At 33.1% G+C, this 144,179-nt stretch overlaps 1 protein-coding gene across 2 annotated transcripts; it reads left to right on the top strand.

Annotated features, from left to right (window-relative positions):
- Nucleotides 1-41,460: 41,460 nt before the first annotated feature.
- Nucleotides 41,461-120,104, top strand: GABRG1 (gamma-aminobutyric acid type A receptor subunit gamma1; the record flags this gene model as incomplete). 2 transcript variants are annotated; one of them, XM_081304483.1, is made up of 9 exons in its annotated part: nt 41,461-41,564; nt 62,517-62,665; nt 77,375-77,442; nt 95,572-95,792; nt 96,774-96,856; nt 98,917-99,054; nt 99,181-99,333; nt 104,280-104,368; nt 119,835-120,104. In XM_081304483.1, 9 exons carry the CDS (start codon nt 41,461-41,463, stop codon nt 120,102-120,104), a joined length of 1,275 nt encoding a protein of 424 aa, XP_081160609.1. The 2 variants fall into 2 exon arrangements, with proteins under 2 accessions (XP_081160609.1, XP_081160608.1); XM_081304482.1 differs by having other exon boundaries at nt 104,157-104,368.
- Nucleotides 120,105-144,179: the final 24,075 nt, after the last annotated feature.

Below are 144,179 nucleotides of genomic sequence, written 5' to 3'. Positions count from 1 at the left end.
AATTCTATTTACCACAGATTCTTCAGTGTGATATTTGATTTGAGTCTATGAAAGACAGCTTTGCAGCAGATATTTTCATTTTTATTTAAAAACAATTTAATTAATAATTTTATTTCTATTTGGGGGTTTGCCTTTGTTTTATAAAACTCTTCCCATTGTTATATTATGGGATCAACATTTATGGTTGATTTTTGAGTTGCTTTTAAAGCTTCATTTCCTACTTACCTGCCTTTTTTCTTTTACTCCCCGCCCCCCGCTTTTTTTTCATTCACTTGACATATCTGGAATCTTTGTTATGGTTGTAAAATGGTATTACTTAAGGGTCTTATTAATTTTCTCAGAGCTATTTATGGAAAAATGCATGATACCGTTTGATTTAAAATAGCACCTTTAGCATATAATAAATATTGTGAACAGCTCCTTCCCTTGCTAAAATCTCAATTCTGTTTCATCGATTTATCTACAGTTTTCTGAATCAAAACACAATATTTTCAAAACCCTTTGGTCCAATATTGCATGTACTCTACTGGAGGAACAGTATGAGTTTTCATAATTTAACTCAGACATTTCTTAGATATTTTCATATGTTTATTTACAAAAATTTAAAAAGTAATTTAAGATGTTAGTTCTACAAATAAAATATTGGTAATTTCAACAGAATAACATTACATATTAGTTAAAGAAGCAATGTAACTATAAAATAATATCACATACTTTAGCAGAGAATAAAAATTTTGCTTTAGTTAATTTAGTTAATTTATGTAGTAAATTTGCTTTCAGAGCGCTTTATGTATTTGATTCAATAAATATCTTGGACTTTACTTTCATCTATGATTTTCTTAAACATAAGATTTTTTTCTTTTATCTTCTTATTGTTTATTATTTCCATTGATTTTTTGTAAAATATCTTTGAGAAGAAAAATTATTTAAAGAGAAAAATGATTTTAATAGATTGCCATTAATTTGAATCATTTGATTTTATAACCTTCTTTATTTTTCCTCTTTGTTTTTCAATATTATTTCTCATTATTTTTTCACTTGATACAAAACACTGCAAAGTAAAAACAGACAAATATTAAGTAATGATAATTATAGTGAATATTCTTGACTTACTATTTTTTTCATGAGTTTTATGTATCATCCTAAAATATTATGCTTGGAATTAGAATCAATTTATGTAGTATTAAATCAAGTAAATAATTATTTGACTTATTTTAACAAGAACTTTCATAAGCAGAATTTTATATCATGTTTTACCAATTTCTTTAAATTCTAAAAGTTGATTATACATTTTCCTCCAGCACATTATTGTAGTAAATAGTTTCATGATTTTCAAAAACTTCTCTTGTTTGTAATATAGTATTTTTAAAGTACTTCTCCATTCTAATAACATTGCAATAATGTTTGTATCAGCATGTAGAACATAGATAAGGCTATTTTCTTATTCCTCTGATCTTTTACATTATTTGTTCTTCAGGAATTTATTCTTTTCCTATCTCTTTCCCTCTCTTTAAAGAATATTTTGTTTGGGTGCAATTATCCTCATGGTTTAAATATTACATCTTTTTTGATAAACTCATCCCTGAAAATCCACCACACACTCCTCCATTTGTGCCATACACACGAATCTATTTGACTAGAACACCTCCCTTAGAACAAATTGTGAGCTCCTGAAATTTAAAATGCTGAGAATAAAGTTATTGATTTCTTCCGTTCCTTCCTGTCCACCACTCCCTTTCCTATTTGAAACCAAGTAAATAAGAAAACCTTAACTGTGTCCTACCTTACAAGGACTTCCAATGCTACACACTAGGCATATTTTTTAGAGTGTGCTCTCGCCCTCCTTCCCTCTTCATTCATTTCTCCCTTTCTACTACCCCATTGCCAACTTTGTTCATTTAGATAAATGATGGGAAGACATTTCAGTGCACTTATTAAAGGCACGGACTCTGGCACCGTACTGCCTTTGCTAAAATCTGATTAAACCAGTCCTCAGTGTGACTTTAAGTCTGTGAACTTAACTTCTGTTTGCCTCATTAAATACTATACCCATTATAGGGCTGTAATAAGAATTCAATCATAAGCATATAAAGCAATGGTACCTGGCAAGAAGTGAGAACTAGGAAATGCTTACTCTTAGTCTTCTAGGCCTCAAATAATCTATCCCCTATTATAAAATCCCCAAAGCTCTGGAAATAAAAAGCTTCTTGGAATTTGTGTGGCAAAAAATCAGACCTAACCTGACCTGCACTTATTTGGAGGCAAGATCCGACCTGAACTAAAGTGAAACTATCCCATTATTTATTAATTATAGTAAATATTTGCATTTATTTGCTGAAATAGAAATGTTTTATATATTGGAGTAGTGCCCTGAATCCCATTAGGGATGCTACAAAATATGCTGTGTATGCATCATGCTACCTTTCTCTAGAATGTAAAACATTCTGAAGTCTGACAGAAACTTATCTGGCTCCAGGGTTTCAGAAAAGAGGATCACTAGCTGTATTAACTTTTAGACCTTAGTTTGACTATCACTGTCTTACTGAAATTGTCTTCAAATTCCAAAACCATGTTTAAAATACACTAATGGTTGTAATTTTGCCCTGTGCTTTCCCTCACATAGCTCTTTTTAAGATATTATATTTACCTATAGGGTTTATGCTCTGATCCCCAGCAGAGTACCTAGCACCTAGTAGAAACTCAGTAATTATATACTAAAAACTTCCTGAATAAATGTGCCGGAGGGTTTACCTACACCAAAGCAAACAGTCGTATTCATGTTTGTTACCTACTAGGCTTAGATTTGATGCCATAATTGCAAAGAGAAACAGAATCTGTCCTTAAATCAATTGGAATGTAATGGTTGACACAAGAATATTTTCATCTGATTAGAAAAGAATATTGACATTCGATTCCATTTAAAGACATTTGATTTATTCTGTAATGCAGAAATTCATGGTGGTGTGCTGTAATAGATTTGAGGAAATACCATTGGGATTCTGGTAATGTTTCTTGGGAACAAAAAGATAGTAGAACATAAGATTGAAGGAGCAAAAGCTGTCAACTCTACAAAGGGCACAATCTAAACAGAGAGTTTATGAGCAAGGTCACAGAAGCCTGAACTTGCTAGATGAGATTGAGGAATCATGAACAAGATTATTACCTTGGGTGAAAAGAGGTAGGAGAGGAGACTAACAAGAGTCCCAGTGGACTGAAGTGAGACCTGGAGAGTAATTAATAGTAATTAATTTTTTCATTTGCAAATGAGAATTCCAAAGAGTAAGTAAGAATGTGCTTCTGGAAAATAGTCTCAATCTACATAAATTTACTGATTCTTTCTTAAGGCCTCCTAACCTAGAATTTGCTTTAAATTGGAATTCTAAATAAACGAACTATTAGATCATTGGGTTTTTATAAATTTTGATTTATTATCTGAAAATCATGTTGCTTAATATCTTCTTAGAAGGATGACGAAAAAGTACAAAATTATTTTTGCTGAAATAGATGAATTTAAACATTCAAGGTACAATAAATGCCTAAGATTGACAAGGCTACTGAGGATTAGAATGTTAAACGTGGCAATATTTTTTTTAGCAAGATTTTAAATGATAGTATGAAAAGGTTTAAACTGCTGCCTTGAGAGAGATTAAGATTAGAGTTTACCAGATATTTTTTTTTAATATTGACAATGAGACCAGTAGCCTTTGTTGCAGTAAGTGGAAATATTATCAGATCTAGATCTCTGGAGAAATCCTCTATGTTGTTTTCTTTCACAATCCCTGTGTCGGAGTTGAACATTATTCTATTCAAAATGTAGCTAGCTATTTTCACAATATCAATAACATCAGGCATTTCAGTTAAACTAGAGGAAAGGAATGACAAAAAGAATGCAGGACATTGGCTGCTTTTGTAGCATCAGGCCTCAGACTGCTATTTGGGAATTATAGGTTTCCAGTTCATTACTTGAAAATTTTGCATTGAAAATATGGATTGTTTTGCAGTATTTGGAAATTTACTTCTTCTTGTAAAAACAACAATGAATTTTGTTTTGTATTTGACTCCCAGGCACAATGTTGACTTTTATTGTTTAAAGAGAACCACAGTCAGTCAGAGGCTGTATTCACATGATGTCATTAATAACTAACTGAATATCACTTATATTAAGCTATGAAAGGAGTAAAAGAACCTGTGGGAAAAATGTAGGAATTTTCCTTTTCTATATATTTTTACAATAATTTCATTAGAGGTTTATGCATTATTCAACAATGAAGTGGTGTCATGTCTATAAAATTCTGAAAGGCAGAGTAAATAGGGTAGTCAGTTCATTGAAAGAGCAGAGAAAGAATCATTTATTTGAATCTTGCCTTCAAGGAATCAGTTGTTAAAGGCATAGGGTAAAAATGATAAAATCAAATTTTTCCATTTTTTAAAATTTAAGTGTTATTGAAACATTAAAATATAAGTCTCACATGGGTGGTTATTTTGTGTTTTATTACATAAGGAATTCCTGGTGCCTCCATAGTACTAAGAACTTGGTGTGCGCTAAAAAAAAAACAAAAAACAAAACAAAACAAAAAAAAAACAAAAACAGTTGAGTGAGTGAGTGATGGAACCACCTTAACATAGGGCCTTTAATAAAGAGGAGGGAGGCGAGTATTTATATATTTTGAATAATTAATGGTATTACAACAAGCTAGTGAGGTGGGTATTATTATCTTTACTTAATAAATAAGAATGTTAAAGCAGAACTAGAACATGTCTGCCACACACCCAAAGTACACATGTTCAAGGTTTTGTCCCCAGCTTGGTGGGTGCATTGGGAAGTCATGGAAACTTTAAAAAGTGAGCACAGTGGGACATCTTCTAGTCATGGAGGTTGTACCCTTGAAGGAGAGTTCACTGGGTTGTGAGGTAAACTTTGCCCTTCCATGCATTCCCCACCATGATGTCATACTCTCTACAGGTTCAAGCAATGGAACAAAAGAAAATGAACTAAAACTTCTGAAACTGCAAGACAAAATAATCATTTTCTCTGTAGAAATTATCTCAGATACTTGTTATAATAACAGAAAGTTCTAGCACAATATGTTACCAAGTTATATATTTATGTATGTGAACATGTAGGTACTGATGTATATTTGTCTATCTATAATCTATCTATCCATTATCTGTCATTTATCTTTCAATCATTTGGACCCCTTATCTGCCTAGAAATTATGTCTGAAAGATAGTCTCCATTTAAATCTCTTTCTCTTTTCCTCTTATTGTCCTATATTTATCATGCAAGTTAAATAAAACCTTTTTAGGGTGGATCAACATTTAGTCTTCTGGATTGAAATGCTGATTGAAACAGCAAAATTTTCTTTCTCCCTCATATAATGATAATTTAGGTAACTTTTCCAATGACTTTGAAAAAGATCTCTGTGTCTCCAAAAGCATAGCCACCTCATTGGATATGAACTTTTATTAATTTCTTTGAAAAATCTGGCATTTCTCTGTATTTTTCACAAATTGTAATGTAATATATTTTTACATTATTCAAATTTGTGGCTAGAGATGTTGAAATTCCAAGAGCTTAAAAGATATATACTGTGAATCAGAGAGCTAAGGAGGTATAAAATTTAAAGTAATGTATTCATTTTGATTGTGCTAACCTTTCCCCACAGATTTTGAATAAAATTTACTTCTGTAAAGGAATGAGTGTTCAGAGGCTTTTGGTTATTGAGAAAATGAGGTCAGCACATAAAGCATGGCTAAACACATCCATAAAATGATGATTTAAAATTCAGGTATACTTGGAAGAAGCATTTATCAAGTCATAGAAAAGCTTTTCTTGTAAAACTTAGCCATTTTTATATTTTCCACTTGAGAATTATTTATTCATTCAGGCATATTGAACTATCTCCATACATCATTTTTAGAATTTATTCTTAATAAGTGATTCAACTTCTTCATTGTGATCTGTGCTCATTTTAAATATATATTTAGATCTTTTTCAAAATACTGGGTTAAATTTCGGATTCTAATTCATCTTAGTTTTTTTTCAATAGAGAAAATATTATAGATTTGTTAGAAGAGATGCAAGTCTATTAGTGTACTGCTCAAATTGATTACAAGTATATACTATTATATTGGTATCTAGAAAATAAATTTAAGGTTTATATGAATACAATTCTTTGAAATATTTTTCTAGTATTAGGTCAAAAAAATTAGTTGTAGTCATTCTTATTGAGAGATATTTTCCAATTCAGAAATTATTCACATATTTTGTGGCTTTCATTAAGGCTATTCGCATATGTTTACATCTATTACTTCCAAGTGTGATGTGGCTGTATGCTTGTTTTGGGTAATGAGATGTGTGTGTGGTTTTTTGTTGTTGTTGTTGTTTAGTTTTGTTTTGTTTCTGTATGGAAGCTTTAAAATATAGTGCATGATTAATCATATTTTATTTCCCCTGCTATCATAACCTTCAGATGGAATATCTGTCAGTCCAGGTCTCTGGGTGACTACAATGAGTACAGGTCCTCTACTGACCTTTATTGCTCATGGAATGTAAGAGAGAAATATACTGGTTGTCTAATTCTAGTGTTGGTTTCTGCAGTGTAATAGAGCCTCTTGTAACGGATACACTGCTATTTGAAAATGAGGTCGTATATATAAATAAATGATACTTACAGGTACTTAAAAGTATATAGAGAGTTACACATTATAATGATTATCAGTAGTTTTATCTTTAAAAAATAAAGAACAGACACATTTAGGTCATTGTGTAACTGTGCCAAGCATTGAATAATTAATGTTTGTGAGTTTTATGACTGTTACTTAACATCTAGTCTCTAGAGTCATTGTGAAAATCCAACCTGACAGTGTTAAGTGTCTAGTATAGTAAAGCAGCAGAGTAGGCACTCAATAGCCATTAATGTTATTCTTTCTTTAAGTTTTAACTGACATGACACTTAACAATGTTCTTTTGAGAATTTAGAACTTGTCTAAAATAAGTACTTGCCATGAGAAACCCGAATAATTGAATTCTTAGACTATTGATTTAATAAAAACCTCAGCTCTTGGTTTAAATGGGTTATAGTCTTTAACTGAAGCATATAGCACTAAATTATCACTGATCTACTTCCTCTAGTGTAAGCTAAGAATACTAGGTGACTTATGTGCATTGGTTGTACTAAGCACTTAATTTAAATCATAAATCATATGTGTGTATGTGACACAAATGTCTAGTCTGTTGGAGTTGACCCATAATACATGTCATGTTTTCTCACACCTGCGTGTTCATTCAGATGCTATTCTACACAGACTCACTGACTATCAGGTGCCTGGCTCTTGGATCCCTTATGATTGTTACTTTTCCAGAAATGTCTATAGTATCTACTACATTTTTATTTTCTGGATTCATAAATGAGTTTTCACCAATAATTTAATATGTATCATTTTTTTTTCTAAATATTTTCTGACACAGAAATTACAAAAAAAAAGCACCTAAACCTAAGTTGGTTTTAACTAGTTCCATATTATAAATTTTTCCATGGTGAAAGTTAGCATTTATACCCAGGAAATATCTAAGTTCTGACAAATTTCTGCCACATCTACTGCATCTCTTGCCATATCTTTAAATTTGACCTTTGTCATTTCACACAGAGCTAACCACAATATCCTTTAGATGGATTATTGCAGACAGACCCCCTGCCTCTAATCTATTCTGCAGTGAATCACTAGACTAAGCCTCTTATAATGCTCTGTACAAATAAAACAAAATAAGAACACACCATTTTAGGAGTCATCACTATGATCAGCTACTTGTCTCTTCTGCATTTCTCAGTCCAAAACTCATAGAAACATACAATCTAGAAGCCCATAAATGAATGAAAGGATAATGATAATGTTGGACCTGTACACAATGGAGTATTACTCATCCATAGAAAAGGATGATATCTTATTATTTGCTGCAAAATTGATGAAATAGTGTCATGACACACGACTAAACTGGTCAGGGTCATTCCGGGTCAATTTGGGGACTAAATAAAGACACAAGACACAGAAAAATACCTTTTCTTTGGATTCAGTGACCACTCCTCAGCCACAGTTCCCACAAGGGGGGGTAAGGAAGGCAAGAAAGAGAGAGAGCATGCCTGGAATGCTGGAATTTATTGGGGAGATGCCATTTAAATGAGGCAGGGGGTAGAGTTCCAACAAACAAGTGGGTGTAATCCAACCACATCAGGTGATGCCCAATCCTGGAGCTGCGTCTCTTTATCTGAGCCGAGGTAAAGTCCAAATTGTATTGTGCGGTGCAGTACCTGTTCAGTACCTCTTAACTCAGGACTTAGAGGTTTGTACATAGCTTCCGTCCAGACAGAACAGGAAGAAATTATGGTAAATGAAATAAGTCAGACACAGAAAGAGAAATACCACATGGTCTCTCCCATAGGTAGATGCTGAAAAATGTTGATCAGAACGTATGACAGTGGTTACTAGTGTCTTAGAAAGGTGTGGAAGGAGGTAGAATGAGGTTTAACAATAAGTGAAATATAGTTAGCAAAAAGTAATCTCTAGTGTTCTCTAGAACAGTGGAAGATCTACAGTTCACAATAACATTTTATACATTTTTATGAATAACCAGGAGAGAGTACAAAGGTTCAAACACAAAGTATGAGAAGGAGGTAGAGGAAATTAGATCAGTACATACAGCACATGTGTAGAAATATCACTCTACTCCTTAAATTCATACCATTACAACGTTAATTGAAACACTTGTATGTATACATACTTAAAAAAGTATGTATATTTGTGTAAATTTATGGAGATGAAAATGTTAATGATCCTGATCTGCTTATGATATATACATACACACATATAGAATTACCACATTTTACTCCATAAATATATGCAATTAAAATAATAATTAATAAAAAACTCAAATACTTATGAACATAAATATCCTTATTTGTCAAAGCAATAAATTGATGAGTTGAATCTCAGCAAGTATGTATGTATGTATGTATGTACGTATTTCTTGGTACTAGGAATTGAACCCAGAGACATTCTCCCACTTTGTTACATCCCTAGCCCTTTGTATTTTTTGTTTTAAGACAGTGGGGATCTCACTGAGTTTCTGAGGCTGGCCTTGAACTTGAAATTCTCTTGCCTCAGCATCCCAAATAGCTGGGATTACAGGCATGCAACACTGTGCCTGATTTCAGCAAGTATTTATTTTTTATATGCAGGTTAAGTTCCATATTAAGCTACTTATTTCCTCACTAAATCCCTAAGTAACTTTCATTCTGTAAATCTCATTTGGTATATATTATTCATTGCATAGCATTATGAATTCCTTTGGATTCTGCCCATATGTTACTTTTGTTGTAAAAGCAACAATGAAGTTAAGTGTTTTCTATCCTTTCCAAATACTAATGGCACTTAATGGTATTTAAAATTTGATTCTGATAATCAAAAAAGGACATTGAAAATTGCCACATTAGCAAGCATACATGAGATGTACCCTCATAAATGATAAATGGAATTATTATACAATGGAATGATAAATGGAATCATCATATAATCCCTTACATAAAATGTCCAGAGATAAAAAACAAAGATTTTACATCCAATACATGCAAAATTTTGTGACCTTTAAGTCCCTTTCTTGTTAGAAGCAGTGAATAAGAGAATCACTCTCTTCTCTCTAATGCCTAACCTTCAGCTTTCGACATTTATAAATTATCATCCTAGCAAGGTGACTTCCCTTTCAGTGTGATAATGTTATTTCAAGATGGAGGAAAATAAACAAGCTATCAAAATATCTTTCAGAAAAGAAATATGGTTTTAAAAAGGGAGAAATGTTTGCTTATGTCAGAGTAAAGCAACAAAGATTAAGTGGTAAAGTGTCTTATTTGTTAGCCTGCAAATGGAGTCTCTGCATTAGTAGAACCATGAGAGATGTGTTGTAAACACAGGCTAAAAAAATTAAGAATTATAGAAAAAGATGAGAAGAAATTACAAGATATAAGGGACATAAATGCATTTTAAAGCCAAATTTTTGCCAGTGTATGGACAGGTAAAATCACATACTGGGAAGGAAAATGCTTTTTCCACTCTCTTGAACAAAGCTTGGAGGAGGGAAAAATGCCATTAAGAATCATGGAGTTCGACATGTTTTATGAGAAGAAAGACAGTCTCTACTGATTTGGGAATGGTCACGTTTCTCTTCTCTTTAATTCTGAATCACTTTTAAGAAATCATAATTTCATATTAATATTTGTAAAACACTTCGTTCCATAAAGATAGAGCTGGTTTTGAGATATTTTGAGAGACGACAGATTGAGTTTCTTAAAAAACAATGCATTTTCCTTTCTCTTGGGGTAACTAAAGACAGGCAGGATTCACCCTTGATGAATCTGAGTCAGCTAAAGGCTCAGATTCCTGATGTGCAGTACACAGTGAGAAAAAATATTGTCTGCCTTAGAGATGTGACAGTTATTTTACACTCACACCTGCAAAGTCACTAGAGTGGACTCTTTGTCTTAGTATTTAGAAGTGTAATTTGCACTTTTGTGTACCTCATCTGTCAAAAACAACCAAAGCCAGACACTGCTTAAAGTAAGAACAGATTTTTCACTGAAGCAAAGGGCCCACAGTGAACTCAACTCAACTTCAATTTGTACAAAGGTGACTGGACATTTTAAAGAGAGAATTAGTGAGACAGACAGAGTGAGGGGTGAATAAGTGTAAATACTCTTAGGCCAGCTATGTCTGGTAGCAGGCAAGGATCCCCTCGGATTCCATTATCCCAAGAGACTGTGGGGCTGAGGCCCTTTGCTCCGGTGTTGGCTGGAAACAATGGTAAATTTTTGGCATCCTTGAGTTGCCTCAGGCATTTGAAGGGAAGATGAATTTATCTTAGAACATTTGCTGGTGTTTGTTCAAGTTTACAAGCCAAAGTTGAGACCTATTGAAGAAGAGGGCTCAGAGGAGTCTGGTTAGAGTCTGGTCATTGAGTCAGATTTTAAAATGCAGTGACCAAGGAACTGACAAGAGCAATTTTTGAGGAGGAAAAGTTTTTTGGACACTCATTGTTTCAGAGATCTTAATCCATAGACAACTTACTCCATTGCTCAGGACCTGATGAAGAACCTCATGGCAAAAGGGTATCGAGGAGTAAAGCAGCTCAGGACATGACAACAGGAAGCAAAAAGAGAGATCCCTCACTGGGGGCAAAAATATAAGCCCATAAGGCCTACCACAGTGACCTGCCTCCTCCAGCCACTCCCCACCAGCCTATAGTTATTGCCCCCTTAATCCATATCAGTGGATTAATGCACCGTTTAGGTTAAAGCTCTCATAACCTGATCATTTTATCTCTAAACTTTCTTATATTGTCATATGAGCTTTTGGGAAATACTTCATATCTAAACCAGTCTTGGAGATAATCCATATCGAATCACATCAAAGTACATTTCTGCACTGTGTAGCTCTTTCTTACTTTTCTCCTCTCCCACTCAATCCATAGCAAAACTAAACCAGTAGACTGCTTTGTTTTACTGCACAACTATAAATGCTCTTTCATGTCATGACCCTAATCATTTCTCCAGTCAAGTATCAAGTATTGTCATAAGAGACTAATGAAATACTCAGCAGGTTGATTGCTCAAGTGACACTGTTAACTGTGCTTGATAACAACATTGTATTTTGCTTTCTTTGAAAGAAGAAGAAAGTATTACTGTGAAATATATGCAAATTTCCCATAGTCACAATTCATCTGTAGCCTAAAAAAAAAATTACACACACACACACACACACACACACACACACACACACTTATATGTGTGTATGTACATATACATGTATAGGTGTACACACAAACACACAAATGTAATGGCAGCAGCAGCATGATTAATATTTATGAATATAATGTGTAAATTTTTGAAAGAAAATGGAATCTTAAATACTTTCTAATTGCAGGAAAACTATAGATAATTCAATTCTCAGGAAAAAAAAGTGCTCACTATAGCTGCATGAATAATAGCTGGCACAAATTTACTGAAGTTTCCATTTTGACAAATGGTGGTATCAGTGGTCAACAGTGTGTATTAAATGACAGATGGTGTGGAGAAGACTGATGGCTGGCACCCAGAACCCACCAAATTGGGACCTGAGAGGCACAAATGCTTGTAATTGGAACTTACTTTCTGGAAAGTAATGTCTCTCTGCCTGTTCCTACTTCTCCATTTCCATCTCCTTTTGTTTTTGTAAGTTGGATCCTTGATGAGAAAACATGATGGGATGTATTTGTATTTGTGTCTACATTTTTTATAACTCAAAATATTAGCATTTGCATATTTTTAAAAAATGCTTCTGATTTCTCAGCCTAAATGTTCTACAATTTCTATGCTCATCACTCATTTCATAGATCAACCCAGATGTTGTCTTCACCTCAGTATTTCCCAATCTCTAGATAGCCATTATCCTGCCACCTTTCTGTGAGGTGAGTACTTTTTCATGCTTAGTTCTAGACTCTCCTGTAGGTTTTGGTTGATTTTTACTTCTGTGATGCTTATGGATTTGCCATGTTTGCAGTATCTGGAAAAGAAAGATTATTTTATTTTATATTTCAATTATATGTTACCATTTTTTGCATGTGAAGTATATTAATTACTCAATATATTTCCTTAGAATATGCAAGAGATTCTGTATGTCAAAAAACTCATAAATTCTACTCTTTTTCTTTTATGTACATTTTTAAATTTTGTCTGTTTTTTTATTATTCTAGGCATACCTAGCCATATCCTCTGATTCACACTTGCTATCTACTATTCTTTTTTTTTTTTTTCCTTTTACACTCCTTAACCTTAAAGTGCAGGACTTTTGACATAATTAATTACCTATAGGTCTAAAGGTTGCCTGCTGAATGTTCTTTTCCAGAACGTTACCTGCAAAGAGTATTAATGAACTGTCAAATATTTTTTTTGCTGCCCAATTAAATATAATGCCCAATGTTATTTAAACTTACATTTGCTTCTTTTATTAACTTTTTCCAAATTTGAGAAACTTTATCTGTATGGGTAGGTTATTTACATTATTTATTTGGTGAATTTTCTGCCTCTATTGACCTGTTTTTTTTTTTTTACTGTTTATTTTTTTATACATTCTGCTTCCAATGCATTTCATATAATTCAGGTGTTTTTATATAGTCTGTTATTTGTCCTTTTGCTTTCTTTAAGGTTTAAAATTAATTGGGGAAGTGACATTTCTATTTTATAAATATTTCTATCAAGACTATGCAATATTCTAAATTTATTTCAGCTGTTTATGTACTCTCCCTTAATTAAAGTGACAGAATTTTCTTTATTACAGACATTACACATTTATGTTTCCTTCTTAGGTTTCTCAGACATTTGTTGCTATGTTAATATTTTTATTTAATTTTCTCTATGTTGTATTAGAGAGTTCTTGATGATTATACATCATTTTGTCTGGCCACTGAAATTTACGTATTGAGTATAATTTCTAGCCTCTGAAGATATATCATTATATAACATTCATATTTTTATAGAGTTCACATACAACAAATTGGATGCATTTATTCACAGTTGCTTCTCTTCCTTTCCAATAGCTGTAGTGTGTGTTTATATGCAAACACCTGTGGGTATCTTTTTTTTTATTGGTTCTTTTTAGTTAGTTATACATGACAATAGGAATTATTTTCACATAATTATAAAAGAATGGAATATAATTTGTTCCTATTCAGTCTCCAGTACTTTCCCCTCCTTTTTCCGTCACCCTCCCCCTATTCCCTTCCTTCTACTAACTTTCTGCCATTTACTTATACTTTTTGAGATTGGCTTATTTCACTTTCAATGAGAGTCTCTAGTTCCATCCGTTTACCATCAAATGCCATAAAGTCCTTCTTTTTTATAGCTGAATAATACTCCATGGCATGTATGTGTGTGTGTGTGTGTGTGTGTGTGTGTGTGTGTATCACACTTTCTTTATATGTTTATCTCACACATGTTTCTTATCAAAACTTTTCCAGGACATCATTGAAGAATAACATCTTTGTTATCTACTTCTTGACCTTAATGAAACTATATATAATATTTCACAATGAAGTTTGATGTCTTTGATAAATTTCTTACACTTTTTTAAAACTAAGTAACTTTTAAATGTAAATCTGCTATTATTCTTTAATAAGTACAAATACCTATTATGTTTTTATTGAATGATTTTTGAAGATCTATCAGGAATAATTTTGTAACTTTTAAAATAGCTTTTAGGTAAAGAAAATTTAATTAAATTGAATGATCATTACATTCATATTACTAACATTTATTCATAATATACTTTTACTTTAATGAGTTCTAAATTTGATATAACCATACATTACATTAAAATACAGATAGTGATTTACTGTTCACTATCATTGTGAATAGAAAATAATCCAGATTTGTAATACTGCTTATTTTATACTTATTATATTTATCTTTATTTTTATCATTAAAAAAGTTTTGCATGATTTTTTCAAGGAATTCTTTAAAATGTCTCCCAAAAGTAAGCTAACACTTAAAAATTGTTAGTATTTCTGGCTCAAAATATCTATGTTTTAACTTTTAAATTCAAAGTGTTAATGTAAATACAATTTTGTGCTGAAAATAAATATCATTCAGAAATTTAAAGACATTAATTTTTCTAGTATCTGTTTTTGCAAAACAGAAATTTTATATAAATTTTGTTCCAATATTTTTAGAGTTATTCTTTTCTTCCCATCTTGAAGGAGTGAAGTTTTCTATTAATATCACTATAATTTTATTATTTTGTTAGTAAATGAAAGTTAAAGGAAGTAATTATTTCTCAGCTTCTGAGGGGTCCTTTCAATGTGGGAACTAGTTTCAGGAAAATCATCATCTTAAAGCACAAGCAAATGAAATGCCTCTCTCCTCCTCTGTTTCCTTTGTTCTTTTCTGTACAGATGACACATTAAACAGAGCTCCAAAGACCTTTCGATTGATTCTCTAGATGCTGGGAGATTTCTCATATTTTTCTTTCAGTTAATATATTTTTCCTAAATACAGACTAATGAATATGTATACTTTATATTTTTTAAGTATGAATACGTTTTTCTTTTCACAACAACATTTATGTTTTTCTCTGAATTAAATTTATCCTGAAACTTCTCTGAGTATTTCTAGTACAATTTTCTTTGATTCATATCTCTTTTTTCTGTTTTTAGTTGTTTTTGTCATTCATTATTGTCCTTCTCTTTAGGTCTATTACTTGTCCTCACACTCTTAGTAGAATCATTATATTAGTGCATGAAAATTCAGCTTGGTTTTTATAGTGATATAATGGAGTGTCCATTGTATTGTATGAGTTGATCTCTCAAACAAGCCTTATTCCATTATTTAGGTGATGGAGGAGGGGTGAGTTTTCTGTTTCCTATGATCAGAGTGCAATGTTACCCTCTCCGGCTCCCCACTACCTTCCACAGGCCTCACTTCAGTATATAAAAGGGTAGAGCACTGGAAACCAGGTCATGTGCCCTTCCTACTGCCAAAATATCAGAAAGAACATTTGGCTTTTGGTTTGGGGGATTGGCTTACTTATGTTAGCATGATATTCTTTTAACTCCATCAATTTACCTGCAAATGCCATAATGTTACCCTCTTTTAATGCTGAGTAATATTCTATTGTGTATTTATACCATAGTTTTTTATTATCCATTCATCTATTGAAGGTGTCTAGGTTGGTTCCACAGTTTAGCTATTGTGAATTGAACTGCTATGAACATTGATGTGGCTGCATCACTGTAGTATGCTGTTTTTAAGTCCTTTGGTTATAGACGAAGGAGTGGAATAGCTGGGTCAAATGGTGGTTCCATTCCAAGTTTTCTAAGGAACCTCTATACTGCTTTCCAGATTTGTTGCACCAATTTGCAGTCCTACCAGCAATGTATGAGTGTGCCTTTTCCCCCTCATCCTCGAAAACACTTGTTGTGTATATATTCTTGATAAACTGCCATTCTGACTGGAGTGAGACGAAACCCTAGAGTAGTTTTGATTTGCATTTCTCTAATTACTAGAGATGTTGAACATTTTTTATATATTTGTTGATTGATTGTATATCTTCTTCTGGAAAGTATCTGTTTAGCTCCTTAGCCCATTTGTGGATTGTGTTGGTTGTTGTTTTGTGTTAAGTTTTTTGAGTTCTTTATATATCCTAGAGATTAGTTCCCTATCTGACATGCATGTGGCAAAAATTTGCTCCCAAAACGTAGGCTGTCTCTTCACCTCATTGTTGTTTTCTTTTTTCCTGAGAAAATTTTTAGTTTGACTCCATCCATTTATCGACTCTTTTAGGCCCCAACATGCACACTAATAAAACTATTCAGACAGATATGTTGTTGTAAAACCATTCATGTTCAAGGGAAGGTGTATTATTCATTGAAAAATCCTGAAATTGGACCTCTTTATTATTCATTTCTCCACTGCTGTTAGAAGGTCATGAAATTACAATAACCTGTGCAGTCACTTATCATTTTGTGTTTGTGTAATGTGGTGGGTTTCCTTCAATCCTCTTTCTCAGTCTTTTTATCATAATCTCCCCCAAGAAGTTTTCAAAATACTTGTTCCATTTAAGGCACCCTTTTGTTTCATAGGGCTATTAAGTTTTCCCTTAACAAAAGGAGCATTTGTGCCAGTTTACAAAAATAGGCTTGGAGGAAACTAATGCTTTCTCAGTCTTCTGTCTGACCCAGTATTTGAAATACCAAATTTGAATTAATAAAATTAATGTATAATCTTAGTACATAGATGTAGTCTTTGGCATTGATGGATACACTACACTGGCCCACTGGATGCCTATTCCAACTCTTTCTAGTGTGCTAAAATATCGTTTCCCAGATTTGCTAGGTTCCTGCATTAGGTTTGTCAACTAGATGGATTACTAAGAAATTTGAATTTGGAAATAAGCTAAATGGAGTGATGAAGTGAGAGATGGGCAAATCATCTATTTGTTTGTTTGTTTGCTTTCTTTCTTTAGTTTTCTTTTTGTTTGTTAGTTGCTACCAATGAATTAGCAACATGGCTCTGAGTGGAACATTCTGGAGGAGTCTTCTTAATTTCTGGTTATTGCTGTAAGGCAGTGTGCTCTTTGGGAATTTACTTGCAGTGGTGAATTTCTGATCTTTCAATTTTGTGATTGTGACAGAGGTTTAAGGAGTCATTCCCTGGGCTTAATTAATCTTGAGTCTGTTCTCATATACCATTCTTTTGACACCCTTAGAAGTATTAGAACAGTGCCTGACACATGTTAAGCACTCAAAAAACTTAAGATATAATCATTAACTGCATTTTTTGCTTCCTGCTTACCATATACATAGCCTGTATAAGAGCAAAGGACTAAATCTCATTTAGTATTCTACACAGACATTGTCTTGGTGAATTTTAAACACAAGAAACATGAAAGCTGACTCAGTCAAAATAATTGGCTTTACTCATAAATATATACTGTAAAAATTATTCTGAGCTTAAATTTCATATTCAAAACATACAACAGAGCTTTATTTCTCTGGATAACTTTGAAAGAATGTGTAACTTCCATTTCTGTAAAAGTTAAACAATATGCTCATAAGAACAAACTATTAATCTGAAGCCCTCTAATAGAGAAAAACTAAATATGCATAATTATATTCATGCCAAAATTACAAAATAATTATCAAGTCAAACACAAAGTGTATCATTTTTAGTAATGATAAACCTGTTTTAGAAATTTAAAAATCATTTTTCAATGATAAAAAATTTTTAATAGAGAATATTTACAATGTTCTTGCACTGATTAAACTCATTACTGGCAGCATGAGTATGGCAATATTTTAATTAGATTAAGAAAATTGTCTTTTCAAAGCAACTGAAGAGTAAAATATGGAATTGAGAATGAACCACACTTGAGAGGGCTCCTTGATCTTTAACTTTTCTATACTGTACATGTCTTCTGTAATTACAACCACATTAAACATTAAAAGTAAGTGGGGTGCACCATCCATAAAGCTACTTAAGCAGTCTTTTACTGAGTACTGAGCCATGGGAGACTTAGATCTCTCCTTGGAAGGACCCCGCATTCCCTTGTGTAGACTTCTTCTCTCTCTTTGCTCTACCAATGGGACAGCTCCTGTAGCTCCAGAATTGGCATAACCCATTTGGTTTGGACAGCCTAACTCCTGCCCTATTTGGAGAAGAGCATTCTGTAGAAAACCTTTGAAGTTCCCTTGTATAAATAAACCAAATGTGGGCTCATGCTTTCTCTCCTCCTTTCCCCCCTCCAAGTATGGAAGCTGCACCCCTAAGGTCGTAGAGCCATCCTGCCCTCGCTTTTCAAAATGACTTTCTGTGTAGTATGGTTTCTTTGCCACCTTCTTTTTTTCTTAGCTTTATTTCTCCACCATCCTGCATCATGAAGAGGAAACCCAAATTCCATCGACCATGCAGAACGTGGGTGAGAAATAAGATGCTTTAAAAGAGTCATGTAAAATTATAAAAGCAAGTTTTGTTGAAAAGTCAAGAAAGTTTTTTTATTCTTTACACCTTTTGATCCTTTTATTTGTTTTGTATATATATATTAGTTTATAGGGGAAGCCTAACATCAGCTTAATCATAGCAAGATGTGTGTGCCAGGAGCAAGGCATGACGATGGCATGTTAACTATAAAATATTTTGTTATTTTCATATACCTTGTGAGGTTGTGCATGTATATGCACATATAAATGAATAGCTACAAATATCATATATTTGCATAGGTACATACATAGATATTTATAGCTCCTCATTGCTTAAAGTGCTGTTTGGGAATCTCATGGAAAAAAAATGCATTAAAGTTAATATTTTTGCCGTATGGTGGTGGATAAGAACAAAATTGCAGTGGATAGGTCAAATCCAGCTCCATCACCTATGCATGCCTCTGATTCCACAAGATCAGGCCTTTTTCTATTTGTTTTAAATGTTGAGATTCATGGTAAGTTTTCATTGGAGAACAGTGTTCTCTAATGAAAAGCAAAAAAATGAAAAAAAATAAATGAATCAGATATTATTAAATTACCTTGATGAAGCTTTATATTTTCAGGTGAAGTAACTCAAGCCTAAAAGTATCCTTTGATTAATGCCAAAGTCACAATTTAAGACTAATTGCTCATTCATGATCTATTCCTTGTTTTGCAATAATGCCACATTGCTTCTCTTTGTGTTTTTCTTTATTCATTCAGGTTTTATTCAATTTATTTCAACAAACATACTGAGCTCCTCCCATATTCCATGTACAGTGTTAAGCCCTAGAGACATGAAGATGAATAAGACACACTTCTCTCTTACACATTCTCAGTTTACTTAGGAGATAGGCAGTAAATACGAATTTTCAGAATACAGAGGTACATGCTGCTGTGGTGTTCAGCATACCCAAGTAGAATTAAGACTTTTTTAAAGACAATTTTTTTTTTTGAGAAAGGGCCTTTATTGCTGGTTTTGTTCACTCTGGATATTGAAATATTGATTCCAAGGTTCAGAAAATATTCACAAAGCTCATATATCAATATGCGACATATCTGAGTATTTTCGGCTTTGTTTTAACCCAGAAATTTTTAAAGTTGACAGAAGGATTTATTGAACATGATTAAATCTACATTCATTTATGAAAACTATATGGAATTTATTGTACCGTTATTATATACAATGAACCCTAAAGGATTGTAGTTTTTGTTATTAATTTCTAGTTCTTCTTCATTAAGTAACAAGTAATAATATTTAGCCTTTTTGTAAAAAGGAATCTATGGTCCAGATGACTTTAATTCCCTGCTGATGAACAACATGCTGTTCTTTTCCACATTTTCTGGTTGATCTTGGAATGTTTATGTTTCAATTCAAAGCTCTTGTTACCAGGTTCTTGCAATGTTTGTTTTGTTTTCTGCTGTAGTAATTTATCTCTGTCTCCAATCAGAATAATTATGACTCTGGGGTCTCCATCAGCTGTATGTATCCCTCCAGGTTTCAATTTCAGCCTGGTTGCTAGAGATGGGTTGTACTTCAAGTCCCTTTGGGTATAAGACTTTTTCTGCTCAACTGAAAACGGAGCCTCACTTATCAGCTGATACTCCCATGAATCATCATCGAGAGCTCAGGATCTGACTGTTTAATCATGGACCAGTCACTGTCACATGCCTCATGCACAAGGAGAAGCTTGGTGTAAATTTATATTATCAGAATTTACAGCCAATTTCACTGGAAACTATGTACTACCAGGAAATCTCACGACCTAACAGAACTCTTTTTTGTTTTGCATTATATATAATGCTAGCTTCAAATATCTTTAAGAAATTACTGAACATTTATTTTACTACCAGAGAGTGACTTAGGGCTTCAAAACCCATGGCTTAATATTTACTTATGATTGATTTTTCTTTACAGTGTTTCTCTGCAGTCATCCTTACTGCTAGTATTTTTATGCCTGAAAAATTACTTTTGTCTCTGTAGCAGTGGTCATTTAATCTTGTCATTGAATAAATCTATGATCTCTTTGATGAGAGGCTGCTATAAAGATACTAGAGCTGATTGTTGTGAGACTGACATCTTCATTAAAGAATTCAGAAACCCTGAATTGAATATGTAATCATAGAGTCCAGTCAGTGAACTCACACATTTAATAAATTAATTAGGACAAAGAAAAAACATTAAGATGATTTCTTTAAATTTAAATGGGAATGGGCTGGGGATGTGGCTCAAGCGGTAGCGCGCTCGCCTGGCATGCATGCGGCCCGGGTTCGATCCTCAGCACCACATACCAACAAAGATGTTGTGTACGCCGAGAACTAAAAAATAAATATTAAAAATTCTCTCTCTCACTCTCTCTTTAAAAAAAAATTTAAATGGGAAAAGTAGTTTTAGTTATTTGAGTATGCAAGTCCCAAATTTCTTTTATGATTAAAGAAATCAATGCTTTTTTAACCATTGATATCCAATTTGCAATTTCCTTCTTTGATGTTTTACAAGTATCATGTTACTTAAATGAAGCAAATGTGCTCTTAGCTTTAAGCAGCTACTTAAATCCTTTTTATCAGTGGAAAACAGTAGGGTGCTAGACTTGGGAAGTCCTGAGATTGAAATATCAGCTCTGCCATTTGGTGCTGTGTAACCTTGAGCAAGTTATACAACTTCTCTTAGTCTCCACTACTTCATCTATAAAATAGATGCAATAATATTAAATTAGACGATTTCTAGTGATTAAATGAAATGATAAATCTATGTAAAAATGCAACTTATTTCTATTAAAATTAATAGTTAACTTAATGGAAACTATTATTAATTTTATTGCTGACATTCTCAATTTGCATAGCATACTTTGCATAGGCAAATATTTTAGCATAAATTTATATTTAAAATCAACAATTTTTATTTAGAATATTCTAAAAAAATTTAGTTTCTCTTTCAAATTCTTTTATCCCCATGTCTCAATATTTTTTCAGTTGTGAAATCTTTCTCTTCACATTGAAAAATATTTGACTAGGAAGTAACATCATGAATGCTGAACCAGCATCCCTAAACTACCCCAGGCTTAAGCAAGAGACAGAAAAAACTCCCAACTATCTCCTACAATTTAAAATTCTATAGAATATATTTTCAGAAATACTCTTTATTATAATGAAATTTCTTTTACTATGTATAAAATTCTTTTATTATAAAATGAAAATGAAATGAAATGAAAATGTGTAACTAATACTGATTATTAATCATACTTCTTAAAGATTTTCAGATGGCATAAAGCTTTGAGAATTTCTATGGGAAAGAAATCTAAGTCTTCTTGGACCAGCATTTTCACATTTTTCTAATCAGGTAATTATTTTTTGGAATAATTTTTTGGCATCAATAAAAACCTATGCAATTAGTGAGGTTTCCTTCCTTCCTTCCTTCCTCCTTTTCTTCCTTCCTTCCTTCCTCCCTCTCTCCATCCCTTCCTTCCTATCCTCCCTCCCTCCTGCCTTCCTTACTTCCTTCCTTTCACACATTGGAAACCGTGTCATGAGGCTTTGACACCAGACCATTTTTAAAGGCCTTGAGCTTGGTTAAACAAGGCTGGACTGTACAGACTTATGTCCCAAGTTTTTCCTCTACACTAGATTTATATTTATGGAGATGGAGTCCCAGTTTTATCACTTTTAAGAATTAATAGCCAGGTATGATGGCACATGCCTATAATCCCAGAAGCTCAGGAGACTGAGACAGGAGGATCTCAAGTTCAAAGCCAGCCTTAGCAATTTATCGAGGCACTAATCTACTCAGTCAGACCCTGTCTCTAAATAAAATACAAAATAGGGCTGGACAGTTGGCTCAGTGGTCAAGTGTCCCTGAGATAAATCCCTGAAACCAAACCAAACCAAACCAAACCAAAATAAAACCAAAAAGAGTTAATAAAATGAAAAATGTTCTCAGAGACATGTTTTAGCTTCCCTATTCTTATCTTTCCTAAATATGTGAGTATAACCAATTTAATTTACCTCAGAGATCAAAGCATAAACTAGTAAAATGGAGCCAAAAACTAATTTCATGCATTGTTTTTTTTTGTATGAAATTTTGTAATTTATGCCTTAAACCTGTGCTTTAAAAATACAAATACAAATAAATAAATAGAACATAAATAAAATATAAAAACACAATTGTTGTTTATCATCATTACCAAAAATTGAAGACTCTGTTAATGAAAGAATCTCTGATTATATGCATACAATATGTGAGGCGAGCACTTATGTAATTTACATATTTGCTTAAAAATAAATTTATAAGCTATTCCTACATTTTAACAGCAATTATTACTCTTAGATTCTTGTTCTCTAATCTCTAACTCTACTCAAATTTAGAGACTTATCATTCTTCACCCATGCAATTTCTTCATCTCAAGAAATGTAATAGCATTTAATTTTCAGAACAGAAATATGCATTGTGCTAGCAGTTCCCTTCATTTGAGTGTATCATTAACTTTTTCTTCTTGTCGATTAGATCACAGGAGCTAAAATGAGAACTGTGAGTTTGTAAGAAAGGATCCAAGAAAGTAACTAGATTAACTCCAACTTAAGACCCAAAAAATGAAGACAAAAAGTCTTGGTGACAGAAATATGTGTAGACCAACCCTGTTCATCCAAGCTCAAGGTTTTACCTAAGGGTCTGGTGTCAAAGTCTTATGGCAATTTTTCCCAGTATGTTTTACCAAAAACAAACAAACAAGGAAACAAAAACAAAAAAACTCACCTCATTCATTTCATATTTTAAAATATTTATAGTAAAACATTTTTCCAAAAAATAATTATTTGGTTAGGAAAATACCGGCCAAAGAGATTTATTTCCCATAAAAATTTCTCTCCATAGGGACCTTTGCAGAGAGAGAGCTATCATATTTGCTAGTGATTTTGATTTCTCATCTTTCCTCCCAAATAGCATCAGTTTCATAAATGGATCTAGCCTCTTAGATTTTTTATTTTTGTCATCAGAGATTTTTTGCTTGTCAATGTTTCTCTTAAAGTAGGACACACAGAATTAAAGTAGTCCAAATAAAGTTTGATTACGTGTGCATACTATAAATGTTGTTTTCATGACCTTTACAAAAGGCTTTTATTAATTTAAATTTTGATGGGGATTCTTGCTTTTAGATTATAGAGTTGAATGATGTGAAAAACTTTTATTATGTGGGTGCATAAATCCTATATTGTTTTGACTGCCCTTTCACTTAGATTTTGTTCACACTAGTCCCTATTTGTCTATAACTGCACAATTATATTTTAATAACTATACACTTTTGTTTAAGACATAAGAAGCTGCAAAGAATGTACACACTAAAAATAAGAAAAAGATTAATGATTTACAAAATTAGTGCTTTTATTGAGCCCATTAGAGGCCTAGGTTTACAAGACAGCTAAGTAAAAACTAATTTCTAAAGAGGATTAATGAAATAAAAATAATCATTTCACTTTTGGCATAGTACAGAAGGACAAGGAGATCATGAGACAATTGGATGAGACAAAACCATATAAACGTTTGAGAAATAATTAGAGGCTGAATATCAGTTAATGTGTTCATTTGGAATAGCCAGGAACTCCAGAAAAAAAAAAAAAAAAACAGGAGTTCATAATTATTAGAAAACTTTGCCTCCAAGATTGTACCTTGTTCCCACAGGAAAGTTTGTGGACAAGCACAAACTGGAGAGAGTCAATTTGTGGTGCAGATGTATGTGAGCTCTGGGATGATGGAAGGGCAGTGATGAGTTCAGAGTCCTGTTCACCTCCCTGGATTCTTCTCTCCTCATAAGAAGAAGACAAACCCCACTGTAGGAAGGGCATCAAACATCCACGCTGTGATATAGGAAAAGATGTATTACTTCTGAGAGGAGAATCTCAAAAGGTTCTATCCCTCACGGAAGGATAAGTAACAAACTTGGTTCCAAAATTCTGTTATCAATACCAAGCAGATATCTGGTACCTCTGTGAAAGACACAGGAAACATTCACCTAAGACCAATACAAGACTTATGGCAAAGTTTGGCATCGATAAGCCAGAGAAAAATAATGACAGAGAAAGACGTGCTCCAAAGTCCCATCTTGCATGATAAGTCTCAGCCAGGCTGGGTCTTGGCTACAGCACCCCTCCCCGAACAACAGTCCACATACAAAGTACAAACTGTAAGAGAAAAGTTGATAACTGTAATGAAAATCTTTTAGACAGTGTGATGAAAATGAAAAGATAAAGATATGGACTTGGAGAAAATAATTTAAAAATCACATATTTATTAAAAGGATTAAACCAGAATGTATTAATAAGCTCTCATAATTTACTACTACTACTAATGATGATAATAATTATAATAATAATAGTAATTCTATTAAAAATGAAAAAAATAATTCAACAGATTACCAATAATAAGAGAGATGGATGGTAACTAAGTACACTTTAGAAGTTCAACAGTATTACTTATCAGGGAAATGTGAATACAAACGAAAAAGAGATTTTATTATGCACATATAAGCATGCCTAAAAGAATGGCAATGCCAAGAGTTAAATGCAGATGCAAAGCACTTCTTATGCATTGCTGCTAGAAATGTAAAACACTGATCATTCTGAAAAACAGTTTAGTATCTCATATATAACACATAAAATGTATCTATGTATGTAATATAATGAGCAACCGTGCAATCAGCCTTCCAGGCTTCTTCCCAAGAGAAAGAATGCATATGTCCACAAAGAGACTCATATGCAAAAGTCTGTAGTAGTAACTGGAAACAAGACAAATCTCAATAGAACACTAGAGGAATAAATAGTCATCGTGACATGCATGCAATGCAGCACTTTCTAGTGAAAAAGGGAACAGTATTTGGTAATATCTAACAAAAAAAGAACCTCAAACTTATTATGCTAAATTAGAGACACATACACATAAAGCTACAAACTTTATGATCCTAACTTATAGTACATTCTGGAAAAGGCAAAAAATATGCAGAAAAAAATCAGGTCTGTAATTTCTATGCATTGGTTGTTTGGATGGACTACAATGATCATGTGAATTATTAAGTTAATGGAAATATTCTATATCTTTATAGTGACAGTGGTTACATAGATGTATAAATTTGTCAAAACCCATGTAATTGTATAACAGGAAAACATTTACCAGTTGTGAATTATATCTCAATAACTATAAAGCAACCTAAATGTTATTCTTTGTACTCATTTCGGTTAAAAGCTTTTTCTATTACTCTCATGTTTTTCATATTTTAAAAAATAATGTCTCTTAGTCTAATTACAGGGTGACATTACTCAATTCAATCTATACAATTTTATTTGATTATTTTAAAAACTTTAAATCCACATAGACTACAGCTCTCCAATAGAGTGAAGCAATATAACAAGGGCATTGAAACCATAACCCTCTACCATGCATGGTGGCAGTAAGTTCTAGCAGTGAAGTTAACTGAACTACGGAGAGGATTGATGAAGTTATCTCAAACTAGCAACCTCTATCTTGAATTTAATTAAGAAAAAAATAAATAAAACCTCTGAGCCTAATCCATGTATACACTAATGTGAAAAATTACATCTTTTGACCTTGCTTCTTTGTCACACTTCATTCTTTTTTATTCTAAGGGTATATAAGTTCCTGATAATGGCACTTACATTTGAAATTTAAATGATACTGTTTGTGGTCTAGGGTAAAGGTCAGCAAACATGTAAATCCAAGTTTTCTCATGAATACCTAGGACATTAATTCTTAATCTTTGAGGGAACCCTTAAAGGTAATCAAGTATTTGCTGAGTCAATAAGAAAGACATGGAACCTCTTCCCAGACACATAAAATACACACACATTACTTTTGTAAAAGAGACTATGAATTTTATCCACCCTTTCCTTAAGAGTCAAAAAAAATTAATAGAAAGCATATATATAATTATATTGGTATATGAATCCTTGCTAAGATCTAGGCAATAGTTTCATATTTTTAGAAAAGAGTTAAATTTAACAAAGCAATACTAAATTTGCTTATATATTCATTGAAAAAATACAGATTGACGGTATTTTGCCACCATATTTGCTACTAATGGTAACAAATACAGGTCTACACAAACTTTATGTAAGGATCTTGAGAAGCTTATTTAACATATATTTTTCAGGATTTCACTTACTGAAACTGAATCTTTTTGTACAGTGTGGTAGAATTCACATTTTTAAAGGTTCTACTAGTTTCTGTTAAACAACCAAGTGTGAACATACAGTTCAAAAGTAGATAACATCTGGGCTCTCTTTTCAATCTTTATAAAGGTATACAATTACCTAACATGTTCCTAAACTTCTTTTCAGTGAAAAAATTACTGATAAATTTATTCCTAAGACCGTGGAAGATGATTCCATGCCTTCCTAACTATTTCAAGCAGTGGTTTAGGGGAGAATAATTTATGAACGCCTTTAGCAATAATGAAGAAACCATTACCAAGTGAACTACTAACTTCAAAGAAATAGTACTGTTGTGCTAAAATAGAATTTAATTATCAGAGAATAGCACACAACTCTTTATTATTCTTGTAGTGGGGAAACATAATTGAAATTGACTAGTTATAAATCCCTCTAATAATCAGCACTGTTAATCAAATATTCAATTTTGTATAAATATTTACAACATTATGCATATGTGCTGTGTAAATCTTTAGATGCTTTCTCTTTATCCACTCTACAAACTATTTTAATGACTCTTACCTCATTTGACTCTGTGCTTCTGGTTTATGTGCCCCACAATGTTCCAGAGATTCATTGCCTATACTCCTGTTCTTTGTCATTATGCTAGACTTCAGAACAAATGTATTGCCATCTTTTACCTATGAGATATGACACAGTTTCCATGATTACCTTTCATGTCTGACTTTGGTCAACAACAGTGCCATATAGTGTGATTCTGAAGGGTTCAATTTGCAACATACCCTCAAATCATCTCGGTTTTGAATGAGAACTCTCTTTCCATATTAATTTTCATATAGTCTCATCCTGTGTACCTAAATCTGTTGACAAGTCTATAATTATTGACAGACACATTATAGTAAAATCACAGAAAAATAGACATAGATATGTTATGGTTATTAATGCATATTTGTGAGATATGTCCATAATGTTTTAATATGAAAAAATATATATCTTATGTTGTGGATCAGTACATAAAATTTTGATTGTTCTCCAATATTTAAATGCCAGTATTCTTGGAGACACTGTAATTTGGACTCTTATCAGAACACTCCTTCCCTTTGCTCAAAATTAGCCTTCTGTATGAGTCCAATGTCACTACGGGTGAATAAGGATATCAGCTGTACAAGATAATTAGAAGTGAAGGGATAGAGAGCAAGGACAAGCTGGAACTTGGGGTGTCTTTCATAAACTCTAATGCTGACAACTTGAGTAACTTGCAGAAGAAAATTACATCCTTGGAAGGGTCCAATTTGATTACTACAAGTTGATTGGTTGAGACAGGTCCTTTAGAAATGGTGCTATTTTGTGAGCTAAACATTGGAGTCTGCTATAGACTGGGTGGATGCTCACCGAGTCAGACTGTACTTGTTGAGTAAAAGTCCACTTATTGAATCCACACATAACATTCATCCATGCTTTTCATGTCTACATGTTTAAGAGCACAATATGTAAAGACAGAGGGACTGGAAAAGAGGCTGATGGATAACCATAGAACAGATCATCTTGTTTACCTTAATATGAATATCTTACTCTGTCAAAGCTATCCTTTGTTGAGAATTCATAGATTGAAGCCAAAATATCTTTATGCTCTCTGTCCATTTAAACAGTTCTATCCACACTTTTCTTTTCCAGCTCTTCTTGTCACCAGTTTTCTAGTTGTATTTCTTCTCAGCCTATGACCTTTAGCCATAACCAATTATCAATGTGGGTTCTATCTCTAAAAATCTCTCACTTCAGAAAAAATGAATGAACAACCAATTATCCTACTGAAAGATCTGCATATTCACCATTTTCTGGGAGGTAACCCTTGAGTGGGATTATGAATTGTAGTTGTCAACTATTGGATGCTTCAGCCAATCCTACAGAACCATTTCAAAATAAATTTAAGATTTTCTTTTTCTTCCACAGTGAAGTAGTCATAGGAAACATCTAATGAATTTTTCAGGGTGAGGTTTGAAAGATAGGGTCAAGGTAGCTGGGGCAATAGCCGTAGCATCTGAAGCACATCCTCATATGACTTATATATGTCTTCAGGCTCCATTCAAGACTAAGGGCATATGTGTTACCGTCATTTGATAATGGACTCTTCAGTATATGCCTGACATTATGGTGTGTTGATCAGACAGTCTCAGTTTGTGAAGGGTAGCTAACGATGCATGATAACTTAATGACTCATGAAAAATGTTTAGTCTCTACTAAAGACTCATAGCAAGCTGGAAGCTACTCCTAAAATGGAGAATAATCTGAAAACATTTGCATAGTTTCACTCTCAAATATTTTGTAAGATACAATTGTCTGTGATTATTACATACAATATGATATTTTTTTAAGTACATATGCATTATCAATTGTGAACTGGTTAAATCTAATCAACAAAAAGTCTACTGTAAAGTTAATCAATAAAAGTAGCCTGCCCAAAGTGTAATATGATATAGCTATCTGCTACAATCATTTTAAACATAATTGGATTTGCAGTATCTTATGGTGCAAATGGTAGAGCATCTTTTACAATAGTCTAAACCTATTGCAGAATCTTCTTTTTTTCTGAGTCCTAATAAAAAATAGTAAAAGTTTAATTTAAAATTTTTTAACAATTCTCAGCAATGGGTTAGAATAATAAATTCTAAGTACATACTGTTTTCAAAATCCAGGGAGATATTATATTCCTCCCTGAATGACAGGAAGGAACTGGTGCAGCAAATTATCCTTTATCTTCCCAGGGATATCTAGACATGTCCAGAAAATTGATCCCTTAGAAATTTCATCAAGTCCCTTGAATTTTTATAGGTTTTTTTTTAACCTTCTTATATATATGTGTTTTTACTAAGGTGTTTAGAACAATTCTGTCTTCTTTTCAGTAGGTCCAAACAACATATAGCTAATGTTATAGAACATCATGAGGTCTCGTGAAACAGAGGGGCGATCAAGGTCCCTTTAGAATAGATTATGTCACAGGGCTGGATATTTGATTTAGTCCTAGATATATGTGCATTTTTACCATTTCAGCTAAGAGTAAATGCATATAATGTTTTTTTGCACTAAAATATTTGCTATATACCAGGTGCCAGAGGATTGTTGATTAGCTCTAGCATTAGAACCATATACAGGACAGTAGTGCAACTAGATTCATTACCTATTTATGTTTTTGATAATCCACTACAATTTGCATGGATTCATCTGCATTCTACATAGGTCAAGTAAGCAAGATAAATGTGCATGGGGTGAGAAGCACCATTCCCATTTCACCTTTAAACTTCTTAATGAATAAACATATTGTGTTGTCTATTGTTTATTACTTTGATAGATGAAAGTATCACTTGGTTTTTCCTGACAGGTTAAGGAAAAAATCCATATCATTCCTATTTTTGATGATATCCTTTACAACCTTATATTTCATAATTGGAATAAAACCACATTTTGGGTTCAGGGTACTTAGGCCTGCTGTGAGATAGTCCACAACTATATGCACAGTTATCGCTATAGGACTCTCTACTATGACCACTGGACCATAGTTGGTATTTTGGGCTCCCAGGAATTATTGACTGAGTCAGGCCTCTAAGTCTCTAAGGTCTGGTTATTCTCTTTTTACAATATCCAGTCACCCTGATAAGTGTTGGCAGGATTCCTTGAGGGAAGACTAGCAAGTAGATTTACACATTAATTTTTGTCTATAGAGTCACAGTCTTCCTCAAGAAAACTCAATTTCCCCCACATTAGGAGACTCTGGGTTTAGAAGCTAGATCAAGTTTTCAAATTGGTTAAGGAATCTGGACTTTGTTATGGTGATGATTTGAGTCATATCTGTCTTTACCGGGACTAGTGGGATTTTTCCTGTATACATCAATAAATCTCAGGGAACTGATCATCTACTCCAGTTCTAAGGACACATGATCAATTAGCAAGCTGTCTTAGTTTTTATATCTATGACAGAATAACCGACTGAGTGGCTGAAACAACAGATATTTATTTCTCACAATTTTTTTAGGCTGGGGATTCCAAGATCAAGAGGCCAGCGGATCTGTGGTTTGTTGAAGGCAAATCTAGTTCTATCCACATGTGGCCAATAGAAATTCTATCTCTCGTGTTTCTTTTTATAAAGGTGGTAATGCTATTCATAAGGGCTCCACCTTGAAAGCCTAATTACTTTCCTAATGTTCTGCCTCCTAACACCAACAAAAGAAGGTTAGGCCTTCAACTTCAGCAAATATGAATTACAGGAAATCGTCAATGCTATAACATTGACACAAAGGATCTCTTTAGGTCACACCTTAATGGTATGTATGGGTTCTGCTGTCCATTATTGCAGTCATACTTAGCTTACCTCTGGTTATTCTGCCCCTTGGCCTCTGTCATCCTAGAATTTCACCATGCCCACGAATACAAAGATTCCATGGGAATCCATTATCCATATTGAATTTTTGGAATCTGTTTGGTAGCAATCTTTACCATTGTCATCCTTGGCCTATAGGCAGTGGCCTCAGGAGTCTCCTTCATGTATTCATTAAGGTTTAAAGAATATACATGGACAGATTCAAGGTCACTGGTTGTGGTTGGTTAGCAGGTCTTATAGGACCAACCCATTCTGATACACTTTCCTTCCTAAAGCTGTAGATAACTACTTGACAGTGCCAAGTACATTTAAAATTACATTCAGCCAGAAAGGTGAACTGGTATAGATGCTCTTACTTCCTTTATATAATGTATCAAATCAGAATCTGTATTTAGTGTACTCATTTCAACATATTTTGACAATCTGACACTTATAATTCTTCCACCCTGACCCAACATATTTAGAACCTATTTTCATATAACCTCCTTAGATATCTGCCAATAGACTGGGGACTCTTTGGGTGTGTCTGGTACCTGCTTATGAGGACAAAATGAGACTTGATCACGATGAATGGTTTCCAAATACTGACATGTAGGTGTAGTGTTCTTTGGGGGACCAAAAGTTGTGGTGAGACAAATGAGGAAAGAAATATGCAAATAGAAGGAGGTTCTCTCTTTCCCTCCTTTTGAAATCTAATGGCTCTAGGAAATTATATTATTCTTTAGCTGCTAGTCAGTCATGTAAGTAGACAAATTATGTGCTATAAACTGGATGAGTAGGGAGTTAGGTATTGGATATGACCCATTCAAAGATGCCCTGGGGGCTACTATTTCAAAGGCGGTTCTGCTGGCACGGAATTTTAAAAATAAAATATATTAGGCTATATATGAGGTAAGTGAGTAATTGATATAATAAAGTTCCATCAAAACCTTGAGGGTTTTCATTAAATGTCAAGCTACAATAAATCTTCACGTGCTGGACCTCTTTCCTGTAAGTGTCTCATATCTGGAACAGTGCTATATACCTGTGAAACATGGTTGCTTAAGGGTCATTCTTCAAAAATTCTTTACCACTTTTGACATTTTTATGGGATAGCTCTTTAGATTGAAATATGAAAGCTTTTCATGATGATGATACCCTGGTAGGTAGTCACAGAAATAACTGTGTTAGTTAACCTGAGAAGGAAAAGTTGGTGTTGGTGGAAATAAATCAAATTCATATGCGACTCAAAGGACACTGTCACATAGCAATTCAAAACATGGGCTCTGAAACCTAATGCTCTAGGTTCAAATCTTACCTCTGGTCCTTATGTACTGTGGGACCTCAAAAAATATACTAAGTGTTAGCTCTTGATAATTGGATTTCTGTATCATGTCTTCTTTAACTGCTGTTATTTTGTATGGATCATCAACATTATTGAAAATAATATCGATATATAATATTTCTACATCACTAGTCTACAAAGTGTTAGGCTAAAGTTATTTTGTTTGACATTTATACTAAAACATTTTGATAAGGGAAATGAAGGAAAAGGGGGAGATAGAAAAAGAAAAGACAGTGGAAAGACTCCTAAGTAATTTTCCAATGTACATATATGAGTATATCATAGTGAATTCCACCATTAGAATGGAGTCCTAATTAGAATAAGATATATTCCATCCTTGTACAATTACATGAAAATGAATTCTATAGTCATGTATAACTAAAAATAACCAATAAAAAGAATAATTGTCAATAATTATCATCTTCCTTCTGAAACTGAGAAATGTGAGATTCAGAGTGATATAATTGCCAAAATCAGGGGAAAAAAATCATGCAGTAAGGATATAAGTTTATATTACTAAAATCTACTTCTGTTTCCAAGTATAACAATTATATCATTTAATTATAAAGGCATATTGCATAGTGCACATTTTATATACCTTATCTCACTATGTTACAGCAACTCTGCAAATTCCATACTAAAACTCTTTCCAGTTGGGTGCCATGACACAAGTTTGTAATCCCAGAAGCTCAGGAAGCTGAGTCGGGAGGATGGTGAGTTCAGCCTCAGCAAATGCGAGATGCTAAGCATTTCAGTGAGACCCTGTCTCTAAATAAAATACAGAATAGGGCTGGGGATGTGGCTCAGTGGTTGAGTGCCTGTGAGTTCAATCCCTGATACCAAAAAAGAAAAAAATAAGTAAAATTCTTTCCATTTGCAAAGAAGATATTTCAATTATAGGAATGAGAAAGGTACACTCAGACATTGCTGGTGGGACTACAAATTGGTGCAACCACTCTGGAAACAGTATGAAGACTCCTCAGAAAAATTGGAATGGAACCATCATTTGACCCAGTTATCTCACTTCTTGGCATATGCCCAACGGACTTAAAATGAGCATACTATGTTGACACAGCCACATCAATATTTATAGCAGCTCAATTCATAATAGAAAAGCTATGGAATTAACCTAGGTGCCCTTCAACAGATGAATGGACAAAGAAAATGTGGTATATATACACAATGGAATATTTCATTTACTCATTAACAGATGCCTATGAGGAACACTTTGTCTGCCATTAAGAATGAAATTATGGCATTTGCCAGTAAATGGATGAAATTAGAAAATGTCATGCTAAGTGAAATAATCCAGTCCCAAAAAACTAAAGCACGGATGTTCTCTCTGATATGTGGGTGCTAACACACAATAAGGTGGGAGGGAATGTAAGTACAGAAGTTCATCGGATTAGACAAAGGGAAATTAAGGGAAGGGAGAGGGGATGGGGTGAGGAAAGACAGTAGAATGAATCAGACATAATTTTGCTATATTTATACATGAATACACAGCCAGTGAAACTCCACATTACATAAAACCACAAGAATGGGATCCTAATGTGAATAAGTTATACTCTATGTATGTATAATATGTCAAAATACACTCTGATGTCATGTATATCTCAAAAGAACAAACAACACCCCTGTAATCCCAGTGGCTTGGGAGGCTGAGGCAGGAAGATCATGAGTTCAAAGCCAGTGTTAGCAAAAGTGAGGTGCTAAGCAACTCAGTGAGATCCTGTCTCTAAGTAAAATACAAAATACTGCTGGGGGTGTGGTTCAGTGGCAAAGTGTCCCTGAGTTCAACCCCTAGTACCACCCCCCCCTCCACCCCCCAAAAAAAGAATGAAATATAATGTTCAAAGTATAGAGATAGTAGTGTAGATATATTGTGATTTATTCCTTCTTTCATTTACCCATTAAATAATTCCTATGAGGAACACTTTGTCTGCCATTGGAGTGAATATTGAAAAAGAAATAAAGGAAGGCAACATCTTCAGGAGAGAGAGAGAGAGAGAGAGAGAGAGAGAGAGAGAGAGAGAGAGAGAGATCACACACCCCTAGAGAAGAAAGCAACCGATGATTATAAAAATATTTTAGGAGCAAAAACCAAATTTATGTTATAAAAAGTCTGATAGAAGGCCTTTTTTGTTGTTTATTTTCCTATCTTTGGTATGTAGAAGAGGGCTTGAAGCCCAGATGTTCTATGAGTACTTATTAAAATGATTAAATCAATGAATTATAAAACAGAACAAGTGTCAGGAAGGAGATGTGCTGAGTGCTATTAGATGTTGTAACTGGGCAGTTCATTTCAATTGGGAAACATGGCTTCTTTGAGAAGTGCCAGTTAAGATGAGACTGAAAAGCAGACAAGAAGATCACCCAATAAAGGATGAGAATTGAGGTGGCTATTTCAGGTACAGAGGAACTGCCTGCAAATCCATAAATAAAGAGGGGGCATGACGGTGAAGAAGTTAATGGAAGGCATCCTGCCTGGAACACCTTGAGAAGAGAGAGCTGTAAGGATGAAGCAGGAGGGAGGAAGGGGGAAGGTTTAAAAATCATGAAAGTGCTATTTCCTTTTGTTTTAAGTGCAGTAGGATGTCATTGAGTGATTTAAGCAGAACAATGATTTAGATTTTTCGTTTGGTAAAAGGCCATTCTCACAGTTATGAAAAGAATAACTAAGAGACAACATTGGAAATGCAAAGTGATTGTAGCAGTGGTTTAGTCAGCCTTCTCACTGTTGTGACCAGAAGACCTGAAAAGAACAATAAGAGGAGGAAAATTTTATTTGGGGGGGGGTGTCACAGTTTCAGAGGTTTCAGTCTATGGCAGATTGATTCCATTCCTTGGGACCTGAAGCAAGGCAGCATACCAGGGTGGAAGAGTGTGATCCAGAAAAGTTGCTAAGGAAGGTGAGGGATGGGGGCTGGGAGGGAGGGGGAGAGAGAGAGAGAGAGAGAGAGAGAGAGAGAGAGAGAGAGAGAGAATTTTTTTTTCCTCACCAGGACAAAATAAAAACCCCAAAGGCATGACCACAGGTATACCTACCTCTTCCAGCCACACCCTTTCTGCCAAGAGTTACTACCAGATTAATCCCTATCAGGGGATTAATGCACTGATTAGGTTAAACCTTTTATAACCCAATCATTTCATCTCTAAACTTTCTTGCATTGTCTCACACATGAGCTTTTGGGGGCCACCTAGTAAGCTATACCAAGCAGTCACCATAAGATTAGATGCTCACTTGGATTAATGGGCAGTAGAGTTAGAAAGAAGGCAATTTACATAATACTAATAGTTAAGATTAGCATTTAGTGGCTGGGGTTGTGGCTCAGAAGTAGAGCACTCACTTAGTAGCGAGGCCCTGGATTTGATCCTCAGCACTACAGAAAAATAAAATAAATAAATAAAATAAAGGTATCATGTCCAACTACAACTAAAAAGTAATTTTTTGAAAAAAGATTAGCCTTTAGTATGTGTCAGGAACTATTCTAAGTATTTTATATATGCTAAATGATTCAGTTTTCCCAGAAACCATATGGGCATTAAGATATTAAAAAGAGAAGTGAGCTTTCTATTATTATACAGTAAATAGAAGATCTTGGATTTGAACACAGCCTATCTTATTCATGAATCCATGGGTCCTATAATCCATTCACACTGGACAGATCAAAGATAATATTTGGAAATATTGAAAATACTTGGTGATAGAGTAGAGAATATGTATGTTGAGGAATATAATGTTGAGGTCTCTGGTTTGATGAACTGACTGATATAAATTTCCTGAAGCCCCAGAGACATTCCTTGACTACCAGTATCATTTGAGCATATATGCTTAAGCTTTTACAATGGTATGTATAGATTTGGGACTAGATAGGGATGCCAAAGGTGACAGTGTGATATAAAAGAAAATAACTTGAACTTATGTATGAGGAACACAAAATATTGAGTTTAAAAAGATAGGATAAAGAAATTAAAAAAGTTTGAAAAATTTGCTAAAGGCTAATCAAAATATACAGGAGCATTTAACAAAGGCGATAGTCAACTGGAGCAACTGAGGATGAGGGATCTCACAAGATAAGAATTGAAAGCCTCTACTGGATTTAGCAGCATGGCAGCATTAATGGTGGAAAACACCAGAGCAGAGAGTTTGAAGAATGAATGAGAGATAAAGAATCAGAGAAGGATGGCTATTAAGGAAGGTGAAACTAAAGACATAGAAAACAGGGAGGTCAAGGAAGTTAACAGAACATATTTTAATGTTAGACATAAAAGCATATGTGTGTGTTTGTCAGAAAACCAGTAGAAAGGGGAAATAAATGGAGATGAATAGTGATAGAAGTTCAAATTCATAAAGTACAATGGTAATTATAGAACTTTCCCCAACCTCCAAAGTACAGCTAATAGGAGTCCAGAATTTGGCTTTTGATGTTAAGCAGCAGTGGATCTGCAGCTTCTTAGGGCCTTCTAGTTGTTTTTTTTTTTTTTTTTTTTTTTTTTTTTTTGCTTCTGGTGGTTAGTGAGTCAGAAGCTATAGATCCATTGCTACCTTACATCAAGAACCATCTTCTGGACTCATCTTGGTTATTTTCTAGAGGTCAGGCACAGTATTAAGAAGACTGACAGTTGAGGAAGAAGGGGTAGACAACTTCAATCTTTTGAAATCTCTATATATTGACCCTCATCTCTGTTTTACTTTACTAATAAACTGCATAAACTGAAGTAGCTTGTTTGTTAATTTTACTCATGGATATATATAAGTCAGAAAAATAATCCTTGTGATGTGATGGGAAAGAATAAATCACGAAGCAAGATCTGGAATTTGCCTACTTAGGGATGGGTACTTGAGACCTAAGATGAGGAATAGAGATCCCTATATAGCTCCAGAAATATAGAAAAGGATTAAAATCATTCATTTGCATATTCATTTAATTGTGCATTGAATTCTTATTCATTATACAGATATATATTGAATGCCTGTTTCATATTATTCATTTCTTTGGACAAAAGGTTCACAGTAAAAATGAAATGGAAAAAAAAATATAAAGTGCTGTGTTCATGAGGCTAAATTCTAGGGGAAAGAAGTATTAATCAAATACGTACATAATAATGTGCATGATGTGTTATCATATTTGATAAGCACTAAGTGGGGTATCATATTTGATAAAAACTTTCAACACTTCATCTATAAAATTTGAAAACAGAATTGTTGTTTTGGTAGGAAAACAGTTAATTTCTTAAAATATGATTTTTGTCTATGAAACTGATATGAAGCAATTGTTTTAGGAGAGACCACTACATGTACCATAATCTAGGGTAGTTAAGCACTATACCTGATGATACAAAATTATCCCTCAAAAAATGGTAACTATTATTACATGCCATACATGTAACAGACTAGCATATAGTGTTCAATTAATAAAGACTTCTTAGAAAACAATGACCCTAAACTTTTAACAAATTTTTCTTTTTAGTAATACATAGCAATAGAGTATATTTTGACAAATTTATATAAGCATGGAGTATATAATTCTAATTAGGTCCCAGTCTTTGGGTTGTACATGATGTGAAGAATCACTGTGGGTGTATTCATATGTGTTCATAGTAAAGTTATGTAAGATGTATTACACTGTCTCTCCTAATCCTGAACCCCCTCCCTTCCCTTCATTTCCCTTTGTGCTGAACTTGTGTTCTTCCCCTGCTCCTTGTTGTGTGTAAGTATTCACATGTCACAGAGAATATTCCACCTTTGGGTTTTGGGGACTGGCTTATTTTGCTTAGCATAATAGTCTTCAGATCCATCCATTTACTGACAAAAGTCATAAAGTCATTCTTTCGTGGATGAATAATATTCCATTGTGTATATATACGGTACTTTCTTTAACCATTCATCTGTTGAAGGGCCCCTAGGTTGCTTCCATATATTAGCTATTGTCAACTGAGCTGCTATAAACATTGAAGTGACGATTTCACTGTGGTAGAATGAGTTTGAATCCTTCGAGTATATACGGAGGAATGGGATAACTGAGTCAAATGTAGTATGAATTCCAAGTATTATATTCTAAATTGATTTCTGAGCAACTTTAAGAAAAAGAAAATTGGTGTGCACTGTGAATTGATAGTCATTATAACTAGATACAGAACCATTTAATAATCAGAAAGCTCCAGCCATCCAAAGGAAGAGGGAAGAGAAAGGTGACTTCAATAATAGTACAAAAAATAGTCGCCTGCTGTGGAATCTGCCTACCTAATCCCTTCACTCACGTCAGAGGGCTTCTTGGTGGTGGCAATATTGTCAGTTTGACTCTGTAATTCTACGTCATGGGAAGACTTTTCTGCGAATTTAAGGTTATATCCACAACCCTTGCCTATATTCACTATATATCATAGCTAACCCAACCCACAAGTGTGGCAACTGAAAGTCCCTCCAGACACTGTCAAAAATCCCATGGAGTCAAATGGTCTCCAGGTGAAAACTACTCCCACAATGGAAGTCAGAGAACTTTTTCCAGTTCCTTACCTACTTAGCCACTTTTGTAGTTCTAACCTAGAATCCTGTAAGATACCTGATATGTTTTCCTAGATGTGTGCTCCTGTGAAACCCTGGTTTGCTTAATAAATATAATGTACCTTATTTACTTTATTCAGAATTTACTGTACATAGGTTCTCCATTTCCTATTCCATTCCACCCCACAAATACAGTTGGTTTATCAAATCAAAGGGGATAGACTGCTGGAATCAAGATATGGCTGATATATAAACTATCATTGCTTTTATCAGGTTCCAGAGAAATTAGATCCCTTTTACACAGTTTCCAGGAAAAAATAATTTTACTGCGACAGCAGAATAGGATCCATTTCTGGGAAGACATATAAGAAGGAAAAATATATATCAGATGAACATAGAACTAAAAAAAAATCAAGTAAATATACGTAAATAAAAATATTGAAGAATATTTCAGCACAAAGTTAGGAAAAAAAATTTTGGAAAATATAGGGAAGTTTCCTTTTTCCAGTTCCTTATCTTTATTAGAATAAGCAGGCACTTTGTTACTACCCAAGGATATCTCCTTCACCTTTCTTTTTCATTAATTTCTTTTAACTGTCCTCTGCACCTTCCAGTTACATATGAGAAGAGTTAAGAGCAAAACCTCATTAAGAGTTATTGATGGGAAGACTATCAACAACTGTTTCAAAACATTAGTTAGTATTATATTCCCATCAATATGTGCCAAACCCTTACCTAATTTTAGGAAAATGCAAGGGGTAACTAGACAAATATTTGTTATTCACACTGTACTTCAAGTGAATTAATTCCTACTGAGTGGCTAATCAGATCAGTGAATTAGTGTGTGCATCCAATGAAACATTTAAATAATTATCCAGAGCACATTTTTAATTGAAATAGGAAAAAGGAAAGAAAAGAAAAAAACAAAACCCAGGGTTTATATTTGCATTACATTTCATCTAAATTGCCTAAATTTATTTCTCATAGTCTATTAAAATGGACCTTTATTGTTATGTAAGTAATCTGATATGTGCTGCTTTGATTAACATGCTTTATGGAAGAGAAAGATGCTGCTTAATTAACTGAAATGGGAGAACAGAAACAAGGAGGTTCAACGGGCATCTTTCATAAAAGTAAAAGGATGATGAACAAGAGAGGAAAGAAAAGTGTAGCTCTGTAAAACATCTGTTTATTCCAGGCAAGAAAAATCCCTAACCTTGTTATCCCCATCCAATTCCTTTAAGTGATTTCAATGAGGGTAGCAACAGTTCCCTTACCGCTATGCACAAACACTGTTACTTCTGGCTTGAACTGTTTGCTGGGAGATAAATATTCTCAAGTAACTAGGTGGTCAGTTTCAGTTCAGCCATGAATCTGGCCAATTCCAGGTGGTTGTGGAGTGATTAATGAGGCATCCAAAGACCCCAACCTCAGGCGACTTCCGTGGGAAGCAGGGATGTAGCAAGGCGTAAAAGCAGAAGATGGCTGGGCACAGAGCCTGCTTCTCCACCACCACCACCACCACCACCGTCTTTGCCTGTACAGTGGTTCCAGCTGCCAAAGGCTTTCTGGTTGCCGTGGCAACTCCGCGGCTCTGCTGGGAACTCAGAGCAGATCCTCTGAAGTTAGGTACCACACACCAGAGCTCAATAAACGCCACGGCAACTGGGAGGGATGAAGAGAACAAGGACCACCCTCCTGAGGCTAAAGGAACCTTTCCACAATCAGAGTTTTGTTTTTGTTTTTGAAATGAGATAGTTTCTTGCCTGCCATTAGTGTCATCCTTTGGTGCCTGGCGGGAGGAGCTGACTGTAAATCCTGTGGCCGGGAAGGGAGAGGAAACATTGTCACCCGGAATGTGACAAGCCCTCTCACTCATTCATTCAATTACAGATTCAGCATCTCCCTAGAGCTCTTTTGTGCAGAGCGCTGGGTCAGGTAGGAGGTGTGCAAAAAAGAGGCAACGCCCCTCCTTCAAAATAAACAAATGATAATTAACCAAAATGAACAGAATTCTCCCTAGCCCGGGGGTGGGGGGTGGGAGGGACAGGCGCTGCCTGCTTCCCCCTGATCTCTCTTGGAAAACAGAGTCAGAAGCCAAACCCAGGAGAGGGAAAGAGGCATTTTCTTTGAAACCCACAGGAGGGAAGGCTGGGGACTGGGCGGCGGGGGAGAGGGAGGCAGTCTTTCCTTAGGGAGGAGGTCTGTCAAGGCCACTCAAACGTTTCTCTGCGGCTGGGAGGAAGTAGAGGTTTATTTTCTTTTAGAAAAACGGAGCCCTTTTCCCTACTGGGCTCGGTTTCTAGTAGGGGAAGCTCCGCCCCTCTGGGCCACTGATTGGTCCAACTCTTTTTAAGATAATTTATGCCAGCATCCTCGGGATTTGATTGGCTTCCCGGCTGAGTTCCGCTGGGAGTCGCATCCTACCTGGTTAGGAGGTGTATTGCCATTCGACACTCTCCCAGCTCCTACTCACTGGGCTGCTGCTGAGGTGGGAGGCAAAGTCCTGGTTCGGAGATTGGGTAGTGTTAACAGAAAAAGAGATCCCGATGGGTTCTTGGAAAGCTTTTCTCTTCTCCCCTTTTCTTCTGTGGAGTCAAAGTAGAGGGGTGAGGTTGATGTTCTTATTATTGACCCTGCATTTGGGAAACTGGTAAGTAAATGCAAAACTTAAAACTATTTTTTTTTTTTGACATCTAACTCTTTCCCTGTATTTCTCTTTCTTTAAAAGAAATCATTCTAAAGAAATTGCATTTCCTGGGGGAACATGTGTAATATTTACCATCATTTTATCTTCTGATTGTATCTGCTCACTCTCAGCATGAAATTAGCTTATTTCTGAAGCACTGAGATTAGTTCAGTTTGCTGCTTTTTTTTTTTTTTTTTTTTTTTTTTTTTTTACTTCAAGCACAGTACAAACTAGTAAAGGTTCAGTTACTGCGAAGGGGTGTGAAAGAGTAGAAATGACTTTGCTATTAAATTTAGTGAATGAATGCCATTGATGAACTTTCTGGATGATTCTGCATTTTAAAGACAGAGCTATCTCACAAACTTCTTAACAGCATGCATGGTTTGTGTGTTCATTTCTTTCCAGTATACTAATACTGTTTTTCTTCCTTATTATTTGGTAACTTTCTGGAATAAACCAATGTTTTATAAGATTATAAATCTGGCTTAAATCTCTATCAAGGTTGAAAATGTGTAAATTTCAAGTCAGAAATGACCCTGTATATTTTATTGAAACCAGAGTTGAGTGGGTTTTATTTTAGTTGGCTGTCCACTAGCAATTACAAAATGTAAGGTGATATGAGTATCTTGGCTGTATGTGTGCATGATATTACCAATCACAAGGCTCCAGCCTAAGAGGAACAAGATTAGGCGGCAATAGCTTTCAATGAAACTTTGAAATTATTCTGGTAAGGAAATGAAATGCTCAGATGTCATATATGGATCATTTGAAAGAATAGAGGGTGAAAAGAATTAAAATGTATTCATTAAAAAACATAGGCACTATACATGTCTGGTCCACAACACTAAGATCATGTAACTTATTTTAAATAAGTGTATATATTTAAAGTTATATTATTGTATTATATAATTCCTCTTAGAACTTGACTAAGGAACTATGAAGATAGAAACATGTCTTTAAAACTGTAGCATCACTAAAATGAATTATTATTATAATTTTAGTGTATAACTGGAGTATTTGCTTTTGCCATTACAAGCAGATAGAGCAAATACATTTTCTTTCAGAAAACCAAGATTGGATTAAAGTATAAGTAATATCAGCTTTACCGGAAAATTTTTTTGTCATTTGGTATTTTCCTGATTTCACAGTTTCAATTTATATGTGCATTTCCCTTAGACTGTCAAATGTTCTATATAACAAACATGTTCATCAATGAATCATTTCTTATATATGTTGCATCATGATGACTTATTTCTTTGAGTATATTACAAAATTTTATAGAAGCTATTCAAATAGAACACACATCTTCATAGTATTACAAAAGTAAAGACAAATTTACCTAGTGGTTTTCTGAAGTAACAACCTGTATACTCTTTCTGTTGTTGTAAGGACAACTTTCTCTTTCAATCTAACAGGCAAATTACTTAGGAAAAAATCATGTTTTCCATTCAAGAAATCCTTTAAATAGTATATTTTGTTCTTAAGGATATTTATGTTAAAATAATTGCAACTGGCTCCTAAACTCCAGTTTCTCAGAGTTAAGGAACTCAGTGGTGTAGTGGACAAGGCACAGGCTTAGCAGTCTGAATACATAATGATGTGTGTCAAGCATCTATAACCTGTCTGGACTCAGTTGCTTAATCTAAGAAATGAGGGATAACAGTAGGCATTTATGTTTCCAGTGTTGGCATTCAATGCATGTAAGATTTGAACTGAAACATCAAATGACTCAAGGACTGCTTCACTAGTTTATCTTAGTAGTTCTCAAAAGGGAAATTTGTAAATGTGAGTCCCATATACTTTTTTTACCATGTTCGTGAGTGGCTGTTACACAGTTTGATTGATAAACAATTCATTTTATCATAATACTAGAGATAAACTGCATTATTCCATTCAATGAATATACATTAAAAAACAAATCTTTGTTATAATTAGCTCTTAGAGCCTCATGAAAGTTTATGCTTTCCATTTTTAAAGTAGCTAAAGTTATGCTGAACTTTTCATGCTTTTAATACTTGGAGATACTTGATGTTAACATGCATTAATCACATACAATCATATTTACCTTTTTCTTTTTTGTTCTGAGGGATATTTTCAAAACTGACCACAGGTAGTTTTGTTTGTAATTATTTTGATGTCATAGAAAAAATAAATGAATCTTCACAATCATCTCAAATCATCTATTTTTGAATTTGCCAAATTGGAAGCTACTGTTTTCTAATTTGTGTGTGGTACTTGGGGGCTCTACCACTGAGGTGCATCCCCAACCCCTTTTGTTTGCTTTTTGAATTTTGAGACTGGATGTCACTGAGGTTCCCAGGCTAATCTTAAACTTTCGATCCTCTAGTCTCAGTCTCCCAAGTAGCTGAGATTACAGGGGAGCATCACTGTGCTGCAATCACTTTGTTGTTGTTTTTTGAGGGATCAAACCCAGATTCTCCTGCATGCGCATGCAAGACAAGCACTCTATTACTAAACCACATTCCCAGTCCTTGTTTGTTTGTTTAATTTCAAGACAATATCTCACTAATTTGCCTAGGCTAACCTCAAACTTGGGATCCTCCTGCCTTATCCTCCCAAGTAGCTGTGATTATGGTCAGACACTACCATGCCTAGCTGACTTTTTTTTTTTTTTTTTTTTTTCTGCTTTCTTGTGTGGTGGTGCTGGAGGTAAAATCCAGAGCCTTCTGCCTGCTAGGAAAGCATTCTACCACTGAACCACATCTCCAGTCCTTATTGTTTCTTATATCTAATCAGATGCAAAACCATCTCTCCTTAATAGTTTTCATTAACACCTTCATTAAAACGTTCCATTAATACTTTCTCTCTTTATTACTTTTCATTAAAAACATAAAGGAGAAACATTATATTGATTTTTATATTGGTAAACTGTGAACACTGATCCTTCTTTTATAGCTAAAACCTGTAGTCATGGATCCTGTGTTACATTCACCAGGAGACCCTACAGTTTCTGTTCAAGTTGGTTTAAATTTACTCAGCTTTCTTTGACTTCTTTGTAATGTTGAAAAAGAATCTAGCTATAAGCAGGTTTTCAAAAAGAGTTTAAAAAGCGCCTTGAGGTTTTACGTGTTCGAAAATGTAAGCTATGATCAACTTTGATCAACAAGTTATATTTTGAGACAATCTCAAGGAAAATACTTGTTTTTATATAAAAATTTTCCATGAATCAATAATCATACAGTGTAGCATTCAACTTCCCAGATGAAAATATTCAAATATAATTGCTTTTAAAATATACTTTAACAATATTTCTGTGGGGGTGGTAGTGAATGAAAGATTTTTTTTTAGATGTCTAAATTTTTGGTTTAAATTTCTAATATACTAAAGATAACCAAGAAAACTTAAGAAGAAAACGCTGCTCCATGATAATTACATATTTAAAGAACTGTGAGACAACATAATTTTGGAAATAAAATACAAATGTCATAATTGACAAGTCCCTTGTTTGTAAAGTCTTTTAAATTATCCAAACAAGAAATACCTTTCTTCAAGTTCATTCCATTCTATACTATAAAATGTACATTTGACTAAGTAATAAAAGGAAATGCTTGACATTTCATTCAAACACTAAATAGATTAATATAATATTTTATAGTTTCTTAAATGTGATTAAAATTGCCTTGGGATACAAGAATGAAGATGGAGGCCCAAAGAGGGTAGACAAGGAAGGATACAAAGTTTAGAAGTGGCTTTTGAGATATTGAGAAAATGTGATTTTTTATAGTCAATGACTGCTAGGAGGCAAGAGGAGGAATGGACTCAAATGGAGTAGAGCAGGCCCCAAGTGGAAAGTCTGGATTTTACCATCAAATTTAAATTCTAGTTTCAGCTTTACCATTTCCTATTGGAATAATCTCAGACAAGTCTTGAGGCAGAGAGTCATCTATATTTCCAGATTATTTCAAGACCAAATAGAAAATTTGTGCAAAGAGCCTATCACTTACTGCTTTGTCTGAAAAAGGCAGAATAGCATATATTGTGTAAACTCATAGTAGTATTGATCTTTGTTAAAGTGATTTTAAGTCCAATAGAATGAAATCCTTAAATCCTTGTGTGCAATTTAATACCCTTAAGTTTGGGAGAGATCACTCATTCATGTATTCAACAAATGTTTATTGAATACCTGCTGTGTGTGGAACCTAGTGCAATATGCTAAGCTTACAGTGAAAAGAGTACACAGGAGCACTACCCATAGAGCGCCTATCTATCTGCTAAGATCTAGATGTATGGTTTTAATCAAAAGAAAACAACTTTTAGTCAAAATATGTAGACATAGCTCGAGGATTTAAATTCTTGAGGCTAGAAGATGCTGAGAACAAATCATGGCTAAGAAAAGAGAATTGAAGAGCCATAAGATTTCTCATCAGCTGTACTAGAAGACTATCGGGAAAATGTCTCCCAAATTCTTAACGACAAATATCCAGCCTAGATTATGACATTTAATCAAATTTCCAGTTAAATAGGAAGGGAGAATAAAGTCCAGATACTGTTACTTGCCCATTTTACACATGGAAAAACAGGCAGAGATTTTTTTGAAAACTTAATACTCATTTTGGTGATAAGTGTTGCATTCAAATCTCAAATACAAGTATTTGATGTCCAAAGCCTGAATTTTTAAAGGTCAAACCACTCAGATTACAAATACAATATAAATCAAAGCAAGTAGGCTGACTGTGGATGAAGGTGAAGGAAAAGGAAGAGAAAGAAAGAGAAAAGAAGAGACATAGGAGAGAAGGGTAAGGGAGAGGAGAGCCATTCTGGGAAGGACTGGAAAAGGAAGGAAAGATAATGTAATTATCCTTTCATTGAATGAGGCAGAGTAGGTAGAAAAATCTACTCTACATATACGTTTACTTTCTTGGATATCATGTACATTGCTAGAAAAATTATTTTAAGAAAAAAAAGTTGGATCAATAAAATAAGATTATAGTATAAAGAATTAAAATCAAGAATTTTTTGTGTGTAAGTAAGTTTTGTTGAGGAATGGCTACTTTATTTTAAAGGATATTACATAAAATCACAGTTGAATTTATTATGCATATTTGTACAGTCATACCATAACCAAGCAGTGAATGTTACTTGAAGGCAGATTTTCATGCCACATAGAGGTCCTTTAACAAGATAATGGATGCCTAATCACTAGGTTTATTCAAACAGAAGCCTGTTAGCGGTTTCTTGTACTCTGTAGGAGGCAGATAAATTTATGATTTTCTTTCTATTTTTAAACATCTGAGAACTGAATTGTCTCAGTATTAAAATAGTTTGGAAAATCAAGTCTTGTGTTTCAGAAAATAGCCTTAGCTGCTAATTCATTCTGTAAACATACATTTAAAATTTGCCATTTATTCAGCAACTATTTACCCAGCAGTTTTTATGTAATAAGGTTCTTAGGACCTGCAGATAAAATGTTAAGCAAGATAAAGTCCTTGCCCTTTGTGTTTCTGTAGTACAAAGAGGATATATATTCGACTTATGTGAGATGCACAGGACAGAGAAATCTGAGGCCTTGTTTCTGGTGAACTTAATTCTGGTAGTTTAGGTTGAGATGACTTATTAATAGAAATAAGAAAAGAGGTGAAATGTAAGTGCTACTGAGAATTCTAGATGAGGTGCCGTGAGAATACTAAGGAGGCTGCCATCAATGCAACTCTGGAAAAAGATTGTATGCTGTCAGTTGTCATATGCACAAGTTCAGGTCAATGTTAGTGAAGGGTGTAAAGAGACAGGTAATATAACTGTGACCCTTGGTCTGGTTTCAGATATGCAATTAAACTAGATAGTTCCTGCTCTTCAACCTATAGATAGAGGGGGAAGATCAGAAAATCTATTATCAGGATATATTTGGTTTAATACAAACATTTTAATGTTAGTGTGATTTGGTTCCCCAGATAACATTAAGACTGCTAGAATGGGATTTGTGCATGTAGCCCAGTGGTAAAGCACTTGCCTAGACCATGTAAGACCCTGTGTATGATACCCAGAATAGCAAAAACAAACAATCAATCAAACAAACTCTAGAATGGAAGATTCTGATCTCCAAGTTAATCTTTGAGTAGATTTCTAGGACTATCACTTATAATTATACAATATGTGAATTGCCTGAGTACAGAAACACATTCACTTCTCAGTCATCCTTGATGTATATGCCAGTATACAAATTATATATGTATATGCCAGTATAAAAATTATTTTCCAGCATATTTCACAATGTTTTGAGTAAGGAGTACCTATTACACAATTTGGCCTTCTGATTAGCAAAGTAGTAGCCATATTGGCTGGATTGGATTTCAGTGCTACTCATATCTCTGTATTCTATAATCTATTTTTTATTAGGTAAATGTGGCTTATGAATATATGTTTTCTTCTGGCATTTATTTACTAATTATTTTTTTAAAACCTTAAATTCATAATTCAAATAGATTAGAAGAAAAGGTTGGTTGTTTCTTTTGTCCTTATTTTTATTTTCTTCTTTTTAAAGTGGATGATCCAAGACTATCTTATATTTCAGTCTGATTTTAAGATTCTGAGAGAAGAAAAAATACATATGCTTCTATATTCAGAGGTATTAATTTCCATCTTTTTCACTTTTAAGGTCTTGTTATGTATTTTATAACTTAAAGTCTCAATATGATGATTTCATTTTGCAAAATTTTAGCAGATTTAAAACATTTATCCGATGAATGAATGCATCAGAGATTTACAAAATGTGAATGTCATGAAAGGTTGAATCATTTCTTAATCTAATCTATGTCTAGTAGGCTTTATGGATACAAACTAAAAAAAGAAAAGGAAAAAAAAGAAAAAAACAGGAAACAGAGGATTTTAAAAATATACTATAATGATATTGTTTTCTTTCTCTTCTTTCAAAAAATATCCACATAGAAGTCATTCCAAAAGAACATTTATTATCTCTGGATATTTACCACATCTCTGAAGACTAGTCATGGAATATATGGTTTTTAGTTTTCTACACTCTATTTTAAATAGCACAGTTGACCTGCCAAACAAAGTAAATAAAACAAAAACAAAAGTTCAAAGGTTGGCAAAGAACATTTTTTTTTAGTAGTATTTGTTGTTATCCTAAGGATCAATCATTAAACTACAAAAGTTTCAACTGTATAACCAAAAACATTTAGAAAACATTTTAAAATTTTTTTTTACAGTTTAAATATATGCTACTGTATCTACTAATTTAAAAACTACTCTGTTATTACACTCTCCCTTCTTATTAATGATTAGAATTTTATATTCTTGTGTGCAAATTGATAAACTATGTTCCAATAGGCTTAGGAATTGCCCCAAATCCTTTTTGAAATTAATGAAACATTCTGTAATAAAATTATAGGTACCTATCTACCTTTCCAGATCAGTAAACCTATTTTATCTTGTTTTTAATGATAGTGCAGTATTCCGCATTTTAGAGGTATAATTTATGAAACCATTCCATAATAAATTATCTCACTTGCATTTTGTCTATTTTAAACATTTCATGTGTGTCTATCCATGCCTTTTATTTCAATATATGTATCAATATTGTCAAATTATTTATCATAATGCCAATCTCACATTCTGTTGATGGTTTAACATATGCCATTTATCCATATTATTATCACTACTTGATGTAATGAATTTATTAATATTTTGTCCATATCGCTAAAATTTTACATTTTAAATTTACTTTCTCTTGCAGTGTTAGCAAAATTTAATATATTTTTTTTGCTTTTTGCCCTCTGAATTATTGTATATTAGCTATATTGTAAATATATGTCAGCTGATGTTTTGTCTCTAGCATTGAATAAAGTGATCTATGCCATTCATGAATTCTTTTAATTTTTTTTTTCTGTTCTTAAGTTGGTTATCGATTACCATTAATGGTCCCCTCACCCCAAAGGTCAAAAAAGCATTTTCAATATCTTCTGTAATTGTTTTACACTTTATTATAGTTTGTTCTTAATTATACTATGTGAGTTAGGAACATTATTTTGATTTCTTCTGAATTAATCAGCATTTCCATACAACTTGATGAATAATTTAATTGTTTATTTATAAATCAACTAGTAACTTTGATCCTATAATAGATTTCTATACATTAAAATGGATTAGTACTATTATCAGAAATTTAAAAAATATGTAAGATTAGCTATCATAATTCTCCTAATATGCCCAATAGATATAATTGAAAATGTTTTAAATTCACCTGAATTTTACCCTGAGTTCTCACATCCTTTCCATCCATTCACCTATACTGTAATTTTTAAAATAATTATTAGACCCTTAGAGTGTGTTGGACTTTGGGCCAGATGCCAGTGATGTCATATTGAATGCCCTAGGCCCTTTCTTATAGCTGCTTAGAGCTTATAGGGTTCATAAATAAATAAATAAATAAATAAATAGTTAACTAAGAGGCAATATGATCAATATTCTTAGTTTATACTACCTGTGCCAATGAACAAGAAGTGAGAATTTGGGCAAGTTACTTAAACACCTCAGAAACTCAGTTATCTTCATTTATAAAATTTATAGGATACTTGTTTATTTACTCATTCATGCAACAAACAATTGTGTGCTCATTTTGCGCCAGACATTTTTCTAAGTACTGACATTGCATCAGAAAAAAAAAAGAGAGAGAAAAATTCCCATACTCATGGATCATGATGAGAACTAACACAATATGTTGAGAATGCTAGGAAAATGCTTACTTTTTAAGGTTATTGTGAAAGAATGAATTTCTTTCATTTTAAACAAATTTTAGTATGAGCAAGGTCAGAAATTCCACATTTAGCTCCTACTTGATGAATGCATGCCTGGACCACATTAAGCAAGTTGAACTAGACAAAATTTTTTTCCAGTTCAATAGATTTAGTAATATATCTAAACTACTGAAATCTTACTGTACATTGACAGAGCAGAAAATTTTAAAAATTGACTTAACCCTGGTAGGATATATTGTTTGTTTCTTTGTATAAGAAATTAATTTACAAATAGTTCATATTCTGAATAATCATTAAATTTAAAATATTGGCTATCCTGAGCTTAATTCAGTTGAACAAAGGAGGACCAACTTGGTTTCCTAGGTTAGGAGTCATATATGAAGAAACTATAAACTCATTTCTCCCTGTCAGCTAAGTTTCCCCTGTATTATATAATTCTGAGCATTTTTTTTCATTCCATGCTTATCATCATCTTCCACTAAGTATCTTCCCCAAGTATTTCAAATGGAATCAAAACAAAACTTTTCTAATGCTACTTCTGATAGATGTTTAAATATTTCATGAATGCTCAGAAGGCACTAGGAAACCTATTGGATTTCCATTATGTTGTTTAGAGCCTTATCTTTCCTACCATCAATATTTTTCTACCATACATCAATATTTTACCAAATATGGAATTAAATTTTCATTTTCTTTTTGGTATTTCTTATTAAAATTGAATTATATCACTACTTGTACAATAGATTCCAATGATAGTTCAATTAAGAAAATAATGATCATGATTACAAGTCATTTTGAAGGTCAAAGCCTCTAGTAGAAATATTGCCCAATTGGAAAGTTTGTAAAACATGATATTTTTGTAGTTTTTGAAAACAAACTAATAAGATTACAGTATATCTAGACAATACAAAATAGGTTAGAGTTACTGATATTTCAAAAAAAAAATGCTAGTAAAACTGTCATTTCTACTCAATGGTCCCAAACTCTACAATTTGGGATCACAGTCATAATTGCTTATATGAGATACAGAGCAGAAGAGTCAAAGAGAGAAAGAGAAGAAAGAAGGAAGTAGGGGAGGAAGGAAGGAAAGATGGAAAAAAAGAATAGGAAGATAAGAAATAACTGACAATGAGAGGGTGTATGTGTGCATTTGTCTTTTTGTGTGTGTGAATGTGTGTGTGAAATTTAGAATCATTGCATTGAACTACTAAATAGTAACTTTTGCAATCAGTTTAAAACATTTTGCATTATACATATTGTTATGTATTATTAGGATAACATCACAATCCTTTTATTCATACTACTTCGTAAAGAATATCTAAAATTTAGCTGAGAAATAATGAGCTATAATGAATTTATAATTAATGAAAAGTGAAAAGGAAACTATATTAAAGAATGCAAAGGGCTGCAGTGGATGGTTGCAAAATTATTCAAAATAATGACATCATGGTGGCTACACTGGAACTGAAAAGATGAACCAGGTGATCCTGTACCATCATTCTTCCTCTGTCATCATTTTCATATTCAGCCTCATCACAAACTTGGAAAATGATTGTTTAAAATGATGTCTAATTATTTTATTTGACTTACAAAATCTTAGTTTAAAATGTTTCCAAGTTCAGATAATAAGGAAAGGAGATATGTGGTGTAACAAAATAAATTCAGATACCTAATAATTACTGCATTAAAAATATTGGCCATCCTGAGCTTAATTCAGTTGAGCATACTGAGACCAAGTGTTCTTTCAGTTTTCAGCTATGACTTTATGAGCTTTTATGTAAATTGAAAGTAGCAAAAGTGTTCTTGCTAGACTATATTTTCAGTTAATAAAACCTACTACTTTAAAATGTTGTTTGTTGGTAGACAAGGGTACTTTCTGCTAAGGAACACTGCATGTAATAAGCTTTACCACTGGCTACCCCACCATATGTTAAATTTTGACAGTAAATGGAGAATAGGAGGCATATTCTTTCTCCTGGTCATCTTGCCTCTTCCCTATCAATATAAAACGAAGCAAAGAACATATATCTCCCTCTTTTTAAACTCTGTTTATCAAGATCTTTTGTAGTAGAAGATTCTTTTTATCCTAAAATCAATTAAATATTTTTTTAAATGTGGTTTTATATATTAAAAAAACTGTGCTTAAGCAAGCTAACTAAACAAATACATGAATGACAGACTACAGGGTATCACCTGAGCTCCAGTGAAGAATTGATCATCCAAACATCAGAAAAATTGAGAACAGGAAAGTCCTGAGGTCCAGGTAGCAGAAATCCCTGCATTTTCCTTCTTGGGCTAAGCCTTTAACTGAACTGCACTACAAACTAGCAATTTCTGCAATCATTGGATAAAATTCCCCAAGGGCAGAAGTGAATGACTGCCTCACTTAGAGGGGTAATGTGTCTACCTTATTCTAAACAACTTAGCCTGAGATATAGATCCCTGGGCGACCAACAGGGCACATCCATGTGGGTTGTTTTTAGATGAATTCAAATTAAAGCAAAATAGGAAATTATGCACACAAGTGTCTATAAAACTAGCCATTTGTGACAAGGGAACTGGAACCTGGAGAAGAAAATAATTTTGGCCCTTCTTTTGCTCAGAACATGATTTTATCTATTGGTTTCGTTTTTAATGATCATATAAGATTAACTTGGAGGTATTTTCAGCAATACTTTCTGAAACCAGAGATGTCTGTCTGAAGATAGACAATATGATACTGATCAAGCCATATTTGATGTTTACATTAATTATGGCTATATCCATATAGTCAGAGGTATAAGTTTATGTAATGTAGGAAGTTAAGTTTTTAAATTTAAAATATTCTCTCAAGTTAACAATTACCTTTTTTTTAGAGAGAGAGAGTGAGAGAGGGAAGAGAGAGAGAGAGAATTTTTAATATTTATTTTTTAGTTCTCGGCGGACACAACATCTTTGTTGGTATGTGGTGCTGAGGATCGAACCCGGGCCGCACGCATGCCAGTCGAGCGCGCTACCGCTTGAGCCACATCCCCAGCCCACAGTTGCCTTTTTAAAAAACATTTCACTTTGTTTATTAATTATCACATACTCCCAAACTTTCCACATCACTATAATGTTCAGGCAGCCAAGATAGAGAGCCATAGGACTCTCTGAAATGCAGAAACTCTATTCTCCTTCAATTAAAAAAAAAAAAAAAACACACACATATAGATGTATTATTCTGTGTTATTCTTCCTTCAGTCTCAGCAAATTGACCTAGGCTTTCATTTCACTTTGTTTTGTTTTTAGCAAGCCAGTTTTAGAAAAGGCCCACATCTGCAGAACATGCATCTTTTTTAAAAAAAATTGTTTTAAAAGTATGCCCCTAACTTCAGAAAGGACCATTCTTCTGGCTCCCTCAGATATCTATAGCCATCTCTTTAATTTTACGATTTGGATTTTAGCATTTTTCTGGTTTATCATTAATGGTGGTTAGGACTTTATTTCTTCTCTCTTTGCTACTTTTGGTTGATTTCTGAGAAAGGAATGATAGCATGTCTACCATTTTCAGAATGAAGTCCTAAATTACCTGTTACAAAAGCTTTCTAATATTTGTTCACCATCTAAGGATTCACAAAGCTCTAAGCTCTAAAAGTTGAATGATAAAACTGTCTCAAAGATATTTATAGACTTATCACATGTTATCACACTATCATTAAAAGATTATTATTAATACAAAATTTAAGCTTCCATCTTCTATCTATGTGCTTTCTATCTTCTATCTATCTTCTACCTCTGGGGATTGTTTTATTCACTTTTGTTTCCTCAATATCCAGGAAGATTCTTGGTACACAATAATCACCTACTAAATATTTTTCAAATGAAGTTGAATAAAATTTAATGAAATTTTTAAAAAAACTAACTGGAATATAAATTTCATAAGGTCCAATGACCAATACATACAAATTAGCATTATTCTACTGTACTCACAGATTATTATCTATATTCTATTTTACTAACAATCAAGAAAATATGATGAAATAAAAGTTAGGCACTATTTCACAGCCATTAAATAGGAAAAATGAATTATGTGACTATACTTTAATAATTTACTAGTTATTTGTATATTTGTGTCATTTAGGGATCCATATGTAAATCAAAATATAATAATTAGCTATTCATACTAATGATTAAATTTACTATAATACTATACTTCATTCATTACAACAGTTATAATCATTGGAAAAAGAGGTTTTAACTCTTTGAACTGGGTGTTGGGTTCATAAATAGTTGATTATTGCATAATCTACTGTTTTGGAGTTCCTAAAATATTGCATAGTAACCTCTTTCTGCCACAACCTACCATCACATTTGACTAGAAGATATTCTTCTAAGTAACTAGTAAAGGACCTGATAAGTATGATCATTGATATACCTGAATTACTTAATTATACTCATTTTATATGTGATATGATAATTATTTGGAATTTATTTTGTCATTAAGTAGTTGTGAGATCTTAATGAAATCATTTATCTTTTCAGAATTCCAGTCTCCATTTTTTTCTTTTTTGATGTAAGCAGTAGTACACAACAGTTTCTAATCATGTGAGCACTTAGAACATTGTATGTTCCTAAAGATGCTTAATGGGAGGGTTAACAATTTAAAGCCTATAGAAAATATCAAATTTGAGATTGTATACATATTTTTCCCCCAGTATAACCTCTTATGTGTGATTTTACTCAAGTGAATAACAAACCCTAATGATGAAAACAAAGCATTCTAGTTAATTGTCTATTAATATTAAAATGACAGTACAAGCAAAATGTCCTAGTTAACTAATTGTTTTCGATGGTATTAATATAAGAGTGATAGTGGTAATCATGATTTCCGTGTCTATGTTTATTCATTTTCTAAGTGTAAAATGGCAAACCTCAGATTCCTTATTCAAGTGTATTTAGCTAGTATGCCAGTACTGAGTTAACTGATTAACTTGTTAATATTTATTAATAGATTTTTTAGAGAATAAAAGTAGGGTAACTTCAAAGAATAATAATGTAAAAAACAAATTTGATATTTTATTTTTAATAGCATGGAAGAATTTTTCACCATGATGATTTAAGAATCAATTAATATAAAAATGTCAAAATGTGAGTAAAAATCACAAAGCATTTATTATATTTTTCTCGATCCTTTTTAAAAACAATGTATCTACTTAGTAAAAGGAGCAGCAATTGTTTCTTTTTTCAAAGAAATATATAAATCATCCTCCAGTGCATTTAATTTGCAATTATAAGATGTTTGCTCAAACTATGGAGGAAAAATTTTTATCAATATTCCTTCAGGCTTTAGTCATATTCCTTAGGCAATTCATTAAGCTACTCTTGGTTTCATCATTGCTTTATTACCAGATTAATGGAAGAGGCTCCCTCAAGTGTCAGAAACAGAATGTTTGCAGTTACTTTTATGTGAACTATATACAGGGTGACTGCATAATTTGTCATTCAAAGTAGGTCATTTTGTGGTGAGAAGGTACTATTAAAAACTATTCCAGGACATCAGTTGTAAATTAGGACTGATTGGGCCAAACTTCAGTGAATATTTATCTTTTCATGAAAAATGGTCTATATGAATTGATTGACCTGCTTTAGACATATTTTCCCTCTAGTGGAAAAGATGGTTTCTATTCATGTATGTATGGCTTAGTCCTCTTCTTGTTTTGTCTTTACTTAAATAGTCTCTTAGCTATTAATTTAAAAAACTCTTATTTGTTACATAAAAGTTAAAACAGTCATTAAAGCACTTTTTACATCCCAGTGGCTCATCCCAGAGGCTGAGGCAGGAGGAGTGTAAGTTCAAGGTCAGCCTCAGCAACTTAGCAAGGGCCTAATAAATTTAGGGAGACCCTGTCTCAATAAACAAATAAACAAACAAATAAAAAGACAAAGGTTGTGGAAGTGGCTCAGTGGTTAAGCATCCCTGGTACCAACAACCCCCCCCCCAAAAAAAAAAAAACCCACAACTTTCACATGCAATAATTTCTTATATCATCTGAATATATATATATACAGTTTTAGAGTAAAATAAGTAAACAATTTATATGACTCAAAACTTTCTTTAATAAGTAGTTGCAAGTTATAATTGCAGAATGTACAAGCAGAGACCTTTAAGAAGCTGATGCCAATATGAAATTAGACATGCAAGAGAAATTTTTAAAAAATTGTCTAGGAATCATAGGAGGAAGAATTGTGAGTAGGCTTAAGAGAAGTTTTGGTAATATGCATGTCTGACATCTATGAAAGTAGAGGGTGGAGAAGGAATTTGGGTCAAAAGAGTCTCAGAGTGCAGTGAGCTTCTAAGAAAGTCTTGCCAGGCCAGTGGGGTTCCTCCAAGGCAAGTATCCTTTTAGAGTCACCCCTATTGAGGCAGGAATGGATCTGCCCTACTGCTCCCTCCACATTCAGTTATTGCCTGAAAGCAGCCTGGGGCAGCTTGGGTCTGCACAGACTGCCAATCCTGAGCCCTGGCAGCCAGGCTGGCAGGGCAGCTAATGTTCCCAGTCCAGAGAACTGAATGGCAAATTTTCAGGGCTGCCATGATAATTTTCTTGACAGAGAATAATGCCCTGCCTCTCTCCATTAAAGTCTCTATTTAATTATTTATTTTGTATGATTAGATATTTATTTCAGAGCACTTTCTGGTATACAAAAAACAGCAGTTCATTTTAAGGTAGGCATTCCTGACAAATTAACTCTTTTTTGTGTATTTGTATTATAAAATGTATCCAGGAAAATTGTTGGCTACTATTAACATACAGAAAAAAATAATTTTTTCATAATGCCACTCATGTAGAATATTAAGTGTGTAGATTATAGTGTTTTCATGTCAAGCATTTTAAATTATTTTACATAGATGAAGGAAAGAGATTATTTTTGTTATTTTCATGCAACATTGAATTATGAACATAATTTCATGTTTTTAGAGACTTTTACCATCAATTGAGTGGATGGATACATTCTATTATGTGAGTGTGTCATTTGTTGAAACCATACTCTTATTGTTTTAAAATTGTGCTATCACATTAAACTGTTATAAACATTATTGTATGTAATGTTTTCTCTATTATTTGAGTAATATTTTCCTTTATTAGAAAATATGATCATCTAAGTTAGGAATATAGTTTTATTTGCCTTTGTATTCCCAGCACTTCATGCATTTTTAATACATGGTAATTCCTCCACAAGTGAATGAAAACACTGGGTCAGAGACTGAGCACATTAGAAAGTCATCTTCATCAGAAGTGTGATTCATTGAGAGGATTATTTAGCTTCCCAGAACACAAGGGCTGAGAGACTAAGCATTCTAGCCACACACAATCCAAGTAATTTCCAATTACATACCATAACAATTTCTGTGTTCTTTTGAATTAGGAAATACAAAACCCAACCCCCTGTATTTTTCAATAAAGATAACATGAGATGATGCAGTGAAACTTCAAAGGGAAGAGAAACATGTCTTCAAATTAAAGCAATCTTGTTTTAAATCTTGATTGTATCATTAAATAACTGTGTGCCCTGAAGATTGTTATTTTTTTATCTGTAAAATAAGTATAAGGGCCAGGATTGTGGATCAGTGGTAGAGTGCTTGCCTGGCATGTGTGAGGCACTAGGTTCCATCCCGGGCATGAGATAAAAATAAACAAATGAAATAAAGGTATCAAAAAATAAGTACATAAATATTTATTTCATGAAATTATTGTGAATTAAATATCATAATGTGTGAAAAAAATGAACACAGTTCTTAAAACATAGTAGGTAACTAATGGTATATTATAGACACACAATTGCTCATAACAGTGAAGACATCAATCAATATAGGAAACAATTTTTAAATTTACATTATCAGGATTCTAAAAGTATTTCAATTTAAGTAGAAATAATACTAATTTATTTAAAATAAGTTGAAAATCATATTTATGAAACGAATAATTATCCAAATGAATAGTTATACAAAATTTGTAAAAGTTATAAAAACTTCCCAGCCCTGTAACATAGATCAAGGTATCAGGTGTGCTATAACAACTGTTTTAAAATTTAAAAGTACTAGGCTGGGATTGTAGTTCAGTAGCAGAGCACTTGCCTAGCATGTGTGAGGCACTGGGTTCAATCTTCAGCATCACATAAAAATAAACAAATAAATAAAGGCATCTATCCATCTATAACTTCAGAAAAAAAATTAAAAGTACTATTTAACCACAATAATATCAATAATAATAATAATAAAGTAATTAAGTATTCTGAAGTTAATTTTGATAGCTTTCAGGAAAATTGTGGACAAATTAATTGATAAATTTTTTTTCTGTTATTGGCAAAAATGAGAAAATTTGGCTTTGTGATAGTATTAGTAATGGTTTTCATTATGTCTGTGCTATCTTGGAAAGGAGAATATAAATCACTATGAGCATATGGTTTGTTATATTGCTACTGTACAAAATAGAAAAAAAAATTTCCCTTGAAATTTTCATTTTAATATAATGTTGTTTCAAGAAAAAAAAGCAACTTTTTATAAATTCCATGACCTCCCTATATCTATTAGATATTTCATTCTATAATATGATTCAGGATTGAAGGGAAACCTAAAATTTGGGTTATTGCCAAAAAAGCTAACTAGTTAAGAAAACACACCACCAGAGATTCTTAATAGTTCATATTTTCACTGTTTTTGTTTAATATACTATAAATATATATGTATAAATATATGCATATATATAAATATATTTACTGTTTTATTTGTATATACATACATACATACATACATTGACTGTTTTTATGTAGGAAAAATAATGTGAAATTTTTGAAGAAGATATACTTCACCAAGCTAAATATATCAAAATAATTCCTGTAAGAGAAAACTTAAGAAAGTCTTAACTAAATATGAAATAAAAGTTGATCTTTATTCTTGTAACAGTTAGTGCTTCCTTAGAAGAGTGAGGTCAATGTCTTCAGGATCATTTATAAATATTCCTCATATTGAAATAGTAGCTGAATTCACAATAGCTACACTGTGGTACCAACTTAGATGCCTATCAACAGAGGAATGTATAAAGAAACTGTGGTGTATATATACAATGGAAGAGGCATTTGCAGATAAATGGATGGAATTGGAGAATATTATGCTAAGTGAAGCAAGACAATTTCCAAAAAAGTAAAGGCTGAATGTTTTCTCTGATTAGTGGATGCTGATTTATGATGGGAGGGGCATGGGAAAAATGGAGGAATTTTGGACTGGGCAAAGGGGAGAGTGGGGACGATTTTGGGGGGTAGAAAAGATGGTGGGATGAGATGGACACCATTACCCTAGTATATGCATGATTGTGTGAATCGTGAGTCTCTATACTGTGTACAACCAGAGAATTGAAATATTGCCCTCCATTTGTGTACGATGAATTGAAATGCATTCTGCTGTCATGAACAACTGAGTAGAACAACAACAACAAAAACAAAATAAATAGTATTCCATTGTCATTGTGTATGGCAGGTTTCAGAGTATGAGACCTGCTATATTAGCAATGTTACTTTCTTTGTTCAAGTTGAATAATTTCTCATAGATTGTTTCCTTATTTGTAAAGCTGTGAAATGTAATCATATGAAAGGCACATACCCTTGATAGTTAGCCTCAGGGGGTACCAGGGAGCTTTCCTTGTTTGGATAATATGTACATCCTCTTTACTGGAATTATATCTTAGGAGAGGTTTTACCAAGGTTATCTGTTCAATTCATGTGGCATTGGTGCGGGAACTGATGAAATTTTGGTGTAGTTGAATAGAGGTATGTGTTAGTTAACATCTGTTGTTTGGTTTTCTCAATCACTAAATGAAAATACAAGGGACCATAAGAGAAGCTGTTAAGCTGTGGTAACAAACAAGTCTCAAGCCTCAGAGGTTTATAACCATCAATATTTATTTCTCACTCAGGCTATATATCCACTGTGATTCACCTGTGGTCCTGTTCATGTCACCCTCACTCTAAAAGTAAAATAATTGAGTAAACTTTCAGCACTATTGGTCTTTTGGCAGAAAGAAAAAAGAGACACAATCAACTACAATAACACTAAACCTTCTGCTTGGTAGTGACATGTGTCACTTATTTTCCGGAAGCCAAAGTTTATCCCAGTACACAGCTGAATTCAACAGGTCAGGGATGTACAATCCTGCAGAAAAGAGCATTATAGGTAATATGACCAAGTTAGAAGTTAGTGGTGTGAGAAGTGAGAAGTATAATTCCCGGACAGGAATGAGAGGACTGACATGGAGAAAAATAAGACATATCCTTATCTGTTGATAATAATTATAGAATTATTGCAAAGATGAAATGAAAGTAAATTCTTTAAAATTATGTTTTCATTACTTTGTTAATACCTGGGTTAGACAGCTTTTCAAACTTAACAAATATCTGAGATAATCAGCTTACACACAGAAAAGGTTGACTGGGCTCACAGCGTGGGAAGTTTCAGCCCAGGGTCACCTGACCTCATTACTTTTGGACTAGTGGCATGGCAGCAAGCTACTTGCCCCGTGGCATCCTGGAAGCAAAGAGAGAGGAAGAAGGCAATGGAGTTCCACCATTCCCTTCAAGAGCATGTTTCCAGTATCCTAAATATTCTCCCACCAGGCTGTACCTTTTAAATTTTCCACCACCTGCTGCTAGTGCCACAGGCCGAGGACCAAACCTTAACACATAGACCTTTAGGGGACGTTTAAGATCCAAACTATAGCAATACCTAGTAAGGATCAAAGGAGATGGGGCTGCATTTCCTAAGATGTGTAGGTCTAAATCAGAAGAGATCTGAATGGATAGTGTAGAAGACCAACTAAACACATTAAGAAAAGGGTTGGATATCTACTACTGGAATATTCTTGAATATATTCATGAAATATATGTAAACAACCTAGTGGAATACAGATTTATTTGATTCTCTCAATGTTCACATTTAGTCTTTTGGGCCCTTTTCACTGGAACACTAGAGATTTACTAAAAGAGGGTATATTCTAAGTCTAGGATAATATTTCTTAAGTAAGGGCGAGGTTACTCATGTGTAATAAAAAAATTGTTACATTTGATGACTCCTAGATAAATATCTACATTACTGCGTATTTGTATCACAAGTTGGAATTAAGCTGAATCTTTACAGTTGATAAATACACAGGTGCTGCAGGGACTATTAGCTGGGGAATCAGTTTTTTTTTTTTTCTCAGTTTTAGATTTGTCCTTTCATCTTCAGGTTTCTCATATACAAAATAAAGGCAGGGGGTAATTGGATCTCTTGATCCTTTCTTCTAATCTTATAATTTGATAAATATATTCTTCCTGTCCTTTAAAAGAATATGTGCAGAGGATGAGTCATTCACTCGTGATTTGATGATCATGTAATCTTTGACAAAATTCTTGGAATAAGATATTCTGTTTTGTTTTTCCCCATTTAAACTGAAAGAACAGGAACATGAGAGTGTATAATGCTTCTACTTTTTTTTTTCCTTCAAATATTTCTTCCTGCATCTTTCCTTAATATGTGTGTGTGTGTATGTGTGTGTGTGTGTGTGTGTGTGTGTGTGTGTACCGGGGATTGAACTCAGAGGCATTCAACCAGTAAACCACATCCCAGTCCTGTTTTATATTTTATTTGGAGACAGGGTCTCACTGAGTTGCTTAGAACCTTACTTTTGCTGAGGCTGGCTTTCAACTCATGATCCTCCTGCCTCAGCCTCCTGAGTTGTTGGGATTACAGGCCACCGCACCCGGCCCCCTTATTCTTTTATATAAATGCATTTTTATATATTCTACTAGGCTATTATGACCTTTTCACTAATTTTTACTTTTTGTTTTAGGGTTTGGTAGTTTAAGGGTACTACACAAATCTAGGGGACACCATTCATATTTTTAGCCTGTAGTTTTTGTGAATTTTAATAGCAATGTGAGAGTAAAGATTCACTTTAACATTGAAATCAATATTGCACATTATATTTTTGGCACCAAATTCTTAATTTTCAAATATTATTATATCAGATACCTCATAAGATAAAGGCACTAGTCTTACTGGAAGCAACATTTCTGTTATGTTCTTTCCCCTATTACTATTTATTTATGCAATTAAAATAATCTTAAACTAATCTTTATATAAACTTTTTGATTAAAATTTCTATCACCCCAATTTTTTTTAATTATTTAGTGTTGATAAAGCAGATGACGAAGATGATGAAGATTTAACAGTGAACAAAACATGGGTCTTGGCACCAAAAATTCATGAAGGAGATATCACACAGATTCTCAACTCATTGCTTCAGGGCTATGACAATAAACTTCGTCCAGACATAGGAGGTAAGTTTGAGTTTTCCTTCAGGGATTTTGATGAGTATGAAAAATATCTTCACTGATGCTATTTTAAATATTTATCTCATATTCTTTTGAGTATCTCCTGTATGTCAGAGGCCATGTTGAGTTTGAAGGTTATTGGTTGAAATAGTCACTGTTCAGAAGTTTACAGTCTGGGGTAAGACAAAAGACAAACAGTTACAACATAATTATTTTATAACTACTATCTTAAAAGTGCTACTTCACAGTTATGATAAAACTTTCTGAAATACTGAGCAGTATTTCATAAAAGAGTCAATGTTTGAAAATAATTGAGAATTCTGGTTTTATGCCAATTCTGTTTTTGTTGTGGGTTTCTTTGTTTGTTTGTTCTTGTTTTGTTGGTACTGACAATTGAACCCCAGAGTGCTTTGCCACTGAGCTATTACCCCAAACCTTTTTAAGTTTTATGTTGACACAGGGCCTGTTGAGTTACTGGAATTACAAGAATGTGCCACCACACCCAGATTCCATAACCTTTTGATTAACCTTGTCTTGAGGACACCTTAACTGGAAGTAGTCAACTAGTTATTCAAGAGACTAACTAGTTATTACTCTCATTTCATTGTGATTTTGTAAAAATTTTATAACATAATTAACTTGTAAGTTTTCCTCTATAATAGTTTAAGACAAACATAAATGAACAAAGATTTTCTTGAATTGGATTAAATTTGTAGTCAACAAAATAAAAATTGGAATCCTTACCATATTGAACTTTTGCCATGCCAAATTCCTGAACATTCTATTTTTTTCTATTTATAGATTTAACTTTCTAAATTATTTTCTCATTAATAGTGTTAGCATTTTTGTTATATTTAATTGTATATAGTTGGAGGTTGATGCAAGAATGAACGGGTTCTTTAAAAAAGGTATATTCTAATATTTAGTTTTTAGTATGTACCAACAGACTAGACTATTTTCATATTTACTCTGATCTCAAGCCTTGCTAAATTTATTAATTTTAATTACTTATTATTGGGTTCCTCTGGATTTTGTTTTTTCAATTGGGAATTGCACCTAGAAGTGTTCTTCTTCTGATTTACAACCCAGCTCTTTTTAAAATTTTATTTTGAGATAGGCTCTTGCTAAGTTTCCCAGGCTAGCCTTGAACTTGTGAACCTCTGCTTCAGGCTTCAGCCTCCAGGGTTGCTGAGATTATAGGCCTGTGCTACATTGCCTAGCGCATCCACTGAACTTTTTGTAAGGTAGAAAATAGTGACTATTTTTGCAAGTAGTGAATGTTTTGCTTCTTTATTTCAAAAATCATACATTTTCATACCATACTGTTCTGAGTAAGATTAAAGTACAAGGTTGAATATTTTTATTTCTTATATCAGAGAAAGCAATTCATATTTTACTAGTCAGTATGATGTTTGCTCTGGGCTTCTTTTTAAAACCATCCTCTGGTGATTACCTTCTGTTCTTATTTTGTTAGACATCCCCAACCCTCATGTTTCAAATACTTTCTGTGCAAGGATTGAAGTAATCATATTGGTCATATTTTGCTTTTTATTTCTATTTACTGTTCATGAAATAATTTTTCAATTTTTTAAAATTTTCATTCCTTTTGTAAATGACGTTTGATTCTGATATAGTAACTTTTAAAATTTATCAATAGGTTCAATTTGGTAATATTTTGCTTTGAAATTCTGTATGCTCCTGAGGAATATGATATTACTTTCTACAATGTATTTTTCCTTTTGGAATCAAATTGTACAAGCATCTACTAGTGAGTTATGTGTTTCCTCCTTTTTTATCTCTGAGTTTATCTAAGATGGATGCTATTTCTTCCTTAAATATTTAAAAGAATTCTGATTTTGTGCCAATTCTGGGTTTCTTTGTTTGTTTGTTCTTGTTTTTTTGGTATTGAAAATTCTACTGAATTTATCAGAGTCATGTTGGCTTAGAGGGATTTGGGGGGAAGATTTTTAACAGTTCATTATTTTAAATATATATAAAATGTGTGAGCTTAATATTTTTCTTTTCTCAGGTTCAACAAGTTAAACTTTATAAGGAATTTAACCTAAAATTTTCAAATTTACTAGTATTGAATTTACTAGTATTATTTTGGGGACATATTTAATCTTATGATGAGTTTTTTTTCTTTGTTATTTGTTATTAGTAATCTGTTCCATCAATTGTGAATTAATCTTGATTTTTTTTCTAATTTTATTAGTATTTTTCACAGACACAAATTTAGACTTTTTCAATTTCCTGTGTTAAACAATTATCTTAAATTTCATTGTTTTATAATGTCTGGTTTATTATTCGAATCTCTTTTCATTTAATTTTCTGTTCCACTAGATTGCTTAAATCATTTTATTTGAAAATAAATTTTACACTGAGTAATGTAGTATCTGTACATGAACTTTAATTTTTCTGTTATTTTTTAATGACTATAATAATTTCAAAGAGTACTGGCCAGTTGAGTGGCTCTGAATTTGAGTTTTTCTGATGTTTTTATTATGAGGATGAGGTTAGGCATTTTAACAAAAATACCACAGTGATATTCTCCCCTTTCAGTGTGTTACTGCAGGAAATCCATGTGTAAATATATTTTTTACTCCTTGTGACATTAATTTGATTATGTGTTTATGGCTTCTTTTGTATTTCTCTACTGGAAATACTTATTTTCACCTCTTTGATTTTTAAATATGTTTAGAGGAGATACTGTGGTGCAAATGTTTCTCAGTGTACTCTTGGCCAGTGTTTCCTATATGTGACATTTGTTACTGTGTTGTTTGCCATCATTGTATTAATTGTACTTCTACCACAAGGAAGAGCTGTACTTTCTGTTCCATTTAGTTATTTGCATCATTACAAACTCATGAACACTTGTTTTATTTTGTAATTTATACACCATCAATCTATTTATGTGGTTATATGTTATTAGAGATTTAGCCTCTGGAGCCTCCTACAATTTAGTTCCTAGGTCCTCGCACACATCCTATTATTTGCTAAGCTCCTGCTGTCTTTCAGTACATCAGACCCTCCAGATTTATCTTGACCCATCAATATAGCTCACTATTTCTCCTAGAATACTTAGACTTCCCCCAACCCTGCCACCTTTTAAAAATGATATTTGGAATTCAAGATCTAAGAGTTTATTTCACCCATTAAAACTGATGTCATTGCTTTGTGACCCTCTCAGTGGATAGAATTGTGTGATAAAATGTGCTCTACACACTAAGAGGCATCTCTGTTTCTCTTTTCTTTGAATGTATACTATGAGTCATGAATTTGAACTGGTACCTCTGATTCCATTTCACACCACAGGATTCATTCCAGCCTTTATCATTTCCATATTTGTAACTCCCCTTTTCAGCATGAGAACTTGACTCTCATGTATCCTATTTGCTCAATTCTAGTAAATACATAATGTAGTTTTAGAACTTAATATATCCCTGTATATCATACTTATTTATGAAAACAAGTTAACTAATGAATAAAATATTTATGTACAATTGTTTTTATCTTTTGTTTTATAGAATATAGTCAGTATACTGTTCCCCAAATTTAATCGGGTTAGTCTTCCTTCAACCTTCCTTCCAGTGTTATTATGTTCTTCATTTTAAACACAGTTTGATCCGAGTGTTACTGGTGATATTTAATTTTCAGCTCATCCCACATTGTGGTTATTTTAAATTATTTTTGTATGCATGGGGAATTATCATGGTTTTTATAGTCAGAATCATAAGTGAATATATAATTTGTGCAATGTCTCTGTCCTAACTTACCTTCTACCTTGTTTCTATTTCTATAATGAGCTAACTAAGGTCATTAGTTTGCACTCTCTGTATTCATTTGCACAAACAAGTAAATACAGTTATATTTTCTTATATACCCTTTAGCTTACATGAAAGTCACTCTATTATTTTGAACTCTGCTGGTTTTTACTTAGATCTTTATTTTCTTAATATATGCATTGTAATCCCATGTGGAATTATGACTTATTCAAACATTCTTCTGTGAATGATTGTGTCCAATAGCTTGCAAATACAAAGAATGTGTGTATATAAGTTTTAATAATGTTGGACACTTAATTCATGAATTCCTAGACATTGGATGCATGAAAATATATATTCATATTTAGTTTTTCTCAGATCAGTTGACAAATTATTTTCCCAAAGACATATGCCATTTTTAATTTCTATCTGTAATATATGAGGATGCCTGTTTCCTAGCAGTCCCAACATCAGGACATATTATCTTAACCTTCAGTTTGGGCAATCCTAAGAGCTGAGAAGTGGTTTCTCATTACTGTTTTAATTTGTGTTTTCTCTAATTGTAAGTGAGAGAGAATGCTCTATGTTTGAATTCCGATTTAATATCACTGTTAGAAATTTAATGTTCACTTTTATTTCCTATTTTTCAATGGATATTTGAGTTTTTATTCACACACACACACACACACACACACACACACACACACACAAATGGAATGCAGTGTGCTCCATAAAAGATGTTCATGTTCTAATCCCCAAAACCTGTGCATGGAACTTTAGTTGGAAGGATGATCTTTGAAGATAAAATGGAATTAAAGACTCTGAGATTAGGAAATCTTTTGGAATTACCTAGGGGGTCCTAAATCCAACTACAAGAATCTTTATAGGATACAATACATAAAGGTAGGAAACACATGCACAAAGACAGACATGTAGAGGAGGAAAAAGAGACATAAAAGTAGTCTGCAGAGAAATGAGGATTACTACAACTACCAGAAATTGGAACAGATTATCCCCAAAAGTTTCCAGAGGGATTGCAAACCTTGATTTTTGGTTTGGTGTCCAGAACTATGAAATAACAAATCAGTGTAGTTTTAAGCTACCAATTTTTGATAATTCTCAACCATAGCCCTAGAAAACTAATTCAGTATTGCTTGCCCTTATTTTGTGATATATTATGCAAATATTTTCCATCAGTTTTTCAGTTGTCCTTTGGTTTTGTTTATAGAAGATTTTTGTTTATTTCTTCTTATTATATATTCAGACTTGTCAATCTTTTCTATACTATACTGAAGTAAAAGAGGAATTCATCCATTTCCTTTCTAGTGTTTGCATGCTTTTATTTTTTGTTCCATCAACTATTTGGGGTCTATAACTGTGCTCAGTGTGAAATCTAAATCTAATTTTATCCTTTCTAAATGACTGTTCTATTGACTCAGCATCATTTATTAAAAAGTCAATCTTAGCCTGTATTATTTGATATTTACTGAGTTATTTGTGCTACCATACTTTGTTAATGATAGAAATTCAATGGTTTATTTACTTTTTCAGTTTTGTTCTGGCTATCCTTTTGTATTTTTATAAACCAACTTTATTGCCAACAAGCTTAGTTCCTCATAATAAAGTAGTATCTTTATTTGGATTGTATTATATTTTGAAAAATTGACTTTGGAATGACAGAGATCTTTATGGCATTCAGTGGTCTAATATAAGAACCAAGACTATCTCCATCTCTTCATATTTACTTTGTGTTTTACAGCAGTGTTTAAAAGATTTTTTCACACAGATTCTTACATTTCTTAAACTTATTCCTAAGTATTAAATTTTATTTTTTTCACTGCAAGTAATGTTTTCTTGTCCATATATCAAGGACTATTGATTGATCAATGTTCATTTTATATTCTAGTGCTTACTTTTTATTGTTAATTATTAATTCTCTAAGTATTCAAAATATATTATTATACTCTGTTTCTTTTGTTGCTGTGACCAAAATACCTGACAAAAGCAACTTAAAGGAAGACATGTTTATTTTGGTTCCTTCAGAAGTTGCAGTTCATGGGCAGCTGGTTCCATTACTTTGCCTGAGATGAGGCAGAACATGGTGGAAGGGTGTGGTAGAAAGCTTCTTAAATCATGGTAAGTGGGAAGAAAAAGACAAAGAAAAGAGATGGAGACAAATGATACCCTTCCAGAGAGTACCCCCAGTGACCTATTTCCTCAACTATGCCCACCTTCTGAAGGTTTCAACACTTACCAAAAATGACATAAAATTACTAATCTATCAGTGGATTGATCTACTGATATGGTCATAGCCTTCATGATCTAATCACTTCCCAAAAGCCCCACCTTTGAAGATTGCTGCATTGGTGATCAAGTGTTCAACACATCAGTCTTTGAGAGGACATCCCAGATTCAATCCATAATAATAGCATATATATACAAATGGATATTTTTAGTGCCAACTGGTAATATTTATTACAGTGAGTTCTGTTGCATAATTTTTTATTCTCTCTCATAATACATATTTGCAAATTAGATTTACATCATTGTGCTAATCGTTTAGTCCTTAATCTGCATCAACAAGTTAAAAATTTTCATCAATAGTCTTTTTTTCCTGAAGTTTTTTCAGTCATTTCTTCCTTGAGTAGATTTTTCACATTTTTATATGTTGAAAATTATTTTTCTGTGAACTTGATCCTTGAAGGACAGATTGGCAGGATACAAAACCCTTGATTCATGATTTTTATCACTGAGTTTCTTTTCAATATGTTAGTTCACTGGTGACTTACTTTGTTGAGTTATTTTTGAGAAGTCTCATATCCATCCAGTTGCTTAGCCCTGTTACCTTTGGCATTTTTCTTTTTATTTCAACTGAGTAGTTTTATAGTTATATGTCTCAAGTTGTTTAACTTGGGTAATCTTTTTTTCCAAATTTCTAATTCTTTTAATAATGTAATTTCAGGATTTCTTTCTAGTCTAGGAAATATTTACTTATTGACTTATTGATTTATTTTGCATTTCAGGGTTTAATATTAGTTGCAAACTATTATATTGGTTTTCTTCATGGATTTAACTAAAAACTATTTAATCACACTCTGATTTACTTGTGTTTACACCACATGTTCTCTGGTCTTCTGACTTATGTTTTTCACATCTATGTGCTCTAGTTTTTTCCTGCCTATTACTACATTTTTTGGGTGTGTATTGATGTCAGTCATCTTGTAATTTTATCTTTTTCTTCCATTTCTTTCTTTCCTACATTTAATCAATTCTCTATTCATTTCTGCTTTTTTGTTTAAGGGGTCAGGAAAGTGTATTCTTCTTTGTTGCTTTCTAAAATTGATTTGAAGTCATTTTTTTTCTGTCCCTAAGTGCATGTTTAAATACATTTAACCATTTAGAGCAGTTTTCTATAGGATGCTGACAATAAAAGTGTTTGGGGGATTTTTTTCCATGCTTGATTTGTATTGGATCTTGTTTTCTTACTTTGCAATAATAGTTTTATCATTTATTTTTTGATTCATAGGTGTTTTGTCAGATTATTAGTTGATTCATGCTCTTATGCCATAATAAGAAAGCCTGGATCCTTTAAATGGATATGTTGGTATGGTGGTGTGTGTTCTCTGATAGGTGCATATTATGTTTTTGCAGGAGCATAAAATCCACCTCTATTTCTTTTTCCCATTACCATACAATTTCTAAAGTGGATTTTTTTTATATTTCTCTTTGCTCAGAAAAAAATTGTTATAAATACTAATGTATCAATTGTATATATTAGTGGGATTTGCTGTAATATTTTCATATGTGAATACATGTGCATTGATCATGTCCATCACTCTTTCTGTCTCTGCTGCCACTTTCATCTCTTCCCCCTTCTGCTGGCCCTCTAAAACCTAGGATTAGACTCTAGTAATCTCTTTTCTACTTTTACATAGTGGTTTGTGCTTAACATGATACTTTCCAGTTTCATCAATTTTCTGCATACCAAAACCTGTAGGATACACAAAAAACAACACCAAGAGGGAAATTTAGAGAAACTAGTGCCAGCATCAAATAATAGAAGATTTCAAATAAATAACCTAATGAATGTAGCTCAATACCTTAGAAAAGCAAGAATAAGTGAACCCTCCCCCCAAATAGAAGAAATAATAAAGAGCAAAGCAGAAATAAATGAAATCGAGACTAAAAGATCAATAAAAAGCATCAATGAACTAATAAGTTAGTTCTTTAAAAAGATAAACAAAGTTGGGTGTGAAGATATGGCTCATTGGTAGAGCATTTTCCAGGCATGTCCAAGGTCCTGAGTTTGATGCCCAGCACTGGAAAAAAAAATAAGATGAATCATTATCTAGACCAACCAAAAATAGAGAGAAGACTCAAATAAATAAAATTAGAGATGAAAAATGAGACATCATTACAAAAGAAGAATTTGAGAAATCATTAGAGATTATTTGGAAAAATTATATGCCCTAATTTGGAAAATCTAGAAGAAATGGACAAATTCCTGGATGAATAGGACCTACTGAAATTGAATGAATTAGATATAAACATACCCAAATAGATTAATAACAATCAAAGAAAATGAATAAGTAATAAAAAGTCTCCTAAGAACAAAAATCTCAGACTAGATGTCTTTACCACTGATTTTTTTCAAACTTTTAATGAAAAACTAATATAATTCTCTCCAAATAATTAATAGAAGTGAAAGGGAGGAAACTCTTCCAAACCCACCCTACAAGGCCAACATTAACTGGTACCAAACCCTGAAAAGGACAAAACATTTAAAAAAATCTGTAGATCGATATCCCTAATCAGCACAGATACAAAAATCACCAACAAAATGTTGCATATTCAACAACACATTGAAAAGATCACACACCATCATCAAGTTGGTTTCATTCCAGGGATGTGAGGATAATCTGATACATGCAAAATCAATAAAAGTAGTATGTAACACAAATAAGATCAAGACTGAAAAGTCACATGATCATCTCCATAGATACAGAAAAATCATTCCATATAATTCAACATCCCTTCATGATAAAACTTCTGAACAAATTGGGTATAGAAGGACATACCTCAATATAATAACAGGTGTATGTAGCAAACTCATAGTCAACATCATATTGAAACATTTTGTTTTAAAGACTATTCTTTCATAGCACACACATTTATATACTTCTTTTCTGTTAGTTCTTGTTCTGGTCTTGGAACACATTTTTAAATGTTTTCAAATTGACAATATGCTTCTTCTCTTTAGTGACCCTTTTAGATCTATCACAGGCCTATTGCTGACTCCTTTTTTCTCTCTTCTGCACACTTTATTCCAGTCTGCAGTGTTGATGAAAAAATTGTAATGTAGAGAGAGTTCTTGCCAGAATTTGATTTTCTTTTTTTCACTTTTTAATTTTTTATTTTTGGTAGTGCTGGGGATTGAATCCCAGGCCTTGTGCATGCAAGGCAAGCACTTTACTAACTGTGCTATATCCCCAGCCCCTTTTTACTTTTTTATAGATAGTCTTTTGGAAATTTGGGTCTTCTGTCTTCAAGCCATGCTGAGGATATAACTTTTGTGCAGTTTTATTTTTTCCATTTTTTTGTTGTTCTGTGTGGTTTTGGAAGAATATTTGGAGATGGGGTTTAAGAAACTTATATGAATTTCCTTAAGCACTGCTTTAACCATTCATATTTTATTCCTTTGTAATGTCTTCTTGGGGACATGGATTAGTCATATAAATATTCCTTAGTTTTGATAACTGGGATTTTATTTAGTTTTATTTTATCAATGATACTTAATTTAATTCCATTATGACTGGAGAACATACTCTTTTTATTTCTCTTTTTCCTAAGGAATAATCATTTGAGTTGTCTCAACTGCGAGTTTAAGGTTGTTACCAGAAACCTCACACCTTGATTGTCCAGTTTTCCCTGAAACAGTTGAATTTCCTCCACATTATTGTAAATGCTTAGACACCGTTTATATTTGGTTTGTCAGCATCACATCATACACATGAACACTGCAGGAATTAGCAAATACCCTCAGGGGAAGTTGCATGTTGAATGTTGAACTAAATTCCTTATTGTTTCCTTCCAGCTCTTATCCAGTTTTTCTCTCATTCCAGTGAGATGATTGTAAACTGTGATGTTGGTCTGGATTTTCTTTGTTGGAAGATGTTTGGTTATAAATTCAATCTCCTTAATAAACACAGGTTTTTCTTTAAGCAAATAAAGATTTATTGTAATGTTTTTGAATTTTTTGGTCAATTTCACTAACTCATAAATTGGCTTTCATTCTTTCATATTTTGTGAAAAAAATTTCCTTAAATTTTTTCTGCTTCATGGATTATTTTAAATATTGCTTGATTTATAAATATTTGGGGGAATTTTCAAGATAGATTTTATTGTTATTGATTTCTATTTTAAATTTGTTTATTTTAACCTCATATAAGTGTGGTACAACCATCAAAACCAGAAAGATGATATTGATAATTTACTACCATTGAATACTCATGTTCAATTTTCACTTGTCCCAATAATGTATTTCAAGGCTAAGGATCCAGGTCAGAAATAGTCATTTTTTTTCTCTCCAGTAGTGAATTTTATCAGATATGTAAGAAAGAAGTAATATAAATCTTAATAAAATAACTTTTAGTAAATGGAAAAATAGAGATTCCCAACTCATTTCACTAAGCCAGTATAATTCACTCAATATAATTCTGATAACTAATTCAGACTGAGATGTTTTAAGAACTGAAAGATATTAATTAATCTCTGTCAATATATCAGTTAAATGAAATAACATACATTGAAGGAGTAACTATAATATCTATAATATCTAGATTAGTGGAGCTATTTATTTACTTATTTTTAATGACTATTCTTGGATGATAAGAAATAAAAACTGTAAAACTGTTCCTTCTGATTAGAAATTTTAATTGACCTTACTTATTTAATAAGTAAACATTGCTGAAAAGCTATATAACTGGCTGGAAATTTCTTTAAAAGGTCGTAGAAGGGTGACTAAGAAAACATGCTTAAATTGATTGAGGAAAAAAAATAAAATATTGTATTTTGGTTTATATTTTCTTATTGATAAACCAATTATCCACATAAAGGATTGGTTGTCCTCAGTTGTGCCTTAGTTACGGACTAACCAAATATGGAAATTTTATTGGTCTCACTGTTTTCTTCTTTAATATATTAAAGTTTTTCTCTCTCTTCCTATTCTGTGGATGCTCAAGTTACTCTGACTCTATTCTTTCTATCTCCCTCTGGGAGTTTATCTACTTACATTCTGCTGGTGTTCTTAAAGCAAAGTACTTAAATCACAGCACAGAAAGAGGTTTTACAAAGATGATCTAATGTCATCTCTATCTGCCTTCTATATATTAAAAAATGTAATTTGCTGTAGCAGTACATGGGTTTCTGACTCATTGTTACACTACTGCAAAGAAAGATCTTTGATCTTAGTGTGTATTGATGAATTAAACATAGTCTGTGTCTACTTTCAAGACATCATTAAATAGTCCTAAAATGACAATTCCTTTTCAGTTGTGTTTTTCAAGTTTTGAATTAAAATATTGTGTTTTTCCTCTTTGAACATCATGAAGATCCTGCAGTTGAACAAACTTTATACTAAAAAAAAAATCATAGTACTGAGAAAAGGTATTTTCTCACCTTTTAAGAAGCTCTAATTTTAGTTTTACCCACAGTATTATTCATACCCTTAGTCAATCAAAGTGAAAAGGACTCATTATTAAGGAACAGTTACAAATTTCTTTTGGTTTTCTCTTAATTATATATTTTGTCACATAAAATCACCAGCAATAGTTTCAAAATTAATCTGGGATATTTTGTTTTACTTTCAACTTTATTCTTCCTCAACTTTTGGGCATGCAGATTAAAATATAGATCAAAGGCCAGCAGCATAAAATTACAAAATAGGTTACAAAATAACAACATAATTCATACTTTGCAAACATATATTTATTTAATGATTGCTAATTGAGTATCTTCTTTATTGATAGCAGTATTCGACCTTGAACTTACTGTCCCAGCCCAGGTGCAGTTGCTTCATGTTGATTATATCCCCATTGCTAAGTAGCTCATATATTAAGGCCAGAATTAAGGGTTTTCTGATATATGTAGCTTCATCCTATAGTTGGCTGGGAGATTTTGATATCCAGAAAGTAGGGTAACTCCCCTACCAAACTTTCTGCACTGTAAATATGACAAATATGTCCTTTAACTAAAAATTTCCTCAAGAATCATTTATTTCTCAATGTAAACAGTATTCAGCCCTGAGTATTGAGCAATAAAATCAGGAACTTAATATTGTTGATTCATCAGTATACTTGAAAAAAAATCTATGTAAGAATGGTATGCGCTTACATCAGTTATAATTGCGAAATTAAAATACCTATTTTAGTATTTTTAATTGGCTTTTGGAAAAACCAGTAGCTGAAATTAGCTTAATTACAGATATTAATTGGCTACAATGTATAACTTGTCACAAAAAAGTGGCAAACAATTAAAACAACTCATCTCAGAAAATATCATCAACCTAAGTTAAATTATAAAATCCTTTTATTTACATCATCTAAGGATTAACTAGCAGGGTGAGTTACCTTTTCATTTAGTGTAAAAGTATGAAAGCTTAGTTTCACATACCGAAACTGTTTTTAAAAAGATTTTTAAAAACACATTTCTAGTTAATAAAATATGTATAACATGTAAGGTTTTTTTTTTTTTTTTTGTCTGAGGGAAAAAAGTCATTATGTAATGTGTGTTTTCCTAAAAGAAGTGTTTTTTTTTATTGCAAGGGGTAAAAATAAATATTGTTTTAAAGCCATGTAAGTACTATTTTGCAAAATGTCTCTTTACCATGGAGCTTTGGTAGCTTAGAAACTGTGCCAGATTGGAAAATAACCAATAGAGAGAATAGGGCTGCAGAAACATTCAGACAGGCAGATTGGGCCATGTATTAAAGGTGGAGATATATCCTGCCAGGTCATTCGCAACCTCTGAATTATGAGTGATAAATACTAGACCAAAAAGGGAATACAGACAATTCAGCAAGGGGAATTGAACAAATGTAATTAAAACTCTGCTGTAATACCAGAAAATTTGAACCTGCAAGGTAATTTTTTTTTGCTTTATCTCATTTACCTTTCTCTTTATAAAATTCTTTGTGAAATATGTGACAGATTATCTTCTTGAAATGCTTGTCTTCTTGTGGTTCACCTTGTAAATGCTTTATATCCTTCCTTAACAAGCATTTTCTGAATTAGAAAATGAATCCTTGGTATCTTATTGGGTGGTGATCCTCAAGGGAGTAATAGAAATTATGTGAAAATGTTTTTCATAGCAAACAGAAAAATATATGGGTATAAATCACCATTACTCAGGTAAATTTCATTAAAGCAATCTGTTTTAGTTAGCTTTTTCAGTACTGTGAATAAAAGACCTAAAAAGAGCAATGTAAAGGAAGAAATGTTTATTTGGGGCTCATGGTTTCAGAGGTCTCAGTCGGTAGATGGTTAACTGCATTGCTCTGTGCTCAAGGTGGGGCAGAACATCAAGACCAAAGGGCATGGCAGAGGAAGACAGTTCTAGACGTGGCAACAAGAAAGGAGAGAGAGAGAGAAAGAGAGAGAGAGAGAGAACACTCTGTTCACCAGAGACAAGACATATACCCCAAATGCAGGCCCCTAGTGACTTACCTCTTCCAACCACATTCTACCTATTATTACTACTCAGTTAATCCATTTCAATGGATTAATGCACTGATTAGGTTTAGAGTTTCATAACTCAATCATTTCATCTCTGAACTTTCTTGCATTGTCTCACACATGAATCTTTGGAGGACACCTCACATGTAAACCAAAATAGAACCCAAAAATCTTATTGAAGGAAATCCCCAAAGGGATCAAGAAGTCTAGAGCACCATCAAATAAGGCACTGCTATGGATATTTGTTAATTATATCATTTGGTAAGTGTTCACAAAGCTGAAGAGTTGCACACATTTTGATATAATATAAACGTATTTAATGTACCTTTTAAAGACTAAGTGGAAAAATACTAATGGTTACATACAATGCACAATAGATAAGGTCAATAGGAATGCCTATACAATAACTGAGAATTAAGTAAATAGATGCCTTACATCGGAACCTTGGAATTTGCTATCACCAATCTAAAAGAATGTTGCTAATAAGGGAGGGAGGAAGGGGGCATGCATAAATATTTATTAAGATCATATGAGTTAGACCTGGAGGTGATTTCTTTACAGGCATTATGTCCTTTAATCCTAATAGCTATATTACAAATTCCAGTGTGTGCTAGAACTGGTTCTTGCTGGTTCACAATAGACATGTAACCATATATTATTCTAGCTCTGAATTCCATGATTTCATATTGATATCTTTAATCAGGCATTGAGGGAGTATTTGCAACTTTGAAATCAGCAAAAACTACAAATTAGTACATTTTTTTCACCTCTCTGTGAGCAAGTCTGTTAAACATTTAGCAGAACATTTAGCAATAAGGAGAGTTATATACTATTTAGGTTCTAGCATACCTCCTAATTCAAAATTCTCCAAGTTAATTATCTAGCAAATATTTTAGTGAATTAGCTTTCTTATCTTAGGTAGCTCTAAATATATAATTATGTTTTACACTAGAAACTTTATCTAAGGTTATTGGTTTAGATATTTTATATTTAAATATTTTCATAGGGGAATTTTTTAGTTAAAACATACTTTTTTAGATAAATCATTAATTTTTCAACTGAAAAATTTTATGTTTTTGAAATAGAGAATGTGTCTACATCTCATCATGAGGAATATTTTATGATTGAAATAATAAAAACATGAGTTATTAAGATTGATTTAAAACTATGATTTCTTTAAGATAATTTCTGATAATATTCTCTTTATTGATGTTTTGCAGTGAGGCCCACAGTAATAGAAACTGATGTTTATGTAAACAGCATTGGACCAGTTGACCCCATAAATATGGTAAGTAATTCATTTTAAAATATAGAAATCCAAAATATATGCCTTCATAATACAATGAATACATAATTTCTGATAACTGATACAGAATGAATTCAGATTGCCATATACAAATACACCATGGTAGGTATAGAGAATTTGAAATAAAATACCCCTTATCTAAAAACTAGCATATTATTCCAATATACTGAATTTGGTAAGACTATTCTATGGCACATATGAATGTCACCTGATCCATCAACAATGTGTCTCTGAAGAAATCTGGAAAAAGAAAATCAAAAGCCCTTACAGGAAAGCAGTTAGTCTGAGATGGAGAAGGACTTCATGACAGAGAAAGCAGAGTGCCCAAAGTCAGAGAAATGAAACAGCCTCAAAAGATCAGGAGAACTTCCACAAATTTAGTGTTAACTCAGGCTGAAGAAATATTTAAGGTCCTTCTTTAGTATGATCTTTTAAGCCATTATAATAGGAAGTGCATGCATTGTGTTATGTTTCTATGTGCTTGTATCTTTTGGAGTAAGAATGTCCAGAAGCTTTCAACAGAGGTATGTCATGGTCAGATTGATATTTTCATTACCTTACTCATAACAGTACAGAAGATGAATGTAAAAGACCAAGATAAGAATTAGAGAAACCAGTTAAGGGGTTGTTGCATTAGTCTGGGCAATAGATCTCCAAGACTTTCAAAAGTAGCAATTGAGCAAAAGCAAACAATACCACATTTAAGAATATTAGATGAATTTTTCAGGTTTTATGACTTAGTGGTTGTACATGGGCTGACTGCAAGGTATTAAGCTGAATAATTTTGCAGATGGTAGTGGCTTCATTTAAGATACATGTATTAAAAGATACATGCCTATGTGCCCCAAATGCAACAGGCATATTCAGGAGGAGTTGTCCAGCAGAGATTTGTATTATAAGCCTGCTTTTCTGGGAAGAAGCTAGAACTGTATATTGGCATAGATCAGGAAGGAAAAGGGGGCAAGTGGCATACATTTATCTTAAAACTACAAGAATATGTGGGAAAATCCAAGGGGATAGTTAGATTAAGAAAAGCACTGGTTTGAGGATCCGACTGTATGATAAGATCAATGTGTGTAAAATACAGGTGGAAGAAAATTCAGAAAGGGGGCATAATCGGGTAAGTCAGAGGGGTAGAAGAACCAAGAAAAGAAGACATATTATTCTCTAAGGGGTTGAAAAGAACAACAAATAGAGGAATAGTAATGAATTGCCCATGTACCTTAAATTAAATGAGAAATCGATTAAATGAGGCCTACTGGCATTAACAATTAGGTGGTGTTTATCTCTGTTAGATGAAATTTGTTAAAATGGTGTATTAGTCATGGTTCTCTAGAGGAACAGAATCAACAGGAAGTATGATAATAAAAAGGGGATTTATTAGATTGGCTTACACAACCAGAAGCTGGTAGTCCGCAATGGCCATCTGTAGGCTGGAGAGCTGGAGGAACCAGTACCAGCACAGTCCAAGATGCTGAAGCCTCAGAACCAGAGGGATCAATGTCGCTATCCTAGTCCAAGACTGAAGGCTTCTGGAGATTCCCTGGAGAATCACTGGCAGAGTCCACTTTGGAAGAGTGAAGGAGTGAGAGTCTGACATCCTCAGGCGATTGCAGCAACAATCAAGACCCCATTCAAGAAGCATCTAGCTTGCATCTGCTGCAGCTTCCCTGTTCTTTCAACTTTCATTCTCATCCAAGCCTCCAAGGTTATTGGATGGTGCTTCCCCCACTTAGGGAGGGTCTTCACTTCAATTCACTCTCCCACATGCCAATCATTCCTAGACACACTCTCACTGACACACCCAGAAGCCTCTTCAGCATCTCTTTATCCAATCAAGTTGACCATTTAAATCAACCATGACATATGGTGAAGGTAGGGAAAATAAACCAGTTGAATTGAACATCATCCTCCATCCTCAGAACTGGTCCCATTATTGAATCTTAGCGCCCTGAGCACTGAAGATACAGATGGGTCCTGCTAGGACAGTTATGTAATCAGAAACTGGTTTGAGGGTGCTGAGGAGGGAGTAGGATTGTGGATTTAATTTTATGAACAAATTATTCAAGAAACTTGGCCTAGAAGAGGATCAGATAAGAGTACAGGGGTAGACAGGAGGAATAAGTTCTAGTGCTTTGCAGCATGGGATGACTATAGTTTACAACAATTTATTATGTTTCACGAGGAACTAGAAGAGTTTAAATGTTCCCAGTACAAGAGAATTATAAATGTTTCAGGAGATGGAATTCCTAAGCATCTTGATTTGATCATTATAAATTATATATAAGTATCAAATCATCACACTGTAGCTCATAACTATGTAAAATTATCATGTATTGTGTTAAAACTTAGAAAAACACTCTTAAGAATATAGGGCATGAGAAAATAAGAAAATATAGAGAGGGACATTTAAGAAGGAAACAATGAAGTGTGCTATTTATTTTTTATACATAGAGTTTTATTATTATTTGTGATACTATTTGAAGGACTAAATTAATATAAACAACAGAAATTATTAAAAATAGACTGCAATGTTCTGCTTTAATTCCTATTATGCTCTTTCTGTGATTTAAACTACAGGGTCCTATGTAATGGACTCAATGTGTTGTACTGTTCATCTCCTTTGATTTTTCTATGGGTATTATTAGTCTGCTAGGGTTGCCTTAACAAAGTAGCAAAAAATGTGACATTGAAGCAACAGCTCAGAGTGATGGCTGGCCTGGTTTCTTCTTAGGCCTTTCTCTGTGTTTGTAAATGGTCATCTTATTGCATCCTCACATGGTTTATCTTCTGGGATTGTTCATCCCTGGTATCTCTTTGTATCAAATTTTCAGTTCTTATTACAAGTCAAATTGGATTAGGACCCACCCTAAGGGCCTCATTTTAAAATAATCATTTCTTAAAAGGCTCTATCTCCAATTATAGTTGCATTTGGAGATACTAGATATGAGGGCTTCAGCATGTGAATTTTTGGGGTAACTCAGTTCAGCTCAAAGAAAATTATCTGACATCAAAGATAATTCTCTGACATTTTGCTGATGTTCTTCCTCACTTAATTTATTCACTTATTACTAGAGTCAAAAATTATCTTTTTATTGCAGGCCTTAATCACTTTATACCTGGGGAACCATCCTAATATGCTAAACTCTGCCTGTGTTCCCTTATTCCTCTAGTATGATAGCCACACTCCGTTTTTCTCCTCGTAAATATGATGCTCACGTCCGTAACTGGCATTCACTTTCACAGCTGTTTGCGCTGATTTCTGTAGTGACAGCATGCGAGCCATGGCGTAACTGACATCTTTGTCACCATAATGTAAATGAATAGGAACTGGCTGTGGATAGATTGATTCTGAGAGGATGGAGGGATGTCCTGATAGTCTGGCCCAGAAGTTGCTCTTAAATTAGGAGCTCACACCATGGAAATATGGGGCTGAAGCCAACCTTTGTAAGAAATTTGCTAAACCTCTGCAAGAAAGGGAAAAGAACCTTAACAAAGAGGAAAGAGGAAGAAAAACAAGGCAGGGGGGATGAATAGCAGACTTTAGGAACCCATCCTTTTAAGGATGTGAGAGCTGAGGTAGTAAATGAAACAACAGATTTGGCAAGAAAATGAAGATACAATAGTGCCAACGAGAAACAAAGGGAAGAGAAAGTTTCAATGAGATTTTAATGTGAGCTTTGCCCCAAATTCCTATACAATCTGTTGATTTTTATAAAGAGAAAACATATTATGTACCTGTGTGTAATAATGTTAAATTTTTAACATCATGCAAAGAAGAGTTTCCTAAGGTAATACATTATTTAAATGTTAATTTCTCTTTTGAATCCTAAAATATTCTGTTTCTAGGTAACCAATACCTGGAGAAGATAAGCCTATTGAGCCCGTGATAAACTCTGCATTTTCCTGAATTCGGTATTTTTTTTTTTTGTTGTGAGGTTTTGTTTTCAACTTTCCAAAATTCATTAAATAACAACTGTAGTCATTAAAATAAAGAGACATAAGATTCAAAGCTCTATCAGTAATCTGGAAACTCTTTGACATGAATGGGTACCCAGAGGCTTCTATGATAATCTTCCTCTATAAAAGATTCATGCTAGTATAGGTTTTGTTTTTCCAGTAGGGCAAATTACACACTTGTAACCTTGGACAGTGATACTTTTTTTTAAAAAGCTAATTAAATGAAATTGCTATTGAAAATAGTGATAATAAAATAAGTTAGCGAAAACTCTATGGAACAGTTATAGTGTTTATTAAAGAAAACCATTGTCATAGAAGGAATTAATAAGAAGCTCACATAGTAGACTATTTTAACTAAACAATGCAGGAAAATTAGAATTCACTTTTCATAAAATGAACAAAATTGCTTTGAATGTGAGTGTAATCAAGCAAGGAAACTTGAGCATAATAAAGCAAGCAGAAAAGTAGTAATTTTTTTTTTTTTTAGTTTCTCTTCTTAACTACTCATACAATTTGAGTGGCTGGAAGGAACAAAATTAATATATTGGCTTAACTGTTTTCTTTTTTTTAAGTTAGCCAAAATTTCCTTTGTTGCAAGGTGGATGTTTCTTTTGAAGCTTGGCTACATAAAATAACATTTCTTTAAATTTCTGATAAACCTAAAACATCATTCTACAATAAGATTTGTTTTTTTTTTCTGTTTCCAGGGTTACATTGATATTTTCAATCTCGCTGTCTCTATCAAAAATATATTCAATAATTACATCTTAAATGATGAATGAATCGTCAATGAGTCGATCATTTCTTTAATTCTCTTTTTAAAAATTCACAGTCAAAAAGAAAAAAACATTTACTGAAACAATGGAGTGACTCAGGGAGTTCAACTTCATGTTCCAATTAAATATATCTTACACACAAGTAGAAAAAAATAATCAAGTAGAACTGAAGGCGAGAGTTAATAGTATTAAATTAGACTAGAATTAAAGCATGTTTTAATCTCTTAGCTTTACAAGTTTAGAGGTATGTTCTAGTATTTTGAGTACATGTCTTAGCAACTTAACTTCTTATTAGCAAGTACTACATTCAAGGTTATAATGATTCTTCAAGACAAGTCAAGAAGAATGAGAGCTCTAGGAAGTTCTAGATGATATTACAGTTATCTAAAATAGTTTACAGCACAAGATTAGTAAGTACAAACATAGCTATAATGGAAAAGTAGAGATATGATTTGGACATGGGTTTACTCATAGGGACTGGTAACCCTTATAACTATATTGGACTACCAGTTTGAAGAGGTGACTAACACAGGAACTTTGAAAATGAGAGACAAGAGAGAAACAGTTTTTAAAAATTGGTGAAAAATGATAACTCAGTTCATATATGAAGAGCTTAATACTTGCCATTCTAATTATAAAAGTGACATGTCATATAGTCCTAGAATTTGCTTCTGAAGCTGGATAGACTCTTCCTGCTAGAAATTCTAATTGGTCTTTGTAAGAGAGACAAATAGGACTGAGGAACAAAGGGACACCAGCTATGAAGAGGATAATTTAAAAAGATATGGGGTACCAGCTGGGCTCTACTCTAAAATAACTCCCTACCAAAAAGAGTGACAAAGGACCAGGAGTACAAAAACAATTGAGTAAATTTAGTAAATAAATGAAGTAAGTTTATACTGGCCACAATGTAAATATCTAACAAAAATAACCCGTTTCAGACTTCTTTTAAAGGACATACAATTGCTCCCTGTGAAAGGCAAAAATAAGTATATGTACAGCTACAAAACTCATAAACATTATTCACTATTGAATGGTAATAAAGGATTTTTCTCAGTAATATTTTTTTTTTTGTTTTGCATTCATTTAAATAGAATGGCCAAACAGCAAAAATTAATTTGGGTTGTGTGGGGGGTAAAGTTAAAGAAGCTATACTAACATTCAAGTATTTGTATTTTGTTGTTCTTTACCTGTCTCATTTTGATAATAAACCCAGACATGCAACTTTTGTTTAAACATTCTAAATATATTGAGAAAGATACGGTGCAGAGGGAAATTTTTATTTATATTATTTTTCATTGCAAGTGCCACATTTCTCCATCGTGGTTCAGACAACTGGCTCTAATATTTCATAGGTTGATTTATCACTCTCTCTCTCCACCCTTTCACTCTAGGTTCTTTCTTCATTCCCTATCTCTCTTCCTCCAGAGCTCTCTCTGTTTTGCTTCTAGATTTAAGGAGACAAAGCCTTAGGCATAGCTTTTCTATATCAAAGAAAAAATTTTATTCCTTTTACTATATTAATAAGCAATAATCACTCCCTGCCAAGTACATTAACTTGAGGAATTAAGAACAGCAAGAGCTCCACGGAAACAAGATTTTTTTTTTATATATCTAAATAATTGACCTACATCTGCAGCAAAAGAGAAAGATTTAAGTCTTCTTGGAAGTGATGAATTGCAAAAATTGAAGAAATGCACTTATACTTAACCATTTTATGTTTATTTTCTTAGTTTGTATATTTTAATAATTTTAATTTCTTATTTCTAAGTGTTAATTCTTTTGTCACTTGATGATGTAAAATCTATTGCTTGTGACAGTTCTTATTTTAAAACAACATGAAATTTGAGTCAACAGTAACAGAGATAAAATTTTTAAAAATAAGGAACATTAAAAAATTAAATTAAGCCAGGCATGGTGGAACATGCCTGTAATCCTAGTGGCTGGGGAGGCTGAGGCAGAAGGATAGAGAGTTCAAAGCCAGTCTCAGCAAAAGTGAGGCGCTACTCAGTGAGTCTCAGTCTCTAAATAAAATACAAAACAGGACTGGGAATGTAGCTCAGTGGTCAATGCCACCAAGTTCAATCCCTGGTAACCCCCCCCCAAAAAAAAAATAAGAAAATAGATATACCCTGTGAATATATAAATTGACCTCTATATATTCAAAAATTTTTTAAAAAATAATTTTATCTCTTTGTTTTAAATTACATTTGTTTAAATTACATTTTGTTTAAATTACATTCAAACATTTATTTTTATTTCATGGTGTTGTCATATTTATTTACCCTTCATATGTGGCAATTGATGTGTTGGTTTTAAGTTAAAAAAGATAAGGCCTTATTCTTTGAGATAAGCATAAAGTCTATCAAGGAAGATGAGAAAAAAAATAGAGTATATAAAAGGGAAAGGCCAAGAAAGTGTCTGTGTGTAATTCAATATAGATTTTAAATTATAAATGATGACTTAATGCTGTATTTTCTTTTTAGTTAATTAATTAATTAATTTAGGTACTGGGGTTTGAACCCAAGGGCATGTAACCATTTAGCTACATTCCCAGCTCTTTTTATTTTGCATTTTGAGAGAGGGTCCCACTAGGTTGCTTAGGGTCTCACTAAATGGCTGAGATTGTCCTCAAATTTGCAATCCTCCTTTCATCAGGCTTCTGATTCACTGGGATTACAGACATGTGCTATGATACCCTGAAATGCTGTATTTTCTAAAACAGAATTTCAGAAAAAAAAAAAAGTATTTTTCTTGAATCCAATGAAAATAGAAGAGAGGATCTATGGAGTAGAGAAAGGTAAGTGAGAGGGAAGGAGAAGGGATAGGAAAAGGGAAGAATGGTGGAATGAATCTGATCAAACATGTATGAATATACCTTGTGAATTCATCTTTATGTATACTTGTAATACACTAATTAAAAGAAAACTATAAATAAATAGAAGAAAACACCAGGAGAGATGTGAGGAGGAAAAGGGGAAGTACTGGGAACCAAATTGGAGTAAATTATATTCCCTGCTTGTATAATTATGTCTAAATAAACCCAATAATATATATATATATATAAAATATGAAACAATTAAAAATAAAAAAAACACATGCAATATAAGAAAATAGAAATTATAGAAATTACATTTAGGTAAAGAAAAAAAGTTAACTTATCCTAGAGTATCTAGTGGCTACTATTGTTACTACAGTTTTAACTAATTTTATGTATATAGCTTTACCAAATGCTTCAATAACATACATATGGTTTTAAAACATTGCATCTTTCTATTTATTGTACTATGGGTATCGTTTCACTTAATTACTTTTTGAGTTAAGCATATATCTTACATAATATTAGAGGTTGTATTTCTACCATAATGTATTTAATAATCTATTACTTAACATTTGGTTGTTTTTAATTTGTTTTGATTATGAGTATTGTTTATTAAATTCTTTTGGCCACCCATAATTATTTCCTTAGGATAAAGTACACATTCCTGAAACCTAGGATGATGTTTGTCTATTTTGAATTATTTTCTAGTAACATTTTTTAAGATGGAGTCCCAATATAGTTACAATCTAAAGTCCTATGTCTTAGTACATGTACATATAGAATAGTTCTGTACAGCATGGTAATTCTGGCCTCTGGCTACATTTCAGGGGGAAAGTGCTGGCAGAATACGAGCCTTATTTATTTCAGTTTATGATTTTTTCATACAGGTAAATTAAAGCCTGCTTTTAGCCTTGCTTTCAACTTTACTCCTCCAGGCCCCTACTTCATGTCAAGTGTTATAGTTGATTGAAATATATACTATGATTCCTTATTTTTTAACCCCTGTGATTAAAATTGAATTACTTAAAGTATTTGATAATTATCAAGGACTTTCAATGCTGAACTCAGTTATTATATAACCTGTTTTTTTCTTAATATAAAATTTATTTATAGGAGAGTGACAAGTTATCACTTTGTTAATAATATAAAACACAGCAAAAATAATACACATCTGGGAAAAAGGAGTAGTGGCATGGCCTTAGATACCTTCAGGCAGCTAATATTTTGCCCTAGGAGATTATAATCTGAAATTACTTACAGGTTCATATATTAGTTGAATGTTGGAAACCAAATGTACACTTAATTGTATGTACACAAACATTCTCATATAGCAGTTAATATGGAGAGCTGGTATATAAAAAAGAAGGTAGCCCTCATGATTCAATTTGAAGAATAGTGACCATTTATGAATATTAACTATAAAATTAATTTAAAGTCTGAAAATTATGCAACTATATTTCAGTTACTTAGAATTGAATTTTAATTGACTCAATTTCTTTCTTTACTATTCTTTCCTTCTTTATCTACTTCCTCCTCCTTCTTTTCTATTTCTCACTTTTTATTAATTTATTTCTTCTTTGTCAGGAATCTAGTACATATAAAATCACTGAGAAATTGATGGAAACTTAAGACAAAGTTTCAAATCTTAATAATCCCAAATTATAGATAAGAAAAAGGTAAGTTGTTCTTTAAAAGAAAAATTCAAATTCTCAGACAGCTCTACTGTAGATTTTGGTTTAGTAATCTGGGGGCAAGTTAATGAATCTGCCTATGAAGAAATTTAATTAATTAAGCTTGTCAGCTGCTATTTTTTTTCTTGTTTTTTTTTTTTTTTTGAGGCATGGTCTTGCTATATTGCTTAGGACCTAAATTGCTGAGATTGGCCTCCAACTTCTGATTCTCCTTCCTCTGCTTTCCAAATTGGAATTATAGGCATGTGCCACTATGCCATGCCTGGCAGCCACTATTTTAAACCATCTTTCACTCCAAACTAGGAAGGAATTAGGCAGGATTAATTGAATGTGACACTGATACATACAGATGGGAACTATTTTAGTGAGGAAGCATCACTGGGAAACACTAAATTCATCTTGCCTTTAAACCCCACTTATAGTTAGAACATTTTTAGCAAAATAATTTCCAACATTTTATAATGTTTCCATAATGAATCAGACTGGGAAAGACCATAGTGGTGATTTTGCCTGGTTCCCACATTCTACCAGGGTGACTGACATGGTTGGCACTATATTTTAGCAAATGGCTAAATGACTAACTCAGAACTAATCTTAACCCCTAATCTTTGCACTGCACACAACTTCTCACTACTGCACACACATTTGATACACTCATCCATTGTCTCATTGCTTATCTAAAAGTTATTTAAAAGTATGTACATAATTAAAAGGCAATGCCTAATCCTTAATTCAATGTGTTTTTTTAAAAATCTATAACAACAAAGTTTTTAAATAACTTGCCTAAGTTTTAAATCTTAGATTGGCAATGAATTTGAGACAACATTAGTTGTTCCGCAGTTTAACTAAAATAGGAGAGATAGCTCATTTGAATGTCTTGACTTTGGACATTATAATGGAAGTTGTGAAAAAATAGTTATAGAAATACATAATGTATTATTTATTATATAATGTATAAATTATGAAAAGCCTCGGCATTTTTAGTAGAAACACCCAGCATTGTGATATGCATAATGGGATCCAAACTATAAGACTGAGGTAAACAAAGGAAGGGAAGCCTTCTAACACCCATGCCAACAGTCCCTCCTGATGGCAACCTACTAGAAGTGTTGGAAAATTCTTCATTTTCTGCCTTGAGAATATGGAGAGTGGTAAGAAATCCATAAACTGGAAATAATATAAATAATTGATAACATGAGCTATGTTGGTTACTTCTAAATGTATCATTTCAAATATAGGGTTTTCTTTTGCTTAGAAAGTCGATTTCAGACAGCAGTGAATGTATGTTGACTAAGTACAATTATGGAAACATTTTCTATAGAATATAGAGCAATTGATGCAGTTATCTACCACTGAATCAAACTATCACAGATGTTGCACATGTGGATGCAAATCACAATTTCCAACTGGTGATGTGGCTTTTTCAGGAAGAAGAGTCTTAACCAAAATATCAAGTATCCACTGCAGAAAATCCTTTACTGTGCTTTTAATTGGGGGCAATCTAGTAAGCAAGGTAGTTTCTATTCATGTATGTATTTGCTGTCTGTTTTAGTCAGTTTTGTGTCACTGTGTCAAAATACCTGAAAAAACAACTTAGAGGAGGAAAGTTTATTTGGGGTTCAGGCTTTCAAAGGTCTCAATTCACAGACAACCAACTCATTATTCTGGGCCCAAGGTGAGGCAAAATGTCATGGAAGTGGGGTTGAGTGGCAGAGAAAGACAACTGAAGTTGCTCCCCTTGTATTAGCCAGGAAGCAGAGAGAGAGGAGAGGGGTAAGTGAGTGCAGGAAGAATGAGTCTTTCCAGGGCACACCCCCAGTGACCCACCTTTTTCAGCCATTCCCCACCTTCCTACAGTTACCACGCAATTAGTCCATTCAAACTGGGAGGACAGGATGGATTAGGTGGCATCTCACACAATCTGATTATTTCACCTCTGAATAGTCCTGCATCAACACAGGAGCTTTGGGGGGACACTTCATAGCCAAACCAGAATACTGTTATACTATATTTTGTACTTAGGAAGTTTGCTACAAGCAGATTAAGCATATTCATTCATTCAGATATTCCACAATGATAATAGGAATATAAATATCATTATAATAAAAATATGATAAAAGAGAGGACAGTATGAAATAAGTAACCAGAACTAGTAATTGGGAAAATATGAATTTTATCTCTCTAGATTACAAATTTATGTCTCATGTGGATAATGTGCATTATAGTGAAGAGGTTAAAGTTGAGGGATATGTGATCAAAATTTCTTACTTGCTGTATGACCTTGGAAAGTTATTTCCTTATATCAGAGTGGGAAAATTCAGAATAGCATGAGAAGATAGAACTTGAAAATGTAATCATTTTGCAAACACAATTTGATCGACTCTAGAAAGCAAATGAGAATGCTGTGAGGAAAATTACTTTTAGCTTTATCTGCTTAAATGAAAGATTACCAAATGTACATTTGAATTTAATTAAAGTCTTATGAAAACATTTCTAATTTAGTAAAAGTAGTAGAATTTCATGCTTTTGCTTAATTGTTTTATTTTTCTTTTATAGAAATGAAACACATGGTAGTTTTTATTAAGGCCTTATGAATCCATGAATGTCCATTACTGCTGTTTTAGATCTGTGATGGTTAATTTTTAAGTATTACCTTGGTGACTCTGGTACTCAGATATTTGGTCAAACACCAACCTAGATTTTTCTGTTAAGGTATTTTTTATATGTGATTAACATTTTTCATTCAATCAGATGAAGGCTTAAAATACTGACATCCTAAGAGGAAGAAAGATATTTGGACTTGCCAGCCTCCGTCTTGTTATGTGAGCCAATTCTTTAAAATAGACCTAGCTACTCTCTCTTCCATCTGTCCCTCTATCTTATTGGTGAAGTTTCTCTGGAGAAGGTTGGCTAATATAAATTTCTAAAGGTAGTTCCCACTGCAGATTGCAGAGTACTTATTTTATATATCAGGAAGCTAAGCTTCTCCATTATGTTGTAAATTTCTTATTGATGTGAAGTTCATTTATTATTTCCCTCTATTTTTTGTAGAGCTTACTTGTTCTGTGATTATACTGTTTGATGTGTTCCCTTTGAAATTATACATGGAATATTGTAGAATATATATCCTGTAAAAAATTATGACAAAATATGATGAAGGAAAGTAACACATAAGGTTTTAGAACTTTCAGTTTATAATCCTCATTTCAGTAGTACACGGGTTCAAACAATATCTGTTTTCAGGTCAATTACTAGAAATTGGTAATTGTAGATAAAGTGGACAAAAACTCTTCCAGATGTTGAATATCCTGTGTATTTGTGGAATGCACATTTCTTGACATACAAAAAAGGATGAACTACATTTTTCATGTGGTTTGCATTCTTCAGTTTCCCCATTATGCCTTGCATTTTTTGTTCTTTTTTTTTCTTTCTTTTTTTCATTCTTTTTTTCCCCTTTGGTACCAGGGATTGAACATAGGGGTCCTTAACCACTGAGGCACATCCCCTTGTTTTTTTTTTAATTGTTTATTTTGAAACAGGCTTTCACTAGTTGCTCACAATTTGCTAAATTGCTGAGACTAGCTTTGAGCCTATGAATTTCCTGCCTCAGCCTCCCCAGCCGCTGGAATTATAGATATGCACTACCACTCAGCTATGCCCTGTATTGTACTGTTTGTCCCTCTCTGTTTATTAATTAATCCTAGTATGTATCTGAATGTTCCTATGTCCTTCAAGGTTCTGGTCAAATACAATTTTCTTTTTTTAATATTTATTTTTTAGCTCTAGTTGGACACAATACCTTTATTTTATATATTTATTTTTTTGTCATGCTGAGGATCAAACTCAGGTCCTTGCACATGCTAGGCAAGTGCTCTACCACTGAGCCACATCCCCAGCCTAAATATAATTTGTATCATGAAATCTGTCTTAATTTCCCATAACTAAAAATAATCTCTACTTTGATTTCATTTTATATATACCTTTCTTAAGTTTTATGGATTCCCAATTTTTAATGTATAAATTCATATCAAGAGGTCCTATTGTTATCTATGCAAGACAAGTACAATGTAGAAGTAATTGGAACACCAGAAACAAAAACACAGCACTTTATTAGCTGAATTCAGGGTTCATGGCTTTTTTTTTTAACTTGAGAAAAATAGAGATGATATTTATAGACATTTGTAAAATTCCTTGTGCTGTGGATTAGCTACATTCTCTCTACATGTCTCTAGCTTTAATATCTCATTTCCTGCTAACCATAATTTAGCCTACCATTCTAACTTTACCATGTGATTAGACAGTTTAGGGAGAGATTAATGCAAAGTGGAAAAATCAGATCAGGTTCATCAAACTTTATGATGAAAGTATGCATCTATGTTAGTTGGCTAAGCAAATCTTGTATTTTGTATGAAGTTTCTCCCATTACTAAAAAGACTATAATATTGAGTTAACTAATATTTTAAAAATGTGAGATGTAGTGCATAGTTGCAAAGCTGACAATGTATTAATAAAATGACACCATACATTGTTCAATGCTTATAGTTTGAACTGGTTAACTTAGAGATCGGGATGACCCACTTCTCATATTTTTTTCACTAATGCTATTTTGTCAGTTAACTTGCAAGGAGATAAGCAAAGCATATAAAGTGCATTGGATCTCGTTTTAAATGCACTATTCCATATTTCAAAACATTTACCCTAGGAGATATTGTACTTGTTCTGAGTGAATAAAAGTCCCATTTCATATTTCCTCTTCTTATTTGTTATGTAGATGATTATAACCTCAAAATAGGAAAATAACACACGAGAACATAGTTTGATCATTTTCTGAAAATTCCCCTTAACACAAATGATTAAATGAAGTTGGATTTTTTGATTACTTACAAAAAAGTTCAGACTTGATTGACCTTCTTATCTCAATAAGGCATTTATTCAGGATTAGCAAGTTAAAAGGGCTTGGGTATATTAGCCTCTTCGAGGCTTTAAGAAAGATGGATTATCAAGACATATGCTCTGCATCTTTCACTCTTTAATCTTACATTGAAGAAATAACTGTGGGCTGAAAACTTCACTTTTCTTCAAGATGCATTGCTAAGGAAAACTTGACTCCTTGGAAGTTATAACCTTTCCAACAGTGATGACTATTTTTAGAAGTCGGTGTTCTGAAGAAATTCCTGGGATGGAAAAATAACCAAGTGAAAGAATGCTTACCTAGTATGTGCAGGCCCCAGGATAGATCCCCAGCACAATATACATACATGCATGCATGCATGCATACATACATAAAAACAAATACATAAATTTAATAGCTTCTAAGCAGTATCCACAACTGCTAGTGAAGTTCTACCTCTAGACAAATCAGTTTTCAGAAACCACATTAAATGTCCTGTTAGTCAGGAAAACTGCAGTTAAATATACCTACCAGGTAAAATGAGGTTCTCTCTATCACCCAATGTTGGGTAGTGGCCAAATCATAATCCTGTCAGGTGTCTCAAGCGGTTTCTGCTGTTTCATCCCATCTAAAAATATGACACAATTCTGCCAAATACCATTAACTAATTGTTCTTTCTAGGATATTCAATAGAATGAATATTTTAGTAGCTTTTTCTCTGCTGTGATTAAAAGACCTGACAAGCACAGTTTTAGGAGAGGAAACATTTCTTTGGGGTTCACAGTTTCAGAGGTCTGTGTCTGTAGATGGCTGGCTCTCTTGCTGTGGCTGGAAGTAAGGCAGAATACCATAGCTCAACAGTGTGACAGAGAAAAACAGCTCAGGACATGACAATCAAGAATCAGAGAGAGCTGGGTGTGTGCAAGTCTGTAATCCCAGAGGCTTGGGGGACTGAGGCAGGAGGGTCAGCCTCAGCAATGGTGAGGCACTTGACAACTCAGCAAGACTCTGTCTCTAAATACAATACAAAATAGGTCTGAGGATGTGGCTCAGTGGTTGAGTGCCCCTGAGTTCAATCCCTAGTACCTGCCCCCTCCCTCCCCCCAAAAAAAGAATCAGAGAGAACTCCCCTCACCATGGAAAACATATAAACTCCAAAAACACGTCCCCAGAAACCCACTTCTTCCAACCATACCCTACCTGTATAAAGTCACTGCCCAGTTAATACCTATTAGAGAATTAATGCACTGATAAGGTTAAGGCTCTCAAAACCAGATCATCTCACCTCTACATTTTATTGCATGGTCTCACACATGAGCTCTGGGGGGACACCTCATATCTAAACCATAACAATGAGGCTTCTTTCTATTCACATTTACGACTAAAACAAAAGTCATGTCATTAGCATGGTTTCGCTGTTAGACTCTGAAGAGTTAATCATTTCTTTCAGATGAAGTGGCTACCTGAATAAATCATGATTGACTAAAAAAATTTTAAATGACATCAAGCCTGAGAAGGGGGCCACAATAGGAATTATTGATAACATTAGTTACACCAGTGATACTGTATATAGTGATCCATTAGCCGTACCGAATGACTGCACACATTATATACTGCTACATTAATATTACTCAGTAAGATAATTAAGCATCTCCTGGATAAATATGCTTCATTAGCATGTATTATGTCATATGTTTATGTCTCCACTGAAGTTACAAACAGTATATTAGGAGCTGGGGATGTGGCTCAAGTGGTAGCGCGCTCGCCTGGCATGCGTGTGGCCCGGGTTCGATCCTCAGCACCACATACCAACAAAGATGTTGTGTCCGCCGAGAACTAAAAAAAAATAAATATTAAAAATTCTCTCTCTCTCTCTCTCTCTCTCTCTCTCTCTCTCTCTCTCTCCTCTCTCACTCTCTCTTTAAAAAAAAAAACAAAAACAAAAAACAAACAGTATATTAGCAAAATTGTGGCAATGGAAATCACAAATCTTACATGGTTACAAAAATACTTTCAGCACAGTTGGATTCTGTGCCACACTGACATTAAAAAAAGTCAAAGTTTTAATTATCACATGACAACCAATAAAATGTGTTGAGAGGGTCACAATGAAAATTTAATTTTGTGCACAGACTTCATGTCTTTACATCCACACAAAACAATAATCAGCATGCAATAGATGCTAAATATATTGAATAATTGCACATTACATCATTATATGAAAAAATCATACATAATAGTTCATATACTTATAATACAGTTACTTACATTATACATATAAATTATTACATATTAATACATATAATACCATAATAAATAACATAGCACATTTAATTACATAATATGTGGGCTGTTGTTCGATTTCAATATATATTTGCTTTCCAAATTGCAACATTGCTCATTTAAAATAGATGAAATACAGTTTCCCTCTCAATTTATCTCTATATTTCAGTTAAGCAAATTCCAAGTTCCATATTCATAAGTTGAGTCTTAGCCCTCACATATTAGTCTTCCTGACACTTTTAAAAAATGTTTTCATTCATTAATCAAACTCCCAATTATACTTCCATTTGTTATATTAAATATTTCACAAATTGGCCACTGTTTGTAAATATCCTGTCAAGGGCAGGTAACTAGGCTCTCCCACAAGTAACTCATGTAATAGCTTATATTCTTCAGTTTATTTTTTGTTCTCTTAATTTCTAAGTTATGAACACACAGACACATACACATCTTTTTAATTCCCTATCTTCATAGCACTATTACTGCATACTTATTCATTAATTATTTTGAGTAACTTTTAGTGCTTATAATATAGCAGACATTTAGGATACAAAGGTAAATAATACCTAGTTACCTCCTCCTGTTCTCTAATAACTGAGTGACTTTTTATTTATAGTTACTTGCTGATTATGCCCAGTCTGTCTAGTCTTGGAATCATCAGCCTCACTTTCGAAGCACCATAGCATGTATGTGGTATGGAGTTGAGCTTGGAATTCAGTCTTGCAATGGCTCAGTTTCTCTATCAGCCAATTATTAACCCTGTGATGTGGGTAGAATTAATCTGCCTTTATTTTAATCAGCAAATGTTACTGAAAAATAAAGATGATAGTAGTGCAAAGTTCCTAGGTATTGAGAAAGATTTAGTGACATGCATGAGACAAGGAAAACTCTTTTTTTTTTTAAAAAAAAAAAAAGAGAGAGTGAGAGAGGAGAGAGAGAGAGAGAGAGAGAATTTTTTTTTTAATATTTATGTTTTAGTTCTCGGCGGACACAACATCTTTGTTGGTATGTGGTGCTGAGGATGGAACCCGGGCCGCACGCATGCCAGGCGAGCGCGCTACCGCTTGAGCCACCTCCCCAGCCCCCAAGGAAAACTCTTAACATAGTGTTTCATGAGTTATAATTGCTCAAAGACTTATATGTGGTAATTTGAAAACATTTGAAACCAGTGGACCTAAATAATTGGAGTTAATTTTTCAGACTAAAAACTTAATTAGGAAATTAGCTTTTTAGAATAAGCCTTCTAGATAATTTAGTAGCTATTTTCCTCTTAAATTTGTACTTAATTGTGATTTTTTGTGATGTAATCATTATATAAATACCACAAATTAGTAACATTGCTGAAAAGATAAATTTATTTTTTAAAGCAAATTTGTGAGTTTACTTTTAACTTTAATGGCTACATCATACATATGACAAAACTTTGAATAACAGGTATAAAATAGAAGGAAATAAAACAATACCAGGCAGTAGAAATTGCCAGAAGTCTTGACTTTTAGTTTATATAATCCACATACACAATTAAAGGAAAAGTTAAGAAAATGGCTATTTTTTTCCTCTAAAAATATTGAGCTTAAGTGCTATTAATCAGCAGGAACTTTATAATCTGAAAATTTAAACTTTTGAAAAAAAAAACACCTAAAATGGTGACTTTACTAATTTGTTATTATTATTCTTTTTATCCCTTAGGAGTACACAATTGATATAATTTTTGCCCAAACCTGGTTTGACAGCCGTTTGAAGTTCAACAGTACCATGAAAGTGCTCATGCTTAACAGTAATATGGTTGGAAAAATTTGGATTCCTGACACTTTTTTCAGAAATTCAAGAAAATCAGATGCACACTGGATAACAACTCCGAATCGCCTGCTGAGGATTTGGAATGATGGACGAGTTCTATATACTCTCAGGTAATATTGTTTGAAAAATTTGTAGTTGCTCTAATTTATTTTCAAAACTAATATTTAATTAGTGTCTGCATTTTCTCCTTCTTCCAACTTACAAATTTAGAAAATGTGTAGCTCTTTTTCTTCTGCTAAAATCTAAAATGGCGAAATGTTTTGGCAGTATTTAATCTCAGGGTTACTATTACATGAAAAGTAACCTGTAATGCAAATCACTGAGATTTTTCTCTAGCATCCTATCTTGCTATAAAATTGTATAATCTGAATTTCAAACAACCTCAATTAATAAAACATTCTTAAGAAAGTACTAGAAATTTCTCAAGAAATGATTGACATATAAGTTTGCTGTGCAAGGTTCAAATATATTTAGTTCATTTCCTTGAAGATATCTACTTATTAAAAATCATTCTTGGGGCTGAAGATATAACTCAGTTGGTAGAGTGGTTGGCTTGAATGCACAAGGCCCTGGATTCAGTCCCCAGCACCACAAACAAAACAAAACATTCTTAATGGGAAAATATTCCTGATACATTAAGATGAAAAATATCATAACACTTAACTATGTACAATTTGTTAATCGGGTGTATGTATGCCTGTATATGTGCATGTGTATTGGTGAAGATCCTGAACTATAAATTTTTTAGCCATTATTATTTTTGTATTGGTACTTTTTGATAATACATGAAGTTGAATCTGTTTTAATATAATTATACAAGTATGGTGAAGTATGACTTTTTAAGTACCAAGATTTTATTAAAATATATACAGAAATGATCTGATTGGCTGGAAAAGAGAATGTTAGAATTTTCATATTTAACTACGAATGTTATAATATCATTTAAGACTTTGAGATTTTAAAATGATTATTACATTCTAATCCTACATACTTCATTATTGTGGTCTAAAATCATGTTTTAAAATTAGACAAGAGAGTCTAATGATGGAAAATTGTCTTTATTTAATATTTATCTTTTCATCTAAATATAGATTGACAATTAATGCAGAATGTTACCTTCAGCTTCATAACTTTCCTATGGATGAACATTCTTGTCCACTGGAATTTTCAAGCTGTAAGTCAGAAAATACTTGATAATTTCATACAGTTTAGTCTCAAAAAATCTCATTTCTTTAAAAAATGTAAAGCAAAATGAGAAAAAAAGACAGTTTTTAGAAGAGTGGATTATATTCAACTCTCTTAGGTAAAATAATTACAAATAGTACATGAATTCCTTGCTTTTAAACTAAAAAACAATAAATAGGTAGTGAATGTATATACATTTTATTAAATCATTTATTAAATCATCTTTACAACTTTCAGTGTATTCAAGTCTATTTTTCTTAGTTTGAATAAATAAGGGAATACTTAAGATAGGTTTGTTTTCACATATTTTTACAGAGTAAAGAAAAATTGATTCAAAGTATATTCATTTTGCTGGAGGCAGCATCTAAATTTATTGCCTTGGATTTTAAAATGTTTCAAAAATTGCTTGGGTGAAGAGTATTTACTACATGAAAGTAAATATTTGAAAAGACTCTAATGAGTTGGAGATGAGCTTTTTTAATTAAAGGGAAAAAATGTAACACAAGAGTGGTTAGAACTAACTAAATTGAACCTAAAATTTTATTCCAAAAAACAGTTATAATATTTTTATTGCAATATTAATTTTATTTTATGTTTTCAAAAATATTTGTATTCTCATATATTCTTAGGAAAATTCTGATCTAAAAAATAATTAGACAATATGTATGACTTTTAAAAATTCTATTGCCTATATCCACAAATCATTTAATGCTATTTTCCTTCCTTCACAATTGGATTTTTTTTTCACGGTTCAGAATGTATTCTAGAACCTATTCTTAGTATATTGTGATACAGGTATTTACTCATAAGTATTTCCCCACCTCTTCACTTAGTAAATTCTAAATATCTCTGTTGCCCTTTATTAAAGATTTTTTTGGATTATCTTCATAAATTTTATTTTATTATATTAATGATCTTATATCTCACTCAATGTATAAAGACAGCTAAATCAGGGCAAAAGACTTGATAAATAGGAATTATCAAGGAAGAGTTGACATGTAAATATTGGATGACGTAGCATTTAGTGCACTTTCCCCTATTTGACATTCTTTACATCTTGTGATTTGCTTTGACTTTGCTTGCCATTACTGGAAATGAATAATCCATCCCTGTAAATGCAATTGGGTGTCAATGACACAATACAATCATCCTAACTTCCTTTGTCAGGTATTCTGTACAGGCTCAGTAGAAAATTTAGCCTCTATCTCTAATATTTCACAACAAAGATTTGTAAAAGATTTAACTCTAGCCCCAATTTAAAGTCAATGTCTTGAGAGAGAGGTTAAGTATCTACACAACCATGTTTATTTGTACCCACATTCCTATATGTTATCACTTTTCACTCAACTACCTCTGTGATTATAATGAATAGGAACTATGGAAAAGCACTGTAACCACAGCCCTGGAGAACAAAAAGGAAAACATTCTTAAATAGGTCAGCAGAGATGAAAGCAAATTTTGGAAATATTAGAATATTTGTGAATTCTTATTTTGAAATATAGTACAGCACTCCTTGTGCTGAAACAATTAGAAACTTCATAGTATTACAATATTTCCAAACACAGATGAGCAATCAAAAATAGGAAGTGATGTTTGTCCACCAAAAAAAAAAAAAAAAATCACATAAAAAGTTGAAGTCAGAAGGATAAGTTTGCAGGCAATTGTGACCTAGGGACATTTCAAAACATGGGAATTCCGTGCTTTGGTTTTGACAGTCTTGTGGGGTGAATTCTAATATAATAAAATCTTTACATAAATCTGAGATATAAAATGTTATATACTTTAGATCACAGAAGAAGTGTCCCCACTCCCAAATTCCAAGGACTAAAATATAAGTTGGCTGTGATATATAGGGTGAAATAACTGTTAAATATGATTATGCTTTAACATGCATATTTCATTCAGTTTTTTTCCTATATTTGATATATCTTATAATAACACACAGGGAAGAACCTCCAAGAGTTGGTTTTTGGATAATGTTGGTATTGCAATGTTAGCAGCTTTGGAACTTGCTTATCTATATATTTTTTATTTCAATTTTCCTTCCAGATGGATATCCTAAAAATGAAATTGAATATAAGTGGAAAAAGCCCTCTGTGGAAGTGGCTGATCCTAAATACTGGAGATTATATCAGTTTGCATTTGTAGGGTTAAGGAACACAACTGAAATCTCTCACACAATCTCTGGTAAGGAGAAAACACAAATTGGTGAATGATACTAGTAGAGAATGGCATTGGCATTTAACTATATGAATTGAAATATATATTTTTATGCATTTTCTAGCTAAAGTAAAACATGTATTTTTCTTCCAGGCGATTATATTATCATGACAATTTTTTTTGACCTGAGCAGACGAATGGGATATTTCACTATCCAGACCTACATCCCATGCATTCTTACAGTTGTTCTTTCTTGGGTGTCTTTTTGGATCAATAAAGATGCAGTACCTGCAAGAACATCACTGGGTATGGTATATAATATTATGCTATATTATCAGAGGGTTTTAAAAAATATTCTAATAAAAGTCTACAGGAGAAAATACTAGAAATATTCCTCTAGACCATAATCAAGGGGAAAATGTACTGAAATTCTATTGAAATACCATTTGAAAGAACTGTATAAAGGACAAGTAGAAAAGAAAGTAAGTAACTTGAACTTTAGAAAATTCCTTATTTTTCATGCTGAAGGAAGTCAAAGGAAATATAGTTCACAATAAGAATTAATAAATGAAAATCTCTAAATAAATATCTAAATCTCATTTTGGTAAATATTTTCAATGACTTTGATCGGTTTTATTTTACCACTAATAATCAGTAATTTATTCAACATTGCATTTTAACATTTATGAAATGTTTTCTGTGAAAATTACAAGACATGTGGGTGGATAATAATCAGCATGTATATAAAACTCCTTCCTCAAATGTTTCAAATGAATAGTCCGATGTTCCACAGGGCAGGTACCTGGAAGGATCAAGAAACTCCCTAGCTTATGCAATATATAAAATGTGCAATTAATCTGTGAATATTTGAAGGTTGCTGTTTAAAGAGTAATTTGTAATTCATACTGGATAAAATGGATTTTTTTCTCTTTTTATAGTAATCTATTGCAGCAACAAATCATTTGAGGAAATCAGGGTCTAACTAACATATATCTTTTAAATGAAAGTGATGATCTATATTCATGTATTCCTACACAAAGAAAATTTATTGATTTATTTTCAAGATCAGTCTGAAATATGAATCTTAACTGTGTGTGAATAATTATCCACTGATAATTATGTATTAAAAACACAAAGACATTTGAGACAATTGCTATTTTAATGGTAAAGAGTTTTCATGTGAATTCTCTGATAACTGGCAAATAACTCCATTTAATAAATAGTGAACTGCAATTCACATAAAAGTGGCAGCAATAAAACCTGAAACATGTAGCTCTAGAAATGCCTTTTCTTTGAGACTCTAAGTACTTATTCATAAGTGTTATTTCTTTCTATTATTTCAAATTATTTTTAAAGCACTTTCATTATTATAGTTTCTTTATATACTATTACAATTATAAGTTAACATAGTATATTTGCTTTTATTTTCATATTGTTTTTCCAAAGAGAATTTGAGTGGATTGTTTCTACTATTGAATTTGTATTTAAAAAATCATATGCTATGGTGTCATAAAACAGCAGATCCAACTTTATGATTTTACATGAATTCATATATTTTTAATACTAGCATTTGTCAAGATAGGCATAGCTAGATCAAATTAAAGTATACTTCCTATAATTCTGAGCCCTATGAAGTTGTAATTAATTTTATAAGCGTTCATACGTATGTTTTACGTCTTGTTGAGGGACAATTTATTGAAGTAATTTATTCAACATTGCATTTTAACATTTATGAAATGTTTTCTGTGAAAATTACAAGACATGTGGGTGGACATGTTTGCTATACCATGATGTGGTGTCCAGAGAGTCCTCTGTGGAGGTGGCATTTGAGTAGTGACCTAATGGTGAAGTACTTGATCGATATTTGGTAGAAGAATAATCAAGGCAGGAAGAACCTGTCAGGGTAAGCTTGATGTTCAGAAAGATGACAGGTGTGGCTAGAACTGACTGAATAGTGTCAGAAGATGAGATTGGAGAGTGGACAGTGCTTGGATCATTTAAGTCTTTGTGAGCCGCTTTTGGAACTTGGATTTTTTTCCACACTTGATGGGAGATTATCATAGGTTCTTGACCAGAGGAATCCATGGGGAAAATAACAATGATATCTGAATTGGTTTCTTCTTGTCCTGTTAATATTCCAAACATTTTTTTATTAGCATAAGTTCAGAGGTACTTTAATAGGAAATCCATCATGGTCTTCTCAATTTAATCACTGTGATATTAATTGCTAAATTAGAGAAACACATTTCTGAAAGCTAAGTTGTACTGTGGTTTTCCTTGCTTTATTAAACAGAAATGTAATAGTGTTTTATTAAAGTAAAATTTAATATAATCATTGATAATAAAATACATGTGCACATCGACTCTGTGACTTTTAAATAGAGATGGGACAGAGAAATCTTCTTTTGTTTGATTATAGGGTCTTTGCAATTTACTACTCACCACCCCCAGCAAAAAGAAGTGTGGAAGTTGAAGAAAAAAAGGATACTTGCATTCATTGAAAGTATTTAGCATTACCATATACAAATCCTTTAGAATACAGTTTTGGTTTCAGAATAATTGAAGTAAAAATTCTCAGGAATAATGAGAGAAATGGACAACTTTGCAATTGTAATTGGACATTTTAAGGTCCCCTTCTCAATTAGTGAAGAAAAAAAATCATTCAAGATGTAGAAGATCTTAATGAGATCACCAACTGCATGAACTGATTTATATTTACTAAACACAGCAACTAACTTCAGTACATAATATATTTTCCAATGCATATGGAACATTAACCAAGATTTCAACACAATTCAAAAGATTCAAGTTTTCCTGAGCATATTTTCGAACAAAAATGGAAGTAAATTAAAAGTTAATAAACATAATGTAACTAACAATGTCCTCAAAGTTTTAAAATTTTAAAAAGAATGAACTTTTAGGTAACCTTTGGGTCCAGTAAGGAACAAAGGGAAGTTAGACAATATTTCAAACTGAATTTTAATAGAACATAGCATAAATTCATGTGGGATATAGGTGGACATAATGTTTGCTATCATGCAGTGTGGTGTCTATATAAATCTATAAAAGTGGCATTAGAACCGTGATTAATGAAGTATGAGGCTGACACACTACTTAGATTAGAAATTATAGTTTTAAATACTAATATTAGAAATGAATAAAGATTTAAAATCAGTAACCTAAGTATCCATTTTAAGAATAGGTAAATTGGGCTGGGGATGTGGCTCAAGCGGTAGCGCGCTCGCCTGGCATGCGTGCGACCCGGGTTCGATCCTCAGCACCACATACCAACAAAGATGTTGTGTCCGCCGAGAACTAAAAAATAAATATTAAAAATTCTCTCTCTCTCTCTCTCTCTCTCTCTCTCTCTCTCCTCTCTCACTCTCTCTTTAAAAAAAAAAAGAATAAGTAAATTAATTACTTTTTATATATTGATTATAGGTATCAAGCAAGGTACTACTGTGCTAGTTTTTTAGGTGAGAGGCATAGGAGTAAGAAAATTTCCTTAAGATTACAAAGATAATAGGTGGGTCAAGGATTAATTCTGTATTTGCTTCCAACACACTTGTGACATTTTCTGTTCCAATACTAAGAACTGTTAAAATTAGAAAGATGAACATGTCACAGGAATTCTTACACAGCAACATGATGGAAAATGGCAGTTACTGCCTTCACCATAACAAAGAGGCTGTTGCTACAGCTTTATTGTTTTATTATCATGAATGTTGTCATTCTATAAATATTGGCCAAATTAAGAAGCATTTAGCATTATATGTAGTACTTTGAAGGGTAAACAGTGCCAACCATAGAGCCATATATAGTGTGCTAAAGAAGGGAAATTGTAGCAGTTTAGGCAAAAAGAGACCTAGCAAGTGCATCTGTGATTTAGGTGACCAAGGTGAGGCAGGACATGATGGTGGAAGGACCTGGTGGGGCAGCATTTATAGCATCCAGGAAGCAAAGAGAAAGAAGGGGCCATAGGGAATATGTACCCTCTGAGGGCTTCCTCCTAGTGACCAGCCTCCTCCAGTCATAAACCATCTGCCTACAATTCCCACTCAGCCCATTCAAACTAGGATGAGCTGATCAGGCTGCAGTTCCCACAATCCAGTGATTTCACCTCCAGACATTCAGTGATTAGCACAGGAGCTTTTGGAAGACACTTCATATGTAATCCATAACAGGACCTAAGATTAATGGCAGGAACCACAAGAAAGCCAATGGGTAAAGAGATGCAGTTATGTCCAAAGACAACACCCTGGGACACTGAGGTAGGGCTCTTGCACTTATTCCTATTCCACATGTTGAGTGCCTAAAAATGTAAATCTTTACCTCGTCCTTCTGAAGTATTCACTTTATACAATTATGCCTGGATACTTAAACTCTGATGTTAAAAAGTAGGTTGAAGTCAATTTATCAAATAAGAAGGCTCTATGTTCATTTGGATTCATTTTAACCACATATAGCAGGTAACCTTTAATAGCTGTTCTCCAATTAGGTAGAATGGTATTTGTTTCTCCTGTGCAAGTCCAGTCGTGGGCAGTGCAAGGTGATATGGCACACTGCAGTAGGAGGAATTCAGGCTGTTAGCTTTCTTCTAAGTTATGGGTGATCTGAATTCCAAGGATCATTTGCTGGTCTAAGATGACGACAGGCTCTCCATCCATTGCATTCTGGCAGAACAGTTCCAGAGGGAGAGAGAAAGAAAGGCCTTTCCCAGTTCATTAAAACCGTTTTTTAGACTGCTTCCATTGACTCAGGTCTCCTTGGCTAGGTATTAGCCTGTGGTTACACCCTGTTGCTGAGAAGGTGGCAAATAAAGTTGTTCTTCCAGGCAACAACATACTAGTTTAAAAATTGGTATTTTATTACTATGGAGAAAGAGAAGGATGGGTATCAGGCATTAATTTGCATCCCACAGTAATTTAAATGACTAAAATTCACAGACACAAAAAGCGCATTGAACATAGCGTAGCCATGGTTACCAGTAATTCGTTCTGTAAATTCCTGGTAATCATATTCTTTTGTTTCCATTGTTTATTTAAGCTCAAAATATTGCCAGATCAGATGGAAAAGTAAAGTGGTGTGTTAAATTATTTTTAATCTATTTTTCCCCCCTTTCTTTATAGGTATCACTACCGTTTTGACTATGACAACCCTGAGTACAATTGCCAGGAAGTCTTTACCTAAGGTTTCTTACGTGACTGCGATGGATCTCTTTGTTTCTGTGTGTTTCATTTTTGTTTTTGCAGCCTTGATGGAATATGGAACCTTGCACTATTTTACTAGCAACAAAAAAACAAAGACTACTAGAGACAGGAAGCTAAAAAGCAAGGCCTCGGTATGTCACAAAAGATTTTTTCATAAAAGCCAGCTGACATGGAGATGCTGTTTCAAATACTTATGTGGTATTGATGGTGCTAGGGAGTGTTTGAGGCACTGTGACAAAAGATACAAATGGAGAGCCCAACATTACCTGCCAATTTTTGTATCTATATTTCCTCAGTATTCCTATTGGATCTCCCATGCAGAGTAATTTCTAATACTGTAAAATCTTCCACAAGTGGTATGCTTTTTGCACCTAAAACAATTTTTAAGATTTGTCTTCGATTCTATTTTTGTGTTAGAATTTGGAATTCTAAAAAATTCAAATTGTTACATGTTTATACTCCCTTAGTCCCCCTTTCTTAGCATATCTACCTTAACTTATATTGTATCAGTTTATATATTAAAATTTATTTTACTGATCCTAATATACTTAAGTATTGGATAATTGACCATAATTTCCTTTTATAATGACAATTATTGATCTGACATTTATATCTAACACTGAGTGTTTCAGGCACTCTTCAGAGCATTCTATATGCGTGATTTCATTTATTCTCAGAGCAAGAATTAAAGAATAAGTTCAGTGATTTGCAGAAGGACAGCATAGTAAGTGAGAGATCTAAGACTCAAACACAGGTCTGTTTTGGTATGAGAGCTCAAACTTGTAACTCTTTCTTTGTATTTCCCTATTGTTAGGGAACTCAAAAAGGTAGACATTTATTTCTCCAGAATGAACAACAAAGATAATCATTGTTAATTTTATTAAATATTTTTAAAACAGATTTGTTCCAAAATACTCAAATAAATTATCACTGTATACACCAGATATGATAGATGTGAGTTTAAAAGCCTGCCGTGTTATATATAGTGTGAGGCATGGAGTTAGTTTCAGGATTCAGTGATTTTTTTTCCTCCTTCTCATTTTTCACTCATTTTTTTAATGAATTTTTGCCCTACATTTAAATTTTTAAATATTTATTTTTTTAGTTGTTGTTGGACACAATACCTTTATTTCACTTATTTATTCTTATGTGGTGCTGAGGATTGAACCTAGGGTCTCGCACATGCGAGGCAAGTACTCTACTGCTGAGCCACAACCCTAGTCCCTTAAATTATAATTTACTTTTCAATTTATATTCCAATACGCAAGCCCTGTTATATTTTGTTTTCTGACTCCCACAACATAAAAGCAAAGCATGTTGTTGGCAGTACAAATTTGAATATTTATGTTGTACAATGATCCTGTGACTCTCTCATGTTACATGACTTTAGCTTATACATGGGACATAGTGATGTTCCTGAATGAATACATCAGAGAGCAAGAATGTCAGCTTTAATATTCAGTGCTATTTTTTATTCATCCTAATTAGTTCTACATAACATAGAATGCATTTTTAAAAATTTGTTCTAATTAGTTATACATGACAAATAGAATGCATTTATGCACTTTGTTGTACCATACATAAATGGGATATAATTTCTCATTTTTCTAATTTTACATGTTATGTAGAATCACATCCATCACGTGGTCATATGTGTTCATAAGGGAATAATGTCTGTTTCATTCTACTGTCCTTTTTATCCCTATATCCCCTCCCTCCCTTCACTCCCCTTTACCTAATCTAAAGTAACTCTATTCTTCCCTAGCACTGCCCCCCTTGTTGTGAATTAGCATCCACATGTTAGAGAAAACATTCGGCCTTAGTTTTTCTGGGAGTGGTTTATTTCGCTTAGCATGATAGTCTCAAACTCCATCCACTTACCAGCAAATGTCATAATTTTATTCTTATATACACACACACAGACACACACACACACCACATTTTCTTTATCCATTCTTCTATTGAAGGACACCTGGGATGGTCCCATAGTTTAGCTATTGTGAAGTGAGCTGCTATAAACATTGACGTGGTTGCAACACTGTACTATGCTGATTTTAAGTCCTTCGGGTATAAATCAAAGAGTGGGATAGCTAGGTCAAATGGTGATTGCATTCCAAGTTTTCTGAGAAATCTTTATACTGCTTTCCATAGTGGTTGCTCCAACTTCCAGTCTCACAGCAATGTGTGATTCACAATAGTCTCAAAATAAATAAATGGAATACTTGGGAATCAATCTAACAAAAGAGGTGAAAGACCTCTACAATGAAAACTACAAAACAATAAAAAAAGTAATTTAAGAAGACCTTAGAAGATAGAATGCATTTTGAATACATCATACATACTTGGAGTATAACTTTTCATTCTTCTGGTCAAACATGATGTAAAGTTACACTGATCATGTAATCATACATGTACATAGGGTAATATTGTCTGATCCATTCTACTATCATTCCTACTCCCATATCCCCTCTTCTCCCTTCACTCCCCTCTGTCTAATCCAGAGTACCTCTATTCTTCCCTAGCACCTCCCCTTATTGTGAATTAGCATCTACATATCAGAGAAACCAGAAAATTTGGTTCTTTGGGATTGAGTTATTTCACTTATTTTTAGATAAATAAAAATGAATGTTTTCTACTACATTCCTTTAATTAAAGCCAAGCATCTTTGCTAGATTTTTTAAAGTATGTTTGCTACTTTCAAAATTTTAGTTCTGGAAATTTTGATTGAAAATGTTTAGAATAAAAACAACTAATGTTAAAAGACAGATGATATATAATTTTGAATGTATTTTCTAATATCACTCTAAGAATATATATAACAAATTCTATTATTCTATTACCTAATGACATAAAACTGAAAAGTGGATATTGTAGGGTAACAGTTGATCAGTTTGACTGCAGATCATGTACTCAACCACAGTTCTAGATGGCACAAATACTCAAAAGAGCTGAAATATTGGAAGAAAAATATTAAAATTATGGTGTTATTCAAACATAAGCTCACAAAATATGTATTAAAGTCTACCAGATCCTCTTCTACTATAGTAATTTAAGGAAAAAAGTCTATCAAGTATTTAAAATTTAATCCAGGATGCAAAAATAGTAAAGGTGGAAAAACCACAAATAATAATTAAATGACAGCTCTGAACCACTAAATGATGACAAATGGCAACATTTCAATTGACATAATTGACTACCTATGTGACAAAATTTTTTTTCAGTCATCCAAACTTAAATTCTTTAGTCTTTCTTTCTTTGTTCAGTTATGTGCTTAATGAGCTCTTTCAGTTCTAAATTGTGCTTTGAAAGGCCACGATCAGTAATCAAATTTGTTTTCCTGCCTGGTCCAGTGTTTAGCCATATGGTCTTCCTAATCAGGTAAATTAAAATGTACTTTATAAAGAATAGACTGCCTTGATTCTTTGGAATTGGCTTATTTCAGTTAGCATGATAGTCTCTAGTCCCATTTCGTTTACCCGCAAATGTCATAATTTCATTCTTTATGTCTGAATAATATCCCTTTGTTTATATGTACAACATTTTCAGTATTAGTTCATATGTTGAAGGGCACCCAGGTTGGTTCCATAGCTTAGCTATTGTGAATTCAGCTGCTATAGATATTGATGTGGCTGTGTTTGGTATCATGTATCTCAAAAGAACAAATAAAAATATATTTACATTAAAACAAATAATAGACAGCTCTGTTTGCTTTTGTCTTAAATATCCTATTTAAGGGTTTTGTGGAAGCCACATGTTTCTTCTCTTTGAAGTAGGAAAATTAAATGTGCCCTGGACTCAGAGGTCCTATAGCATCTTGTCCTTACACCCATTTGTGCTTTGGCCACCCCTTTTTACCTGCCTCCTTCTCTTTCATTTTATTTAATAGAATCAAAATTCTGAATAGTTTGAAATCCAGAACTTCCCCTTGTTCTTTTCTCCAATATTTGAAGCAATGGTCAGTCCACTAACGTCATGTGCCTGAGTCACTCTAAGGTCAACTTGTGAGTTATTAAGTGGAACTGAAATCCCCTTCTTGACATCTCTTCAACTGCTTAACTAAGCATCATAGAAAGCCCTGATTTATTTTCTTTGGGTAGAGATTATAGTTGAACACATCAAAATTTTAGATCTACTGAAACCTTTAAGAAAAACATGAATTAATAAAGATGTTTTCTATTTTATTCTCAGTATTAACATTCTTTCTTTCTTCCTTCCTTCCTTCCTTCCTTCCTTCCTTCCTTCCTTCCTTCCTTCCTTCCTTCCTTCCTTCCTTCCTTCCTTTTTCTTTTGTCATTCTCATTTTCATTTATTTTTTAATCTTTCTTTAATTTGTCCTTCCTTGCTTCTTTTTCTCTTATTTCTCTATATTTTTCATCTTCCTTTTGTATTGTGCATATTAATGACATTTGATTTGGTTCCCATTACCATTCAATATATGTTTATTTTTTCTTTATTGCCACTCATTAAAAATGTGATTTAGGTATATTGTTATATCTCTGCCAGGAACTTAATATGCCCATTTGAGAGTAAAAAATATCTTTAGGGCCTCAACTTTATTAAGATGTAAAATGATAGAAATTTATTTCCTCGGGCATGGACAGAGCAATTTGTAGACAAAAAGAATGTGTTCTCTGAAACTAGATGTGGTGGCACACAATTGTAATCTTAGCAACTTGCTAGACTGAGGCAGGAAGATTGCAAGTATGAGGCCAGTCTCAGCAACTCAGTGAGACTCTCAGGAACTTAGTGAGACCTTGTCTAAAAATATGAAATAAAAATAGGGAGGTAGCCTAGTAGTAAAGTGTGCCTGGGTTCAATCTAAAGAATTTACATTATTAAATAAATAAATTTTAAAAAAATATGTTCTCTGCGTTTGGGCATCTTTAAATCTTGTTGTGGAAAAATAGACTAGAAATTCAAAATAAGATGATACAGTGAAATATATATAATGGCATAACATAAAAATCCAAAATAAAGAAACAAGCTATTATTAGAGAGTTAATGATGAGATGGGTAGTTTCTCATATGTTTTCAGAAGCAGAATTGTTTTCTCACAATGAGTATAAATAAGATATAGGGAATTATATATATTTTTGAAGAGCTGTTTGTTGAAATAGATGCTGAAAGTTTGGCCTATGTAGCCAATACATAACATCCAAGGCAGTCTTGAGATACCGTGTAATATGGTCTGTGAATCATTGATTTAGCAGGCACACAGCGTTGAAAAGAGGCTTATGTCAATGTGGGTCACAGTGGAGTAGGAAGGCTTCCTTTAATTTCAAGTGTAAATAATTCATTCCCAAAGCATGCAAACCAATTCTTTCAAAGGATATTTGGTAGAGAAAATTTCAGAGAACATATGACATCACTGAAGCAATTATTTGAAAAATAAGTTAAGAGTTTTCAGAAGAACCAATTAGGGATAACATTGAAGACAGAAGCATATGAACTGAGTGTAACTTACAAATGAGAATAAAGGGTAGACATTTATGTTCTAAGCTGTGATGGCTCATAGAGTACTTACGAGCTATATATGGCTAGGTTGATTCAAGTTAAATAAAGTAAAATTTTAATATTCAGTATCTTAGTGGCACTAGGCATGTTTCAAGTTCTCAGTAGTCACATATGTGGTGACTGCTGTCTTGGTCAAAGTAGATATGGGATTTTTCTATCATAGGACAGTGCTGGTGTAGAAAATGGAAAACAGAACATAAACAGAACATAAATTAACCCATGCTAAAGTTAAAAAAAAATAGTTTATGGCCAGATTGTTTAGTCCCCAGTTCAATACTAAGCAGGTAGATTTTGTTTTATCAGCACTGGTAAGTCATACACATTTTTTTTAGCAGGATGGTATGTTTCCATATGTTTTTGAAAAAAAATTCGAAGTAACATAGTATATTCTTGTATGGCAAATGAGTCAGGGAAATAAATTTGGAGACCATTACAATAGTAATATACTATTGAGAGCCAGAATAGAATTAGGATGGAGATGAAGAGAGATTTTCCTCTCCAACCCCACCTCACAAACTCTTCTCTGCAAAGAAGAGATATTCTTCTTTAGTTGATGCGTAACTATATGAACAAACATTTATCTACCTTTCAGAGTATGCATTAGAATCACAAAAAAAATACATCAATCGATAATTTTACAAATTTCATAGATTTTTTTTTCCTGAAATGGCATTCGGCAAGGCTCCCAGGAGTGATTATGTGATATTGGTAAAATGTGAAATACAGCAAAATTATTGCTTAAGGAATTGTAAAAAGTCAGTGGATGGTGGAATGTTTTCAACAGACACAATCACCATTTCATGTCAGTTGTGACAGTGGTCTTGTGAAGCTCCTCTGCAGGTGTCTAGATACTACCAATGGCTTTTTTTTTTTCCATTTGGCTTTCACATAAGATCCTTTCATGTTTTCCTTCCAACTTAAAGCACCATATACTGTTACAGCTGAAAGAAATCAGAATAATCATTGAGGAAAATTTATTTAAAAAAACAACAATTTTGAAACTAATACTAATATGAGTACATGGTTGAAGCAGATGGATAAATGGAACAATAATATAAAATTAGGAATAAAATCCTTTATCTAGCAACCTTGATCTGAACTCAGAATGGACCCTGTTTTCACATTCTTCTGATGATTACTTTCCCTGTGCTTTTAATACTTGGTATACCAAAACTCAAGGTATCAAACATAGAAAAACTATCAAAGAGTAATTAGCTCTTCTACTGTTTCCTTATTCTCTCTCTCAGTATTTTATGATTTATAGTTACTATATTAATTTTTAATTTTAAGCATTAAATTGATGTTTGTGACTAATTCTACTGCCAATCTGATTATTATTTGTTTGACTTCAAAATGGCTGCCAATCTTACTGGAGTGAGATGGTATCTTAGGGTGGTTTTGATTTGCATTTCTTTGACTGCTAGAGATGGTGAGCATTTTTTCATGTACTTGTTGATTGATTGTATGTCCTCCTCTGAGAAGTGTCTGTTCAGGTCTTTGGCCCATTTGTTGATTGGGTTATTTGTTATCTTATTGTTTAATTTTTTGATTTCTTTGTATACTCTGGATATTAGGGCTCTATCTGAAGTGTGAGGAGTAAAAATTTGTTCCCAGAATGTAGGCTCCCTATTTACCTCTCTTATTGTTTCTCTTGCTGAGAAAAAACTTTTTAGTTTGATTAAGTCCCATTTGTTGATTCTATTTATTAATTCTTGTGCTATGGGTGTCCTATTAAGGAATTTGGAGCCCGCCCCAACAATATGTAGATCAGAACCAACTTTTTTTTCTATGAGGTGCAGAGTCTCTGATTTTATATCAAGCTCTTTGATCCATTTTTAGTTAACTTTTGTACATGGCGAGAGAAAGGGATTCAGTTTCATTTTGTTGCACACAGATTTCCAGTTTTCCCAGCACCATTTGTTGAAGATACTATCCTTCCTCCATTGCATGCTTTTAGCCCTTTATCAAATATAAGAAAGTTGTAATTTTGTGGATTGGTCTCTGTCTCCTCTATTCTGTACCATTGGTCCACCTGCCTGTTTTGGTACCAGTACCATGCTGTTTTTGTTACTATTGCTCTGTAGTATAGTTCGAAATCTGGTATCGCTATACCGCCTGATTCACACTTCCTGCTTAGAATTGCTTTTGCTACGCTGGGTCTTTTGTTTTTCCATATGAATTTCATGATTGCTTTATCTATTTCTACAAGAAATGCCTTTGGGATTATGATTGGCATTGCATTAAACCTATAGAGAACTTTGGGTACTATCGCCATTTTGATGATGTTAGTTCTTCCTATCCATGAACAGGGTATATTTTTCCATCTTCTAAGGTCTTCTTCTATTTCTTTCTCTAGGGTTCTGTAGTTTTCATTGTATAAATCTTTCACCTCTTTTGTTAGGTTGATTCCCAAGTATTTTATTTTTGTTTTTTTGAGGATATTGTGAATGGGGTAGTTGTCCTCATTTCCATTTCAGAAGATTTGTCGCTGATATACAGGAATGACTTTGATTTATGTGTGTTGATTTTATATCCTGCCACTTTGCTGAATTCATTTATTAACTCTAGTAGTTTCTTTGTAGACCCTTTTGGGTCTGTTAGATATAGGATCATATCATCTGCAAATAGTGATATTTTAAGTTCTTCTTTTCCTATTTTTATGCCTTTAATTTCTTTCTTCTGTCTAATTGCTCTGGCCAGTGTTTCGAGAACTATATTGAATAGAAGTGGTGATAGAGGGCATCCCTGTCTTGTTCCAGATTTTAGAGGGAATGCCTTCAGTTTTTCTCCATTCAGAATAATGCTAGCCTGAGGCTTAGCATATATAGCTTTTACGATGTTGAGATAAGATCCTGATATCCCTAGTTTTTCTAGTATTTTGAACATAAAGGGATGTTGTATTTTGTCGAATGCTTTTTCTGCATCTATCGAGATGATCATGTGGTTCTTATCTTTAAGTCTATTGATGTGGTGAATAACATTTATTGATTTCTGTATATTGAACCAGACTTGCATCCCAGGGATGAATCCTACTTGATCATTGTGCACTATTTTTTTGATATGCTTTTGTATTCGATTCGCCAGGATTTTATTGAGGAATTTTGCATCTATGTTCACTAGAGATATTGGTCTGTAGTTTTCTTTCTTTGAAGTGTCTTTGTCTATTTTCAGGATCAGGGTGATGTTGGCCTCATAGAATGAATTTGGAAGATCTCCTTCTTTTTCTGTTTCTTGAAATAACTTGAAAAGTATTCGTATTAATTCTTCTTTGAAGGTTTTGTAAAACTCCGCTGTATATCCATCTGGTCCAGGGCTTTTCTTGGTTGGTAGTCTTTTGATGGCTTCTTCTATTTTCTCCTTTGTTATTGGTCTGTTTAAATTGTGTGTATCTTCCTGACCCAATCTGGGCAAATCATATGACTTAAGAAATTTATCAATATCTTCACTATCTTCTATTTTATTGGAATATAGGGTTTCAAAATAATTTCTAATTATCTTCTGTATTTCTATAGTGTCAGTTGTGATATTGCCTTTTTCATCCCGTATGTTGGTAATTTGAGTTCTCTCTCTTCTTCTCTTCATTAGCATGGCTAAGGGTCTGTCGATCTTAAATATTTTTTCGAAGAACCAACTTTTAGTTTTATCAATTTTTTCAATGTTTTTTTTTGTTTCAATTTCATTGATTTCCGCTCTGATTTTAATTATTTCTTGCCTTCTACTACATTTGCTGTTGTTTTGCTCTTCCTTTTCGAGGGTTTTGAGATGAAGTGTGAGTTCATTTATTTGTTGGTTTTTTCTTTTATTGAGGAATGAACTCCAGGCAATGAATTTCCCTCTTAAAACTGCTTTCATTGTGTCCCATAGATTCCGATATGTTGTGTCTATATTTTCATTTATCTCTAAGAATTTTTTGATTTCCTCCTTTATGTCTTCTGTAACCCATTGATCATTCAGTAACATATTGTTCATTTTCCAGGTGATGCAGGATTTTTCCTTCCTTCTTTTATCATTGATTTCCAGTTTCATTCCATTATGATCAGATAAGATGCATGGTATTATCGCCACACCTTTATATTTACTAAGAGTTGCCCTATGGCATAATATATGGTCTATTTTTGAGAAGGATCCATGTGCTGCTGAGAAGAACGTGTATCCACTTGATGATGGTTGATATATTCCATATATGTCGGTTAAGTCTAGGTTATTAATTGTGTTATTGAGTTCTATAGTTTCTTCATTCAGTTTTTGTCTGGTTGATCTGTCCATTGGAGAGAGCGGTGTGTTGAAGTCACTGATAATTATTGTGTTGTGGTCTATTTGACTCTTGTACTTGAGGAGAGTTTGTTTTATGAACGTTGCAGCACCATTGTTTGGTGCATACATATTAATAATTGTTATGTCTTGTTGGTGGATGGTTCCTTTTAACAGTATATGGTGGCCTTCTTTATCCTTTTTGATTAACTTAGGTTTGAAGTTGATTTTATTCAATATGAGTATGGCCACTCCTGCTTGCTTCCCAGGACCATGTGAGTGGTATGATTTTTCCCATCCTTTCACGTTCAACCTGTGTATGTCTTTTCTTATCATATGAGTCTCCTGAAGGCAGCATATTGTTGGATTTGCTTTTTAATCCAGGTTACTAGCCTTTGTCTCTTGATTGGTGAATTTAAGCCATTAATGTTTAAGGTTACTATTGATATATTGTTTGTACTTCCAGTCATGCTTATTTATTTATTTATTTTAATATGGCTCGTTTTTCCTTTTTGGTTATATTTTCTGTTCTTCTCTTTACTGAGTTACCTCCCAATGTTAGTTTTGGGTGCTGTTTTTCAATTCCTCTTCTTGTAGTGTTTTGCTCAAAATGCCTTGCAGTGCTGGTTTTCTGGCTGTGAATTCTTTTAACTTTTGTTTATCGTGAAATATTTTAATTTCATTGTCAAATCTGAAGCTTAATTTGGTGGATACAGTATTCTTGGTTGGAATCCATTATTTTTCAGCATTTGAAATACGTTGTTCCAGGATCTTCTTGCTTTCAACGTCTGTGATGAAAAATCAGCCCTTAACCTAATTGGTTTACCCCTGAATGTAATCTGCCTTCTTTCTCTCGTAGCTTTTAATATTCTCTCCTTGTTCTGTATGTTGGATATCTTCATAATTAAGTGTCTTGGAGTTGGTCTATTACAGTTTTGTATGTTTGGGGTCCTGTAGGCTTCCAGGATTTGGCAATCCATTCCATCTTTCATATCTGGGAAGTTTTCTAGGATTATTTCATTCAATAGATTGTTCATTCCTTTGGTTTGAACCTCTATACCTTCTTCTATCCCAATGACTCTCAAGTTTGTTTTTTTAATAACATCCCATATCTCTTGGATAGATTGCTGGTGATTTCCTATCATCCTTTCTGTGTTGACTATATTCTTTTCAAGTTGATACACTTTGTCTTCATTATCTGATGTTCTGACTTCTATTTGATCTAGTCTATTTGTAATATTCTCGTTTGAGTTTTTAATTTGGTTTATGGTTTCCTGCATTTCTAGGATTACTGTTTGATTTTTTTTTTAAATCTCTATCTCCTGGTATAGCTATTTCTTTGCCATTTGAATTTGCCTATTTAATTCGTTTTCAAAGTATACTTTCATTGTTTGGACTTGCTGTCTAATGTCTTCTCTAAGATTCCGTTCCATCTGAGTTATGTATGCGTTGAGTTCTTTCTCTGTCCATTTTTCTGAAGCCTCTATGTTCTCCTGTGAATTTAAGGTGTCCTGCATTGTTTGTAATCCTTTTTTCCCTTGTTTTTTCATAGTGCTCATGTTGCTTTCCAACTCTGTTTGACTGCTGTGTTTCTGTTTTCTTCTTTAAATTTGTTTTGGTTTTTATAGTTCCAATATCTCTCCTTTATGTTGGGAGACAATGTTTAGAGATGTTGGATTTAATTGTGAATTAAGGTAAATTCATTAGTTTCATTAGAGGCCTACAGAATTTGATGGCATGTATAAAATTGAGGTTTGAACTTAGGATTTTATGTTGAGGTTGGGCGCTTTGATGGTATGGAGGTTAGTATATGTTAGCTTCTTTGGGGGGTTGCTCAAATGCAGGCGGATATTAACAAGAGAATAGACAGGAGAACTTGGGGGTAGTTAAGGGCTTAGGTGGACTATGGACTGGTTCGTAGTATTCATCTATTTGCATTTAGTAAGTTGTACGTAATCTGGGTGGTCATGCTTAAGAGGAAAGATGGAGAAAAGGTAAGGAAGCAAACCAAGAAAGAGAGAGGGAGAGAGGAAAGAAAGAGAAAAGAATAGAGAAGAAAAGGAAATGATAATAAAAAATAATAAAATGCAGTAAAATAAAAATTACATTTAAAAAAATAATAGTATAATTGTAGAAAAGAAAAAAAATTAAAATTTAAAAATTTAAAAAAAATGAAAAAAGGGACACTGTTAGGCTTCTATTTTCTTCACTTCCAGTAGGTGGTGCTGTGCCTTCCGGGCCAAGATTTTGCCCTCCAGCTGTAGGAAATAATCCGTGTGAGGCTACTCCTTCCTCCCCTCCCCCCCTCCCCTGTGTCTCTCAAAACCTGTTAGCTTAGGTTTATTTCTGGTTTCTAGTCCCTGGCTTCTCCTGTCAGCCAGGCCTTTCCCAGTGTGATACCTCTCGGCAGTTCAAACTACACTGTGTGCCTGCAGTTTCCTGGACGTGGAGCATGGCTTTTGGGAACCGGCACCTTATTGTTTTGACTCCTTCTGCTAGCCCCTCCTCCTAGAGCTGGAAAACAGGTTTCGTTTTTGCCGTTGGTGGGAGGGAGGAGTTGGGGGTCAGGTGCCTTTACCTTTCCCCCACGCCTCTACTCATGCTCACTCTGTTAATCAAGCCCCTGGAAAGCCGGGGAGAGATTCTATGTGATTTCTCTGCTATATGGGAGATAGTCTAAATGTCACAGACCTGTTCTATCGCTGAATGAGCTGTGATCAGTCAAAAACTGGCAATGGTGACGTCAGCTCTCCAAGATGGTGGCCGCTGGCTTCCTTGGTGGTCTGACCGGTGTGGAGGACAGAACTGGAAGGCTTCCTTCCCCGTCTCAAACCCCGAATTCAGCAGCGCCGTTTCTCTGCGTTGCTAGCTGGCCGTTTCTATGGACACCATTTCCCGGCGTGCACCGCAGTCTCTAGCAGCGGGGCAAGCCGCTGAATAAGCAGCTTGAATATCTGGGCGGACAAATCCCTCCTGGTTGAGCCCCAGTAACCGATCCTCGGGCGATGGAAATCCTTCTTCTAGGTTTTGGTGCACCCCAATTTTGCTGGAAATTCCTAACAAGATAGCTTTTGGCTGTTCTAACTCGTCATTCACCCACGCAGTGACGCGGTACACGGGGGTGATGCACTCCATTTGCCGCCATCTTCCGAGTCCTAAAATATTTTTTAAATATCAGTATTTTTGTTTACTTCAATACTTAATAGAACCTCTACTATTTTTGTGAATTTTTTTGAGTCTTTGTTCCAAGAGGTTTCTATTTTCTCCTCTAAAAACTACTGTTAGATATTTTTAAGCTTCCTGGGTTAACCATGCATTCCAGATTTTTTAAATCCCTTTTTTCAGTGAGGTATTTTTTTTTTTTTAATATGGGATGAGAAATTTTCTCAAGATTTTATTTTGATTTTTTTTAATGTTTTTAAAACTTACCCAAGCATGTTGAATTTCTTAGAGGTCTTATTTTCTAGCTGTTCTCCCTTTGCTTCTTCTTAAATGGATTTATCAGCTCAAGTACTTCTGAGTGAACTAATTACAAGAATTATTATTCTTTTTTAGTGAATTATTAGTCAGTACTTCTAACTGTTCCATGTCACTTTTTTCCTTTTGCATTGTTGGTTTATCTCAAAAGTCCTTGATAATTATTCCCCAATAGACCCTGCAAATGCATTATCTAAGTGTCAAGTTCTTAGTTGTCAGATGTATTTTAATCAGTTTTCACTGATTAGCATATGAAAATGTGCTACTTAATATTAAGTGACAAATAAATGAATATCAGTTAGTCTCACTGTTTATATAATTTTAGTGCTCCACAAAGAGTCTACTCAAGTACCCCAATGCCACCCTCAAAAGAGCTGTCATTAACATTACATAAAAACCACCTCTGTTTTTTACAATGTGTCTAGCCAGGTGTAGTCATGAATTTATTTGTGTTTAGGCCATTGATTCTTATCCCTAAGCTGAATATTTTGATTCAAATATGGATATTGTGACTTGTATGTTTTCAAATTTTTTAAGTATCACTAAATGCAATAGTTTGCTTTATTCTGCATATAGTTAACTTTTAATATTTACTGGCTTGAATTCTGTTTCTTTTTCAAAGTAGAATGGCTTTGAATATAGGTCCACATTTAAGGAATTCTTTTTTATTTTGTTTAATTTGTAAATCCTTTTCTATAAAGTATTTAATTTGTCTTACTTTAGGAGTTATCTTTTTCAAACTTCAAACTGAAAATAATTTGTGGGTTTTTTCTTTTTGTACTCTGGATTGAACTCAGGGGCACTTGAACACTGAGCCACATTCCCAGTCCTATTTTGTATTTTATTTAGAGACGGGGTCTCACTGAGTTGCTTAGCACCTCACCTCTTCCTGTGTCCATATTCTACCTTCTATAGTTATGGCTATAGTTATAGTTGCTGAGGTTGGCTTTGAACTCGCAATCCTCCTGTCTCAACCTCCTGAGCTGCTGAGATTATAGGTGTGCATCACCATACCAAAATAAACTGAAAATAATTTTGATAAACATTTACATTAGAAAGAATTAAGATCAAGTTAAAAATTATAAAATTACATTGTGTTGAAATAATAAAACCACTGATTATAATAATTTGTTAGATTCACAAATTAGATTACCCTTGAAACAGGCAGAAGTTCTGAAGGATGAATAACTGAAACCACTGTCTTCATGTGTATTTTACATGCCTTTTTATTGATAGCTTATTAATTTGTTTTTTCTAGGAACTCTTTTGATTAAGTTTAGGAGTTTTGTTATTATTGATTATTACTTTTCTGTTTTATCATGTATTCTATATTTGATTGTAATATATCCTTGTCAGGGGTCAATGGTGAAAAGAACAGTAACAGAAATAATAATTATTATCTACTTGAACACTTGCTATGTTTCACATATTTTGTTGGGTGCTGAGGCTAGAGAGAAATTCAAGTTTATACAATTCTGTCAACCAGGCTAGAATTTCAGTCTATGTCTTACTCTAAAGGGCTTGCCTTAATGCTCTATAGTATTCTGACATTTCCTGATTTATGACACTTTAAAAACACTTCTAAGTATTATTTGGATACTGGCAATCATAAAATGTTAATTTGATATGTCTCCCAAGTAATCCTGATAATAGTGGTCACTGTTATTACCAGGCAAGATGGAGCACTGATCATTCTACAATAAGTTATGAAATTTACTTACCACAGCTATCATAAAAATTAGGTGCTAATAATTCCAGCTATGATGATAAGTAGAGTGGTGGAATGAGCAGATTTTGAACACCATTTTTTTCCCAAATCTATGCTTTTAGCTTGTGTTCATCACTTCAAAATATGATGCTTTGCACTTGTTCACTACAATTTCTCATTTTTTTTTTCTGCTATTCACAACTTCTTATGCCTCTTGCATTTTTGGAAGACCTTCTTTGTTATTTACTTTTATTATTATAAAAATAAATAACACATGATATGGCAAAGAAAAATTGCATTGAAAATGTTTTAGTGTAACATACAATAGAAATATAGGATTCATTCTAATTTTAGTATTCAATTCATGTTGACAGTATTTTGGTGGACCAACTTTCTAAAATTTTAAAATACATTATACTTTTAAGGTTATTTGTATTGTATATAATCTCTGGAAAGTAAGGAAATTTACATGTTGTGATGTAAATTGTTATCTAAAACTACATTAAAATTGAAAATATTTAATTTTTGAAAATCATGATTACTTCTATTGCTTATCAGTCTCCCAGAGTTTTTCTTGAGGCACAAATTGATCTTTCTTTATTCTGTTTTTTTTTTTTCTCTCAAAAACTAATTTATTATTTTGTCAGCTATCCCCTGGTCTCCATGCTGGATCCACTCTGATTCCAATGAATAGCATTTCTCTGCCACAAGGAGAAGATGATTATGGGTATCAGTGTTTGGAGGGTAAAGATTGTGCCAGCTTCTTCTGCTGCTTTGAAGACTGCAGAACTGGATCTTGGAGGGAAGGAAGGATCCACATACGCATTGCGAAAATTGACTCCTACTCGCGAATATTTTTCCCAACAGCTTTCGCACTATTCAATCTGGTTTACTGGGTTGGTTATCTTTACTTATAAATTCCATTCCTAAACAAAAAATCATAAGACATCTGGCTAAATTTGATGTAATCTGTTGTACTTCAGTAATAAGAGGGTCAAACTTAAAATGGGGAGAATCCAATGGTTAAAATCTGAATAGTATTATAACTATTTTAAGGCCTTCATAGATAAATAAAATAACTACTTTTAAATTCATTTACATAAATTTACAGAAAACTCATTGGTTGTCAGATCCAGTATGTTAAAATATTATTATATATATTATTAATTTATTAGTATTAAATCTTGTTAGGATTTTGAAAGCTTCATAAGTTATGTGATACATATTTTAAAGATGAAATAAATTTAGTATGTATTTTGTTTAAATATAACTATCATTGTATTGGGAGAGACTAATGCCTAACGTTTAATAACTATTTTGTCTAGAAATGTTGCTTACTTGATTTTTTTTCTTGATTTTTATTTATCTGCACTGTTTGGGATGCAGTTTGTTAAAACAAATTTATAATTTCTTTGAATTTATTTCCAAGATTTTTCATTCCCCAGAAGACACTGTTTTATTAATTTTTTAAAGTTATTTGTTGTGAATTGACAACTTGTAGTTGCATAAATTTTGGGAGTGAAAAATGTTATCATTATCTATGAATACAATCTGAAATAATTAAATCAAAAGCTAGTTGGCAATTACAGGTGACTTATGAAATAACCAGTATGTATCTGTCATTTAATCCAGTCCATTTCCTGATTCAATATTAAACAAAACTCTGGCTACATTTAGTCTGAGGATCTGTAAAATTAGATGGACATAGTCGCATCAGTTTTTTCATAAGCAAGGTGAAAAAAATTCAGGAAAAATGTTACACTTATACATTTTATTTTCTGCCTAATAATATTTATGAAGCATGAAGATGTTAACACTGAAATGCTAAAATCTGCTCACATTACAATTCAATGCAAAAGGAAAAGATAATTGTTTTCTTTAGGTGCTAGAAGAGTGTTACAGTCCCTGAGTTAACAAGCATTAGGGAAGAGAGGTTACATGTATTCTTAATGGTTAAAAGTTATTTAGAAAATTAGATTTCAAGTCATATTGAGGGTATGATCTTAAATACATAGTATTAACATTTATTAGACCATACGTATCTGCGAAACAGTTTAAGGCCTGTGTCCCATATTGCCTCTTCCACCTCCCGGATTCTGGTCCAGTTTCACAACTACATTATAAATTGTTCTGGTCTCTTTTCTAGAAAATGGGGCAAGCCTCAAAATCATGTTAAAGGTGGAGCTTTTCAGAGGCATCCTGAATGAACTTGAGTGTGGGATCTCCTTAAATTTCTACAGAAAACAGTAGGAAAAGTGCCGATAAAGTCTCACTATATGTAAAGACTATCAATACTTGCCAACTGTCTCTAGTTAAGAAGGGAATTAAAGTTAGGCTTCAATGATTATATTCCAGTAAGTCATTTAGCATATCAATTTCTTATACAAGCTCCATATTCATTCACCAAAACCAGATTCTGGAGAAACACCACAGTCAGCCAGAAGATAAACTTTAAAAAGTGTTCCCATTGCCAAGAGCAAGATTAGAGTGAAGAGTTTTATGATTGAGTCCTTAAAAGAGTAGAAAATCAAAGGGAATATTTTCCCCAGAAGTCTCACTAAATATAAAGTTGTGATGTCACCTTCATATTTGACAGTTGAGATTTTAATGTGAGTTTCCTCTCCTACTTGGTCAGTGAGTGGGGTTCTGGCATGGTTATACTTGTTTTTGGAACATATAGGATTTTTTACCTGGCTAAATCTGATTTTTTTTTTCACTTTGCTTACAAACCCCTGAGAAAAGAAGCAGGAATTGAACAGTAATAACAAATATCCACTGAGACTGCCTTTTTTTAAAAAAATGGAAAGCCAATTAAATTTTGGCTGTGTATATATTCATTTGTAGATTATTCATGCATTCAGGTTTATAACATCGAGTACTGGTGGATATTCTAACTTGCACATTCATTTCTGGATAAATGAAAAATAAAGTATCCATGAAGAAATAAAGTACTTCATTAAATTTATTATGGCTAGTTCATATGTTTTAAGCTATAGCCTGCTCATTATCATGGGGCAGTTTTGACTTTGGGGCTCTTTCAATTGTATCTGAGCATGACTACATTTTAAAATACATAAAATGCTTGATATAAACAGCCTGGATTTTCTCATTGGTGTTTTATTAACTAGACTTCAAAAGTTGACAGTATTTAAAAGTGAAAATAAAACTGATGAAAATATAAAAGATGATTTTCTGTTTATATTTCTTGTATATACCATAAAAATAAGCCCATTGTTTTCAAAGCTGCTATTATTTTGAGCAGTTTTTATTTAAATATTCAGATCAGAAAGAGAGGTATACAAACTGATTATTTCTAAAAATTAGCATGAAAAGGTCAAAATACATTTAGACACTTTTTACAAGAAATCAAAAAGAACTTATTTTCAAATGGGAGGCAATATAATCCTTCTTCCTTTCTTCTTTAAAGTATTAATTTTACCATTTTGGGAAATATGTTTTAAAAAGCTTCCTCTTTTTCTAGGTGAGTTATGTCTAAATTTACTGGGACTTGTGTACCCTGGATGGAAAAAAAAAAGTTTTTAACACTCATACCAAAACAGTGGATATAACAGATGAGAAAGATAACTGAAGCAGAAGGATTTAGTAGAATCATTTTTTTAAAAAATGTTAATTCATGTAGATGTATCCTCTAAATATATGTCCAGGATGCAAAACTTCTGAAAGAGAAATGAGATTAGCACATTGTTTTTCCATTTAGATTTACAATAACATGGTAACATTTTATGTATCCTTGAACTGCATGGACAAAATTAGGCTCACTTGCAATCAATTACTACAATGTTGAGTTGTTGTTGTTGTTGTTGTTGTTTTAATAGATAATTATATTTCTGAGAATTCAGTAGGGAAAGGGAATATTTTCCCCAGAAGTCTCACTAAATATAAAATTTTGATGTAAGCAAAAAAATCAGACAATTATTTGAATGCATTTTATTTTAAGGTAAAGATAGATTTCATTATGATGTTTTTAAAGCTGATCAATTCTGAATTAAAGCCCAGTAAATATGTGTAAATAAAGAGGTGACCATCTGGGCTTTTCACCTTTAGTGTGTTCCCATATTCAGATATCTATGTAGTCATAAAACAAGCCACATCTTTCCTTAAGAACAAGGACAAAATTGAGGACTGCTTTTTATTTTTATTTTTTTTAGTTATTGATGGACAGTTATTTTTAATTTATTCATTTATATAGGGTGCTGAGAATCAAACCCAGTGCCTCACATGTTCTAAGCAAGAGCTCTACCACTGAGCCACAACCCCAACCTGAGGACTGCTTTCTTGACAATGTCTCAAGATCAAAAAGAATGGCTGGTAGTATTCTCACACCATGGGGCCCATAAATAAAAAGGTGAAATTGTGTATCAAGTCAATATATTAAGACTAAATACATTCTATACTTTGACTCTATAATAGAAAAGCATATGATTCGTTTGAGTAAAATTGAAACTAACACCTAGTATTTGAATAAACACAGCAAAAGAATAAATATATGCATTACAATGATCCAAATTCTATATAAGTGCTTATTCTCAGTCTTGTAAACTTTGTTGGAGAAAGAAGCCACATCCACAACCATTTCATTGGTCTCAGCACCAGGATCAAAGAGACCCAATTGATGCTTTAATGATTTAGAATTTGTCCCATTACACATATTATAAATATTATCTCTGACCAAGTATTTTTTAATCATTAAATTTATTCAGCTACTTAGTATCTTATTGTATGAAGGTCAGCTCTAATTGGTATTGTCTGTTAGCCATTCTTTGCCTTTTACTGCTAGGGAGGCCTTATCGTGCCACAATGAAGCTGCAAAAACCATTAACAAGTCTTTATTAAAGACATTCCAAATGGACTTTTCAAACACCATTGACCACGTTGCTCTTGTAAACATAAGGTTGTCTCTGCTTTTTTTGTGTTTGTATTTTGGAAGTGAAGTAACCTAATTTAAATATTTATGCAGCACTTTCTTTATGCAAAGTAATATTGTTTTTAATAGAAAATGTAAAAGATGCACTCTCAAGAAACAGACAATCAAATAGATAAGAGGATTACTTACACAATTCAAGAAAAGGAGAATAATATTGGGAAGATTTCATGGATATATGTTTATAGATGGAAATAGGTGAGGAAAACAGAGATCACAACTTCCAGGTGAAAATACAGCTTGCATAAAGAAGCAAAATCATAGAAACAAATGAAAATTTCACCTTAATTATCTAATATAGAGACACTTGAAGGTAAGGCTGGAAATACAGGCCTTTTTCTATGGTGGAGAAGCAAGAATACAAACTTCAGGAGACCAGACATTAAACATTCATCAAGAGTGCACAGAGATACTTGAATACGAAAAGACCCATTATTAAATTGGAGAACTTTCATCTTATTGGTGCATGATCTTGAGAATAAGAAAAATAAGGAAGCTAATAGATTTATAAGTGTAGAAGCTGAGGGATAAAGATCAGTTCTCAATTACAGAAGTTTTCAGTGGATGGGAGAGAGATCACCTTGATTAAGAAAGAAAAGTGGCAGACTTTAAGCATTGATTCATAAGCAACATTAACTATAAGACCTGGCATGTTTTTAGGGGATCCTTTCTTTAATACTTGTCTGTGTGTAAATGGACACTAAAACACTACAAAGAAATTCTACTTGTGTTACAATCTTGTTTGCTGTTAATCTCGTGATTATTTTTTTTAAGGATCTGTGTTTTTTCCTGAAGTGTAAATCATAAGTGATCTGTCCAGATTACTATTTTAATTAAATCTGACCCTTATTGAAAGGATTTTCTCTTCAAGTAGACTATTCTATCTTTCTAGCTGAGACACACACATACACATATTATATATATATATATATATATACATGTACATATACATGTACATGTATATATATATATATAGGCAAAGAAAGGAAGAGATGAGAAGCATAAATAGAAATAAGCCACTCTAGTGCCATACAAATCCAGGAAGTTGATTTCTGATCCTCAAACAATTTCTGAAACATTTGACTTAATAAACAAATGAATATTTATTGTTGGACAATGAAATGTCCCTGGACCTTTTGACTCTGAGTAGTAAATACTGTGATATCTGGAATGTAGTCAAGCAGAAAGGGATAATGGACAGACTTTTAGGACACTATTGGCCTAAATGGAAATTTTTTCAGTCTCAATAAATTGCTGTAATAACGGCTATTTGCATCTATTAAGTGTATGTAGTCACTTCATATAATAAAGTTTTACAGCTTGTGATGAAAACTGCTTTTGCTTTATTTCTGCTTTGATTTTGAGAAGCATTTGTAAGTGTGTGGCAAAAATATTTCGATTTTTCCAAGTGTTCTGTACATTCATGATCCTAAGTACAAACTAAACTTAGTAACTTGCTGTGAAATAAAAAGTTACATGTTACTTTGTCTTAAAATGTGTCCTGTTTTCATATAGATATCTCCCTGAATTGTTTCAGAGTGTGTGACCATGACTTTAGCACTGAAGTTAATTTCTGATCAATGTTATTTCACAGTTTTTGAATTAATGAATTAATTAAAATTTTTCCTTGATAGAGAGTTTTAAAAAGAAATTGAACCATAAGATGCTAGCCAAATATAACTAATACTTACATTTTCACTGCTCAAACCATAAATCTCTAGATTATTCCAGCAATTTGTGACTTCCTCCTAATCTGAACTGTCCAGTAATCTTACTCAGGTAAATTGATGAGAATAATATATATTAGGAAAAGCACTCAGAACATTGCAAATAACTCATGATATGACAATGTCTGTTTTCACTTAAGAAAAAAGTTACTGAAGGAAAATTGAAAGCCAGAAAATCAGGAAAATAATTTATCTTTTTAAAATTTAAAAATTTTTTTTTAATATTCCCACTTCTCTCTTCCCTGACTCCAAAGTACAGTATTAAAGAAAAAGTTAGTGGTCCTTTGTTAAGGTCCAAAGTAGGAGATATACTATTTGCATAAAAAGCTGTAGAATGAGGGAAATGACTTACTATTTCTTGAGTACCTGCTTGTTTCTGCAACCTTAAATGAATTAGATGTTAATTATTTAGTCTTCAAAGAAAGGAACTCTGCTTAGCAAATAGGAAAATTGAGGTTCAGTATAACATGTACATTCTCCAAGCTCATATATCTGTAAGCTAAAATCAAATTTAGGTATGTCTAGCTATAACGAGCCTTATCTTTCAGTTATAAAAAAGTACTTGAATGGCAAAGTGATTGCTCATATTCATTTCAACAGTAGATATGCAATTCTTTCACAAATGGGAAGTAGGGAACTGAAAAACCACACACTCCATTCCATTTAAAGCAAAAATTTACTATACTATATGATTTATTAATAGCCTTTACTTCTTCTTTCCAAAGTGGATTTTTATTTCAGCTTTAACATATTCTAAAATCCCTTTTAAAAGGACTCATGATGGGCTGGATTGTGACTCAATGGCAGAGCCCTTCCCTCACAAGTATGAGGCACTGTGTTTGATCTGTAGCACCACATCAAAATAAATAAATAAAAACTAGTGTCCATCTATAAATTAAAAAATACTTTTTTAAAAAAGGACACCTAATATCCAATCAAAATATAAAGTATTGGGTTTTTAGAAAAGGGATCGACAAACTATGGTCACATCAATGGTTACTGGGACATGGACACTCCCAGCATTAACATATTGACTATGGCTGCTTTTATGCTGTGACATAGCTCAGTATGTGCAACAGAATCACATGAACTGTAATGCCTTAATATTGACTCTCTGACACATTACAGGAAGAATTTGGAGAATGTCTGTTTCAGAAAAATTTTACTATGCTAACTAAAAGGACCATATTTAAAAATATGCATTTTCTTATATAGTTTAACTTTGAAAGAAAAAGGTCTTGCTTGAAGAGTTTCATGTGACATAACAGAATTAATTGCTCTCTACTGAACTTCATACTCTTAATTTCTTTCAAAAATATAGTAATCAAAACTGTGTCTTCTTTTTAAAAATGTATGAAAAATTGTAAATCTGTCCTGTTAAGAAAATACTGGGTTTTTTTTTAGTATTATTTCAATTTTATTTAAAGTAGATAAAGTAGGTCAGTCTAAAGATAAAGACAAGATTATTTACCACTAAAATTCTTTAAAAGATAAGTGGTAAATGTAAATATTCAAATAATTTAAAAAATTTTCTCCCTTGTGATAGCAGATTTCCTCATTAAAATTGTTTGTGTCTATAATCTTGCATTTAACAACATTTTTCAGAACACTATAACCCAAGCAGCCTTTTATGAATAATTCCATTGGAATAAATATTTAATTTACCTTGCCCATTACTCATGTGCTTTCTTTCTCCATTTCAGTATGTGCATTTCAATTATTGAAATTTACATTTCAAATAATCACAAAGAATAATTTGTTAAAAATTGCACACATGGAATAAAGTATGCAACCTTCTTTGAGTTAACATTATACAATAGATTATTTCAGTCATGATATAGCCTTTATCCACTGTAAATCAAATATCTGAATATAAATTCAAGGCACTACTAAAATTTTCTTACATTAATACTCAAATTTGAATTTTTAATTTTTAAATTCCAATCATTGTGCTCAAATTTCATTTTTTACTTTTTAAAAACATGTCTATCATAACAAAAATGTAAAATTTGAAATCCTCTCCTTACATTAATATTAATTACTAACATTAGCGTATTGTTCTTAAATATAAGCTTTTCTATATTAATGATTTCAGGTGAACATTTGCATAGTCTCTGGAATACAAAGGAACAAAATCAGGCATATTCCACTTAACAAAAAAAATTGTGAACCAGAGAGCTAGGTGACCTACACATTGTGACATATATTAAGATCAAAATTTTGCTCATACCTTGTGTTTATAATGTAAATCCAGGCTTAGGATATATTATAAAGGAATTAGAACCATCTTCATATTATGCCTATGGCATAATCCTTCCTGTCCTCCCTTCCTTTGTCTCATTGAGCATGAGTGAGGAACACAGGAACACAGGAAAAGTCTAACCCAAAGGAGTTTTTGATGTGATTTTCATTCATGGCCCCACAAGGAGAACAATAGAACATTTAAATTGTGTAATTTGCATTTCTGTAATTGCTAGAGATGTTGAACGTTTTTTCATATATTTGTTAGCCATTTGTATGTGTTCTACTGTGAAGTGCCTTTTCAGTTCCTTTTCCCATTAATTGGTTGAGCTATTGCTTTTTTAGTATTAAGTTTTTTGAGTTCTTCATATATCTTGGAGATTAATACTCTGAGGTGCAGGTGGCAAAGATTTTTCTCCCATCCCGTAGGCTGTCTCTTCAGTTTTGATTGCTTCTTTTGCTGTAAAGGAGCTTTTTAGGTTCACACCATTCATTTATTGATTCTTGATTTTACTTCTTGTGCTTTCGGAGTCTTGTTGAGGAATTTGGTTCCTAAGCTGTCACAATGGAGAGTTGGGCCAACTTGTTCTTCTGGTATTCACGTATCAAAAATGAAATGACAGTATTCTCAGGTCCTGAAAATAAGTATCTTTAATACTACACGAGTAAACCATGTTTTGATTTTTAATTCAGACCGCTTTTGAAAGATAATGTAAAGAAGAATTTGAAGATGACACATGAAACAAATTATACTGGGGAAAACACATGCTTTTCTAAAAGAATTTATGAGAGGTAATGGATTCTGAGAAGAAAGAAATGAACAGGGAATACAAAATATGATGATAAGAAAAAGTAGTGATAGTGTGTACCATTTACTGGGTATTGTCATGAGAACTTCAATTATAATAACTAATTTAATCCTTACAATATCCCTAAGAAATTGCTACCATTTTCATCCTCAGTTTACACAGAAGGAACTGGGGCACAGAGTGGTTGATATACTTGTCCAAAGTCCAGAAGAAGTGAGTCGTACAAGTGGGATTAATCCCAGGCATGTCCATCTGAAAACCTGCCCTGGTGAGCGCTCTGCAAAAATTGCCTCTCCATAGATCCAGGCTCTGCTTTCCCAGCATAAGTCCAAAAGCATTACTATGAATATATCTTGTTGTAGTCACTAACATTAGAGGAGAGGGGCAGCAAAACGTGCTCATCCAGCGTGGGATTGAAAACAGAAGACTCAAATAAGGGTTGGCAAACCAGAGAAACAAGATTATCTACCTTAATTCACAAGGCTGAAAAACCAAAAGTCATGATCACAAGAATGAAGGGGAAAGAAAAAAAAACAGGAAACCTCCAAATGATGTCCACAAACTTAATGTTTTAAATTATTTTATTAATTAAAGTTACTTATACAATGATTCAATCGAAAGCAGAATGTGTGTGGGGGGGCAGAATTTCCAAAAGATATTTGAATACTTGACCCCCAATTTCATCACAGAATTATTCATAGTATCTAATTGGAAGCAACCCAAGTGTTCAGTAAGGAATGAATGAATAAGTAAAATGTGATAGATACATACAATTTACCATTATTCCACTTTAAAAAAGAAAGAAATCCTGGCACATGCTATGGATATGTTATGGATGCACTTTGAGGGCAACATACTAAGTAAAACAAGTCAGTCCCCAAAATAATAATTCCACTTTTATGATGAATCTAAAGTAGTCAAACTCATAAAAACAGAAAGTAGAATGGTGGTTTCCAGGAGCTCGAAAGAGTAGAAAATGATGAGTTGTTCAGTGGGCATAGAAATTATGTTTTTCTCGATGAAAAAGTTATGGATCTGTGCTTACAGCCAATGTTTAAGATGATAAAGGCACTTTACATGTTTTACTACAGTTCATAGGGGTATGTACATGTGTGTGCAATAGGAATAGTCACTATAGTTATACAAATCACAATCCTTGTTGTAAAGCAAAAAAGAAAGGAACTTAGAAATTAAGAAGAATCAAAACAATAACTCTCCATTATATATGACCATGAACACATTATTTAAATTTCTAAGTCTTGTTTTTTCCCCTGTAAATATTGAAACTAATATATCCTTCAGATTACTTAATAAAAATAACTTTTATGGAAACCTTTAGCATATCACAGGTGTCCTGGTTGGAAGCATCTTCTCCTCAATTCTTTGTGATACCAGGCTTAAGAAAGGGAGATTTCTTGAAATAATGACCTGGGATAGTAGTACAAAGCAGCATTTGTAGCAATTGAAAAATGTGTCTCTGAAGCTCAGCTTACACCCCAGCTCTTTTAGCAACTGTGCATGTAGCTCTAGAAAAATGATTTAGTTGTCCAAGTGGCACTCATATCAACTGTAAAGCATAGATGACAATACGGCACTGTTTACACAGGATGTGCAGCAGACACTGCCAAGTATTGTCATCATGGGCCTTCACAGCCCTCTAGTCTTTCTTTGCTGTGGAAGTAAAGGCAAAAAGAATAGTTGTCGCCTAAACTTTTGAATAATTTAGAGGTGGCCATAAGATCTGCTCTCATTAAAAACATGTAAGAAAGTAGCTGGGAGATGTTTTCATCAAGATTTGTTATTTTTCTTAAGGAATAAACTAGGATGATATATAAAATCATTTCTGAGATCTGTCAGCTTTTGGCCTTCTCTTTCTTCATTGCTGGAATTCAGACAAAAGTCCTGGAGGTACAAAAGTGGATGCGTAAAATGAATATGGATCATTTACACTACTGCTGATTTGCCATATAAGCCTTAGAGGGTTTATCCCAGGATTTCTTGCCTTTATCAATTAAAAAATACAATGAAAAAATCTTATTTGCTTAAAACACTGTACAGATTTATAGCAAGATTAAAGTAAGTAAACAGTGGGGATACTTAGCACAGAGATTTGCCTGCCACAAATTATTATTAACAGAGAGGCATGCCTACTTGAATATACCTCTCATGACCTTTCTCTTTCATGTTCTATCATGCTGAGCACATGTTAGAAAAATGCATTGGCAATGATCTACATGTAGGCCATAATCCAATATTTTTATCACCCCGTTGAACTTTGTCAATAAATATATGATCATGAAGAGCTCTTTGCACTACATGCTTCCTTTGTTTCTCAGAGCCAATTTCAGTAAATTCTGATAAATTTATTGAACTGTTAGGAAAGCAAGCATTCAAGAATGTGTGCAAATATATTGTGAGAACTTCCTGAGGAATTGGAAAAAAAATCATTTCTGCTACTGATTTCCCTGTTGTGTCAAAAACTTGGATACACATTTGCTTTGAACTATTTTGATGAAGCTTAAAATATCTTGTGGGGAGTAGAATGCTTACCATATGCTCAAGGCTTAGTTCATTGATTAGTTTATTGAGCAATGCTGACTTCCTAGTGTAAAGCTGGCTCATTTTGTGATTAATCATAGGCAAAGCTAATAAGAAGCTAAAATGCTTTTTCTGGTATTCTAAAATATCCATGTTTCTTAATGGTTTTTAAATGGCATAGTTTTCAACCATGACCTGAATTTCTTAAACTATCAAGAAGAGGATTAAAATAGCATTTAAACTAAAATGTTACACATGTAAAATGAAGATGCTTCTATAATATTTTCAGAGTTCATTGTTTTAAAATATTTTTTTTAGTTGTAGATGGACACAATAGCTTTATTTATTTATTTTTATGTGGTGTTGAGGATCGAACGCAGTGCTTTACATGGGAAAGGCAGGCACTCTACTACTGAGCTACAGCCCCAGCTCTCAGACTTCATTATATACTGAAGTGGATATGAGGCAGATTGCAATGTCCAGAAATGATTGTAAGGATATTTCCCAAAGCATATGTTCTTACAATATGACTTTGACCTTCCTCCCATTAACAGAGCAGACCTAAATTATTTCTTGATAATCCAAATATGATTGTGACTCTGTTGGAAGCAATGTACCAAGTGTTCAAATTGAAGTCATCAAATATAACACAGCCTTTGCATGCTTTTGTTATGTTAGTGGTCTTACATCTAGCCAACGTGCTATAAGGAAGCCCAAAACAGTCCATGCAGAGAGACTACATGGAGAGATAATGTGTAGTTGTTTTAGACATTAGGCCTTCGAAGGTCCCACTTGATAGACATGCTAAATACTAAACTTGTGATCAAAGATATGCCCAGAAAACGCCTGCCCCCAACACTGAGCTTCCCCTTGCCTTCTAATCATCTCCACCAATATTCTAGATGTGGTGAAATCAAGACCCACTATCCCACTGTGCCACCTCTGAATTCTTGATCTACAAACATTGAGCTTCTTCCTGTAGATGTTTAATGCAATAAGTTTGGGGTACTTTATTAGGCAATACAGCTTCTCTGCTTTAGAAGTTAAGGCACCCTAAGTGATGGTGCCCAGGATTCTTTAGTAATAGTAATGATATTATAGTCTACATTTATATTATACTGTTCCTCCCATTATGCTCAATAAGTACAGGCTCAATTAAGGGATGAATATACATTGATCCCTTAATTTAAATAATTATTAGGCCAATATACTACCTAAATACATAAGTTCTGGAGCTTCCTAGCTCACGTTGGTGGTTTGATGGATCTGGCAGCATACTGAAAATTAAGGATCCCAATTATAGACATTTAAAGAAATATTTATTTCAAGATCTTGAAAAAAATACACACCGGCATGTCTGCCCCCTGATGATGTGTTTGTTTCTATTGTCCCACTTCATTTCTCTCTAGATCTATTGCTCCAAACTAGGGAATACCATCTGCATTGTTTCTCCTGAACTGCTCAACAATAAATTTTTCCCCTTCCATCCTTCTCCTTGCCATCATTTATTCACAAAGCAGTTTGAAATATTTTTTGCTTTTGTTTTTAATATCAGTTAAATCAATTGCTTACTTCCTAGAAATTCCTGTAATATTTGGCCCTGCTAACATCTTCTAGAAGTTGATCTACTGCCAGTTCAAAGACCTAAGGTATTCACAGCTAAGAATGTTGGCATAAGCTATTATTTATGCTTAGAATTATCTTTATCCTGAACAGACAGTAGCCAACTTAGAATAGTTGAACTGAATATTTATTTTTAAAAATAAATTTTTAAAAAATTAAAATAAATTTTAAAATATTTATCATTATTTAAAAATAATACCTTCACAACATTTGCACATTACAATGTTATGAAGGTTTTTATTTTAAAATAAAAATAAATATTTTTAGTTAAAAAGTAACCATTTAATTTTTTTCAGGATGGTATTCAATAAATTATTCTAGGTGTTTAATCTTTTAATATAAATTTGGCTTTGTATGCGAGATGATTTTATCCACTTGTAGGCTAACATAAGTGTTGTCCAGTATAGTTAAAGCAGGTCTGTGTACCTCCTTATCTGGTTTATCTTTATCCTTTTATATCCTATATTAATAAATTAATAATCATAAAGGAAAGTATTTTTCTGAGTTCCACAAGGTGTTCTAGCAAATTACTGGGATCTTAAAAAGGGGTTGTGAGATCCCTGATTTATAACCAGTAGGCCAGCAGAATAGCTTATAACTTACAATTCACAATGGGTATCTGAAAAGCAGGCAGTTTGTTGGGACTGAACCATATATCTGTGAGATCTGGCACTATCTCCAGGTAGATAGTATCAGAATTGAATCAAGTGCAGGATATCAGCAGGTGTGCTCTGTTGTCACTTATGATGTCACCAGTAGAATGTTGAGTGACTGTGTAAGAAAGTGGGATAGCATTTGCGTGTTTTAATCTCTATTGACAGGCAAGTCTTAAGAGTAAAATGGAAAAGTTACCAGCAAAACAATAAAAAGTTTAAAAAGTACATCTAATTCAAGCAAAGTTGGAAACTTAAAAAAGATAAAACATCAAATAAAAACTTGAGACATCAGAGAATGCTTTTACAATTACACAGTACTTTTAACAAGGCAATGTGGAATATTTGAGATTGATATGAGCATGCATGGTGGTGTGTGACATTTGTACTGGGTCCTCACTGAGTGGCAGATGAGTGCTGCTCATACTTTCCTGACAGCAGGACCTTGGGGACTGTGTTTTATCCACGTGATGGTGACAGGGCATGCATCCTCTACTCAAGTTGCTGTACATGAATCCTATCAATCCCCTCATTCCACCTTAAGAAATCTATTAAAAAGCCATAAGAGATGTTAAAAAAAAACCAAAAACATTAGTTATAATGACAATGTGAATCAAGGAACAAAGACACTAGAGAAAAGAGAAATTTAATAGTCAATTATTTCAATATTTCAAGGAGTAAAACTGACATAAACTTTTTAAAAAATCATTCAATGTGCCTCTCATAGAAAATTTCTTTAAAATATGAAAAAAGGAGAACTAAGAAAAATATAGCCTTGTTGCATTAATGTGTGTAGACAATAAGTTCTTATATGAAATTCTAGCAAATAAAATTCAGCAAAGATGCTTTCATGGCTGACAGAGAATATCACTGGCTACGTATTACTATGAGCTTCTAAAATGACATTCGAAGAGTTTTGTGATTAGCAGTGCCTCACAGAAATCACAAAGATATAGTTTCACAGAGCATTTTTAGTGGGGCTAGATTTTCATTGGCACAGGCTGAATATTTAATATGACATCTCATACATATGACGATTTAAAATAATATTGTTAGCTCAAGGACTTAGAGGAAATGTTACAGTAATAAATGTGCTCATATATAAATATACTTTTAATATTTCACTTCAATAATAGTTCAAAAACAATTTATTAATTATTTCTTTCAGGCAATTTTACCATTATTGAAAAAGTTTCAAATCAGATAAAGTAATGAAAGAACATGTTTTAACAAATATTATTTTCTGTAACTTATAAAAAACAATTCCAAGTGGGAGTTTTAACAATTTTTTTCCTGTAATTTATAAAAATTAATTCCAAGTTGAATATCTAAACTTATACCATCTCCCTCTTTAATTTTCTTTCTCACAAGAAAATTTCATGCAACACATTTTTTTTTCACAGCCAGTTTTAAAGCTTATGAACTATTTTTATGGGAGCTTTAATTCTACTATTTGAAAAATTCCTGAATGGCAATGGGGCAAAGATGGAAAATGGAGCCAGGTCAGGGAAGAAGATCTTTGTCAACATAGGCTTAAAGAGTGTGGATTCTTGTTACATTATTTCATTACATTATTGCATTCATTCCGTAAGTTCTCCTGTGAAATAGTTGTTCTAAAATTAGGTACTGAAAGTTCTGGTACTAGAGATATCTGCTCAGGTCATGATGTTGTTAAATGTCAGAGTAAGAATTGAACTTGGATTGGCCTAGTGGCAAAATCCATGTTCTTTGCTCTATACTATTTACTTTCATTGAATAATCACCCTAAATTAAATACAGTGTGCGTGAGAGTCCATGCATATGTTTTAGTATATGTGTGTAAGCTTTCTTCTTACATAACTTCATATGGAAATTATAAGGAAAATGTGACTAACTCTATTAAAAGCCAAACAAAGTAGCAAACATTAACAGACACATTAGAAATATCTCAATGTCAAATAGTAATATAAACATAATGGATTAATTTATAAATCATATTGTTTTAGAACCATATTTTATTTCCAAATTACAAAATACCCAAAAACTCAAACATACTATCATTTCAAAATTACATTAAGATAGTAACAAACTGAAACTACACTTCTCTCAGAATTGATGAGAACAGCTTTTAATGAAATAATGTCTTAAAAAGTCATAAAAGTAACAAGCAATTTTAACAAACTCCAAATTTTCTATTAAGCAGCAAAAATGGAAATAACACTCTGTGATAATCACAAAGTACTTGAAGAATCTCACCATGGTTTCAATTCCTATTCCAATTGATTGGAGTCTAAATATGATTTCTTAAGCAATGTCTCTTAATTATTATAAGCCACTATAAACAAACAAAAAATTTCAACTCAGATTTTTTCTTTTTATCTCCATGACTTTTCCAGTGATTATTTCAAATATTCAATTATTTTGAATATGAACTATCTCCACTAAAAGTTCTACTGAATTCAATGGTTGTTTACCCAAGGATACACTATTTTCATGTTTTATCATGTTTTCTGCTTGTCTGTTTCATGAAACCCTGACTACTAACAACAATATTCATACTTTCACTAATAGTAATCATTTCACATATATCACCCCTAGTATTTTCATAGAAACCCAATAAATAAGTTTAGTTAGAGACAAACAGAGCTCTCTATTCTATTCAATCACATTAAATATGCCATTCAGTTCTCATTTACCAGTTTCTGCACAATTGGATACACTACAAGTACTTGAACCTCATTTTGAAAATCTGAATCAAGAATCTTTCCAATACCTGAAAAAACATCTGTTACTCATTTCTGTTTCAGGGACTTCTTCCACACACACAGCATGACATCCATTAGTATCAAAAATTAGTGTAGAAATGCTTGAAGATAATGAGATTCAACTTTCAGAATTAAGAATGTTCAAACAATTTCAGATACAATTGATGTTTTTGAGAGTAGCAAGATAAACTCATCAAATAGAGGCTGATAATTTTCATTTCTATTACTGCACTCCAAACTGTAGGAATATTATATCCATATTTTTTTTAAATTTATTTTGTAGTTGTAGATGGACAAAGTTCCTTTATTTTATTTGATTTTTATGTGGAACTGAAGATTGAACCCAGTGAGACAAGAGCTCTGCCACTGAGCTACAGTCCCAGCCCTATTATATTCATTTTTAAGTGTGACTTATTTGAAGTAAATACTGAAAGTTCATCTTTAAAGAAACTCATTTCTTGGTGCATATTCCAGGTGCAGGAGAAAACATATGGTGTGATACTTGGGTTCTTCAAGAAGTAGAAGCCAACATGGGAATAGGCAGGGGAGAGATGTATTGGGGGTACTGCCAGAGAAGGATGAAGGGAACAGAGCCAGAGAAGACAGACCATGATGAGTATCTAATCTGTGAAGAAAATGGAGAAGGAAGAATCAGGTAGGAAGATTCTTAGACTGCAGCACAGTTCCAAGAATGATTTAATAAGGTCAGTGAACCATCCTTACATCACCTGTTAAAGTAGTCTGGATCCTCTCAATAATAATGCTGTACTAGGATCCTACCATGTTCTACATTACCAAGACCTCCACACACGGAATTCAGCCAGGTTCACGAACTAAATGCTAACAGCTCATACCATTTGCTCATCACTTCTCAAATTCTGTAGCATTGATTTTTGCCTTCTCTTTACTTTCAGTGACAGACCATTCTTTGACTATACAGTATGTAAATAGCACAAATTGTTGTTTATTGGTAGTACCTCTCTGCCTTTAGACAAGACTGGATAAGAATGTTTTGGAGTACACTTTTCTTTTTTGTTTGTTTGTTTGTTTTGTTTTTCTTAGAAATATTTTTATTTTCATAAAGTTCACATAAAATAAAATTTATGATCTTACACATTTTTACATGACAGAAAAATGCAGTTCAATTTATATTACACATATATAGCACAATTTTTTATATCTCTGGTTGTACATAATGTAGAGTCACATTATTCATGTGGAGTACATTTTTCTATTATATAGTTGGTAAAAAGAATGCAGAAATCCCCTATACTGTAATTAACATTAAAGGTGTCAAGAATAACAATCTTGTCACTCCTTGGACTTCGCCAAATGCAACTGGGTAGGAAGTAGAAATGATTTTCTGATTCATTCTATCACAGGATTTACAATCTAGGGTAATATTTTTTGTGTGTAAAAAAATATCTTGGCAGTTTAATTCTCAATTTCAAGACTGTGAATTAAAGAAAACACATAAAATTATCTATTTTTCAATAGGTATTAAGAATTACAAGAGATATTCCATATTTTTTTTAAAAGGCCCCAGAAATATTAAGCTCCAATCACTCATGACAGTAAAAGTGCTTGCTTTTTATTTTTAAAATTATTTTTATTTATTTATTTATGTATTGAGACAGATCTCACTAAGTTGTCTGGGATAAACTAAAACTTGCTGTGCTCCTTCCGCAGACTTCCTAGTTGCTGGGATGACAGGCGTGTGCCACCATGACTGGCAGTTCTTAATTTTTAACATAATTCTCTTTGTCATTAAAAGTCCTGATATGGGGGATCATCTCCCACAGTCTTTAGTTTTGAGAAGAACTCAGGTTAGCAAAATTGAGAACTTTTACTTTTCATCTAAGCTTCACAATTTTCCCAGAAAAAAAGGTCTTAATCTATTATTTGAAACTTAAACTAGATTTTTCCCACTAGAGTCTTTCACCTGTTACACTATAACAATTATCTTACATTTAAATGGGACATTATTTTAGAGTACTTGTTGGATTGTGATATCCATAATGACAGAGACCATGCAATTTATTCATTGTATCCCCAGCACTTACAAGAACAGACGTGCATATAGGACTCCATAAATGTCCTGTGAAAAAATAATCTATATACACACATAAAATAAGACTGAGTAGAAACTAAAGCCAAAGTTATTTATTCATTTAAGGTACATACAAGATGAGAAGGAGAGAGAAGCTGGCAGGAGAGAAGCTGAATCTTTCAATAATGGAGCACTGAAGACCAATGTCATCTACTAAGAATTCCTCTCCATCCAATTAGGTTTCCCTAAAGTTGCAAATCTTCATGTAAATCATTCTTTTGTCCAACTTAGTTTTTTTTTCCTTTTCTGATTTCTAAACAGCTACCTTTTAACACACAGGCATGGACTATAAACATGAACTGTACAGTTTATACAGTGTCTGGAACAGGTGACTGGAAAAATATATGCCGTGAACTTGAATCTCAGATCTTAACGGCCATGTATAAATTAGTTAATCGAATCTTCCTCATATTCTTAATCTGTAATATATTCTGCAAAGTGAATCTATAACCTATGTAACATGAAACACATTGATAGAATGTCGGAAAGTTTGTTTGTTAGGAGACTAGAAAAAGAAAGAGGGGACTATCACAACCATTGGAAATAGAGTTGAAATGAAAGTGGAAATGAAAAAGAGGTGGGCATGAATTTCTATCATATGTAATTTAATAGATGGAAGAAGCAGGACAGAGAAAGTAAATAAAAATAATACGTATTTAAATTCAAGTTATCTGGAGGATGTTTATGCACAACATTAGAGATACCTTGATGAGCTTTGTTGGTTTCATTTTAATTTTTGAAGCACTAATACATACAGGTTATGATATTCCAAACCCAGGTAAAAAATGTGGAAAAGAAGTCAGAGTTAAAGTCTGCTAATATAGTAAACACATTTTTATAAGATTTTGCATAGAAATGTATACCTAAAAAGTAATTATTCATAATTTGTTATAGGTGAACTCAGTTAATATTTAATTCATTACGTCATCATAATCTAGATGTTTATTTTTAAACATCCCTTAATATATTAAGATGTAAATATAAGGTTCCAAACATTAATAAAATTTTTATTTTAAAATAGCTGATATTTTTAGATATTTTCAGCAAGAATTCAATGTGGTTTATCATGAATTAGTGTCTATGATGAACAATGGGCCCCCTAGAGAAATAAGTCATAAAGTTTTACTCTTATAAATATTTCATGACAAAAAATACTGTTTAAATGCATAGTGAAAAAAAGATAATAACATGAATAGTTACAAGTGAGTCAAACCAAATAATTTTAATTACCTTGGTCAGTAGTATTCCATGCTTTCTGCTTTATAACTCCTGTGCTGCTATATAATTTTCTTGTTAAAATTATCAGTTTTCCAGACAGAAAACTAACATATACTAGTATTTTCCTCATAACAACTTTCTCCTAAGATTTTAACACATAATATATATTTAATTCATCTTATTTCATTCTTTCCCTTCTACTTATTTTCTTTCTTCCCCATTCATGCTATTATTATCTTCTCTTACAGATATCTTCACAACAGACATACCTTTATTTTTAAAGTATTATTGTGTTATGCAAAGATGCCGTTTTAGGATTTATGAAATATCCCCATACATATTTTATTAATTTTGAATCCTGTCAAGTCCTAAGGGCAGGAACCATGTGTGAGCTTCTTATCATAATTTTCCACAGAAGAGTTTCTGTAATATGTCAGTATTCATTACTGCATAAATTAATGAATTTGGATCTTGCAAAAAGGGAGAACTGGCTAATGTTTATTAGTTTCATTTAACAGACTAATAAATAGTTACTTTTTCAAATCTGTTTTTCCTTCTCTTTATCCTAGTTTATCTCTTCACTGTCAGCTTTTCTGGGAAATGTTCTTGCCCTTGTCAGAAGCTCTCTCTGAGTAAGTTCCTACATGAGGAGGGTGTTAAATCAGCCATCAGATATTGATGGAGGGTGGTCACACTGAGTTAATTACAGTTAGCTAAGTACAAAGCAGCTATTTATTACATAAAAGCTACATGCCCATTATCAGGTAACCCATTTTATCTGATATATAGTATTCTCATTTATAAAATGGCATAAACATTGTATTAACATGGATAGACTAAGCTATGCAATGCCAACAAGCAGCCCCCAAACTTGGGACGGCAGGAGTTTATTTCTCACTTTCATTGCCTGGGATCCATGTGCATTATAGCTACTAAGGAACTCAGGTTCATGGAATGGCCAAAATTCTAATGTTTATTTTCACTATACCAATGGTGGAAAGATTAACTTTAGAGATTTGAACATACCTAATAAACAAAATTAATGACTACTACTACCATCTCTGCTTTGAATGTATTTTTAAAATTTTTGTAATTTAATAGTACATTTTTACACTTGATTGTCACAATAGTTCAGTAAATTATAATGATGTAGCTCCTCCCCAACTAAAGATGTCTCCTACCCCTTCCTGTTCTCTATGCCATTCCTTTGGACTCAGCAATGGAGATGAGATTTCATTTTTGGAAAGGGTCTAGTTAACACTCAGATATCTCCTAATAAGGACAGGAGGTTTGCAGGGAGCTGTCATTTCCTTCTTTGGGCTAACATGCAAGAATTTATCTGAAGTATAATATCCACTTGGGTTTTCTATATGTCTTAATGTTTGCTAGGCACTTCAGGGAAACATTTCATTTGATCTTCATAATGCTAAGAGATAGTCAAAAAGTATCAATAGTTGTCGTCCATAGGCTGGAGAGCTGGAGGGACTAACTGCACAGTCCAAGATACTGAAGTCTCAGAACAAAAGGAGTCAATAATGCTACCCCTGTCCAAGACCAAAGACTTCTGGAAACTCTCTGGAGAATTACTGTCAGAGTCTGCTTTGGAGGAGTGAAGGAGTGAAAGTCTGATGTCCTCAGATACCACAGCAACAATCAAGAACCCATACAAGAAGACTGAGCTTGCATCTGTTGCTGCTTCCTTGTTCTTCCAACTTTCATTCTATCCGAGTCTCCAACCTATTGAATGGTGTTGCCCACATTTAAGAATGTTCTCCACTTCAGTTCACTATCTCATGTGCCAATTATTCCTAGACACAACCTTATTGATCCACTTAGAACCATCAATCTTTGAAATCTCTTAAGCCAATCAAGTTGAGAATTCCACTTAACCATTACTCACAGTTAATAAAACAATGGTTAATTATTCTCTGATAGTTAAAGAAGCAGTTTATTAAGACCAAATATTTATTTGATCCCATGTTCTTGCCACAGTAGCATTCTTCTTGGGTTGGTGAGCTCTCACTTTGACCATTGCAGATAATCTAGGCCTGTGGGATATGAGGAAGGAGGAAGTGGTTTTGAGGGAGAGAGTTCTTGTGAGAGGATGGACTTGAATCACAAGAACAAATGCTCTTTAGATAAAAGAATATCTATGGTGGTGAAACTAGGTAAGAATTTTACAAAAGGGCAAAGACAATGAAGGTACTGTATGGTGGGAAGGCATTAGACTCCCCAGGCACCATCTACTTCATCTACTTCCTGTCACATGGTAAAATGGAAATATTCAAATGATTTATTAACAAATTTGACATTGTAATGAAGCTAATACTGCAAGATTGGACAGTAGTAAACAATATATAGTCAGTTACCTGGGCTGGGGACAAAGCTCAGTGGTGGAGTGCTTGCCTGACATAAATGATGATGTGGGTTTGATCCTCAACATTGCAAAAAGAGAGAGAAAAGGTGAGAAAGGAGAAGAGGGAGAAGGAGAGAGAGAGAGAGAGAGAGAGAGAGAGAGAGAGAGAGAGAGAAGAGAAATCATAATCCTAATACCTGTCAAATGTAGGACAATTCTTCAGTATAAATTAAAATTATACAAGGTTTGTATAAACCATAATGAATTTGTTCTGATAAAATATGTAAAAGGACAATTTACATTGTCAGTTCAACTGAGCTGCCAGGTGTTGGAATAGGTGATTAATGTAATAAGCCAAAAAAGGAAAGAGTCAAGGCTTTTAATATTTACCATGGTAGTAAGAACAATAGTCTTAAATGGAAAAGACATCATCTACTCCCTTTTCCATTTTAGCACATGGAATGACACATTGGTGTATGACCATAAATGTGGAGATCTTCTTATCGCTGAAGGAACCTGGAACAAAAGGCTTCAGAAATTTTACAAACTGAGGGGTTAGAGGGGAGGGACAATGGTTAGGGGTCAGAAGTAGAAAAGCAATGCCATCTGAGTAAGAGTAGAAGAAAGTGCCTTTAAGGATTGTGCTTTCTTGACTCCTAAGGAGACTACCATGGTTTGAATGGTCCCCAGTAGGTCATGTGTTAGAAACTCAACCCCAAAATTTGTATGTTGGTGGCATTTGCAGGTGGGGCCTTTGGAAATAATTAGTGTTTGATGAGTTCATAGGGTAGGGAGCCCATGATGGGATTAGTTACTTTATCATTAGAAAAGGCAAGAGCATCCTAGTTTTACAGCTTGTTCTTGCTACGTGAGGCCTCCCATCATGCCATGACATGATAGCAGGCCCTCACGAGATGCTGGCACCTTGTTATTCAATCTCTCAACCTCCAGAACTATATGAAGCAAATTACTCAAATCTTAGATATTCTGTTATAACAGCAGAAAATGGACTAAGACAGAGGTCTAAGCACAGGCACCTGACTTCTTCTCACTTAGTAAGATTTATTTAAGAAGGCTTTGGGACTAGGTCTGCAGATATTAGAAAGAATGTGACCAGTGAGAATGGCCTGAGTTTTTCAACTCCCTGCAGAGGCTGAGTGTATCAGCTGGATCCAGGTCCAAGTCTGATGGGGATGTCTGCTTTCTTATGCAAGGCCTTCCAGACAAAGGCTTTGCTACTGCTTGAAGTCAGGCAATAAAAAAAAAAAAAAAATCCAACATAAATTTTAACTAGTAGCCAGATTAATTTTATAAGTTATTTTCTTTCTGTGCATCCAAATATATTGTATTTTCCTTAAAAAACAAAATGAATGGCATTTCATAACAACTGCAAATACCCAGCTGTATGGAAACTGATAGGTCTGGTGAAGAAAATAAAAACTTTTATTACATTTCTAGAGCATAGGGTTTGGTATTGGGATCTCAGTCCTTAGATTCTTTTCTCTGCTAATTCACTCTTGTCTTAGGTGATTTCATCTGGTAAATGCTATATAAATGCCAAAGACGCATATCTCCTTTGTGAACTCCACATCTAGTCTCCAACTTAACGTCATTAATTGGTTAGCCAATGGGTATCATGAATTTTCACCAGCCAGGCGCAGGCAGTGGCCCACACCTGTAATCCCTGCTAAGAGGGAGGCTGAGGCAGGAGTATTGCAAGTTTAAGGCCAGCCTAGGCATCTTAGATCCTGTCTCAAATAAAATAAAAAGGGATTGGATGTATCTCAGTGTTTACCTAGCATGCATGAGGCCCAGGGTTTAGCATTCAGCACTGAAAAACTAAATTTAATTAATTAAAAAATAAACCTTCACCAAACTTTTGATTTTCTTCTCCTCAGATACGTTCCTCCTTTTGCCTTCTCCATATGAATGGAAGACAACTTAATTCTTCAAGTTAATTGTTCAGGATAAACAACTCAGAGTTGTCCTTGAATTCTACTTTTGAGGGAAACTTCATAATCAATCAGGAAG

This window comes from Spermophilus citellus (assembly GCF_964194105.1).
Source record: "Spermophilus citellus genome assembly, chromosome: 8".
NCBI lineage: Eukaryota > Metazoa > Chordata > Mammalia > Rodentia > Sciuridae > Spermophilus > Spermophilus citellus.
Note: the sequence above shows the minus strand (reverse complement) of the source record. Positions and strands in the feature narration are given on the sequence as shown.